The 144,179-nt window shown below is 41.0% G+C and overlaps 3 protein-coding genes across 5 annotated transcripts; 1 reads left to right on the top strand and 2 right to left on the bottom strand.

The window, feature by feature from the left end:
- Positions 1 to 9,358: 9,358 nt before the first annotated feature.
- Positions 9,359 to 10,410, bottom strand: LOC142038450 (IQ domain-containing protein H-like). Its single transcript, XM_075043890.1, has 2 exons — positions 10,345 to 10,410; positions 9,359 to 9,645 (listed from the first exon to the last, which is right to left on the bottom strand). The coding sequence occupies exons 1-2, from the start codon at positions 10,393 to 10,395 to the stop codon at positions 9,412 to 9,414; spliced, it is 285 nt and encodes a 94-aa protein (XP_074899991.1). The 5' UTR covers positions 10,396 to 10,410; the 3' UTR covers positions 9,359 to 9,411.
- Positions 10,411 to 10,560: 150 nt separating this feature from the next.
- On the top strand, positions 10,561 to 30,758 carry AAGAB (alpha and gamma adaptin binding protein). Of its 2 annotated transcripts, none has more exons than XR_012652706.1 (10): positions 10,561 to 10,708; positions 18,282 to 18,472; positions 19,441 to 19,537; positions 20,325 to 20,414; positions 22,657 to 22,740; positions 27,492 to 27,574; positions 28,256 to 28,349; positions 29,178 to 29,349; positions 29,793 to 29,842; positions 30,365 to 30,758. XR_012652706.1 is itself a non-coding variant. In XM_075044654.1 (10 exons), exons 1-10 carry the CDS (start codon positions 10,633 to 10,635, stop codon positions 30,440 to 30,442), a joined length of 948 nt encoding a protein of 315 aa, XP_074900755.1. In that variant the 5' UTR covers positions 10,561 to 10,632; the 3' UTR covers positions 30,443 to 30,758. The 2 variants fall into 2 exon arrangements, 1 of the variants encoding a protein (XP_074900755.1); XM_075044654.1 differs by having other exon boundaries at positions 29,178 to 29,282.
- A 6,316-nt stretch (positions 30,759 to 37,074) lies between these two features.
- SMAD3 (SMAD family member 3) lies at positions 37,075 to 116,949 on the bottom strand. Of its 2 annotated transcripts, XM_075044653.1 has the most exons (10): positions 116,885 to 116,949; positions 115,922 to 116,088; positions 59,612 to 59,805; positions 58,596 to 58,730; positions 57,812 to 57,886; positions 55,972 to 56,022; positions 49,392 to 49,604; positions 47,897 to 48,034; positions 45,389 to 45,533; positions 37,075 to 41,984 (listed from the first exon to the last, which is right to left on the bottom strand). In XM_075044653.1, exons 3-10 carry the CDS (start codon positions 59,694 to 59,696, stop codon positions 41,861 to 41,863), a joined length of 966 nt encoding a protein of 321 aa, XP_074900754.1. In that variant the 5' UTR covers positions 59,697 to 59,805; positions 115,922 to 116,088; positions 116,885 to 116,949; the 3' UTR covers positions 37,075 to 41,860. The 2 variants fall into 2 exon arrangements, with proteins under 2 accessions (XP_074900754.1, XP_074900753.1); XM_075044652.1 differs by lacking the exon at positions 116,885 to 116,949 and having other exon boundaries at positions 115,922 to 116,836.
- Between the last annotated feature and the right edge of the window lie 27,230 nt (positions 116,950 to 144,179).

Below are 144,179 nucleotides of genomic sequence, written 5' to 3'. Positions count from 1 at the left end.
AGAGAATAGATGGAGAACTTCGGTGAATCCCACATCTGCTTTTTGAAAAAGGCAACAGAAGCAGCACAGAAGGAAGTAAGAAAGATAATTGCTGGCTTGAACTACAATACATTTTACTTATGGGCAAAGGGCCAGCTTACACGAGGCAGTGTATACAGGACCAATTTATTGGAATTCAGGGGTGGGCCTCCATTCTTGTCCGGAGACAGCTGTAAACCAGCAGCCCATAGCATCACAATCAGGCACTGAGTTTTGTCAAGGAATGCTGATATGTACAGAAACAGCTTCAGCAGCTTCGGCTGCACCCCTACCTAGCAAAATGACAGTCAATCTCCAATTCCAGATGACAAGAACTGGATAAAAACTTAAAACAAATGGTGACCTTTCAAAAGATTAATTTGTTTACCAACAAAATGTTCTACGTTTGTCATCTGAGATGGGGGTGACCTTCACATTCCCATTTCTAGGTTGAAAGGATGCTGACTATAGTAATCTGTTAAGTTAACTCTATCTCACCGATTATTTCCTTTTTATTCTTAGTGACAAGATTTTATTAATTCACTGTGCTGCTTATTATGATTACATACCATAATACAAATGCAACAAGCTTATTTTGAATTACTGTAGTGTAACATCGATTTGTTTAAATCTCATTCTGCTACCACTGCCAAATTATGCTTTGACTGTAATTATAGCCATATGCAGAGGTTTAAAACACAATCAGGTTTGGAGAACCAAAAGACCTGTTCTTCTACAACTTCTTCTAGTCACTGGAAATGAAAAGAATTGCCCTGCTTTGCCTTACTTTATAATTTTGGAAATGCATAGACTTTCAGTGATAAGCATTAGTGATTAGCATGATGCAAATACTGAATAAAGAAAGAATAACTGAGGATATGATTACAATGGTTGTGCTCAAATAAGATAGCTTAACCCCCCCCATAACACAAAATTGTTGCCATCACCATTAGAACCACACTATATAAGATGCAACTCATAAAGGCTAGAAATCACCATATTAAATTCTACCTCATGAATAAATTAAAAGATTCCCAAGTTTACAGTATAATATACATTTATAAGAAAACAAGGACCAAAAAATGCCGGTATAATTCTATAAAAGAACAGCAGTCCTATGAAAATGAAAGGTATAGTTGTGAAACTTTCCTACATTGCAGCAGTATGTCAGAATTATTTTTGCTGCAATTCAGACTACTATTTGTTTTGCTAGATACTCCATGGGAAGTATATATATTTAATAATTATCTACTCATCATTTTTCATTTGTTATCCAGATATAGGCTACAAAATAAAGTGATGCCCAGACTGCCCATGATGTTTCAAACAGAATTACAGTCCTCATTTTAAGATAACTACAGAACTTTACAGAGGCTGAAGCATTAGTGCTTATCAGACCCAAAAAGGTACAAAAGGGCAATAGTTAATTGTTCTTAGTTTCTACCATAAAATCCAGCGTCAGCAACTTTATAATACCAAAAGAGCAAGAAAAGAAGATATTTTGCATGAAACAATGAGATCCTTACTAATAATTTTTCAAACTACTCAAATGGCAGGATAATAAAAAGTCCGTGTAGATTTGTGCTTGACCTATCTAGTCACCTCAAAACCAGTGTGTTTTTAATCTCATCACATTTTTAAACACTCAGGTCTCCTTGAAAACTCAGATGCTGACAACTCTTAGAAAAAACCTGAATGCAGTTAACCAAGCAATTAGTTTTTAATTTACTTCAATGAGAGTCCTTCCGCCACTGATTTTTTTTTTTTGAGATAATCTTTGAACTTATGTATATATCTAGGGCATGTACATGGGTATATGTGTGTGTGCCCGCATGTGTGTGTACAAATATTGCCCTCTAATGGCTGATTAGTAAAAACAGGGTAGGTAGCACCTAACTCGACTCTTGTAGCTACTTTAATTGATTATTATTTTTTTCCAAAACTAAATACCATATAGTTTTAGACCTGCAACTACACATCGATTTATTTTAGTTACTATTGGTGATCTATAACTATCACTGCTCTAAGTGCTAGTATAGATCACATTTAACAAAAATGCCTTAATTCACAATCTCAGTAGTGGATTTTGTAAATCCAATTGCAAAATTTCACCCCCAGTGAAGCCAGAACATTTCAAAATATAGACGGTGTCATAGGATTTGAAAACTTTGAAAAAGCACTTACTTCAGTAAATGCTGTAGAATAAATTAGAGATAGGAAATACCTACTTGTTTTTTCAGCCCATCTCCCTGTCATAAACAGTTCCTTAGCAACTGTAAATATGTATCAGCAAGCTTGACTAATTTACACTAAATGATTGAAATTTAAGTCAACATTAAGAAGTTTTCTCTGATCAGTATATGTTTCAGTGAGAGTGGTAAAACACATGGCTCTCTGCAGTAGTATAATGTTCCTCTCTGTGAGTGTTTTAGAGTGGTTCTAAAAAGCTATTAGCCATGATGCTTTTTTCTAATTAACTCTATATCACAGGGTTAGACAAATCACCTCTTAGACTGGGCAACAGCTTTCAAAAATATTTTTTTATAAGTGGCAGCTTACAACTGTGCCGTTCACAGATTCTGTTTAGGTACTTCAAAACCAAATACCTTAGAATGCCTCTTATAGCACTGGGCTTGCTGCATAATGTTTCTATTACATAAATTAAATTGTATAAGAGCATCCTTGTGTGAGACCATTGGACATATTCTTTCATGTGGACCACAGTGCTATGCTAAATTTGTGAACATAATTGATCTTTGGAAGGATGCCTGTCCCTATTAATTTTTTTTAAAAGCATACTTGGCAGAAAATGTCATCTTCATGTTCATTTGTTTATTTAAGAGGAGCAGTGGCTGCAAAGCAGAAATTTGGAAGAAACAAAACTTAATTTGCACAATTTGAACATCCTCGGACCAGAAAGAAGAATAGAGAAGGGTGATTTGATAGCCACTAGTCAGGGCACTCTCCTAAGAGTGTTGTGGAAGTGCTCAGTTTCAGCTTTGGTAGGTAATTGTTTCGTACTAAGGGAAACAGCTTGACTAGAGATAAAAGAAAGGCTGTGCTTCAGAATACCTTGGGCTTGATAGTGAGGACACTTGGGATCTAAAAGACATGGAAATATCGCCATATGGAAAAGAAGGATTTGAATCCGTCCCTCACATTCCAATCTAAGTGGTCCCAGCATGGAGCTAAGAAATAGAACATGACATTCCCTCTCAAACCATGTCAGAAAAATAAGATGTAAATGACACCTAAATTTCTGTAGTCACTCTAGGATTCCAATTGTCTTTCAGTATAACCTCTATTTTTTTTATTCAGTGACACTGATTTCTGGTCAGGGTCAGCAATCATGTGGCAGGATTGCTTTTTCAAAAAAAGTAAATTAAAAAGAGCATCAAAACAAAGTGCAAGCATTTTTCATTTATTCCTAACAATCCTGTTATCATCTGAAAACAGAATGATTTCTTGTCTTTTTAAGAAATGGCCAGAGAATGAACAACTGAAAGCCCATTCCTGTCAGCAAAACCCCTTTTACTTACTTCTTTCTTGATCTTTGGGTGACATCCTAAACTCCACAAGCTCCAGTTTGCTTATCCTCAATCCCTGATTTTACTGAGATTACTTATGATGAACATTCCCATGTATACTTACACTTTTGCTGGATTGGGGTCTTGCTACCTAAACCTGTTGTGCTACAGGTTTGTTTTCTCCACTATTGTCACTAAAAATGTTTTGATCATTATACATCAATGTCAAAAAGTAGGAAATTTTGAGATACTTTCACTTAAAATATTTTTTTTATTATTTAGGTCTTATATGTATTAACTTTAATAGTGAAAAGTAATGCATATAAGCCCATAAGATAAGCTACTTACAGGAACAGATTTTTCCTTAATTATAAGTGGCAGCCTGGTCTCATAGTTCCGTGGTTTCAAAACAGCTTTATTATCGATGTTCTCTGGGTCAAGCATAATTTTCATACCCATTTCCATCTGCTGCTGAAATATATAATAGGCATAGCCTTAAAATAACTGCACTAGGACAGAAGTGTTTATAAGCACGAATTGGCTAACATGTTCATAAATTTGCAAAACGATGATAAAAATTCATGTTATTTAACTATCCACACAGAACTGGGCAAACAATGAATAAGTGCCTTTTGATTAGATGGAAAACTTAGTAAGGCATACAACTACTATTCACATATACACTTTTGCCCAAGTTTATTCAATTAATTCCATTACAAGCTCTGAAATTTCCCAATTTGCACACCTTTGAGTTACATTTTGAGTGAAAAGGACAATCAGGTTTGACTTCCTTGATTAACATAGGTCATTTGTGAATTCCATTTACCTGTGTTATAACAAATGTTTTATAGGCACCTATCTATTGGGAGGGTGTTATATGTGCATTCTTCCCACAGATGATAATAAGAAGCCAATCCACCTTGGCCGTGTTTGCCAGAGACTTTAATTCAGGAATCATTGACCTGATGGACCAGGACAGCTTCTTTGGATCAGTTATGGCCCATTGACCCAATGCAGACAGAGCACTTGCTTACAAGTAAATGAGGAAATAAAAAATCCTTATCGTAATGAGAATCAAACATAGTGGTTTCTTAATGTACTATGTTATCTGCATAGAATGGATTCAACTTTTTGCTAATAAAAATTATTATGATTTACATCCTGATGGACAGAAAGAGACTTTAAAGTTTCATCCAGTTATAAAAAGTATCTAAAGCATATCCTTTTTCTATGAAATCCAGAAGTGACACCATCTATTTTTACTAAAGTATAAGTTTCTTAAGTTTAAAACATTTTGGTTCATCTTAATGCATGTGCTTTAGTTTACACCTGGATCAGTATCAAGTGTAGTAGTATCTCCCAATACTCTTATTGCAATAACATTGCTAACTAGACTCTGCACCCAACAGGGTTTATTTACCAAACAATGCCAAATAAGGAAGAATCCTCAAATGGCAGAAACTGTTGTATCACCAGAGAAGTCAACAGAGCTAAGGTAATTCAGAGTTGCTGGGTGCATGGCAGTGTAGGTGCTTAATTCCCAATACATGGATACAGGAATACCAAAAGCTCCCTTACATAGTAAGATCCAACTAAACATATTTATACACAAGAACTCTCTACTGATACTTCTATTGTGTAAACATAAAAATAAATTTATGAGAATTCTATTTTTTGACAAACAAAATATGCCGTAAAAAGTTTAAGAATCATTACATGTATATTTGAAGTATTAAACAATTGTATTAGTTTGTGAAAGCACTAAAAATGTTTTAATTTATCTGCACAATGTATTCTCTTCTTTTGATAGTAATTACAAGCAGATATATCAATGAGATGCTCATTTAGATTTGGGTTTGTAAGAACAAAAGTTATTATCCAAGCCAATTACTCTTTTACCCACATGGCTGCACAGAGACAGAAAGTTCAATTTTCACCTCATCAGTGATTTTGCGGTATTTATTTTATTACTATAACACACCGCTGTACAGAAATGAAACTGCTTGTGCTATTAAACAAGAATTGGGGGAAAACTGAGTACCTTCTCAATTAAAATAGGAGATGATTCACAATACAGACTCCCCGCTCAGACAGACAGTGAAATGATCAATGCTGGAGTGGCAGATTCCACACAGGTTAACAAGAATTGAAATGCTTAACAAAAAAACCTGATAAAAGTTACTTTGTCAGCTTAGATGTATGGCAAGTGACAATTCTATATTTGCAGAAGCTGGAGCAGATGGCATCATTGGTTTCTTCCATCTATATTATCCATCCATCTATATTACCCAAAGTCTTAAATTTAAGCTATCTTGAACCATCTTGATACAGAATTAGCAAAAAAGATGAGAATAGCACGGTGAATAGTGCATTATTACTAATATAATGCTCAACTAAAATCAGAATTATTGTGCTCAATTATTAACATGGAGTTTACAGAACAGGTTGACAAGTTCAGTACAGTTAAATGGTTCAAATCTTGTTCTACTTTAACACAAAAGTCATTTCAGAGTGAAGGGCATTTTTATCATGTAGTAAGCCAACAAACCTGATTCACTATGTAATTCTGTTTTGCAGATGCATGTGGTGCATGGTTTCTAATCCAGTCCAATTCCTTTATGAATGGACTGCATTATATTAACCTTTGAAACAATCTGTATCATCAGTAACTAAACCACTTTTCATGTCTAGCTATTTATGTTATTTGCACACTCTAGAGCCCCCTACAAACATCTTGTCATTTACATCTTTAATTCTGTTAATGATGAGAGCATATTAACTTCTACTGTATATTCACAATGTCACAGAAAGTATCAACTTTTAGGAAAAAAAACCACAATCCCCAACCAAAACCCAAAGCTGCCCTAACATCAGTTCCGGTGTTTTCAATTAAGCGTTTTTTTGTTGTTTTTTTTTTTTAATTGAACTTACACAGTTACCAGTTATGGATAACAATGTCTTTTCAGCCATTGCTATACAGCGGCTTTACAATTACTGCATGAGGAAGACACCTCTTTTCTTTACAGTTCTCAAGCTTTATTAGAAGAAGAAATCCAATTACAACACATAGTGGAGAAAAAAAAAAGGGGGGGGATGGGACAGTGCTTCACAATTCCCCGTGAGCTAGATTTGCAGAGTCTTACCCTGCTGCTGATGGGACCCAGAAATACTGCATGTGTGAGTAAACAGTAATTTTAAGCCTATTCTGACACCTGTGGGCAAGCTATTTCCTGTATGACAAGTATTCTAGCAATGCATATATGAAAACAGCATCTGCGCTTATTTGACTTCAACCTTGTTTCACCCGAACTACTACAAACACAACTTAGGTTCCATTTCTACTCTTGGACGTTGTACTATGGACTGCAAAGCACAAAAATATTACTGCATGAATTATTAATTTCTCTCAGAACCACTACAAGTTGAAACATTGATTTCTTCAAGCCTGCATAACTGGAAATTTCTGCAAACAGAAAACTATTCAGTTCACTATTATTCCCTTTGAGTGGAAAAGAATTTTGAAAAACACCAAAGTATGCTTAAAAAAACCCAAACTGTTTATAGCTACAAGTAGGGAAAAGACAGGAAGTAAGAAATTGTAGGTGATAATTTCCCAGCTGGATTTCACAACTATTTAATAATAAAAGCTTTTTATGTTGGCATGCTGGGCATGTAGAACAGCTGGCAAAACAGCACTGTTTGCCATTTTCTTTATAATGGGAAATTAGGGCTAGCTTGTGTGTCACTGGATATGCATTTCTAAGCAGATGCCATAGCTATCAGAAATGAAAAGACAAAGAGAAAGTCAAGGCAGGACAGAGCATGTGCTCCACTGTAAATTAAGCTCATTGGTGCACATGAAGAGTTGGAAGACCACAGATAATACAGATTTTACAGAATAGCTGAACTCTGATAATTTTTTTTTTTCCCCACAATATAAGCATATTCATATAGGACAAGGTTGGAATATGGTCTGGGGAAAAAAAAAAATCAGAGACCTCACTGCACCTTATTCATCATTTCAAGAATAAACAATATTTTAATACTACTTTATATTGTGACTTCTTTTAGAAAGCTAATCAGCAATATAACTGTTAGGCTGCTCATTCTGATTATACCATTTCAAGTAGCTTCAATCCTGGCTTCTGGTAACAGCCTTGGAACTACAGAGGGCCTCTTCTTAAGGTTCTCTCTCACTCAAAGCTCCCTCAGATTTAAACAGTAATAACCCAAAATTGTGACAATGGGTATTTTTCAATTCAACTAGTTACCTTCATTTGTTTTTAAAACATGATTGAGGAAACCACCTTGAACACACCAGTCAAAATTCACAGCTTAGAATAAAAAAGAAAAAAAAAACTTCAGAGACAAACATTTTAAGAAGGCTTTAAATGATCTTACAAGGACTTCATTTATGAAAAACAGAAAAAAATCAGATTTCAAGGAGAAAACCTATATTTATCATAGACGTTCACTATCCTACACATGAACAGAAGTCTTTCCCAGAATGTGCCCTATCTTTTATGCAAAAACAAAAAAGAGAAGCACTTTTAGTCTCAAACAACACAAACATTGATATCCCAGCTCATGCTATTCCAATACATAGTTCCATTTATTTTAAACATGTTACTTGCAGAATCACAGTTAAGCATATGGTATTTGCAGGACTGGGACCTTAAAGCAGCACAAACCTCTGGTTTCAGAACTCTTTAACAATATACTTGGGGGGGGAGGGGGGTAGAATAAAGAATGGAAAGCTTCTGGATGCACCCATGATGATACTGAAGTTCTTCTTAACTTAGATTTTATCTGGGCTGTGAGGCTAGGAGAAGGCTCCTATCTCTCAGCCCGCTCATTCTACTAAGAATTTTTTATCACTTTCAGTCATAGATGGTATATTGTCAAAAACTGAATCCATGTGGAGTCAGACTATAACATTATGGAAACAGCTGGTAACCTACAAGACACCAGTCTCATTTAATATGGTCTCTGGCACATTAAGTAGTATGTTATTTCAGACCTGTGAACTTTGAGAAATGCGTAGTGCTGATTTGCTGTATGCCTGGACAGTCATGGGCTCAACAGGTACTCGTGGTAAAATAAGCTGTTTCTGAGAAGCACCAAAATGAAGGCTCCTGATTTAGAAAGAAACAAACAGTGAGGTTTAAAAAAATTACTTTGATTTTACCTATTAAACCCATACTGCTTCCATCTGGTTGAATCTGAAAGACTATATTTTTATTTAAATTTGCATTTAGCGAAAAAACCACAGGAGTTAGCAGAAGGTTGCTGTAGCTACTTAGAACTGCATTTACTTTTGTATTGTTTTTTAACTTAAAAAAAACCCCAACAAAATAGCAAATGACCAAAATAACCTCATTGGGGCCAATAACTGTGTTTGCTTTACAAGATTCTGATACCACAGTTTTTCTGTCTTGCTGCTTGCATCTATCTCTGCAATAAAACAGCTGTTTCACTTACCATTTAGGGGGCTCTTTTGAATGTACTTCTTTATCATCAGTAGACGAAATAGTTAACACTTGTCTGTTCATAGTGCTTAAGTAATTTTCAGCATGTTTCTGTTAGAGGGAAAAAATAACGTTTAGACTATTACAAAAGTATGAGGGATATTAAATTTATTTAACTAATTTAATTTAGCAATCCACTCAACTGAAAAGTTGATAGGCTTTGTACTTCTGTTGCACTAAATCTGATTTTAGCTAACGGTATGAGGCACAAGATCCGTTAATTCTGACGACCCAAAAGAGGAAGCCACCATTCTGAACTGTAATGTCTGATGAATCCCATAATTTCCTAATCAGAAAGAGATCTTGCAGGATGACAAATACCTGGCCCCCATAATATCCTAATCAAAAAGAGATCTTGCAGGATGACAAATACCTGGCCCCATGTACTCTAAGTGAATTACTGACAGAGATCTCAAAAACTGAATCGTCTTCTGGATCTGCTCCATTTTACCTACTCTCAGCCCAAATTTGGTTCTTTCAATTGCTGTTCCAAGGTCGCTAATATCCACAGATTTTACATTTTCTTTCAAGTTGATATTTTTCACTTTAAGCTTGTGAAGGTCTTCTTGAACCTAAAAAGCAAGTTATGACAAAAATCACACCCATAACCAAACACCATGGGATTATGCGGCAGAGTTAATCCAAATTAAATGCCTCCTAAATACAGGAAAGAAATACATGCAACTTCCCATACTTCTGTACTTTTATAAATAAGAGAATACAAAGCCAATGACTTTAAAGCCATCGACTGCAGAAACCTGAAGAAAGTTAATTTTAAAACAAATCTCGCAAAGCAAATGCAATAAGCTTTAGGACTGAGGTCTTTGGCCAAGGAATGATGTTTCATTACACATTTCAAACACCTCCCTTGGCACAGATGGCTTAAATCTACAGGAATCTCCCAAGTGTTAACGAGCAACTGAAAAGTAGAGGCAGCCTGTGAGGAGACCATGTCAGCCCACGTCAAAAACGTATATTTACACTGCGTTAACAAAAAAAAAAACATTAAAAAAATTGAAGGTCCCGTTATGTTAAGAACCGTAACGTTTACAAAGCCCAAGCCCTTATCCAAAATTCACCGGCGGCGACACCGCCGCCGCTCCCTCACGCAGGGTCTGAGCCCTCCCGTTCCCCTCAGCAGCAGGCCGCGCCGCCCGCGCCTCAGCCGAGGCGTGAGGCGGCCTCCCCGGGGGAGGAGGGGTCCTGCGGGGGCTCGTCGCTACGGCTGCCGAAGAAGGACGGGGCCGAGCTCGGGCGCTGCCCGGACCCACCTGCACCAGGACGGCTCCCGCCTCCTGCCCCGGCTCCACGAAGCCGGCCATGGCGGCTGCCGCCCTCGCCCCTAGCAACGGGACGCGCTGGGCGGACCGCACCATCCACCTCGCCGCGGGAGGGAGGGCACGTCAAACGGGGGCCGAGCCCGCTCTGCGGCTCGCTCCTCCCCTCGCGCTGTCCGTGCTCCCCCCGCCTTTCCGGAAGGGCTCTCCCGCTCGCCGCCTCCTCCCCCGCCGCAACCGGGTGGTAGCGGCGGGGCCGGAAGGGGCGCGGCGGCGGGCGCCATGGCGGCGGCGGCGGGGCCCTTCGCGCTGGTGACCAGCTGCGCCGCCGGCTTCGCGGCCGAAGAACTCGTCAAACGTGAGTCGTCGCCGCGGCGCGCTGCGGGGCCCGGACGGACGCAGCCGCGGGGCCCCGGCCTGCCCGCAGCTGCAGGTCTCGGCCCGGCAGCTCCTCACCCCCAGCCCGGGCCCTCAGGGGGAGCCCCGAGGGGTGGCAGTCCTCCCCTCACGCATCGTCCCCAGAGCGGCCGAGCCCTGCCAGGGCGGCCAGCCGGCTCCCTGCCTGCCCCCGGGCCTGTGGCGTTTAACCACCTGGCCTTGGGGAGGGCATCAGGGGCCTCCTTTACTGCTTTAGGGAAGTAAGCTATTTCAGGGAGCCGGTGTAGAGCCACCGGTTGGGTTTTGTACTCTGACACTGAGGAGCAGGCGATATTCACCACCACAACCCACAGGAAAGAAAGGAAGCCTCACATCCTAAAATGCTTTGTTACCCGCTGGCCACTTGCCGTATCTTAAGTGTGAATAAACTGTCATAAGTTATACCTGGACAAAATAATTTGAGAATTGTCTTGAGACTGAATAAAAAAATAATACTTTGTTCAACAACAAATGAAGAACAGATTCATGAGACCATAAGGTTTGCTGCTGGCCATTCTGGTCATTCACACAGAGTACAAAAATGATCTTCTTTTATTGGGACATGTCAGTGGCCCAGATAGCCCCTAGAACAAGAGGGGGGACACCAGAGCAGCTCAGGAGTGTAGGCAAGGGGAAAACAAAAGCAGAGTAAATGCTGTCCCTCTGGTTTCTTCTTTCCATTTATGAAGTGAACAGACTATCTTGGACCTTAAGAATGGTAGAATTTCTGAAATTCCTGGTGGGTCTAAGCTCTTGCTTTACTTAAGCTTGCTTTCACACATTAGACCATTCGTTGTCTCAATGCAGAAGCACAAAAAAGGGAAAACTAAAAGGTTCTTCCTTTTTGCAGTTGTCAGAATTATAGATTATACTTACTTCCTATCAAATACATAGAATTCATTCTGTAGGAAGTTGGTTTTTTGGAACACAGTTGCCCTTTTTGTGGCTTAGAAAAGGGAGCATGAGAGTGAGACCTGATAGCAGAGAAAACTTTGGTGGAATTTTTAGTAATTCTAAAATCAGGGGGATTCCAGGAAGAAGCTGTTTAGATCTTGGTGGTTTTGCTATTACAACTTGTTAGTACAACCTTGCTTTTCAGAGAACTGTCATGAACAGTTTGATGTGTACACTAAAATGTATAGCTTATCAACACCCCCACCCCCTTCCCTGGATTTGTTTTCGTCTCTTTCTTAGTAAGATCTTACTTAGGACCTCATAAAGCAGAGGGCTGCCCCCAGGGACTGGCTCACTCCATGTCATTAAACCACATTTTGAAGCAAGAACAACAACACAAGGTCTGCCCTCAAAGGCTACTCTGTCAAAGCAGCTGGGTTGCTATTGCTATTGAATTATTTAAAGATTCCATACCAAAGAATATTAGTATTGGTTGTTGCTTATTTTTGAGGAAGATATAAGCAAATTAGAAGGAATTAATCAAAGGAAATCTACAGGAACCTTGAATATTTTTCATAGTGAAATTAAACAAGAAAGGCGAGCAAAAGGCTTCATAGAAATGCTGTTTAATCTGAGAAAGTCTTAAAACTTCACTTTTCTTTGTCTTTTTTTTTAAATAGTACTTACTTTGAAATGTCTAGGCTTCCACTGTTTTCCAGCATCAAAACTGGAGTCTTACAGTCTCTGTATCCTCCGATTGGGTTGCTTTAGAAAAGACATTAAAATCTTCCTGAAAGAAACATGATCATTTACTAAAATAAATACCATGAGAATTTTAAATTCCTGCTTTGTATAACAAGTACATCAGATCCAGAAGCATAAGCAGAACAAACATTGTAAAACATTCAAGGATGTACCAATAAGGACAGGGCAGCTAGTGGTTGGCTACAGTAGGCTGGGCTGAAGGGTCTTGGTGGGTTGAAACAAAATGCTGATGCAATTCTCAGAACTTGAGCTTTTACAGCATGAAAGTGTCACACCAGATTAAAGGCATTATTTGATAATGGTTTAGCTCAATGCTGAGAACAAGAGCATTATATTAACAGCTCTGAGGCAGTACAGTGTCTGAGATACAGTATGTATGGTAACAATGTGCTATTAAATATTGTGTAAGTTGGTAGGATCCATGGAGCAGTTGGGTTTTGAGTCTATAACAGAAACATGAAACAAAGCCCTTATTGCTATTATCACTGCTTTTGCTGCTGTGTTGCTAGATTTCCCTGTACATGCTCTTTGTAGGCAATCCGTTTTATAAGTAGAAAGAAGCCACTTACAGCATTCACTGTCAGGAGTTGTACTAGAACCTATTTCTCCTGCTGCCTGCCAGAACTTTCCAGGCTAATTACAAGGCTTTTCCCAGCATTTTCATCCTGTTAAGTAGGAAATGGCTTGAGGATGAGAAGAATATTATGGTACATTTGCTAGATATATTTTTATTCAAGTTTCTGTGGGATACCCTGAATGCTTTATTTCATTAGATACTGTGGCAAAATAAAGCTATTTAAAATGCACAGGAGTGGCTCTTCTCTTAAATTAAAATGGCAAATAAGATTTAGTTTTTTAAAATGCTGGCCAACAGATAGATACTGTCTGATACAATTTTTTTTGTTTTTTTCTTCTTTTTTGACTGTTTACCCCTCCCCTCCTCCCCCCCAGCATATTTGAGTTCTTTTTACTCCTTGTGTAATTTGCAGGAGTATTTTTTATGGTGTATTCCACCAGGTGGCTCTCAAGGCCCAGAATGTGAGAACTACTTGGTGCACCTACCAACTAAGAGGACTTGGGATCATTCAGGGCATTGCAGAAGACTGAATTATGTTCTTACAGCTTGTATTCAATTTGAAAAACACTAGGAAGAGTGATCAATACCTTAATCCCTTTGGGAAAAAAAAAAACCTGCAAAGAGGAGTTGTAATGACTCTGAAAAAAAACATTACTATTAAACACACTCTGCAGTAGGAGTGCTTAAATATCAGTTAGGTATTAGATAGCTGAGAACACTGCTGCAAGCAGCAAGAGATATACATCTTGTTCTTTGATTATTATTCAGCTCTTTTCTGAAAAGTTATTTCTGGTCTCCAGTTCTCCTTTTGAAAAACTATTTGCTGCCTTGCACTTATGGAATACTTACTAAGCCTCTGTATTGGAAAAAGGGAATGGATGTTAGATTTTACAATTTTGTGTCATCTTCCTTGTCTTCTGAACCATTGTTTAATTTACCTTGTCTATATGCAGGCTCATGAAATTAAAAGTCAACAAGTCCAAATCAGTAAAATGAGCAAACATTTATGTAAATAGATAACTGAAATTAATTTCCAAAAGTACTGGTCAGAATTTTGTCCAATTTATTAAAAATTATAGACTTCTGAGTAAAGGACGGACACAACTAATGAATTTGCTGAAAAACATAAGCTACTGACTGACTGCCTGGAAGTAAAAAAAAACCTTTTCCTGTGGACAGATTCCACAGAAGTTTGGAATTTCATTGAGCTATGTGATACCAGTCACTCTCAGTTACTGGATTGAGCGAGCCATGAACTGATCTCATGTCTCAGTTGCTGTTCTGTTCTTAAATGGTTTTCTGATAGAAAGCAGGCAAAGGGAGTCGTGAACTGGGATAAAATGGAGGAAGGGAATTGTCCAAGTCCAACAAATGTGGTGAGCTAGCATAGGTGGGCATTAGTACAAGGGTTTGGAGGTCACATAGGTGAATACTGCCCACGTATGCAGAACGTAATGACCTGAGGATGATACTGCAGTTGGCTTAGAAATGGTCTGTTTGGTCCCTAGCCTCAAATAATTCACTGTAGATTAAGAAGCTTCTATTGCTCCAAAGTGCTTTTACACAGAAGTGTGGGGCACTGAAATACATTGTCTTAATTAGTATTCAGCAGTTATTGGTAAGATTGTAAAAGTTATTTCAGTAAAATAAGTGTCCAGCATTAGTAGTTGCATTATTTCTTAGAGGACCTTGAACTCTAAATCATGTTTTTGAATGACACTAAGCAATGTTCTTTTGTGGCATGAACTTTTCCATGCATGTTTTTAGTAGTCTTTAATGGTGATGCATTTGGAGTCTGTTTGCATTCCTGTCATCCAAACAAGCCACTTCTGCTCTGTGAAAAGGCAAGCTAATTAAGTCAGCCCAGTAGGCCTGCCTACTGTTGTGGTCAAAGAGTGACTCAGTTGGTTTTCCAGGCTCTTTGGATGGCAAACCACAGACACTTTCAATGGCTAGGGAGTTTAAAATTAAAAATGAGTAACTCACTAGAGATAAGTTTGACAAGCCACCTCCTTTTGTTGTATTAGTTTTCTAGAAGTTTATCCCGTAGCCAAATAAAACTTAATGGGGTTTATTCTGATTAATATTCTCTAAAATTAGATATGAAACTATTCCAGCCAAATTTACTTTTTCATTAAAATATAGGCCATCTTGGTAAGAAATTCCTGGAATCTGGAGGTAACAAATGTAATCCTTAAAACTAGTTCCAAAACGGAATATATCCTTGACAGCTCAATTTCAGTTGCAGTGTATATTTTTTTTGTAGTATCTGCTTGTTTAAAGGCCAAAACCTAATTGGTGGTCTAAGTGACTCCTGTGGAAGAGAACTATTCAGAAGATATCCAAACTGCATTTTGTTTCCTGCTATGAGCAATCAGGCTGTTTTGCAGTAATTTGTTACAACCGTACATGCAGGCTGAGACATAGCAAGTCTGAATCCTTTCAGAAAGCTCCTGCAGTCCTTTGAGTTTAGTGTGCAACATCCATTTTTACTGGGAGAGAAATTTCACAGGGGATTGGCAAAATCTCTGTGGATGAATGATGGGTAATCAGAAGCACAATGGGATGAAAGACAACTGCTTAAAATACAGGAACAAATAGCATGTAATAGGAAATGGGACACGTCCTCATTCTTCTAGCAGTGCTTTGAGGCCTAAATTTGTCCATGAACTCTTTTGTAAGGAAAAAAAAATAAATCACAAAGCAAATGTGAAAGTTCTTTCATATCAGCTTTTGAAAATCTTTTATAAGAAGTTCTTTCCTTTTGTATTCTTGCTAGGGTGGCTAACTTCACTTAAGTGACTTTTGAACTGACTTCCTTTCCTCACCCTGTTTTCCTCCCTTTGGCTTTCTAAGCTTATTGCTGATTTTCTGGGTTTCAATGATTTTTATAGCCTCCTTTATTCTTAGCTTCTTGTGGCATTGCCTTACAATTCTGCTAGCTTAGAACTGATTTTTTAGTTATTTTTAACTGTCAAAACACTAGTGAAGGGAAATTTACAGCATATTTTATGTAGCATTCAAAGCTTCCAAACAACATCTGCTTTCCAGGGCAGAAAATTAAGATTACAGCTGCATTTGGAAAGCTAGGCAACAGATAATTCTGGAAAGAAAAAGCATCACTGTGTTTTGGACATGCACAGTGACATTGTCTGCCTAACCTGTTTCCTCTCCCAGTTGCTGGAATTTTGTCACATTATATCCAAGCACAGTGAAAGCTACCTCCGTTGGCCCAAATATCCGTTTAAAAGAAACTCCTAGTCTAGTAGCAATTGGCTCATATTAAATATAGTCCCGTTTACCAAAGATACGAAACTAAATTATATCACATATAGCACTTTACTAGTCATTTTTATAGCACCTGTTTTATAGCAGAAAAAAAAGTCATCTGCCAAAATGCCTTTATTACAATAGAATACATACATTATAGATTTTGTAAAGTGACATACTGTCATTTGATGATCTGTTTCACTAATTACTTGGGGTTTTTTTTGAGGAAGAGTAGACTTGATATATTTGTGTAGCCTAAATTGAAAAGCTTGCGTTTAAAACTGAAAAGCTATTTTCATGTTTCTCTGGAAGATGGGTACATAGGCATTTGCTTCATGTCAGGAGAGTGTAATATCAGCTAATGCAAATAGGATAGAGATACCTGTTGCAAAGTGACTGCAGCATTACAATGAAGTGTTGCAGGGCAAGCAGAGATCCATGTATACAAGCTTTTATGAGATAAGCATGGAAAAACAGCTTCCATGTGCCACTGGAACTGGTGTGTACTGCTTAAGAGTGATTAAAAAAAGCTGTGAAAGAATGGATATCTTTCAAGATTAATGATTTTGGTTAGCTGTATTGGTAGTCTCTTCCACATTTATATGAACAAGTTAGTGCTCTAAGAATAAAAAGTTCAGAATCAAGGTTTGTTTGGTATTGAGTCAGTATCATCATCCCCCAGCCCCAAGGTGACATGGATAGTCTTATCACAGAATAGCTTCTGACTGAAGACCAATTACTCTGAAAACTATTGCCATCCAAATTAAGTCTCAAACTTCCTTAACCTGGAAAAAACATGTAGATGTGGCTTTTTTTAAAAAAAAACAAACAAAAAAACCAAAAACAAAAAACAAACATACAGGAGATTCCCTCCCAGGTTTCTGTTTCTGAGGTCAAATTTCTCCCCAGATTCCCTGTGTCCTCCTCCTCACTGCTTCAAATAATCCTTCTGGTTTAGAGCTCTCCTCTGTGCTGCCTTGTACGCCATGCTCATTCACCAGTTACATTTCTCAGACTTTGCAGTTAGTTGCAAAAATCATTGAGCCCTTCTATGGCAACCTTTGCAATGAGTTTTTCCTGCCTTTTTGTTGATAAGATACACATAATTTCAAATTCATGTACAGACTATTTGGGGAACAGCCTGTTCTAGCATCTCCAGGAGCCGTGTCTCAGTACTTTAAAATATGACCCTTAAGATCTTTGAAAACACACATACCTTATTTCTCCTGTATTTTAACTCTTCTGATGTCCAAGGCAATTCTAGATGACTCAGTCAATTTTATAGATAATTGACCTGTGTTTTAAAGTGTCCTTAAATTTGTTCAGCTTGAACAAGATACCCTGCCCTTTCCAGTGAGGTATATAGATGGGATGCTCTGCTACTAACTGTAATTCAACTCCACCAGGTGGCTGTCATGCTATGAGAGTATGCCCTGTGAAGGTTGCTACCAGCACACGAAGGGCAGTCTTTAAAATTACATTATCAAAGCACTGCCTTGGATTTTAATTGTCAAACTCCTACATGGAATTTAATGGGAATTACAACTGAATTGTAGTAACTTGGTTTATTTTCTCATTACTTACCTTCAGGTTTTGGTCACAGTCAAACACTTTTTACATCTGAATGAACACGCAAGGTTTGTTTCTGCTGTAATAAAGTCTAGGTATTCTCTCCATACATCCTGCTTACAGGTAGTGAGTTTGAGGCTAACACTTTAAAAGACATTTCCAGGAAGAAAGGCTTGCTTTCTGAAGAGCTTCTGTACCATATTTTATTTTGAAAGCTAGAAAATAAACTCTTTTGAAACAAAATTCTTTTGAAAGCTAAATAATAAATTCTAGGACAAAGTAACAAATTGAGTTTGAATTTTTAAAGATCTTAAATATATACTGTTTTATTATAGTAAGTAAAGATGGCTCTGTATTGGCATTGTACCAAGTTTCTCTAGGCAAATTATTTTCTTGATGCTGGTTTTATCATCTGTCTCGTTCATTTTCTTTTATACAGGTATCACAGGAAAAGATGACCTTACTGTGGGTGCAACTACAAGTGGAAGAGTGAATTTTTACCCCTGGACAATAGATAATAAATATTATTCTGCAGATATTCACCTCTGTGTAGTACCAAACACATTTCTTGTTACTGGAGATATTGCTGAATCCGTGCAAGCATTTGTTGTGTACTTCGACAGCACAATAGTAAGACTTTTCTGCTTCATTATAGTGCTTTATCTGTATGATATAGTTGCCTTATCACAGTGAAAACCACAAATTATATTCTCTTCATCTTGTGCCATCCATTCCTTTTAGGCTGTTCCATTAATTGTCAGTAGATCAATGTTAAATTATGCCTGCTAACAATGGAAGCAGTTTGCTTCCCTTTTACTATTATACTCTAGCTGCAAGAGAGGTTTTCAGGATGCAAATATGTCACTAAGTTAGGCAAATCGTCCTCTAGTCCACCACCTTCAGCTTTACTCCTAGCTTATGCTAGTTCAGAAAGGCTGCTTTAGGATAGCCAAGACTGAGGGAGCTAAACATAAGATGCAGTGCTATCAATCATTTTACCCAAAATTGTTTCTACTAAGATGGCAGCAGTGAAAACAGTGCTTTAGCAAAAGCCAGAAAGATTCTGAGACAAAAAAAATATTCTAAATAAGGAACAGTTTTTCACCACAGATGGGAAAGGGTACGTACCACACATTCTGCAAAGATACCTTTAACCAGACATCTCAAGGCTGTCTCAGAATAAACTAGAGCAATGGGAGTAGTCCACCAGCTCTCATAACATCCACTTTAGTGTAGCAGATGGAGTAACTGCACATTAAACCTGAGATATGCTTAAAATGAAATACTCATGATTAGCCTTAAATAAAAATCTTTGCTAATCTACACTAGGATTGCATAATTAATATTAAACATGAAAGGGAGGTCCAAGGCAGTAGGATTAACTCATCTGTAAGGTAAGTCAAGAATCAGAAGGAAGTTGTGTATAAGTCAACTTCTTTAATGAGAGCAGAAGTACCTTAAACATACTTGATATGCAGCCTAGCATATTTCCTTACTTCATTCCTTTTGTTTTAATACTATTAATGATTTAAAACTAGTTTAAAAACTAAAGTATTTGAGGATGTATTCCAAAGAACTTTTTTTTTTTCCACCTTTAGAAATCTGGACTTGATAGTGTCTCTGAATGGCTTCCTCTGACAGAAGAGTGGTTACCAGAAGTCATGATCCTGGTTTGTAATAGAGTATCTGAAAATGGTATGAAACCCAAAGAAGTTCCAAACTGACTTAGAGTTATTAAGCTTGCATAATGATTTATTTTCTAGTTAAATCAACACAACTGTTTCAAAATACCTGTGTGAGACTGAGCTTGAGATTTGACTGAGAAGAGTCAGGTTACTCTTGTGACCAGGAACAGAAGTCTTAAGCTAGTTGTGGTTAAAACCGAATCAGAATTTTACAAGCTTGCTTCAAATGAGCTCTGTGTATCCCGTTCCTAGTATACCAGCATGCCTTGTAAGGTAACTAAAAAGGCATTCATATTACTCGATGTGCCTGATACCCTCAGGTGAAGAATGACAATGATCGTTGGTTGCTTAACTACAGTGGAAAGTATTTTTTTGACCATTTTGACATTAAATATGCGTGTTTGCTTTAGTTCTAGATTAGTATATGCAATACAACAGCAAGCTGTAAGGTAAATGCACATCCCTGTAACTTCATTCAGATTCAAACCTAGAGTTAATAGAAGTCTTCATTCACTGTGGCACTTCACTTACAATTACTTTTGAGTACCCACTGGAAAGCCATTTGATTTTATGGTATTTAAAAAAAACAATTCGAAGGAGGAGTTTGTTTAACTCTGCAGTTTTTGGAATCAAATCCAAAGTGAATGGAGGACCCACCCCAGCTACTATATACTTTGCCCCCATACAGTCCAGAATAAGCAAACAAATTTGAGGGAATAAAGTGTAGCTAAAGATCAACTGCTGGTATTGGTCTCAAATATCTATGTTTAGTATGCATTTTTGTTTCCCAACTTTAGGTGTTAACAGACAGAAAGCTCAAGAATGGTGCATCAAGCATGGCTTTGAACTGGTAGAACTTAGCCCTGAGGAACTGCCTGATGACGATGGTAGGACTGCTACTTCTGTTTTAATTTTTAGAATAAAAAAGCACACCAAAATATCTTCTAAACAATTGCAAGGGGCATAACTTTATGTGCTACATGATTACAGCATGGAATGCTCTCAGTTGGTGAGGCTTAGTCTCAGCTATAAAAGGTCAGGAGGAGGTGGTTACTTCCTCCAAGAAATTCCATTTGTCTCTTCCCAAATACAGCTGCTGTTTATGTAGCACCTACATAAAAATATCTGCTCCTTTTTCTGGCACTAATCCTAAGACTGTATTGATAGATTAGAAGCATTTATATTCCACTTTGGAAATAAATCTAAAAAAAAAAGAACTAGAGAAATGCAGAAGGGCAGGAAAATTCTTTGGTTTTTTAAAACATTTTAGAATAGCATGCACTGTTACACAGGAAATAAACCAGTTTCAAAATCACTGGCTCACCATACATTTGTAACATGATAAAACCCATGAAGCAGAGTCAGAAGTGTGATGTTCCACTCTTGAAAAGTGACTATGCACTTCCTGACAGCCTTATCTCCTCATTTCAGTGACAAAAAAAGTGTTTACATCTTACCTCTATAGAGCTAAAATGAGCTAACTGACTCCATTTCCAGGCTTGAGTGGAATTAGTCACTAACATTTGCTTTATTTCAGGTTCACCAAGTATACAGCTGTCACCAAAAATAATTTAGTCTAAAGGTCTTCTAAGCTAGAACTCAAGTTCCTCCCTCCCCACCCCCTTTAAAGGCCTGGATTAAAATTGTATCTTGAGTAACTAAGAACCACCCCATCCCCCCAATGTTTTTAAAGATGAGTTTCTTTTTGGCATTTTGTTAGTCAGGGAGGGAGGAATACATATATTTCTGATTTATAGAAACAAGACAAATTGGAAGTTGGTACCTCTTAGACTAAAGTTTTCTTATGAAGTGCTTTAAAAGGAAATACTAGTAACATTAAGTCAAGTTTTTTGGTTTTTTTCTATTGAATAATTGTTGTAAAGAGCAAGTTATTTGCTATTTAAATAATATAAGTAATGGGAATAATAACAACTCAGGATGTTAATCTTCAGAGTATTAAGATACATGGTCTTTCCTGGATTTTTAATATGGTAGTTGATTCACTGTGACTCATGAGGAGGAAATGTATTCCAGTGAGTAAGTAACATTTACCCTGTAAATACAGTGTATGAATTACTTACAAAAGATAAAATGGATGCAGTAAACATACTGGGCCAATATCTGTTTAAAAATTATGACATTTCTGGCAGCTCATCACAAATGAACTGGAGCTCTTGCTATGACTACACTGTCAGTCAGTTGTTTGTGCAGTAAGGACAAGAACTCTAAACTGAGACTTTCAATAATGACTCTGATACAAAATCAAACAGCAGTGTCATAGAGGGCAAAATATTTGATCTAAGGGGTCACAGACAGCTTTAAATTAATTTTTAAAGGCAGTTTCAATTACTGCACCTGTCCCTGAGTCATCCTAAAAAAGTCTGATTTTTTTAAGCAATCACATTTTTGTATCCAAAGGTTCCCCCCCCCGCCATTGCTTCGTGAGCACAAAATGCACAAAAATGGGAAGCTGACTAAACTGAGGAAATGGGAAAACTGACGTTATACAAAGTGGTGTCAGATCTATTCAGTAAATAAGTTGAAGTCCGAATAATGCTTTCCCTAGTCTTTCAAGTTACTGTAATTCCCAGGATTGCTGGAACATTTGGAGTTAGATGCTGTGGAGATAGCTTTACGATGATTGTTTTTACTTTTAACAAGCATCACACCTTTTTTAAACAGTTGTCTGAAGTTCTTTAGAAAGTAAAGGAAGAAAAAGTAATTCTAGCATCTATTTTTATGCCATACAGCATTCTAAAAGATGCCTGGCTTTTAACAACAACTTAAAAATTGTCTATTACTATTAAATTTACCTGTATGTTATTTAAGAATGTAGGCCTCATGCTAAATACTTAACAAACCCCACTCAGAATTTAGATATCTCTACAAAAGGCTCAGAGCTCACAGTTCATAGTACCTGGAAGCCTAGACCAAGAATTGAGGCATTAATTGAGATTTGTTTGGCCTCTCATGAAGCAAAGGCAAGAAATCTGTGTTTCCTAACAACAGTAGTCATTTATATCCATTGCTATAAGATAGGACAGGCATTCACACATGTTCTTACTTTCAGGCATGTAATGGGTTTTGGTCTAATTGTTAGGAGTGCAATGCCTTTGTCTTTTGCTTTAGATGATTTTCCGGAGTCCACTGGAGTGAAACGAATTGTACAAGCCTTGAACGCCAATGTGTGGTCCAACGTAGTCATGAAGAGTGGTATGTAACACAGGTTGCTCTTATATGAATTCTGGAGAATGTAAGGCTTAGCAGGCTTAGTATTTTCAGCAAAAGTTTAAACTGAGCAGCTACAGTGCTACTGCCAGTGCATCAGTATACAGAGAACTAAAGCACTCTTCAACCTGTTACATGGAATAGTAGGCTTTCAGATACTGCTTTCATTATCCCTTGATGCACAGAGAAACTTACAGGCAATGGGTGAGATTTATTCCGGTTTCAGCATCTGTTCCTGTTCCTTCTGTACTTTGACTTGCTTGCTACCAATAACTTGAGTTAAATATTCCACTAACTCTTCAAATTTCAATGAAAAATGAAAGCTTGTTCCACCAAACTGTAGCAAATAGCTAGTCATTATCAGCTTGGTCTAAAAACTGATGCATGGTTTAGTGTAGAAGAATTAAGTGTTAAGTTCCAAATTTGTTATAGTTTTTTGAAACAGGGATGAGAGTAGCAAGCATGGAGATGAGATTTGGCAAAAAGGGATTTCAAATGTCTGTTGAAGGACATACTAAGTGCATTGCAAGAAGGACTGTCTTTCCTACAGAAAACCCCACTTGAGTACATGGAAACCACAGAATTTTTTGAAAACAGTACAAAAAACAGTCAGCCCCACATAATTTCCTGCAGATAATTGATTATCAGGTAGAGCCAGACTTTTGGATCACTCTGAATCACTTTAGGATTAGACTCATTAGAAAAGGAAATGCTGTGGCTAGCCCAGAGTTATTGCAAGTGTAGATACTTCCGTTTACTTGAAAACCTTTAATTACCTTTCTAATAACACAAGCTGTTGCAGGAAACGTAGGAAGATTAAACTTGTGGAGTGCTTCTTGTTTCACAAAGTTTCATCCCACTAGCAACCTTCCAGTGTCTATCTGCTCCCTGATGTACAATTTTCCACTGTTGAAGCTTCTTCCTTCCTACATCTTTTAACTTTGTAATGATTTCAGGTGCTGAGAGGCTTCTGCTAATTCCTGTAACTGCAAGATGGTTACTGGGACTCGGTAGAACTAAGATGAGAACTACTAAACCGATAATATTTTTCTTTTTTTTTAATGTAGCCTTTTGAGTATTTCTCATGCTACATCAGAATGAGGTTAAGGTGGGTTCTAACTTAATGCAACCATTGTAGAGAAATACGTAGCCATTTGAGATGGTGTAAAGTTATCTCAGTAGTGCTAAACCACTTTTCTTAGCAGCTTATTTCCTGCATTTGACATATGCCACATTACAGAACAGAACTTAGTCACATGTTCAGTTCTTCATGGGGGGAAATTCCTGTGCATCATTAGTGTGTTCTGTAAAGGTCAGACTCCTTGAAAATCCAGATTTTCTATCTCCACAGTACAGAAACCACACAGCATTGATGCACATTACTACAAACTCCTCAGGAAGTGAACTATATTTGGAAGTTGTTATAGCCTGACTATGCCTTCAAAGGGAAATTGTTGAGCTTGTTTTACTTAAAATAAAACTTTTTATAACCTGTAACGTATCTTTTGTTTTCAACTTCCTCCTGATCCTGGAAACTGGCTGCCATGTAAATCAAACTTTAGTTTTTCTACTGAATTACCTATAACTGCTGGCCATTTAGAAACCACAGTCATACTTCATGTGAAGATTTTTCATAGAGTATAAGGTATTTGTGTAGTAGTAAATGCTTATAGCACTGTTAAGCGTAGCCATCCCAAAAGCCAGTGTTACAGCATTGCCTTACTTCAGCTATCTCTTTGTATGAGAATTTTAAGTTTACAAACAGAGCAGGAATGACTTTTTTCAAGTGCAAGCATTAAACCCATATTATCTTCAGGTGTTTTATCTTAAACCCAAATACACTTCTTAAGTTGCAAAGTAGTTTTTTTTCACACACCTATTAAGATTGCTGACCATTTGATTTTTTCTCTAGCCATTGAATACATTCATTTTCACACCAATTCATAAAAATATATATTAAATATAACATAGTTTAATTATAAACATTTTTATATCAAGTAACACCACATGCTTTGTGAGTAAGTAAAGCAATATTGTCTCTACTAAAAGAAAAACAGGCAGTCTTACCCCAGAGTCTCCAGAGGGCAATTTGTTTTGCAATTGGCATAAAGTTGTTGGTGCTCCAGGCATCAGAGCTCTCTTCAATCTGAGTCTCGGGTGGTTTTCTTTCCCTTCTGCAGAAAAGCATGAGTAGTACTTCAGCTAACATCTTCCCCCCCATCTCCCCCAAAGGGTGGCACACTGCTGTTGTCCTTATCTGTCCCTTCAAGAGCAAAGCTAGTTGACCCAGCTGGCAAGAAGAACTTATACCCTCCAAAAAAGGCCAGTTGGCTGCTTTCTTGCCTAAATAGGTGCTTTAGTGACTCCAGCTGAAGTGGGTTACCTAGGCTGGGGCCAGTAATGAGCCTGGCTCTCCTAACAAAAAATTAACCTGATTTAGGGGGACTATTTAAACTTAGTTATTTAAACAAATCATGTGTTTTGACTTTTTAATTCCAATTTTGTATGGAAGTCAGGATCACCACATGTCGGCTAGAGACAGACTATGGAGGAATAGTAGATAAAGACAGTGGAAAACATTTTGCTATGAAATGAGCATATATAAATCTCGAAGCCATGCTCAGAGCACAGTCTACTACAGCTCTACAACTATTGATGAGTGACACCTGTGAAACTATATAGACTCCATCATAATAGAGCCACCAACTATTACAATAAGTTGAGTGAGATAATTTTTGTCTTTGATGCTGTAAGAACATTGTGTAAGGCATCACCCACTTCCTGAATTGCACCCAGAAATTGAAATAACTTTTACATCCAATAAAAAGAGTTTATAGGAAGGTTTTTTTTCAAGGGTGTGCCTGCAACCAAGTGTTTTGTCTGCCACCTCCCTAACCACGGAGCCAGAAACAAACAGCTGCTTTTCAGAGATCCCTGCTGTAGATTTCAGTTCTTTGTAAGTGTGACAACATTTTGTAATTACGCTGGCTGAGGTTATGTGGATGCGGTGGTGGTGGGGATGGAGCCACTGTCATTTTTCTGTACAGGATGAACTCTAATCATAGATATGAAAGAGGTACATGGTTAGATCACTTCATCCACCCCTCTGCCAATGTGGGAATGTTCTCTCTCAAGTACATTCTGGACTGCAATGTCCAATCTAGCTTCAGATGACTCAAAAATTGGCTAAATGTCCATCTTTACAGTTTTCCAAAAGACTGACTTTGCTCAGCCTGCTGAAACTTGGGGAAGCTACTTTGTTTTGGGTTGCAAGTCCCAATCTTTTATCACTCAATTGTCTGTTAATTTAGCTGGTGAGCTTCACGGGCTTTCACATATCTTGCAACTGAACATTTTTAAGGCAATTCATTTGGCTAGACTGATTCACTTCTTCTTTCCAAACCTTTGGCAAGTGATCTGTTAAAGCAGTAAAACTGTATAAAAACCAGAGCCAGTTGAAACACATACATACCTGCTCAGGGCTGGGGGGGGGAGCACAAGGGGAGAAGAGGACTGGGACAGGACACACATTAGCCTAAGTACATAGTGAAGATTATTAAACAGGAAACGGTTTTAGTAATTCCCTAATGGAAACATGTTTACATGTTTTCTAGATAGCTGATGGTTTTAGTTACACATTCAACTCTTCAAAATGAAATTTTGTATAAATAGCAAGTAAATTTGGACAGTGCATAAAAATTACATCATCTCAACATTTGAGTCTAGAGCTTAGTCATTAGTGTAATAATTTAGAACACTTTTTTTTAAAAAGTAATATTAATCTTTCTTCTGGCACAAGTCACTGTTTCCTGGCTATTTGTAGTACAATAACCTAATGTTATTTCTTTTTTAGTTGACCAAAATACTAAGATTTTCAGAAAAATCTCCTGAGTCCCTTGTGTAACTGCAAATATGTACTACTTAATGCAAGGCCAGCTGAAAACATGGCTTAGAAAAAAAACACCACATAGTATCACTTATTATGCATATATTTGTATTTTTAAAATAGTTTAATTTAAAAATACTGTACTGCATCTATTATCTTAGATGATTGTTTAGTTTCAGGTTTGAATTAGCACTTTTTTTAGGTTGGATTTTAAAATACTACTGAAATACATAGTAGGTTAGCAGATGTTGAAAGCCCAGAGCACCTTGCAGCGTGAAGAAACATTGGATTTGATGGCTGGGTCCTTCCATGAATTCTGAATTGGATATTTTAAAATTGCCTTTACCATTACTGTAGCGCTCAACCTATTTAGACAATATGTATGTAAGCAAAGGCATTGTTGCATTTCCTGTATCTAACCACAAACTCAGTGCTGCTTCCCATGGTCGGTGAAACCTGGTCCACTGAATGTCAGTAATAGTAAATGCTGCTTCCATATTTTGAAAACTGCCTTGTTTGGAATCAGAAGACATTTGTCAGACCAAATCCTAACAGAGCAGTGACTTCAATTAAGAAGAAAGAAGAGATTGCATCTCTTGTGGCTTATTCTATTCTAGTCTATATCTATTCCCTGTTGGTAATATTTAGCAGGAAATGTTGTTAATATAGTTTAAAAAAAGCTTAAAGGATATGAAAAATTTCTGCTTAAAATATATTTTCAAGTGCACTGACACAGTTTTACAGGGTGCTGTCTGTCTTCCCTGAAATATTCTCTATCCCACCTGGTCAGTTACAACTATTTGTAATAATACTGCATCTTCTGTCAAACTAATGGCTGTTTTCTTTTTAGACAGGACCCAGGGCTTTGGTCTTCTCAGTACATTAGCAGGTGCGAACTGTAGCATTGGGTCAGAAGAGAACCAAGATACAGAAGTAAACAGTAATTCCTATTTCTTGTTCTTTGCTCATACTGTTTCTCGTGTTGCTCTTTCCTGTTGTCACAGTTGGTGGGGTGGTGGCTTGCTTTTTTTTCCTCATTTCTCAAGGGATGCTTCGCAGCCTGTTGGAATGTATTTTAAAGGAAACATTTCTGAAGTCTGAAATACTCTGTGCATTTTTCTTACAAGTGCTCCTGAGACAGTTGTTCCTAGGAGCTGTCACCTCATGGCTGTAAGCTTGCAGTTTTTCAGGACATTGCCTTAGAACTCATCATTTTACCTGGAGATGTCCGATTGTGTGCTCAGTGTGGAAAGCTGTTGGGTGTTGATCACACTGACTTCAGCACTGTGTAAATGTTTTACCCCATACAAACCGCTGGAGCCAAGGAAAGATTATTAAAAGCTCCATTCAAGATGTTATTTTTCATGAATATCCAAGAGCAGTATTTTGTGCGAAAACTATCACAGGATAGCGTTATTTAAAAAACAGCAACAAACCTATCGTAGAAAACCTTCATGTAGTACCTATTTACAGTGTTGCAAAATACTTTTCATAATACATGTGGTTCAGGTTTTGCAGTAAGTTTTTGAAGTCAAAAGAGGAAGCATCTGATTTGCTGATGATGCTTTTTAAGTGCATTATTGGATACTCTAATATCTGTTTGTTTCCTGACAGTCCAATCCATCACCAGCAGACAGAGAAGAATCCCATGTAGACAACAGAGAAGATGGAGCTAGCACAAACAGCATACAGATTGACAACATTGTAGGTAAGCTCTTTCTCTGCTTGGCAGATATGTTGGAGCAGGCACCCGTGGCTGAGATGGTTCCAGAAAGCCACTGGCTTCTTCTCAATGAAAGTATGGCATAAATGTGTTTGCCACAGCCAGTAGAGGCCAATTGTTTAAACTTGAGGTGTTCTTCTTCTTGAAAAAATGGGCCCAAGTTTGGATAGGACAGAGCCCTGGCAGTACTACCAACTGGAAACATTATCTGATTTTGTGAAATTTCCTGATGCGAATATTGTGTATATATAGAAACATCTTTATAAGAATAAAGTTCCAAGCTTTATGGTTGCGGAGAAAAATCATTACAGTTTGACGCCACAAGAGCTGAATGAAGCACAGTCTCCTTGGGTCAGTCCTAAGAGGTTCAAGTGTTTTAAGCTACAGGTCCTTAAATAACTGCACCATTCCAGGAGATGGGACTTTCTTTTAAGTTGTATGTGGAGATCTTCTAAGGTTGGGTGTTGTTAGTTGTGGTCTAAGCATAATCTCATTATTCTTTAATTTACTCCATGGCTAGACAGATCATTTTATAATAAGCAAGAAACCTTAAGTATTGGATGAACTCAAAACCAGTCTTGCAATGTAATGTATCAAAATTAATTACCACTGTAATCGTGCCATGAGTTGTCTGTATGAGCAATCAGTAAATTAAATGTTTCTTTCCTTCCTGGGGCGGGGGGGAGAGGGGAGGGCAGAATTTTCAAATGGGATTTGCAGATGTTGAAATACAGTTTTTATCAGAAAGGCTTTCATACTTGCTGACAAAACAGAATAACTTACCTTAAACCAACCTATATGCATTTATTTCAGATCCCATGTTAGATATGGACATTCAGGAGTTAGCCAGCCTAACCACGAGAGATGGTGACCTGGAGAACTTTGAAAGGCTGTTTTCAAAGCTGAAAGAAATGAAAGGTACCAGAGAGAGACGTACTGAGCTGTATCACCTATTCTAATCACTCAAAGGCATGAAAGCCAGTGTGTGAGTTGGGAATATCGTACAAATTCCTATTCTCTTGTCTGAGGTTCTTTATAAGTAGCTGATCTTTTCATTAATTTGCCCTTCCCCTTGATAGTGTTCTTGAAAGAAGTAGATACTGCTATCACACTGATTTTGTCCACTGTGAATTAATGCTACAGTTTTCTATAAACAAACCTATAACAAGACTTTTTTTTTTTTTTTTTTAGCTCTACAACTGTGTGCCAATCTTGCAGTTTAAAGCTACAAATGTTTGAGATGAAATCCAGTGTGCTCAGAAGCACCAGCTTTCTGGTGTTTGGGAATTGCAATTGCTCTTACTAAATAAAATTATTTTTTTTTTTGGTGATCTTAAACTAGTTTCTTGGTAGTCCCCTAAAAACAGCTGCATTTCTCTCCCTGCTCACTTCTGAGGTTGACAACCTAAGTCATGTTCTTTTCCACAGATAAAGCTGCAACGTTGCCTCATGAACAAAGAAAACTACATGCGGAAAAGGTGAGATTGTGAAATTGGCATTGAAATTCTTTAAAAAATGGAGTTTTCTTTTCTAAGCTGTAGTTACTTATCTTGTAGGGTTCCTATGTTAAGAGTAATAAGAACAAATGGCACAGTCCTAGGGAAGACTGGCTGGTATCTTCCAAGAACTGAATAACAAACCTGGAATTTTTAAACACCAGAAAAAACTTTCCCCCTTCAAAATTTCTGAAAAGAAGCCTGCAGTCACTGAGGGTGTAAGCCAGCTTGCACTTAAGTCAATGGAAAAGCCTTGATCTCAAGGAAAATTTAATGATGCCTTAATTGGCACAAGTTTTCTGTCACATATGCCTCCCGTGAATTCTAAATTGCTGTCTCTGTGTTGAAATTTCTTAACTTCAGAGAGGATTAGCATTGTACCTAGAAACATGGTTGCTAGGTTTAGCTGCTGCTCAGTTTCTATTTTTTGGATGGTAAATGCAAAATCTTCAGTCATTTGAGGGGAATTTTTCTCCCTTTCCTATATTTTTTTTCCATTGTTAGGTGGCCAAAGCATTCTGGATGGCAATTGGAGGGGACAGAGATGAAATTGAAGGTCTCTCCTCGGATGAAGAAAACTAAGTTCTTCTGTAGCTGTAAGCGACAGAGCAATCCTGAAAGAGTGGTCTTTTTCTGCAATGAGTATTTATTGTGAAAAGCCCCATTTAACTTTAGCTTTCTTTGGTTAAAGGATTCTCCATATCATTGTAGTAAGTAACACATTCCACCACACCTAATGGTTAGAGTGGTTTTGTCTGACTGTTCATTTATTCTCTCAGAGAATTTTGGAAGGCAACGCATGCAGTTAGAGGAAATAATAATTATTAGTTTACATTTTTCAAATTAACATTGTTATTGTTTCCTCTTTTGAGTTTAAATAAACAAATTTACTACCAGTTATCTTTCTACATATGGCTGGTGGTTATTAAGTGACTACTTAATTCTAAACTCAACATTTTAGATGTAGGCCTGTTTGATGTTTTTATGTAGCTTTATAGCTGACTTACTAGTTAAAACAAACCAGATTTATATGAGCCATGAAGAGAAAGTTGCTGAATTGTGCCCTGTTGTGGGATGCTATGCCAAGGCTGCAAGGTTAATCCTGCTGAGTGCCAAAGCTATTAAAAATGGCCCACAGGCTTTGAATTCTGTTTGCATGTGTAAGTATGTGGTCCTTCCCTGGAAAGTCAGGTGTTGTGCCACACTCCCTGGGTTTCCATTAGAAATAAAATTTGGGATTAAATGCAAGACAGATTTTTGCTGATGTTCCAGGGGTGAAGTTCCCTGCCCAAACCTTCTGCAATGCTTGGCCTCCAAGGCCTAGCAGAATGCACAGACCTTCTGCTGGTCAATTCTGTCCTAAACACCTGAAGAGAAAACCTATAATTTAAAAACTTCATGCTGCCACCTGACGCATTTATTACAGACTTACGCTCCTGTATGTTCATTAGAAGGCCCCAGAGTACAAGTCTCAAATTGCAGATTCATGGCATCAAGGGTTAGAAAAAATTCCTATGTCCTTAGATTTAGTATATCGTCATCATCTGCACAGTCATAGACTCACTGGAGAGTATAAACGTGCAAGGCACTAGGAAGACAAGAAGGAGGGCGCAGGCTGGCGATGGAGGGAGAGGAGAAAAGGTAAAAGCTATCCTATCTCCTTTTCTAGTGCAGTCAACTGTCAGACACAGTCAGCAGCTGAGTGGAGAGAGGTAGCCAACAGATGCCCTGCTGAAGAATTGGGCCTTCCTTAGGGCTTGTCTGGCATACCCTATGAAACAGCATGTATTTGCCCCAAGAGCATTTCCTTATCAATCTGAAAATATGCCGTGTTAGGCAATTGTACTTAGAAATTTTGAAATTAACTTTTCCAATGTCTGTTTTTTCATGTCAGTAAATTTCGTGAGTCTTGAGACAGTGGCTTTCCGTAAATTATTTGACTGCTTTAAATTTTGAAAGCACTTTCACAGTGGTTCTTGACATACATTGCTGCCTCTTTAAAGATTAAGCAAAGGTAAAATAATAGGCTTCTTGGAATGCTGTAAATCATTTCCTGGGTAAAAACTGCAGCGTTTTCAATTCTTAAGAAACAGAACTGAAGCCTTGTTAGTTGTTTGAAAAGCATTTCTCATACAAAGACTGAGCAGTAGCTCCACCACAGTAAATACCTATTTTTAGGACAAAATGTTCCTTTTACAGGGATACATGTACAGACATTCAAGGAAACACACCTACCAGGGCCACCTCTTGCAAACTGAACGACATAAAACAGCTGCCGGGCCTTGCTGCGACTTTGTCATCTCCTCCCGTTCTCTCTTTCTTTTTCCCCAGCACAGAGAGCTGTAACAAAGAACTGAAGGTGGTTCCTTCCAAGTAGGGGATGGTTTTCCATGTTTGCTTCTGGGTAGCTGAAGGCTTTTTTTTTCCTTTCTACATATTTGTTGTGCAATAGTGATAAATGCCAAAAGCGCAGAGTAAATTAATTGAAGGCAGTCAAGAAAATAATGCACTTGAATGCTTTATAAAACTGATTCTTTAGATGCAATATACATGTGACAGTTTATTTAAATTTAATAAAATTATACAAATCAAAATCAAGTTCTTTGCTGCCTTTTTACAAAGTGGCAGCAGCTAAATTCCCATAAATGACGCCTTATCCCAGGAATCAGAATTACACGTTGGGCAACACACTTTTCCAGCCTGCTACAAATAGGAGAAGGATATTTGTATGAGAGGAAATATATCCTGGAAAGACTCACAGCTCTTGGTGTAGACAGTGACAAGAACGAGTCTTTGAAAGCGCAGAGCAAGGATTGACAGCACAGGCAAGTGTGATTTGATCCGAAGAACAGGGAGCCTGGTCCAGTAGGAGGTAGTAGGCCTGATATCCTGACCCGCAGGGAAGGTATCCATATTGCTTCTGCCTAAGATTGGCAGAACATTTGCACAGATAATGCGTTGGTGCCGATCTTACTAAAATAAGAAGAACTCTTTCAAACATGTTTTTGTTGTAAACGTGTGTCTTGTTTGTAGATGCAGTCTGTGCTTTAAAACAGCACAATTCATCAAGGTAGAAAGTGTGGCTAGGAGATAGTAGGAAATAGTTGTAATGATCCTTAAAGGGTATTGTATTTTTAAATCAAAGTTTCCTTTGCTGGCAGCTTGTTGTTCATTTTGTGGGTTGGGGTTTTTTTCCTGAAGAAAAAAAAATTCTTTTTGGCTACAGAATTTCTTTACAAAATAGATGTTACAGAAACGAATAAAAGGGGCAGTGGTGGAAAAGCAAGCCTGAAAAGTTGTTGTGTCTTTCACTTAGTTTCTCTTTGTATGCCACAGCATTGTTTAGCAACAACAAAAGAATTCCCATCTTGGTTTTAAATCCTTGTAACGGTTTTGAAGTTGTTAGCTTTCCCTGGTACTGGTACTCCAGTGCTGAACTGGAACTGCGCTGGAACAGCTCAGCAGTTAAGTTAATGCACTGTGGCTAGATGTAGCGGCTTTTCCTAGGTAAAGGTGGTCACAAGAGCATCTAGATGTACAGTGAATGAATTTTAAGACACAATTCTGAAGGAAAACGTGATGATGCTTCAGTGAAAATGGGAAGCCTCTGTTTCTGGCCATGGTCTTTGCAAGAAAGCTCAAAGGGAAGTGATTGCATCTGTATTAGCGAAGAGCATCTAAAAAGGGTCACAGCAAACACTCCAAAGGCTGCGGAAGACCTTTAAACTAAACAGAACTGAAGAAATTGCAATTCCAGTGTTAGCCATGGCACAACGATTGCTGAATCTCAGGAAAACACACTATAGTGAGTTAAACTTTCAAGGCTCCATCAGTCTACACGTTTCCTGTTTTGAGTGCAGCTAGTTCGTTTCCCTGGGGGGGCCACAGGAGCAGCTGGTGGCAAGAGTGTAACAACTGAGCTGGGATGTAACAAAGAACAGAAACAGAGCACGTGAAAGGCAGTGAAGAAATCAAACCGTACTGAAATACCATCTTCCTATTGCTCCACGCTGGAGACAGCTGTTAACCTCACGAGTACACATGCCGTCATCAACGAAGAGCCTCAGAGGAGCACTGCAGTGAGGGGCAGCCTGCGCTCACTATGGCACGGGCTGCGCTCCAGGGAAGGTTTGCAGAATGCCCATCTCTCCCCACGCTGTTGTTTGCAGCCTACTGCTGTTGGCTTAACCCAGTGGCCTTAGATCTGGTTTAGTGCGTTTCAGAGAGATTTTTATCTCTATGCTCTGAAAGTAACCTCCCTCCTCCAAAATCAGCAGAGCAGCTGCTCTGTTGGAAAGTCTGTTCTCCACATGCAGAGAGAAGTTGAATTCTCTGTATCTCTCCACCAGACAGTGGCACTTTCTAATCCAAAGGAGCACTTGCAGAAGTGAGTTAAGAGTTTGTGGCCTTAGAGAAACCCATTCAGTAATTGGCTATGACTCTTACCTATTACAAACACGGCCCAGTTGTCTTTTGCATTCATTCAGGTTTGGTAGTTTATTAATACGTCCTTAAAGAGAGCCAAAACATGCTATAGTCTTCCTGGGCTTAAAAGGCTTTTCATGGCAGTACTGCTGCTCTTCTGACTTGAAAAAGACGCTTTTGCTACGCTGTCTGGTATTGATTTTGTTACCTATGTGAAACAGTCCGTACAGCTTCTGAGGCCAAGTCCTGTCTTTCGCTGTAGCCAGTGCAGTTTGCATTTCTTTTTGTGATTAGTTTCTAGGTCATTTTAACTAAATTGAGTATAGAATTAAACTGACAGACTCCAAGTATGCCACTGTTTCCTAGTGAACTTCCAACTCCAACTAAAGGCTACAGAAATGTTGTGTTCAATTAATTACAAAAAGGAGAAAATATTACTTGCATACAAGAACAGTAATGTTTATCTCAAACAAAAATGGATTACTCCGATAGTGTTTTGGACTCATGGAAACCTTGTCCTAAATACCCACAATTAGTATATTATAGGAAAAAAAAAAAGAAAAAAAGAAAGGTTTATATCCTTTGTAAGGTGGGTGCTGTGGTGATAGACTCTGGTTCCCAGCCGTGGTGGAGCTCGCTATCACTGATTTTACCTTTTTCCCCTCCCTCCCCTGCAGCCGGCCTAATGCAGCTGCCTGGTGCAGGGAAGCTTCCTGCAGAACCCGGGGAGGAAAAGCACCTCCCTTGAGCCCAGAGAAAGTGCAGAGACAGGGATGAAACCTCAGTACAGAACCACCCATCTCGAGGGTAAAACCAGAGCCCCACCACCACTCCCTGAGTTTCAGAATAACCAGCTGCTGGTAGGGCATTCCCGATTCAGGTCTGGAAAGCAGGCATTGCTGTGTGAGCCAGGCTGCAGTCCTGGTGAAGCTCTAGGATGACACTTGCAAGAGGACTCTCCTGTCAGTACAAACCAACCGCTTGTTACCCAACATTTGCCTGAACCGAAACCTCCATGCAATGTCAATTCACTCTTTTTTTTTTTTTTTTGGCTATGGCTTTGAGCTTTTTCATTTATTACCAAACCTGTATTTTGCTTCAGATTCCCATTTCCAGTGCAGATGAGAAGACTGTGATACTGAAATCCATGATATATTCAGGTGACAACTAGCAGAACTTGCAGCTCAGACCTGATTTATTACATCACACTTGAGTTTTGGCAACCTCAGTACAAAACCTGGCCGAGACCCTTTTATTATCACATTGTTGGAAAACTCAGTGGAAAAAGTATTCTCGTAAATCCTGTGTCAGGAAAAACAAAAAAAAAATCTGCATTTCAGTGAAACCCTAGGAGGAACATTAGGAGTTCACAGAATTAGATCATAGTGTGCCTTGGCTTAGTTAGTAATGCTATTTGGAGAATGCCCTCTCTGAGGCCAGCTGAATGCCAGCGTATATGTTTTTTTTTCCCCCCAGTATAGCACCTGCCCTGCCTGCCTGCTTTCTACTGAAACAGCTGTTTCGCTGGACTTTTCATGGCCCAGTCACCTCTAGGTGCAGTCCCAGTAGTGACAACAGCAGCAAGGACACATCCTTGGCACCTAGTTCTCTAGAGCCGACCAGGTGGGTGCAAAGGATTCCACCACCACCCTGCAGCCGCCACCGCTCAAGCTTGGCCATTGTTTCATTTCTGACTATAGCAACTGCTAACAATGCTGTCCTTGAGTGGCAAGGAGGAGCAGTGTCATTGCTGCAAAGAGAGACCACAGACTCCAGAAACCCATTATAACAAGGAGTAACAGCCAAAAATACAGCCTGGGAGATTAAGGCAGGAACATAATGCAGCCATGGAACAGCTTATCTGGGGAGGAGGTGGTAGCACCTCTGGTCTTAAAGATTTTTCTTCAGGATTTATCTGGACAAAAGCCCAGCTGACCTGATCCAGTGTTGGCAATGGTCTTGGATCAAGCATGAGGTTGGACTAGAGACCTCCAGTAGTATCTTCCAACCATCAGTTCTCTGATTTGATGAAACAGTGGGGCACTTTGAAACCAGGTCTGAGAGAAGTCATGCTTTTCAGTAAGGTAACACATTGACTGGATGAATGCTACTGAGCTGGACCAGAACATGTGCCGCCTCAAGAGCATTAACACCTTATCACCGATGCAGTATGGACCAGAGACCACATTTATGCCCATCCACCTGCCTTCCTCTGTTCTGCAGGAGTGAACAGCTGAGAGGCTTAACACGTGTCTTCAGCACGGGACTTCAATTCCTCAACAGAGACACCGGAGGTATTTTAGGGTCTGCCTCATGACAAGACACCAAGGACAAAGCATTAAATTCTCCACTGCAGCTCCTACGCTTCTGATAATGGAGTTTCCTAATTCATAGCCATAAAGTGAAAGTACAGCTACAGGTTATTACACTGGCCAAAGAATGAATATTTAGCTATGTCTGACTTTTCCAGCAATTTGACAATAAACCCTCTGAGCCACAGCGCTCCACTTCTACTCACCTTTGAATCCTGTTAGTTAAAAGAACTAGTTGCAATTTTTAAATTATTTTTTATATCTGGCTTTAAATTCTTGACCAAAACAGTCCAAACTGTAGAAACAATTAAGATCTTACCTGTAACTGAGATCTCGTGCAAATTATTGGGAACAACCTTCATTATACATGCCTAAAGATGCTGCCGTCTCTGAATTATCTGCGATTTCAAAACTCCAAATGCTTTCAATTTGTGTCCTTAAATATGTTTTTACAATATCCTTATTTTCTCATGAGCCTCAGTTTTCAAATCAAAGTTTATTAAAATGTCAAAAATAGAACTTACAGTTTCACATATGAAATAAGAGGGCATACATAGTACAGGCCTTTAGTAACAAAATAGGTGAATAATGCTTAACAAGCTAAAGCAGGTAGGTGACATCACTGGTCATTAACATACATCTCAGGTTAAGAAAATCTAAACACTAATGCCAACATGCTCATACATATCTATCAAAGGGGGAATGGTTCAATCTAGAGTGGAGAAAGTAGGCTGCCTCCATTGGGAGAGTGAACGAGATGCATCTCAGCAAGCAGAGGCTGGTGCAGACTCCTCTGGTATCCACATACTGGAGGAAACGTAAGATGAACCAAAACATTTATGGAGTAATATGTTATTTTCTTTTTAAAGCCTCATAAATCTGAAGAGCACAATTTCCATCTGGGAACCTGACTTGTTGCTAAAGGATAAAACAGCAACTCGGGCAAAGGCTTCTGCTGGAGAAGTCCTTGTTCTGTTCTATTCGCCAGGGTTTGTTGCTCAGTTCTGAGGTCTCTCATTCTCACATCAGTGACTGCCTAATTTCTGGCAATCACCAGAAAGGAACATATGAAAGATTTAATACTCTGAATCCTTAATTGCCCTTTCTGTTAAAAATTAAATATTTGATTCATCTGAATATTCAAGAAAGACAACATAAATACAAAAGCATGTACATAATAAAAAACATATACTGAATTTCTTAACCATACCGCTCAATCAACTACTATATAGTGACTAATTATTTCTCATTCTAGCTTACCAGCTTATTTGTGAAATTCCATTCCTCCTACCTATCCAGTACCTTGGAGAACTAGGAAAGCTCACAGATGTTTTGTGATATGGCTGAAGTCCTTCACTGAGCTGTGTTCTTCTTGCTCCTTGTGCTTTTCCAGTTAGTAAGTAGCACAAGACACAGATGTCAGTACTTGCTGCTTGAGATGGAGTCCTGAATATTCTTCACCCTGCAAAGGAGTCCCCTGCATGGTTCAAACTGCGCTGATCCTTAAGGGGAGAGGAAACTCATTTGTTTAACTCTTTCTCAAAGGTTACTCCCCATTCTTTTCATGGCATATATGGGTAGCCAGAGCTTTGGGGAAATTTGTTATGATTAGATTTCTCCATCTTTGTACATACGCATGCTGATTCCTGGTATTAAATCAAATGGACAGCACTGGATTACTTCTAAGACAAGCTTAATACAAAATACAAACTGCAATTCAGTTCAATACATTAATAATAATTAAAAAAAAAAAAATCACCACAGTCATTTAAAACCACAAGGCCATCAATATCATCTGCCAGCAGCCAGGCCCTTGTGTATGGCTACACCAATTAAAAAGAGTCAAAGTTCCTGCTAGTGACTCTCTACTAGTAACAAAAATGTATGAAATCCTGGTAAAACTAGCCAAGACTACCATTAAATGAGAAGATATTCCAGTACAGATATGTAATCTAAGCTAGGGCATGGTTGATTGCATACATTTGTGCTACATATCAAAGCTACTTTATTAAAGTTTTAGAAAAAAGTAAAACCAAGAAGCAGCCACGTGCACCTCTGGGTCACTGCTGCCTACAATAATCTACAGCCGAATGCTACCTCTTCCCTTTCGTTAGTGTCCACATGAATGGCATGATTAAGCACGTTTCAGATCTGGCAGGGGAATTAGCTTTCATTTGTACAGTCCACTTCAACTGTGCAACATAAAAAGAAACTCAGCTGTAATGTCCCTTGGATCACACCCCTTCCCCAACCTTCATCTTTTTGTTTGTTGCATGGTACAGGACTTTCCATTTGACTTTATAAGGTAACTTTAAAAACCATGAAGCTTTTATGAATTAGTGAGAAGGTAAACAAAGGGGAGGAGAGGAAATTAATACTTTAGTGGAGATAATCTCGATTTTATCTAACTGTACTGCTACACCAGCTTACATTTTCCATTTGAAGTCATTTTACTTAAGGGATGATGAGGTGAGATTAACCAAAGTTTTTATGCATCATCTGAATCCTGTTTTTCAAAAGGCTTCTATTAAAAGCGGTTAGCAATTAATTATCCTTTATCAAGTAGAAGATATAAATCTGGTTTCTAGTGGAAATCCAGGTCCAATTCTTAGTTTGGCTGAGGAGGCAATTCTGTGTGCAAACTTTGTATTAAAGTTAGGGTTTATTCCAGCTTGTAGCCTCTGGGTCAGGGTGGGTTCCTGCACACACCATCACATATAATGAACTCTCTGACACTGGAATTTAAGATGTCATTTTTGTTGCTGATGCACAAGGCACCACAGAGTCCAACTTTCTCCACGATTATGTGGACAACGGAAACTGTTCACTAAAATAAGCAAATATGACTTAAAGACACTCAAGGAGGAAACCCGGGGCCATTTTACATAGCAGATTTTTTTCCCTCTCTCACTAAAACAGCAAGACAAATACTTCCACAGAAGTCCGGATAAATTTTTGTCTGCAACCATGTTAGAAACCTGTATCTGAAAGTATATGCCAAATCAATCCACAATGACAGACAGACCTACTTTTCAAGTGGCTAGAAAATACTATTTTATACAGCTGCTCTTATTGCACAAGTCCATGCAATCAGAGATTTATCTAAAATCAGACACATTGGAAAAACTAAAAAAAAAAAAAAAAAAATTTTAAATCCTAGAAAACCTCCAGCGCTATGATACAAGCCATGTTGCACAGTGAAAAGCTCCAGTCAAAATTCTGCAAGAGGATATTCAAAAGTGCCTGCATCATTCAGGAGCACATCCACCACCGAAAGTCCTCCTCAGAATTTAAATTTCATATACAAAATATCATTTCTTGTTTCTGGAAGAAAACTCTCTAAAACATCCCTTCATTTGCCTGGTAAAACAAAGACTAGCAACGAGCCTCTCGGATCATCTCTTCCTGTGTCCACCAAACAAGGGGCACCTCGTACCCTGTCTTGCCAATGCCTCAGGTCCAAAAGTGTTGGGTTTTTTTGCAAACCAGGTGGTGGGGTTGATAAACAGAGTGGTCTCAAAGCAACAAGCACATCGGAAAAGCCTCTCTCACAGATAGGCTGGTACGTGGAAATTCCTGATAAGTGTTTGAAATGCTATTACCAGTCTGTACCCCATTACAGGACCAGGGCGCTCTGAAGCTGCAAACCTCAACCCGGCATGCAGGAAAACTTCCACTGAACTCAGTGGGGCTGCTTGCGTTTGCCTCTGGGAGTACAAAAGTTTGCAGGACTAAAGCCTTAACACAAACCATTGTAAAGTCCATCTGAGTCTGTCCCTCCCAGAGCCAGACCTAGCTTGTGTGTGTGTCCTTCGTATATGAAATAAAAAAAAAAAAAAAAAATTTCCATAGGAAACTGATTATCACTTTCTCCCCTCCCCCTTCTAATATTTTGGCACAAATGCATATGATATTCAATGCAGATATAAAGAAACTGATAATTGGATAGCACTGACAAAGTTATGAGACTTATTTGGCAAATTTGAACCATTAAAAACAAGTGCTAAGGGGTTTTTTCCAGTTGTGGAAGTTGTTTGCCATAACAGTTGCTGCAGGGAAAAAATATTAAACAGTCTGGAGCATGTATGTTTAAAATGAACATTTTATAATACAAGTAAATACACACTCTCCCAATTTCTCCAGGCAAAACTACATCTCAGAGCTTTTTAATCAGCTGAAATAAGTTTTAAACAGAGGGGTTTTGTGTCTGAGATGTCCTGGTTCATGCGCAGTCAGATGTGACGGCATGGGATAACCTGTTAAATTGCATATTCTGAAAATGGCAGCAAGGGCCTGTTCAATTCCATCACTAGAGCTGATCTGGACACTGAATCCACTAAGCCCCTAAGACTTCAGAAGTGGGAGATACCATTCAACATACTGAGAAAATAGAATACAAACTTTCCGTAGTTAATGCAAATAGACCGCACAATAACAAAGGCTTAACTTAGCCAGCCAGAGCTCCCCAAGTAACAAACGTCTGTCCATGAGCAGCTCAAGTCAAAAGTCACTGCAGCAATATCAGGAGCCTAAGTTTGGCCTTTTGTTTCACGTCAATCCAGTCTGAGACCATCAGGATATCAGCTGCATCCCTCAGGCATGAAGCAAGACTCTGCCTCCTCGTTAGTAGTCCAGCGTGGGAAATACATTCCTTTTGGGAACATTACTGGGCAAATTAGTTCTTGTGTGTGCTTTAAATGCTTCCTTTTCCCCCTACTGCTGCAATCCCAGGGAGGACATGTGTGTATCAGGTAGATGGTGACAGGAATGCATGAGCAAGAGTCATCCCAAAGTCCCACGGTATCTGGCTTTTCAGAGATGCTGCATGACACAAGCCTGGAGTTGTGTTAGGCAAATGGAAAGCTTCCTCCCAGCCATCAGCGGCTTCTGCGTGCTCACAACAGCACAGAGCGAGCAGCCAGACAGGCACGACGTGGCTGGAGGCAGAGCACTGGCTTCTCTCCACTGGAACAAAGTCCAGTTTTCTGTTGTGATAAACTTCAGCTTCAAATTCTAACTGCGATGGCCCATAGCATTGTAACCAAAGTGCTAACAGTTTCAGTGGAAGTGGCTTAAATGAGTATTTAGTTTAAAAAAACCAAAACAAAACAAAGAAAATCCACCTTTTTTTAGCAGATTTTTTTTCTCATCACTTCAATAACTGGGAATTTGTTTACTATGCACTATGCATTTTCCTAAGGGTTAAGCCAATTCCGTTTTCCAGAGTCTTTGTTACCCGCCCCCCCCCCCAGGAGATGTTTCCTTAGGAGACACTGGAACAACGAATACTCGGGGAGCCCATTTGTGTAAGGACCTTGTCTAGCCACTGCAAAGGACCATTAAGATGCAGTTCAATCCAGCAGGGAGTACTGGTCACAGTCTGCCGCCTGCAAGAAAGAAGGGGGGGGGAAGAAAAAAAAAAGAACATAAATGTGACCTACAAAACCTTACAAATGTGAAAAGGTTTTACAGCTACTGAAGCATTCTTTCCTGCTTAGACAATAGTCTTGCATGTGGGGCCAAAGGAATGTCTCTCTCCTCTATAATACACTTCTGGCCTATGCTGCCAACTTCTATTTAAAAACCCTACCTTTTCTCTTTACATTTCTTATGATCCCAAAGGAGCAACTCACCAAATAACCTATTTACTACTCGGATTCCTGAAAACAGGCAGCAGCATCGGATTCACTGAAGAGAAAAGGTGTTTATCTAAGCAAAATTCTTCAGTTTTATTTTGCAGACCTTGCCTCTCCTAATTAGACAGCAACGTAAGCAATTAAATTTCTCTATGTGTAAGACAAGGATATTTTTTTACTGTATCTTTAGGTTTTAGCAGAATGTGGAAGTGATGGAGAGAGATCACCACTCAGCCATACTATCTCCCTTCCGCAGCCCCATGGAGCCCTTTCTGTTGTGCAGCCAGAGCTGCTGCTGAGCATCCTTTTTGCACAGCTTGGGAGGATGCGCTGGAGGTTTGAACCTTACACTACATGTGCTGTGTATGGGGCACTCCAACAGATTTGCATGTGATCAGCTGCCTCAAAAGAAGCAGAAATGCTGCAGAGTGTGAAAAGTTGCAAAACCTATCAGAAAAGCAGAAACATAGTATTAAACCATGTGTTTTAAAATCCCTCAAGAGTTGGCAGCTGTGGCTGAAGAGTAGAAGGGGATATGCCTTGCTGAGTCAGCACACACCATACTTTTACTTTCCCCTGCCACAAAGCACCTTGCCCCTCTCCTATCTGCCTCTCTGTTATTCTCCCTGAGGCCAGAGTCCATGGAGTGTCTCCAGATGGTAAAGCAGTAAGAGATGGGAAGGGAAGGGAGGCCAAGGCACAGGGCAAGGGACTCTCCCTCCTCTGCAGAGGGATGGCCTAAGTCTTGTTCCAGGCAGAGCGGCAGGGACAGCTGCTGTGGAGGAGGAGGATTACAAAGAGAGAGAAATAGCCTGGAAACAGCCTTGTTTTACACCCTGATTTCCCACAGAAGCTGTCCTTGGAATCTGTTTGTGGGCGGAAAAAGCCAAAGTCTGCAGGACCCAGGGAGAAACCGTTGCTGAAAAGGGGACCCTCTGCTCCATGGGGCTGCCCTGCACTCCCACCGCCATCCTTGCCCCTTCATGGCAGGGCAGAGGAGTGGGGCTCCAAGGTACGGCTCTGCAAGTCTTTGGCCAAGGGCTGTAACCCGTTCTGTTGATGAATCTGTATCGCTCATCCTTTGAACTGAAAATGGAAGCAGCTCCCTGAAGGCACCCCACCCATTCCCAGCTCAGGCACGGCTGACCAGAGCTGGCTGGCCAGGCAATGCCCCAAGAGTGGGCGTATGGGCAGGGCTTGTCCTATACAGCGATTTAATGGTAAGTGTTTTGCATTAAGGGGTGTCTTGTGAGCTGTTTGGGCAGGAAGACTACAGGACAGCGAGAGCAGAACACCTCTCGCTCTGTCAGCTTCAGCAAAGCACACAAACCTCCCAGGCGCCAGGAAAAACTAGTCTCCCATTGCTGCCTGAAACTAACACTAAGCAGTCCAACGACTGTCCCAGCAACACTGTACAGAAACCCACTACCCATGGGGCTGCTGTGCTTCTGCCCTCTGCAAACCTACCACAGCAAATTTCATTCTGCCTTCCCACCTGGATGACCAACATATCAGCTCCAGCCTTTCAGAAAGGCAAACCCTCAAAAGCTCTCCATACCTTCAGCTTGCTCCATCAGGCTCTCACTGGACAGAGGAGAACCTCTGTATCACAGGCTGCTTATGCAATTGGCTTCTCCTCCCTTCCCGCCACCAAATCCCTGGCACACAAGAGCACTAAACACCCCACCAACTGGAATGCTCAAAAGGCTAAGCAGCTGAACCAGAAATCACTGGAACACTGCTCTGGATGCAGCTCCCACAGTAACTTTTTCATATATGAATCAGTTCAACAACTAAACGTGCTCTGACAAAGGTAATCAGACGTAGTATTTTGTGGCAAGGAAATGAAGAAGCGAGAGAGCAGCTTCGGCGCGGTCAGCGTGAGCGTAGGGTTTCACTGACTACAGTACTCTAATGAGATAGTTGACTTTCCGTAAGTCATGCTCATCTGGATTTCATTACGAGCTGTGGCTGCGAGCCAGGGCTGAAATGCTCTGGCCCGGGTGCAGGACAATTTCAAAACAAAATGGACTCCAAACATCTGGAGAAATGAAGAAAGTGGGAGAGTAATGTGCAGGGTCCAGGCTCCAGCTGATACTATGGCATCTCCCCCGTCTGCTGCAGGCAGCTGTGCAAGGGGAGCATCAGCAGAGAGCCTTGCTGCTCTGGGAGACAGGGACTGCCCTCAGATTTTCAAATAAGGCCACAGAATTAGAGGGTACACAGTCACGTAAGTATTTCAAAATCACTTTTGGCTTAAATCCTTGCCAGCTTTCTCTCTCATAAAACGACATTCATTTTCCAACGAATTTCGTCTCTCCTACTTGTACTATTAAACACTGATTTCACTCCCTTTGCTACTTTGGGATGTTTGCTTGCTAATGCAGTGGAGCAACAGCAACACAAGCTATGGAGTACTCTGTCCCTCACAGTCTCCACTATCCCTGTGTTGTCAGGATAACCACATCATCGATCCCAAATATCAGACCCTACTGCATCTCCTTTTTTCCCAGTGAATATTGAAGATAAAAATAGTCACACTGTTTCTCCCACTGCCTCCAGCCACATTTAAGCAATTGCCCTATGACAAGCACTAAGGAAAGGATAAGGAGATTTAACTATAATTTTGCAGCAACTCTAACAGTTCTTCCAAATATAAATTTTCAAGCCAATCTGCTTTTATTTTAATTCCATTAGTCCCTGATAAAAGAAGCATCAAACCCCACCCATATCTTTTAGGAAGCACTCACACTGATCCTGTCCTGATATCAGTGTAGTCGTAAGACACTCAAACTATAAATACACATCTAATTTCAAGAGAAAAAAAAAGTAATAGTTCCGACACAGGCCATCTGGATTTATCTACTGTGCTTCAGGTAAAATTCTTGCTTCATACAACACTGACCAAATACACGTGGTCTTCCAGGTGTATCACGTGATGTATGTTTTAGACAAACAGGATGGGAAAAGAGAAGAGATCAACACATTCTCAACAACTACAATCTATCTGCATTACTGAAGAGACACTGTGTTAATTCCCCACACCTTAAAAGCTGAGTAAAGAAGCTTTGCAGAACACTGTCCTAGGCTGTGAAATACAGGAGTGGCAATGGCAAGCACAGGCATACCGCAAAGTTTCATTCGAAAGGCCTGACCTGTATTCTGCTCCCCATCCCTTGACAAAGCTCATTCGAATTGTGCACATTCTGGTCAGCTGATACACAGCTTCGAAGCCCTGATTTACAGACTGAGCCAAGAGAGCGGCAAATTCCTGGTTGTTAAAAATCTTCAAGTTACATCCTGTGAAAAAAGAACATGACAAGAACAAGGCATTAACTTAACTAGATTAAGAAATCCATTTCTTTATGAGGATGGAAAGAAACTCAGTGCTGCTTTCCCATATCCTCAGACCATGTGGTACTATACACAGATTGTTTAAACACAGCATTTCAGAAAAAAGAATCAAGGTTGCCACATTTCCACAGCTCATATGCTGAAAAGCAAGAAAACCATGTTACAGGACAGGGAATGATTAATGCTAGTGCCCACATAGCAGATTGCTATCTATGACACCAGACTTGGGATCCTCATGTGGAACCTCCTTCTATCTCCTTTACAGTCATTTCCCTCATACTGTAATTTAAAAGCCTAACTATGATCACAACACTTAATGGCAATCACTATGGGGCCTGAAAGAAAGGGATGCACAGGCTAAAAACGGGAACTCACTGCTCTTGGATTTACATGGTGTCCGTCAGCAGAAGTAATGCAGAAGTTCTGAAGTGAAACCGCTCTGGCAAGCCAGAAACCAGTTCTCGGGGTTAAAAAGGCTGGTAGCAGAGCTGCTTCTGCTATAATCCTCTCTTAAACGTAACTATCACGCACCAAAGAATTTTCCTTTAAAGCGGGAGTTTTCCCCCTATGTTCAGTCACAGCTAAAAGACTAAAACCAACTTATTCAACAGTTTTATGTGATAAAGATGAAATATAACAACATTCTTCACAGTTTAAATAAATAAATAAATACACAACTATTAAAAAAATGTTGCCATGCTTGCTTTCTCCCAGATAACCAGAAACAAGTTAAACTCCAAAACTTGGCACACAACTAATGCTTATTTGGGATTACATATGGGCCAAGTCTGAAAAACAACCATTTAGACTGTGATGAATTGTATTTTTCTAAAATCACTTCTGAGCCTACTCTCTTGGGCTGGACTCATACTGTCATCTGTTTTGGGTCGAACTGCATATAGCAAAGCATAACCGCATGCAACAGCTCAGCAGCTGCAGAAACAACTACCCATTTTTGTGACCATAAAAGAGCACAGCCCAAGAGCCATGTATCTTGCAGAGAGTTTGAAGAGAAGCTGTGTCATTGCAGTCTAAGGGAGGAAAATAAGAAGGGTGAGAGCATCAGGGCCAGGTTGAGCACAGAGAAAATGCTATGGCAAGGAAAGCAAAAAACTTGATCAGGATCAGACTGCCAAGCTATTCAGACTTCAGGACTGGATGGGAACAGGTCTCTCCACGACTATGCCTGGGAGGAGCGGGTACCTGATCTTGTCAACAAGGGAATGAAGAAACTACTTCAAACCCAGCAAAGATTTGAAGATCAGTCTGAGAAGGCGGCCAAAGACTGTGGCAAAAATGGGAAGAGCTGGAGTCCAAAAAATGTGCCTTAGATGAATCTACAGCAGAAACGTGGGTTGTTTATGTCTTCAGATGTTGACTCCAGCCGGGGTGGACTCTTGTGATGTGGCTGGAGAATTAAGTCATGTTTGCAACACTGACAGCTGCTTCCTAGGCATCTGAGAAAGGAAACCCCTTAAGATGGGCCAGAGCTTGCAGTGTATGGATCTCTTCTCAAAAGAAAGACAATCTTCATTCAAATATTTCTAAACAAAAAAGTTTGGTTTTCAAATATATACATACATCTAACTGTAAAAAAATCAGCTTTTGTAAGCCTAGCTAAATAGCTAAAGTCCGTTTCGAACGGCATCCTCTCATACTAGCTCTTTTGCATGTATCTAACAAAAAAGTATTTTCTTCCTAGATAGATGCAATAAAATGTCTTATTATCTTTCAGCATACTTTAGACATACATTTGCTGTAACCAGAACAACAAGGTGCCTGCACATGCAATTTCCCTAGAATAAAACTAATTCACAAAGGGGGTGAAAGTTTTACTACAGAACAAAGTAACAATTTAAATCTATTGTGGGTGACTCTAAATTAAGAAAAATTTCTTACATTATATTCTTTTACTGAAAGGTACAAACAAAATTATAAACATGACTATAAACATTACAATACAATAACGGACTGATAAAACACTGCACGGAACAAGTGGCAGATCCTGCTCTTAGTTCTGCTTAGATCCTGCAGTACTATTTCTTCCCACTTGTATGAAAGTAGTACAAACAATTGTTGGAGCATACATAGTAGCTTCCTTTATCGGTACCTTCATCCTTTATGCTATAAAAAATGCCCTGCTTGAGTTGTCAAGTTGCTTATAATAGGGCTCAAGTTTCTGATTATTGTCAAGAACAGAGCTCAACAAATGCATACCTACCTTGACAAAGAGCTTGCTTTTCATAGCAGGACCCTGTTTGCAAAAGGTGAAGCCTGTGTAGGATCACAACTAGGGCATACTTCCTTACCTGGTGGAATCTTGCAAACTGTTGCTGGGTGCCAGCCATAGCGTTGGTTGCAGTTGGGAGACTGGACAAAAATGGCACTGTCACTAAGGCACTCGGCAAATACCTCGCCGCCAATGTAGTAGAGTCTTACTCCTCTTCCTAGGAAACACATGGCACAGTTTTGGTTTAGCTTAGAACAATCATTTGCAAAACGTCCAACAAGAGCTGGTATAGACGTAGACAACCTCTGCGTGAGGCAGCTCTCAAAAAGCAGCTAAACTATAAGTGATGGAAAATGAAAACCACCTCTTTTGGCCCACTGGGTACTCCCATTAGCAAGCAATAAATTTGCTCTGTGAGTTAAGCTGAGGAAAGCAGGAGGACAAATTTATAAAGTCAGAATTGCACTCTCTGGCCCCACTGTCAATCACAGCCTGGACTGCATAAATTTACCACCTCACAGCCTGCATACTCCAAACATACATGTCTCTGATATTTTCCATATGAATGTTCTACCAGTTAGCATATGGTTTTCAACCTTTTCTGAAAGTCATTGTAGCTGGATAGAACTGTTTATTTACTTAGTGATTTGGAATTAAATTATACAACATTTTAAAATCATTGCCTTTTGCTTGAGATTACATTGTATACAAAAGACAAACATACATTTCCCATAGGAGTTTACACAAATTATTAAAATCTCAGTTAATAAAGAAACAAATTTCCAGAATACATCTTTGTTGCTCAAATAAACATTTGCTGTAGTCTTACATTCCTATCTGAATACCTTGCTTTCATTCTTCCATAGAGCATAAGGAACCTGCTGAATTTAAAGACTGATTTCTAAATATTGCTGGGTTTCTTGGTGTTAGGGATTTTTTGATATTAGAAATAAGTAAGGAAAGATCCTCCTGTATCAAAGTTTACTGCTCAGGAAAGGGTATAAAGGGGAGCAAAATCAGGACAAAAAGCAGGAGGTTCATTTTTGATAGAAGTCAGCAGAAAACACAGCAAAACATAAGCAATTTTGCCTTTTAATAAAATTGCATAAATCTGGGATATTCTATTTAGCGCAAGTTTAACTGAAAATAAAATTGCATGTTACTTTGCAGCATAAGCAGGAAAAGTGGAAATTGAGATAAAGAACAAGGAACTAAGTTTCCATTTATAAAAGAACAGTCAGCTGGAAAATAAAATAGTGCAGGAGGGAAAAGGAATACACAAGATTATCACTAACATCCATCCAAATACAAAAGAGCGCATGTAAAAGTTTAAATTCTGTCTCTATTACATGCAGCAATTTTAAGTGTTCCTCAGTGCACTTTTTCATTATACTTTCATGAAAAAATATAATTAGTGTTCCTTTATGGAAGATCAGCCTGCATGGATATTCAAACATCACAGTGTTCTAAAACTGACCGAGGTGCATGCCAATTAGCTAAATAAAAAGCTTTACATGCAGGTCTCCACATTCCACCTTGAAAGACACTGACTAAACCAAAGAATTAGAAATTACCAATGTGTCGTCTTGTGAGTTCCACTGCCGCATTTCTGTTCACGTTAGACAGTAAACCAAGGCAGAATCGTTCAGAATTAGATGGGTCAGTGAAACCATCCACGGTCATAGAGGGCTGAGAGGCGTGGAAAGTCTCTCCCACTCGCTGGTTGAGTTCATAGTAGGATATCGAGCACCAGAAAGCTGGCTCGCAGTAGGTAACAGGCTGCAGATCTGCACAAAAAAAAAAAAAAGCAAAATGAATCACAGGCCCTCAGGAGGGGAAGGGGGATGAAAAAAAGCAACCGTTTTGAAATATTGTTCTGCTTCATTCCTTGGGCTCACTTTAACCAGCAAACTTTAATTATTTGACAGATTTTAACAGACCACAGCTAGAAAGCTGCATCACCTCTGAAGCTTTTGGCACATGGAACAATCACAAACAGTCAAAGAAATTAGTCACTTAGCAAGTGGGGTGAAACTTAACTATCTTCATACCTGAAGAAAATTTAAAAAATAAAGTTAGCTTTACTATGAAATATGGGATCACTTTTAGGTAGCCAGTACCCTAAAAAGAAAAGAGAAAAGGACAGAAAAGGAAGAAACAGAAAACCTTAGAAAGAGCAGACCACAAACCTGCTTTCAACAGCACAGGTCTCCAGAACCCTAATGCTGTGCACTTATACCAAGTACCCAGCAAATCCAACTTTTATTCTTACTGACTCTGTTATGATCTCTCTAGCACTGATGAAACCAGTAGAGGTGTCTGCAATGTGCACCAAATTGTACATAACACTGGCATCAAAGTGATTTAAAAATGAGATGCTTTCTTCCAGTGCATTTAATCTCAAATTATGAAAAGAAAATCCAATTCTCCAATAGATGATGGCACATCTCTTTTATCGGGGTTATGGTTTGACACAGCCTGTGGACTGAAGTGAAAGGACCACAGTTCATGAGCAAACTGAGGCTGAGGCAGTCTCAGGAAGACAATACTTGATATGCATGAAAAGTGGGACATTCAAATGGCTTCGAATTATTTAACTGCTCCCACTGAAGCCAATGAGATTTCAGCAGAGGAAGGCTCAAGTCAAATATTCTTGGAAATACTGCACTAGATGGTGCCCAGTCCTGCTGCAAGCCAAGAATCTGCTGAGCAGAGGAAATGGAAAGCAGACTAAGCTAAATGATAAGTGCTTTATTCCCCAAATTCAATGCAAGAAATAAAAGCAAGAGAAGAATTCCCTCCAGTCCTCCCCTCAATTTATCACTTCATCCCTGTTCAAATGGTGCTTAAAAGCAGAACACAACAGCTTCCCATCTGGCCAAAGAGTTAACATCAAGCAGCAAACCCCAGCTTTTTCCATAGGCTTTCCCATCTGTTGCTCCTGCAAGGCTTAGGCGAATCTGGGGCTTAAGAGATCAGCTCCAAAAAATCAAAGATAGGTTTTTACCATCCCAGCCTCCTCTCATGATGAAGAGGGTGTCTCTACAGAGGTTTGAGGGTAATTTCTCATTTGGTACCTGCTGTTACTCTGTAACCTTTAGAAACAGGTTGAAGCAGCCTGGCTTCAGACAAAAGACATGCTCGTTTCCTCTCCATTACTGTGGTGTACCAGTTCCCAAAGTGGACAATAATCAGAAAAAAACTTTGGTTTCTGCTTTGTTACAAGCTTTGCTGACAGCAAATAAGGAATTGAATAAAAGTGCATCTGGGGAACTCTGTAATCCTTAGCAGATCTTCAAAGTCCATGAATTTTGGAGCTTATACCCATTCCCAGCTTCTTTCACAGTCTCTCTTTCCTTAATTATATCATCCAAAAGAAAAATGCTCTATCACAAGTAAAGCCCGATGTTCCTGCTCTCCACCACACCTTACACCCACAAAAGCAAAAGCCTATCTTCCTCTTACAGAAAAGGACATAATGCTCAAAGCAAAAGCTAACAGAAGGCAGCTCAACAGAACAGTGGTTGCTACAGCAATTTAAGAGATCTGGTAAGCATACCTGCCATTTCATCACATTTTAAACAATTTCATAGCTTAAAGCAAGCCCCTCTCCTGATACGTGCAGATGATATTGAACACACCCAGGAGTCACACAAGTTTACTGTTCTCTGCTTTTTTCTCTTGTACAACATATTTGGTTGTCCCACTGGAAACTGCCACATCAGGCATATTTCTCCAATACCAGCCTCATTTCATCAATTAGCAGTTGTGGCCTGCAGCAGTAATCTGTACACATCGTAACTGACTCTGGGCTTCACATGGCTCCAGTGCAATTTGTATAGAGGTACAGCAAATACCAGCACTAATCAGAGTCTCTTAAGTGTGTCCACCCACTTAGGAAAACAGATTGTGTTCCACATAACCGTGCTCTTATTCCACAGCAAGTGCCTTTTTAATTGAAAGGCTGCTCAGCTCCAGAAAAATCAAATCAACTTTTGTTGATCCTTAAGTAATGCCCTCAGATTGGTACTGTTCAAGTTAAAAAAACACCAAAGCCTGTATTGCTCTCTATGGTTTTGTGGTCCTTTCCTTCAAAAACCACCTCCGCTTGGTTACGACTCACGGGAACTGTGGATTCCCCACTGAAGGATGCACAGAAATTTTATTTCCGGCTTATTTGCAATTTGAGGAAAGACACAAACCAACAAATCCTATTTTGAAGAAAAACTTATATCTAAAAAAATGCAACCAAGCTTTTAATAATGCTGCCTTCTCCTGTGATTTGTGGTCTTAGGCTTCAGCTTAAGCTGTCATGGGATGGGCAAGCTTCGTCTTACATTAGAGCTGTCCTGAACATTCATTTTCAATTTATGGATTTACTGTTTGAGGAAAAGTAAAAGAATGTAGATCTGCTAAAACCAAAGAATCCTGAAGAGGTACACAATTAACTAACACAATACACTAAAACCAAGCAAATCCTGCCTGAATTGTCTCCATACAATTTCAACCTTGACTCACTACAGCTCTGCTTTCACAAGTGTCCACTGAATACTGGGATGCTACCCATATTGCATCTTCCCTACAAGACGGAAGTACTATCTGTTCAGCTGCAGAGGAAAAAAATCTGCTGGCTGCTTTGCACTCTCTACAATGTGTGCTCTAAGCATAAGAGCGGTTGTTATCCTAGTTTCAGTTAATGCGTTTGATACACAATGTATATCAGAAGTTACTGATATATGTTATCTAACTGTCTTAGTTGCAGCCCCAGTAATTCTAACTCCCTCCCCAGAAACAAAAAGATAAATAGGTGTGCATACTCCCTTCCCCTCTGTACTTTGGGAAGGGCTGTCTTTTCACTGCTTTGGGAAATAGTGTTTCAACACAGAGAGTAACAGAGGCTTATGTTACTGATGGATTTGACCATAGGGTATGCGCTTACTTCATTTACAGCTTTTGCGTCAAGTCTTCTGTGGAGCAAACACTGACAATGGATTTCCTGTACACCAAGGGACTGCCTCACTCCAAATAACAATATGCATGCAACCTCAGGCCTGGCCCTTGGCCAGCATAAACTCCCTGACTTCATTCCAAATGTCCACATAATGCTGGCAACTCTCCTTTCATTTTGGTTACTTTCTGTATTTTCTCCAGTTTGTATTTCAGTAATACAGAAGAGATCATTGGATATCTATAACTTCCACTTAAATCTTATGTTTGACAACTGAAAATTTACAACTGAAATTTTGGACCAAAACTAAAATGCTTCCAAATCAAATGCACAAGCTGAAAGGAGTTAAAAAAACCCAGTACGTTACCTTGCAACACTTTTCTGCCTGTGAATGGGGAGATGAAACTCCCTAAGTTCCTTCAACCCCATATTACAGTCTTACAGCTTTATGCTGAAATACACACATTGCACCTCAAACAAACCTTGCTTCTATTGTCCTAGTTGGTTTGCTTCATGCTAGTTTATTGCCTTTGTAATTCTCTGGATGGGATTTAAGTCCAAAGTTCAGCTTACACAAAGTAAACTGTCTTAAAAGCTTCAGTTAGTTCTGGTCAAATAAACAGACATCAATAGTGTGACTTTATTTTCCTAATGGCAAAACCGCAAAAGCCCACTGCACTCTGCTGCTGAGACCTTGCTGGTAATTTTCCTCATCGCACGCTGTTATGTTTTTTAAATTTCTACTCAATTTTCTTAACAAACATACAGAGAAAGCCTGATTAAACTTCTGCAGATGAAAGTACAGCCCTAGACACTGGAGTATTCTGCTTATCCATAGAATTATATAGCACAGCAAAAGCAGGAACACTGCAGATCACCAGCCACCAAGTAACTTCTAACAGGAGAGAGAACCTGCAAAGCTGAGTAGTTCTGCTCTTACAGTCTAACTCCTTTCTGGGCTGTAGAGACCATCAGGCTGAAGGTCTGATGGGCTGCTGCTGTTTTCACCTACACTGCTATAGGCAGCTCCTTTAGATATGCCATCTACAAGGTACAGATGCAGACAACTTTGTCATTTGACAGTCGTTAAGAGTTGCTTAGCTATGTGCCATTTCATTTATTATTTTGTAGCTTCCTCACATGCAAAAATTTACAATAAAATTTTTAAAAGAGACAAGAAGTTCTTAATTTGTGGAAGCTCTTGCCTAAGAGCAATAAATATTTGGCTTGCAAAACTTAAAGTTATCTTTTAATGTTGGTAAGTTAAAATGCTTTTCTGATGTCTGCTTCTTAGACTACAAAGAGATTCCTTGTGGTTAACCAGCTTCACCTGCTCCTACTTAGTTTTTGTCACCAGACAGCACATTAGACATCTGACAGGCCCATCAGCTGAGCAGCATGTGTTAATAACCAGTATCCTTGTTAGAAAGGATATGCATTGGGGCCTCTTTCCTAGAAACTCCTTTTTTCCTTATGTAAGGCAGATGCCACAGTCAGCTTGCCAGGTTGGTTTTGTTACATGTAATTGGCTTTTTATTTTTACGTTGAAAAAAATTGCTAGAAATTCTCATCAACTCCAAGGCAGCACACTGAAGCATAATGGATTCAAACAAAAAAAGAAAAAAGGAAAAAAAAATAAGTCAGCCATATATTCTCTTCTTAGGCTTTAACAGTTAAAGCAAATAAAAACTTAGTGGCACCGTGGCAATATATCCTACGCTTAAAAAAAAAAAAAGGGGGGGGTGTGTGGAGAGAAGAGAAAAGAAATCCCCTCTTCAACAGCCCCAAGATACCTACAAGTCAGCCAATGACTGACAAATTTTGGAGCAGTGTCAAAGTACTCTGTGCCAGGATTAAAAGCATATGTAAACTTTATGGCTATGGTTATTCAAGAGTAATCTCAAGTGGCCTCTGTCTGCTGGCTTAATGAGCATTTAGAGAACTGATCCTGCAGCTAGCCAGGGCTGTGAGTGCTTTTTATGACAGACCGTTGAGAGCAATTTCAAACAGGGTAAGAGCTCAAACTGATGAAGATCAGACCTTTTATGTTTGTAGGTAAGAAAATAAAGGGCAGAGCCATTTGAGAAGACAACAGACATTCAGAGATAGCCACAAAACCTCTAATAGTATCTCAAAGGTAAAGGCCCTGTGCAACCGCTATTCCTTCTTCTTCAGCTTTCCTCCTATTTACTTTCTACAGTTTATGGAGTGAATCAGTGACAGCAGTGGCCTATTAGGACTGGACTATGTTCCATTTCAGCACCAACCAACTTTGAGCCTTCTCCACTTTGCTCTGCTCAGTCCACGCTCAGTTTCGTACTGTAACAACTTACACACCTGGGCCATCAGTTGTTCCAGTGGTTTAGGGCACTGAGACATGAGGGCTCTGGGCTGCTTTATCCCTATGCAGTCCAGGGATGCCCCTCAGGTAGACTTACCTTATGATCTGACACCATCCTAGCACTCATAGTTTTGTTAGGAGTCCCCAGCCACTGCCACCCAAACCCTCAAGGCCATGCCTATCTGTGCTGTGTAACTGCACGCTTGCTCTGCGGGGGACATGGGTTTGCTCCTGAGCTGGGTTTACATGAGGATGTAATGCATTTGCTGCCCTTCAGTCAAGCAGATGATTGCCTGAGCTGACAAAGCAGTGCAGGCAAATCTGCAGCTCTGAACCTCAGCCCCCTGTCCACAATATGTGGATAACAGCATTTGCCCTATAATGAATGTAACACCAAATTAATAAATAAAAAAAAAATTGCAAGACGCTCTGGTGTATTGTAAAAGAGACCAGTAAGCACTACAAATTTACAAGGTAACTTTCCAGGAGACAAAATTTAACCTCAAGCTGCAGCCTTTAAAAATATAAGGACACAAACCCACCAGCAAAACAGATGGATATGTTCCTTGCAAATTCACGTAATCAAATAAGTGTATTTTTGCAGCAGCCCTTCACTCATTCTTTCTGGTGTTTGTCTGCCAACATTTCTTGTTTCTTTATTTAACTCTGATGTAAGTTCAGATTTCTTTATTTCATATAGAGTTACTATGAACCACTGTTATCACAGTAAAGAAGATTAGCAGAAAGGCACATCAACGGTGCTCACAACCTCATCAAAAGCGCACGACCTCAAGAAATAACATCATCATTAAAATGTCAGTATCTTGACTGTAATTACACACACTTTTCAAAATCACATGCTTACCCAGATTATTGTGTGCTGGAGACATAGGGTTTGGTGATAAGTTTGGAGAACCTGAAAATCAAGACATCATAAGTATTAGAATGGCATCTACACAAGGAAAAACACTTGCAGAAAATCTTCAGCGCTGCCCAGGCTTGCTGGAGGGATAACCCACTTCTCAGTTAAGTCTCATTTTGTGACACCAGCAGCTTCTCTGATGTTGATTACTCTTTACATGAGCTTCCAAATGCTATTATTTATATCAACTTGCTACATCTGCAATACTGCTAAGCATCTTCATAATGCATTCACTTAAGCTTAACCCATTAATTTACAAAACTGAGCATGCAGTTGTCAGTTTTACATTCACTTGCAGTTATCAAAGGTCCAGGTACCATCATGACAGCTACAAACCCAGTTAGCTGGGCATTTAAGAGCTTAATTTTACATTGCCAGGCACAAAACGTACTCATAACAGTTGAAAACATACCACTTGATATCAACAAATCTTCCTGGTTTTGGGACAATGGAGTATTGTATCAAGCTATACAGATCTGACCAAACAACTGTCAGAATTTTATCCCAAATCATTTCAATTTGGTCCACAAATTCTGTGCATATATTTCAAATATCTGCACTTGGATGTCCAGAGCAATTTCCATCCTCTGGATGCCACATGGATGCAGACAGGTGGTACAGCCCATTTTTTCTTTTCCTCTCACACTGAGTTTGGCTGGTTTCTTTAAAATTTGTTTTTCTGTAAAGAGGGAAGTCCATGACATGTGAAGGAAGGGATATAGCATTTGAACATAAATTGGGTATTTATAGCATCTTCCAGGCCCATCCTATTCCAGTCCACTTTCAAAAAGTCATACATACATTCCACATGTCAACCACATTACCAATAATTGTATGCACTAAATGGATTGTGCCAATAGGCTTGTGTTTCATGTAGACAAACCAACCCACACTGCCTTCCTCCATCTGTACAACTGCGGTGAAAGACTGCAAATCAGTCATCCCTCTTTTAGAATCCCACGTATGTTCTACGGCTGAAGACATACAGAAACCAAGATATTTGTGTGCAGTATTTGCATTAATTAGGTTCTGCATGTCTATTTGCATATCCTTCTTGTAAAGCATCAACCCTTCTAACCAAGGATGTGTTTTTGCTTTTCAAGCAAAAGTTCTATGAATTCAGAGTCTGATTCAGTGGTTCTTACTCACAAGCAGTGACACCACTCAGATCAACAAGATACCTTAAACAGTTTCTCCCAGAAAGGTGAGACCTGCATGTTTAATTTTAAAGTGTTGATACAGGTTAGCACGAACAGGAAGGCTGCTCATTCTAAACCTGGTTACTTGTTTTCTTGGCAATGAGCGAGAACGCAGACTAAATGATAAATGCACTAAATTATAAACCCATTTAAAAATGAATCTGCTAGTGGTCATTTCAAATACAGTTAAACTGGACATTTAAGTATGTAAACAACTACGCGATCAGAAAAATGCTCTGCAGAAAAGTGCCAGCTACATGCAAAATTTTCATGTGCATACAGACGACCAGATGCAAATGCAACACAAACTATCATCCTTACATGAGTCTCCACTGTTTCAGGCTCCTGCTTAGTAGTATCTAATGATGGATGTTGGGGAGAACAAGAACATGCTGTACCTTTCACCAGAAGCTCTAAAACATACAGCCCTGTGCTTTACATGAGATGTCAGGCTACATTTTGCACTCCTACAGGGACAAAATACCTCAAACCACCATCTGATCTTCAGTGCCCCAAAGAAAAAACTTTACAAGAGTCTCTAATATGACCTAGAAAGCTGCAGCAAATGGAAAAAGATGACTTACCTGCATCCATGCTGGGGTTCATCTGGTGGTCACTAGTTTCTCCATCCTCACTCAAATAGCCTGGAGGAGGTGTCTCTAGAAGCATAAAATAATCATACTGTCATTGCAACTGGATGCAAAGTCTGGATATCAGACACCAAAACATTTACTTTGTTATTCACAAGGAGCTAAATTTCTTTTTTATTACTTTTCTTCATCAGACTGCTGAAAGGAGGAGCTGGCACAACCAGGATGATAGCCATAGCATATTTGTGAATAACAGAGGAGAGGGGGAAACAAAAAAATCCAAATTTTCAGTCCCATAAAACTTTAAGCCGTGTAGACAGTTTTCTGTCCACGTATTTTTCCTTTCCTGGTGTGCAGCTGCATAGCTTGTCCATGCAAATAAGGTGTAAATTGCTTGTAAAAGAGATACATAAATAGAAAAGTTCAATTCCATTCAGAAATCTAGAGCGTTTTACTCAAATTAAAATGGCTGAATGTCATTCAAATCTAAACTTGTTAAAGGAACATTCAGCTTTAGATTCCACAATAAACTGAGTATGTACTACTGAAGGGAAGAGGTGAGTTTAAAGAAAAGAAAACAAAACAAAACTATAAACAGCACTGTTGTGTGTCTACATTTACAGCTTTCATCTATTTTCATATAGGTTCCCATTCCTTAGCTTCATAGTAACAATGGAAAGAAAGACTTTCCAGTCATCCAGCTTTGCATACATAGACACGATTCACTGTGCAATATGACCCTTTTCCCTCCGCTTGCTGTATGGAAGACATACAGTACCTGGAATGTAGTTGCTCTGTGGCTCGATACCTGCTGGGAAGTTAGTGTTCTCTGGAATAGAATGACTATAATCATCTAACGGTGGAAACTCAGCTGGGATCTCCGTGTGCCGAGGCACCAGCACTGGAGGTAACACTGCACAAACGGAAACAAACAAAAAAAAAATAGAACAGCAACGTTAACAGCTTTAAAATAAAATTACTGAAACCCTAGAAAATGAAGAGAAACCAGTTTGGAGTAACACCTTTACATACATGCAACACCAAAGTCACTAATTAAGGGACACAATTTGATACTTGCTTCTGAAATAACAGCAGCAGTTAAAGATGCTATTCTTAATGTATCTCAGCTGGGGATGGCATACATGCTTATCTGAACACACCTAATCTGTCTGCCCCTTTGAAGGCAAAGAAACAGGTCTTCTTGAAAAATTATTTAAGAGAAGTTATACCACATAATTCAAAAGGAATAAATTTCACATAAAATGAAACAGCAAAGTAGGATTAGCACAAACATCCAGACTGGTTCTGCAGATTTGTACTGACACGCAGCAGAACTATCTGCAGTTCCAGATGAAAGTCTCTTTCAGAGGCAGGAGGAGACTTCAGAACAGGAAGTTCAGTTGTGTTGGGAGCTATTCTTAGACCCACTTCAACTTAACACTAAGTTTATCCTTAATTTAATACCAACAACTAGGGATACGCAGAACACTGTTGTAGTTCATACTTGTATCTACTACATGTGTGTGCTGTTTACAGGCACACAATGCCACATTAGGAACCTGGCAACAATGCAACCTGCTCAACTTGGATTTTATCGATTTAAAATTATATTTCCCCCCGAGTGCAGATTCATAAATTATTCTACTGCATACAGTAAGAGATTACCATCAATAATAGATACACTTTGGTTTTAAAACCCTATGCCTGCTGCTTTATTCAATTTTGAAATGCACTTATAAATCCCTTATGCTGGTACCAAGAAGCTGAGGTATCTGCACAGAGGGCCAGCAGTACCTGGGGTTTCCACTCTTTGGTAATGATAAGGATTCACACAGACTTCATCCTTCTTCATGTTAAAGGCATACTCGCACATCTCCATGGCACGCAGCTCATGGTGGCTATGAAGGTCTGGCCATCGCCACAGCCGGCAGTAGATCACATGGGGAAGACCTTTCCGGTGAGACACTTGCAGCCGGCCATCTAATGATCTGCAGTCAGAATAGAAAGATGATAGCAATTTAGACTGGCATTAATACATGTGTAGTACTGATCACATCCCATCAAACACTACACAAAGGAACCTAACGTGAAGACTGCAGACTTCAGCAGCAGGCTCAAAGCATAGGCTGCCCAGCAAATGCAGTATCCTGACACAATCCAAAAGGTGCTAGTCACCAAAACCCACCAAGACAGTGCTGCAGGGAGGCATTTCGCTCCCAGTCTTCAGGCCAAGAAGTTATCTCTGCGAACTGCAAAATGTTTGTTTTATAGAACAGCCCTGCTCTGGATTTATTCGTTTTCTGAAAAAGAGGTTGATTTGGAGGCAGAGACAAGAGCTACAGCAAGTAACAATACATCAATTTAGTGGAAATTCTGAAGCATTTATGTGTGTCCTAATGAACAGGCCATTTGCACAGCTCTCAACAATTTATGCTGTGCATGTAAAGGGATTACATCTTACAATATGTACTAATAAAACTGGACTTTTAAAATACAGAGACACATGAATTTCCATTGTGACAAAACCATCCAAAATTGATATAGATGCCTTTTCTTTAAACAGTGTTCACGAACATTACAAACAAGCAAGGTTTGCAGTTTCATTTTCCAAATTGCAGCTTGAAAGCAAAAAATAGGTTTTTTTCAGGATTGCTTACTTTTGTTTTTACATTTAGCTCGTGTCTCCTCCAACTCATTTTTCTCCTAATCCTATCCTCACCTCAGAATAGCCTGTTCCTAGCAAACCTGCCTGGGAAGCAAGACAAGCATGTTCAAATCCTCTCCAGCAGAGGAAAGAATTGGAGCAGGGTCTCCTCCATCCTGAATGAGGGCTCCACTCCCTGAGCCACTGAATGGGAACTGCCCCCAGGCACTTTCTTTGAAGTCTAACCCTTCATTTCCCTTGCTTTTCTTAATGATCAAAATGAAACACTTCAGAGGTTTGGTGAAATGAAATATTTCTATTTTTAATTTGTCAAGGAAAAGAAAAAAATTGAAATTTTACTCAGAATTATTTCCCTTGGTTCTTTGTGTTGGCAGCCAATCTAGAAAAACAAAACAAAACCAAACCAAAACACACAAACAATTATTCAAACAGTGGTTGCGCTAGTCTTGGTGCCCCAAGAGAGTTTTCCCAAAAGCTTCTCTGGCAGAGCTTGGTAACACGCACACCTCTTGTAAACACTGCTACAACAACGAGGAAGGCAAAACACAACCAATTCAAGCTATTACTGACAAGCACTTGATTTACGGGAGCAGGAAAACATGTCATATAACTGTTACGTATGAAGTATATATGGAGTCTAAGCCAGCACTGAGGGACTTGCTGGTACATGTTACAAAACATCTAAAACCTGCAAGTATGTTAGAGCCCTGAAAAATGCACAACGCCCACAGTTATTATTTATAGTATGTATTTCTTCATTTTGTGCCTGTTATTTATGGGTCATGCATTCTCTTCAGACTTCACTCTTTAGACTGCTCTGTGATGGGGTGACCGACCAGCTGAGTATCTGGCACATCTTCCAACTGTGTTCTTATGCCAAGCTCCTTCTCAGGACAGAAAAGCAGAAATCAGTCTTCCCAGGTGGAAGACTCACAAGGAGGGTGCCAGTGTCTAGAACAGATCTCCTGTGAAAAGTGGAAATCTTGGTATTGATTTCAATGAGGCCAAGACTTGACTTACATGACCCCAAAACTTGTCAGTCTGGAAAATTTTTTTAAAAAATGCATACCAAAAGTGTGAAAATACTAAATTTAATAAAAAGAGAGTAGGCTGATATAAGGAACAAAACAGGACTGCTTTTCTGTTCCTCTTTCAAACATCTTTGCCCGCTCAGAAGGATATCTTGCATCTAAGTGAGGGTAAAGGAGAAAAAAGAAGACTCAGAGGGATTATTCCAAGTAGCTGCAGAAGACACAACTGTGGCAAGTGTTCTTACTGTTCCCAGTCACCCTCAGCAGATGGACATCACAGCAGGATGGACAGATTTGGGTTGGGGCTAGCAGCTGAGATGGGGGGGGGGGGCAGCTAACACAAAGTGTGTATGACTTTGGGATTACTTGCAAGGATGGGTCTCTCCCTACATTTCCCAGGATAGAAGAAATTTTTTATACCTACAACAGACTTCCCAGACAGCTGGAGGGTAAAGTGCACTCTTTCCCATCACTCCAGGGTTCTTGGTAAAAGCTATGAAGTCTTAACAAAAGATGAGTCAGTACATCCACATGCCTGACTCTCTGGATGCAGTAGCCCTCGCCTCCCAGGTTAATGGAGCCCTTCTGCCGACAGAGCTCTCGCAGGAGACAGTGGAGAGAGGCACCAAGACACTGTTGTCTGAACAGTCCCCAAATCCTAAACAGCTTCAGTGGTTATCTAAAACAAAAACAGCCTAAAAGCATAACATAGCTCTCAACCACTAGTATCACAGATACTCGTTTTTGTTAGCAGAGACTGCACGCTGTGGAAAACGTGTTGTGCTTGCTATCTACCATTTCTCATGGCATGAATGTTGTCTATAAGGCAGAAGAGATGGACTTCTCTACAATCTTATCTAAAAAAGACTTTCATAAATGACAGAGCCATATGTTTTATTTTCAGATATAATAACCTCCCCTTCTCCCCTCTCCCCCCAATAAGGAGATAAGGTAAAAGAAATTATATTTCCCCAAAGCCCTGAGGGCTAATTACATTTTTATGATTGTGAAATCTCTCCTCAGGCTCTCTGCTAAGGGACTTGAGACAAAACAACGTTGCCTGCATGTTCTTGGGAAGAATGTGGCTAAGTAACAGGGCAGCTTTCTTTCTTTCTGCTGTCCTGCCTCAACCCTCAAGGAGTATTTTCTCCAAAGCAACAAATAACTGGTATGGCCGAGATGGGACACAAGGTTAGATGAGCAAACGCCGTGCTCTACTAAAGGCAGCTTTTTGTGTAGATACAGCACTCCAATTGCCACAGTGAATTGCCACATCTTTATTAGCTACCTGAATGCTCATTTGTACATGCAAACACTTGATCGAGCACAAGAACTGTCTTGAGCACCCAGACATCTCACTTATAAACGACCTAGGCTGCATTCTTAAGGGCAGCTGCACCAAGCTACAGGACTAGCACTGCCTTGGTGAGATGGTCTTCCTTCTGTCCAACACATTCCCATCCCCACAGTCCTGCCCTATCTCAACTCCTCCCTTCCTTCATTGGCTCCTGTCCCCTCAGCATTGTACCACAAGCTGGCTCAGGTCTCTAACTTGGCAAAAGACTATCCACTTTTTCATGGGTTAGCAGGTTATAACATTTCTTTGAGGAACCTGATGAAAGCCAAAAGCTGGTGCAAGATGAGTTAGTATATACTTTTGTTAGCATGCACCACAGCTGAGGATGTATTTGACTGGCTTGCCATCTCTGGAGTCCACAGCCCTTAGGGATGACCCAGGCAGGTGTGCCTCTCACATTCATGTGCAGAGTAATCTGATAATAAACTCCATAGCGCACACAACTGCTACCCTTTCTTGGTCCTGTTCTGAAGAACAGTCTGATCTTTCAGGTTGAAGTATTCCCCAAACCACCTGAGAGTTCAGCACATCCAGCCTTCATTAAAATTAGCAGAATCTAAGCACCAAAATTTCTATTGGGTTAATGAATTGTTCCTCCCTCTTACCTTTCTTTTAACCAGCTTGTGTTGAGGATGCCCCTGTACAACTGACTTGATACATTTATGATTCCGTACTACCTAACAGGATTTCTTTTAAAAATACCAAAGCTTCTTTGGCCAAAAATTCAGTATTGGATGGTTCTCTCCAAAAGCGTCACCATTTATTTTGGCGGGACACCATACCTTCAAAGTGCCTCTATACTGTGTGATGGGATTAAATAGCAAAAGTTGTAAAGAGATCTTTTCACAGTGTCTATGAAGACCGAGTGGGTGATGCAGACTCTCACTGCCAGAGGGTGTTCTAGGGCATCTTTCACAACTAGTACATATCCTGAACTTGCAAGATAAGAACAAGAAAATATTGTGATGCACAAGCCTGTTTTACCAAGGGAAATACGATGAGCTGTAGTTATCACCGCCTGAGAGTGTGAGAGCATGTAGGCTATAAGAGGCTGCAAGATAAAGTAAAAACAAAGCCAGAACCCAGCAAGATTGCTGAGCTGATACCAGTTAGCAGTGGTTTATAATAAAGAAATGAACTTAACAATGATCCAGAAAAATAAAGTCCTGACAAGACAAAGAAGAAGCAGAGAGGAGGAAGACAGCAGCTCAGTGATGTCAAGGATCAGCCCATTGAGAAAAACAGCAGACACCAGCACTTCCTCACCTGAATGATGACTGTGTGGCCAGCAGACCTGCTGGATGGCTGTGCTGGGGCAGGAGAGCAGACTGGTGCCTCACAGCATGTTCGTCCCAGCCCATGTTGTGGGTGTTAGCAATAAAGATAATGACTGTGCACCCATATCCTGCAGGTAGGATACAACTCAGAAGACTCAGTGCTTGGTAAAAGATGCCCAAGAAGTCTGCCAAAGGCTTGAGGGTTACAATATGGTGCATTCAAACATGATCAAGAGGTATCCAGTGGAGAGGTTACTCCACACCTAGGGCAGTTACAACCAGAGATTAAAAAATACTGAATGAAGAAAGAGGAGAGACCAAGACTCCAGGAATGCAGTCGGGCAGTTTAATTTCTTGCACAACAGCATAAGGCATGGTCAGGACACCAGTGCAGTGTCCATAAGAAACAAACAAAAAAACCCTCAGGATCCATTGTTACATGTTGTTACAAGCCATTTACTAGGAAAGTTTAACACATGAAACTACTACTCCAAACTGTCCAGACAACTGTTGCTCAAAGAACAAAGGGCAATAGTGACTTTTAATAGCAAAAACAGAGAAGGGAGGAAAAGAGAATGACAGAAACACTGAAGCTTTTTTTTTTTTTTTTTAAACAATCCTCTCTAATTGTCTGAAAAAGAGTGAGTAGTAAATAGGAGAACATTACACTGCATAACAGGAATTTGATTTCCAGGCCTGATTGGGTTTTTTTTTGTTGTTGTTTGGGGTTGGGGTTTTTGTTGTTTTTGTTGCTGTTACGGTGTGTGGGTTTTTTGGTTTTGTTTTGAAGCCTGATTTAATTTGTAAGATCTTAAATCAGGAAAGAAAAAACCAAACCCCACACTTTAAAAGATGTACTTGCTATTTCTTATTTTTCTTATATTCCCCTTTGAGCATTTTACAGCTATCTTTCCTCTAGATGGGTAATGAAACTCTTCCTTGAACCCATTCTCCTTCTTTAAAAGTGAAGTTGAAATCAGTGGAATGCAGTAGTGCAAATTAAGCACAGTGATATAAGCAGTAAGATATTGGGGGGGGGGGGGGGGCCTGTCAAGATTCAGATTTACCCCATCAGAGATCCATTCCCTCCCCTTACCATTCACACACATACACTCGTGTTTGCAAAACCCATCAGTTTTATATCCCTGTCATTAATCTTCCAAGAGAGCAAAATGCCTGAAAGCTCAAGTATCCAGTAACTCCAGCATGTGCAAAAAGGGGTAAGGAAAAGAGAAAAACAATCAGGAGGAAAAAGTTTAAGTTATGCATTTCTAAGGCATTCTTATTAAAAACCATAAGCAGAAGCTGGTTTTTAAAACCATGACAAATAAGTTGCCAGTATGCTTTAAAATGCAACAAGGACTATGGCCACAGGCTGTGATTTTCTCTTAAGCACAAAACAGAAGTAGTTCCTTAGTGGCCCTGCATCTGGTCTACACCAGGAAAATAAGCATTTATTCTTGTAGCAGAATCTACTTTTGTGTGCAGAGTACTGCAATATCCACAGGGCTTCACTGAAAAGCTGGAAAAAATCTCAACTTTCCCTGAATACTGGCCAAATGAACAACACTGAATAAAAAAAAATGACCCATGCAGCACATTTGTAATTCAAAAGCTGATCCCTTGCCATCCCTTTCCCCTCAATTTGCTCAGCATCACTAAATTTTCCAATTTCTGGTGGAGTTTTAACAGTACTGCCATTCAAGTTCTAGAAATAGAAGTAACTGCATCAAACCGAGGTTTGCAATGCACATTCTCACACTGTCATAGAGGAAGCTAATAATTAATACTTCTACTTAGCACTTAAATTTATAGAAGATTAAAAGAATTAACAAACATCTAATTTCCAACACATCTCTATGGAGAGGGTAAGTTTTTACTGCCCCTAAAGCAATGAAGTTAAATGATCCTCCCAAAGCAAAAGAAAAGTTTGTGTCAGAGCCAACACCAGGAATAAGGAGTTCATCATCTCCTCAATGCTATCAAATATCACTACTATTTTGTGCTGGTAACTCTCTCATCTGGACTGCTTTTCTTCCCACTAAACTCCTCCTTTGGATTTAGAAGAAAAACACATCTCCTCTACGTTTGCAGATGGTAGCTGACTTCAGATGCTTCTGACCTTTGCAACGAGTTGCTAACAGGAGCAGAAGCACTGCAGCAAAGGCACAAAGAAGCAGCAATGGGCAAAGCTTGGGAACCCATGCAAAAGTTATCACACCATTTGGGCAGTCCCTTGTGTGTGTACTTACAGGTAAGCACAGGATCACAGCCAGTGGGTGGCACAGCTCCACGCATCTGCTGGCCACGAAGTCTTGAACAGAGGCTGCTAGAATCTACAGCCTGCAGTATCAGGTAAACATTTTAAAGGTGAAGAGCAATTCCCATTTCTTCTGATGCTGCATAATTCTTCTACTCAAGTCTCGTTTGTTCTGGGTTTGAAAAGTAGCTGACAATACAGAAATTACCAATATACTTTGTGTGGGCTTCTAACTGCCTATTTATGTCTCTCAGTCTTTACTAAGGCTTTGCAGACTTCCCCTTCCCCCACTCAAAAGCTGAAGAAATACAGCACGGAGAGTTGATGTCAGGATCAGATTATGACAGCATGAGTCACTTACTAAGATTCCAGTAATGCTAAGCTCTTTAGCAGGTGCCTTGAGACCATATTTTTCAGAGTCTAATTTCAGATTCAGACATAAGTACGTTTTATTGGTTTACCATAAACTGTCTGTCCATTGTTGCTTCTCTAAAGCCATCTTCTGCTTGTCCTGTACTCCACAGCTCTCTTCTCAGAGCTGTGTCCACTTCTACTCCCTACTGGCATGCAAATAACAGCTTAGTTTAATGTAGATTTCTTTAAAGCTACAGATAGATCTTGTTCTGTCAGGTAGTATCACAATTAACTATTTTTTTCCTGTGTACTTTTTACTAATCTCTGTTATTTACACCACTTCTGCTTATGCCACAGCTACAGGATATTGGCTACTGGCTATCAAACCCAGCTCCTTTTCCTCAATTTTTAGCCGTTTTGTAATTATATGCCCCTACATCTCTTCTACCTCCTTTTTCTGACAGCCAGTAGCACAGAAGATAGGTACTTCAGAGGCCCAACCATCCATGTCCTTCACCCTACTACCCCAGAAAGGACATAATATATCCTAATGCTTAATTAAGGCTTAATCATAAACCCAGTTCTAAACTTCCTAATATACATCCCAATATTTCTGCCACCTACACTTGTCCAATTACACTTGGACCTGCAAGGTGGATGGCAGTTCTCAGAAAAGGTACACTCTTCTACTACTGACATTTCAAAGGAAAGCAATGAATTCACACAAAACCGAAGACACACCATTTCTAATAACTACAGCAGAAATTATGCAGTTAGAATGTCTCTGATGGTACTCCTCTACCCTCGGGAAGCCCACAGCTATCAGCAAAGCAAGGTAAAAAACCCTTAACTATCATTGCTTTTATTGCAAGAGGCAGATCAGGCAAGCTTTATTTTGGTAAGAATTCACTACTACTAATTTAGCACGAATTGAAATTCGTAGAGAATAAGGGATGTAAGTGGAATCTGAGGTCGCAAGTGTTTCTGAAGGTATTGCATACAAGCCCTTTCCCAGCTACCTTTTCTGGAGCAAATGTAACTTTTTACATTATTTTTGCAACTCCTCTAAATTTGAGATACAGTTTTTCTAAGCAGTCCTAGTCCTTTTATTTATTTCTTCAAAGTTTATTTGCCCAAATCTGTGTCAGACTCATCTAAACTTATTTGTGCTTGAGCCTTAAGGGGACTGGGGGTGGAGGAAATGGACAGAGTAAGAAGCTCAGCCTCTCAAAAGGAGTGTGCGTTTTTGAAAAGTCATTTATCACATGAGTTTGTCATTTCTTCCCAGAATACTGTGTTTAACTCCAATCATGAAATCCAAAACCCAACACGCTTTCATCCAACCGAACCAGCAACTTCCGCTCTCTGACGAGATTCCAGGCATACTGATAGGTCTGTGTATTTGTATGTTCAGAGGAGTTTCATAAGGAGAAAATGGACAGATGGAAATGCCAAAGAGATTCAGATTATCTTCCACCACACAGAGTGCATTCAAAACAAAAGTATTTCAAGATAGACTGAATAACTGGAGCACATGGTCCTGCTAGCAATCAAAAAAAAAAAAAAAAAGAAGAAGAAAAGAAAAGCTGCTGTAAAACTCAGCTATTCTGTTAGCTTCCATGGTACTTACACTGATTTACATCTAATATCTAGCTTCAACATGCATCTTCTTGATACTGTAGGGAAAAAATCGCCCTATTTTCACTGAAATCAGGAGAGCTTTGCAAATTAGCATTGGCTGTTGATATAGCCCAAATAAAACCAGAGCAAAAGAACCAAGAAAAGAAGATGCTTCTTAATTGCTAAAAGAGAAAAGAAACTAACATACTGCACAATGTTTAGATAGAAGTCTCACACCAAGAACTGTTGCCCCAAATATATATGTCTGCTAACAAAAGCAAAAGTGATTATCATAGTGAGTGTTGAAAAATGACAGTTTTAAGACCTTGGACTCTCCTTCACAATATATACAATTGCCAGTGCCTTCAACAGAAACTTCATATAAATACCAGGAGTCAGAACTGACTTCTCAGACAAATGTTTGTGCATTCTATCAAGTTGGGACAAAGCCAACATTTCTTATGGAAACATTTTTGGTGGTCCTGGGCAAAGAACATGTTTACTTTATAGCAGATATAACTAAAAATACACTGTGCTACAGCCTCCAATTATCTTTTTTGGAATAGTTTGAGGCTACTCGAGGTTCATTGCTGTTATTTTCTTTATTATATAGTGAAAATGCTTCTGCTTTTCCTGTAATTTGAAAAGCAGCTATTTCAAGATTTGACATCTGGGTTTGTACCTCCCCCGCATGGATAACAAGATCCAGGGTGAAATTTTCCAGAGTGCCCATCTCTCATTTTCAAAAGCAACTCAGGTACTTAAAGACATAGATTGATACTTTCCTTGAATTACATAGGCCTTTTAAGTCTTCCATTAATTCCACTGGCTCTACATTATGTTGCTTTTCAAGTTGGTTTAACAGCAACTCTGATATATAATTATTTGCACAACCAGTACTAATTAACAGCATACCACAAACAAGAGGACCCAATCCCACAAATGCTCACACTTCTGTCCAACAACCTCCCCCACCCCGAGCCCCTCTCCAGGGATGTCCTTTGGGATCCATTCAACAGCAGAGCTACACATGTGCTCAGCTGGCTCCATGATGAGGACCTGTTCTTCATTAAGGCTGATCAACTTTAAAAGAAATGCAGCTTGCTTACAAAAACTTTAGCCTGAGTTCCTTAGCCTTCAGTCTCTCCCATTCTCCCAAACAATTAACCATCTCTCTTTTCCAATCAAGCTTTCCCAGCCTCCAACCCGCTCTGGCATCCTGCAAGTTGTTAATGAATCAGTTCTGCATGAATCATTTCCCATGTGTAGACTGCGTATTTCATCACAGAGCAGATTCTCACAGACTCTCCTCCTTGGTCCTGATGACAAAGAACTACCTCCGCTACCAAAACAAGCCTTGAAGTTTCCACAAGGAGTTAAGAGAAGGTGTGTGCTGTGTGAGAGAGGTGAAAAGGGTAGTGGAAGAAGGCTGTGTTAATTTTACAACTCTGACTTCCTTAATTATGAGTCACCAGCAAGGCAGGAGAAATCCAGCTTAAAAAGTAAACCTAAAAGAGTGTGATGTCTTAGGGGAATGCTGCAGATTTAAGATGAAACGCCTCATTAAAAGCCCACAGAAGTTAATATTTTACAGTCTCTTATGTCTGTAATTACTAGTGAAATCAGAGACTCAAGACTCGGCAAGAGTTTGTGTGTATTTGGAGGAACAACTTTGTAAACTTCTCTGTCTCATAATCAGGTTTTACAACACATCTGAGGAGGGTGAGGGAAAAGAGGAGGTGGTGTTAAGGGCTTTTGGTTTGTTATTTGGGGGACTGTTTCTATACAATAAGAGAAGAGAGTTATTTGTACCAGAGAGGTGGAAAATGCTTCAGCTGAAATCTTTTTTTCCCCCCACCAAAAACTCTTAACAGCAAAAAAGGAAGCTGTGTATGTGGCCTACCTGAAAGCTTCCTTTCTTCTAGTAAATCTACAGATCAGTTGAAAGATTTTTTTTTCAGGCTACCGCTCGCAGCCTAATAGCACAGCAGACGTGCCATGCAGCAAGAGAAAGTCACTCCCTCCACCATCCCCTCCAGCCAAGATAATTATCTTATTCATGGAAGCCCAATTCTGCTTTCCTAAATTACATATTATGTTAAAAAAAAAAAAAAAGCACTAGAAAACTTTGAGAAAATGAGGGCAGGAGAGTATTTTCCCCATGCTGCAAGGCATGAGGAATTCCCTCGTTGACCAAAAATCACACTTGTACATGTTGCTTGCTCTATCAGGATGCACCGTTTTCCCATCAAGATCTGCAGCACTCACTATCTATTTGAAGGAAAGCAGCACTAACACAAGCCCAGATGTTTTCCCTCTATCCTTCACTCTCCCCTGCCCTAAACTGCACCAACTCTGCACTGGTGATAAGGCTAGGAGCAAGGATGTATCATTTCAATGCTTAACTCTGACTAATGCAGGATGTGTGGGAGAGCAGCACAGCAGCATGAATAACAGCTCTATAAAGCACGTATCAGTATCACGCTAAGTCATTCTTATCATCCAAACAGGATCTCAAGCATGTGCGTGCACAGTACCTTTCCTGTAAAGGTTTTATCATTACTATTGCTTGCATGGAAATCCAGCTGATATGACATAAAAGGCAGCAGGAAAAAGCAAGTAGCTGAAGTCAACACAAATACCTTATTTTCATGTAAATGTCAGTAGTAATAAAAACTTAGGCAAGAAGCGATTAAAGAAGAGTCCAGAAAAAAACAACATGAAAACAGGTCACCTTTCAACCACCACAGGAGACAGAACTGTTCCTAAATGAGATGTTTTTCAAAAGTTTTCCATGAGGTGTCCTTAACGAACAGCTGAAAATATCAACTGCATCAAAACTCACATTTAAGTAACAGACAGCCATTTCAGGTAGCTTTCCTGTTGTCATCTCCCCTTTCCCTCTCTCCAAACTAAAAAGAATATTTAATATTCACATCCTGGGAACCTCACTGGATAAATGCTTAAACATTAAGCTGAAACTAGAAGCAGATCTAGGGCTTGCCAAGGAGAGGGGAACAAGGAGGGAAGCAGACTCACAGGTAAATATTAGTTTGTACTTGAAAAAGCCAGAGCACATTTTTAAAGCTCCTTTTGATTTTCATGCCAACTGCACATCGTCCTCTGTCAAACATTGGTAGGGCAGGGTGACGCAGCGGGAACGAGTGGCTGGTGTCTTTGGCAGCTGGTCCAGGGTGACAGTGACACTGCCAGCCATTATCAGCCAAATTATGGAAAGTGATCAGCAGAATTCCAGAAACAAGGGATGTTTTTCTTCCTCGTTTTCTTTTTGGCCCCTCTTGGCTGGTGCCTTTAATGCCAGCCACACAGGAGTCTGGCTGGACTGTTGTGTGTGGTTTTGGCACTCAGAAAAGGGGCAAGGAATGCTATTTGGGAGCACAACTCTCCTCCTCTTTGCTCCCATCCTGTAACCACACAGGCCTCTCTTTCCCAGGCCTCCTATCACCTTGCCATCTGGCAACCTTCCTGAGTACTGGTCTGAGCAATAATGCTAGATGAAGACTGGAAGCTCTTTAAAGCCACAAGAGAGATTCCACCTGGCCTGCAGCAGTAGACCAGCATCCCTCTGCTGTGGCCTGAAAGGGGAATCCACAGAAGACAAAACAATTTTCAGTTCTTCAAATTCTAAAGTGTTTTCAAAACCATACAAGTGTACAAACAGATCTGTCCATCTTTGTGGTATAGCCAAGATGAGAGTAACACTAAAGTACTGCTTTACAGCTCATAGCAACATTACAGCACTTTCATGGTCAACGTGAAGACCACCACCACTCACTCCAAATCAAAGCTTGAGGAAAACTTTAGAAGCAAACCACAATAACTACTCAAGATGAAATGCAGACAGGAGACCCAGGAACACCACCCAGCTTCTCTAAAACAACATGATGAGGCATATAGAGGTAACAGTCAATTATGGCCTTCTTTTTATGTCTCCTCTTTAGCAGCATAACACACTTGCTAGGTCCCTGGGTCAGCAGTGACTCAGAGAACAGAGGGCCTTCCAGTGAATCATCCACACATTTTTAAGCACCCTCTGGGTTTTGTTGATTGGGAGATGTCTCACTACCTACACCTTCCCTAAATACTTACTGGGCTGTTCAAGGCACTAGTGAGAGTGAGAGAGAAAGCATGCGACCAAGGGTGCAAAAGAGCTGGCAATCCTCTCTGAACACCTGAATGCTACAAAAGGGAATACAAGCAGACACAGATCTAGCAGCACTGCTCACTCCTACAGCAAGTGAATATGGGCACAAGCTACATGAAGGTAGGGAAACAATGGGATAAGTCACAAATATTTGATTTCACAAGTCAAGAGAGTTTTCTTTCCCCTCCCCTCGTGACTAAGCCTTTGGTCCACACACCCACTCCATCCTCAAAAAAAAACCTCCATGAAACAAATTTGATTGCTCTAAAGTACACACAGGCAATGACCAATCGTACCTCCTCCTCACAGCACTAAGTCTATTTACTAAGAGTCTGCACCAACTGTCTGCTTTGTATGTAACAGGATCCAACTCCCTCTCTCAACGAGACATTAAACACTAGCAAGTCCAACTCCTCTCCATTTTCCTTATCCCATTCCCAAACCTCTGAGTCTGCACACATCGCCCAGATAAACTTTCTGAAATCACTCCTAGCTGCTTCCAGGGAAAGGACACTGCAGTGCCCAGTGTGCCACAGACCAGAATTGATCCCAAACCGGCACCTGAAAGTATGGCAAGGAAGCGAGAGCGGTGAGCTGTGCCGCAGAGGTTCCTGCCTTTCGGTAAGAGAGCGCGCTGGCAGCACTCCTTGCCTCTGCCTCCCAACATCTCGCTGACCTTATTACCTTAGGCTTTGTGCCATGCCTTACCTTTAATGCAGCACCGGCTAAGCACTGCTCATGTAATGGCAAGGACACTGCCTGCAGCTGGAGGCAGAAAACCCAGATTTCATCCCCATCCTGGCACAGACCTGCTACATAACAATGATATTAAACCTTACTCTAGGAATCTACCCACCATCTTGGAACCACTGCTCCACACCACCTCTAGTAGCCTTCTCAGCCATTTTCTATTTTGTTCACTACTTGTACCTTGATTCATTTTCCTGCACCAAATTTAAGAAAAAAACAAACAAACAAAAAACAAACCCCCAAAGCAAATTAAGATCTACCCCTTCTTTTCCCTTTTAGCAACCCAAACAACTTGCCTGTCCTTATGTCATCCCAGCTAATCTCTTCCTCCTCTCTGGCACATCAGATAAATATCTTGTTCCTCCAACCCATCAAAAAAACACAGCTGCTAAAATTATCATTCTGACCCATCAATCACACTCCTCTCTTAATCTGTCCCGTATCTTCTATGAGGTATTAAGTTCAGCCTAGAGCCTTGTCCTCAAGGCACTCCAGCCCTCTTTATATCACACTTGAAAGCTCATCTCAACTGCAGCTTCTCCCTCCTCCTCCCAAATTCCTTGCCCAGACTGGACATCCACCACATGCTTCCCCTTGGCTTCACCTTCCCTCCCCACCTCAGCCCCTCTCCCTGCCTTGTGCAGCTTTCAGCATTACACTGGGGCATAGAAAAACCTTTCAGCCCTGATGAAATGGAAGGATGATCCTTCACTGTCTCATTTCTTTGGAAAGGCCAGTTAAACTGAGTGTGCCATGCACTACCAACATGATGCAAGCAGACAAAAAGGTTTACAGGGAGGAGATGGTGCAAAAATATTAAAGTAATTAATATAGTCCACAGTTACAGTTTTCTCTGGTTATTCCCATGAGTACTGTCTTGCATCTTTTAGACTGCCAGCTATTCAGTACAGGGACAGTCTGTATTCCCTCCACCCCCCTTCTAAAGCAATAAGCACATTCTTGGCAGCTAAATTATTAATAAGGAACAAATGGTAATTGATTTATAGATGAGTCCGAAAGAGAGGATTTGTCTTCTTCAGTCATCTAAGTCATCTTGCCCACACACCTTTGTCCTGGTTCTGTCCCCACCAAAATTTCAGTCTCCCACCCAGACCTGTAATGCAGCATACCCAGCTCCAAATTATCTGTGCTTACGTGACCTCTTTACCTCTGTTGTATCTGACCACTGACCAGATATTGCAAAAGAGAAACAAAGTGTTTATTGTTCTGTCTCTCTTCTCAGCCGGCAAGAAAAAGCTTAACTGGATTAGTTCTTAAGATTTTATTTTTATCCATTGTGAGCTTGTGAGAAAAAAAAATACTCAAGGAAAATATGAGTTTTGCATTCAGGGTTTGAATATGCTGAGCTTGGGGAATTAGCTCTCTCTCTGTTGGTGGAAAGTTCCACAGTTCTAGCCTAGCTCTTCACACCAGAAGTATCTATCCTCCTCCTCCAAGCACTACCTTCTCACATTTCAGCTCCAATACTTGCAACAACAATCCTCACTCCTGTTTTGCTGAATGAACTGAGGATCACTGGGTAGGTCTTCCCCCTGCTATGAATATGGGCTTGCTTGTAAGACAAGCTTGAGGAGCAGCCCCTGAGAGCAGCTACTCCACAGGCTGTTATGTTTATTATAATTAACAGCACCACACACACATCCTATTGCTTTCATAACACTCGCCACAATTTGTTTGGCATGAAGAACTGATCAGCAGTCAGCTTGCCACAAACTCAACCTTTTTAAGGCGGGACCCGTGGCTTTATTGAAAGCAACACAAAGTTTGTTTCTAGAAACGTTATGGAGATGACATGTAAAATGTAGCGTTGCTGCTTACATGCTGGTTGAATCCCAAACAATGGGAACTCTTACATGAGGCAAAAACAGACCTTCAAAGGCTTGTAGGCAAATATACTGTCACTGAATATTTTGTCATAGAAGCAAGAGCCTAAAAATATAACACAAGCAGATAATGCACTGAGACAGACCGGCGCACATCCTGTCTTTACTCTGTAAACACGACAATGCGAATTGGCTCTATTGTACAAATCAGGCCACCCATACAAAAAGTAAGACAGTAGTTTGTAATAAACCGCAGCCTTCATCCCAGAGCCCTTATGCTCCTCATCCCAGATCTCTTGCTCTATATTGGAAGAACAAGGAACCTGGTGGGAGCATGGCTGGGCTGCCTCAGCCTCTGGCAAGGGCAGGCTGCCCATCCCTCTGGCAGCCCAGGGGCACAGGTCTGCTGGGGGCACAGGGAGAAGGTGTGGAAGGAGGAAATGGTGTTACTATCCATTTTCTGGTAAGGCCAGCACCTGTAGGAGCACTGTGTCCTGCCTGCAGCAGGAAATCCAGCCTTAAAATGTGCTGACTCACTGCAGCGTGGTTCCTTGCAGTTGGCAGTGCTTTTCAGGTCTTCTGAAAACACTCCTCTTCCCTGCAAGTGAAGGGCCATTGCTATCTCCTTTCTCTACCCAGAAATCAAAAGAAAAACCAAAGTGCTCCGGGTAACTAGAAGACATTATATTCTGCATTCCTTGTTCCCATTCACAAAATTTGGGCTTGAGGCAGAAAATACTTTGTTTAGCATAAATTAGAGAACATGAAAAGCCATCCCAGATAGAAAAGAAGTGAGGCACTGGGGACACAGTTCTCCATCAGAGGAAAGTAAGATTCGTTTCTTGTTCTAGTAGGTGTAGCTTAGCTAGATTTGGGTGAATTAGACCGAAGTTCTCAAAACCTTCAGATTCCTTTTAGGTCTATTATTCTTATCAATATTGTTCCCCTTGGTCTCAATGCTTTTCTATAAAATACATGTGATAGGTCCCTCTTGTGGAAGTTCGTAAGGACACCGGAAACACTTCTGAGTTTCAATACCACAAGAATGGATGTCAAACTTTAAAAGCATTCAATGCAGTTATGCATAACAGTCCCTACAACAAAAAGCCATAAGCAATCCTTGAGTATAACAATACACATGATCATTCAGACAGTCTAATCTTTTCTCAGAACCTCCAATGTGCCCAGAGCTATGTAAAGTTCTAAGGCATAAAAGGGTATTCAGAAAGGTAAACAAAAACAGGTTCCCGAAACCTGAAAGGTTAGTTACCTTCCAGGAAGGGAATGAGCAGAGCCCTCCAGGTGAACTGTGTACGCTCATTTGCACATGCAATGAATTCAGTGAATTCCATTCCAGACCTCTAGATCACTGACTTTTGAGGATTCTAATTGTTTTATGGTAGTACCCACTAATCCCCAGTAAACCCCAATCAAACATAAAGGCTAATACACAACCAGCATAAAAGAGAAAGCCCCTGACCCAAAGAGAATGTGATTTCCATTTACAAAAGGACAAATGGACATTTACAAATAGACAAACAGGAAGGAGCAGTTATCACAGGAGCAGTTGTTATATACCAGAAGTGTGAAGTGGCTTCACAGGGAAAAGAAATTAAAAACATCACATTCTTCTTCCAGCAATGAATCAGATTTTACTTTCAAAACATCTGTGCTAAAGTCCAGGTGGTCAAATCTGGAAAGGATTTTGCTTCTTTTTTACATGCAGGAGAAGGTAAGAGGGGAAAAGACATGCACAAAACTAAAAATATATGTTTTTCTGAAAATCACAGAGTGGCATCAGGAAGAGGAGGCTGTGGGGAAATAATGTACATCAGTAAAGCAAAGAGCACCAATCCTGTTCGCTTTCCTCCACAGATCACCCTTGATAAATTATCAATCATGACTCTCAGGGATTTTTAAAACGTTTTTTGTTATTACTCCTATTTTTAAGCAAGATAAGGTTGTCTCCTTCAACAAGGTGCTAAGACGCTGTAATGTTCCTGGATGCACACTGCAGAGAAGACAAAAAACATAACTTACAAATTACTTGCCCCCAGAAGCCACTGAGGGCTGAGTGGTATGCCTGCATACCACACAGCACACATTTCCTTATACAAAACCTCTGTTACTTTGCCACGGGTGGGAGGAGCGGGAGCGCTGCATGTGGCTGTGTGGGCAGGACCAGCACCTGAGACTCAGCGGCACTGCAAATAAGCACAGTTTATGCATGAGTAATTGTACAGTTTTCAGGCATTTATTTCTCAAAAACCAGCAGTAATATGGAAACCATGAAAAAAAGTGGCACTGGATTTTCTTGAGCCAAATCCTTCAGATGTTAAAATAAAAAATCAAATACAAAATCTCCTGGTTGGACAAGGCCCAGGGTGCATACCAGCAACAGGGGAATCCTTACATGACCAAGGCTGTGGCTGGTGCATTCCTGACTCATAAGCTAAGGTGCATCCGGTGGCTGTGTCAGGTGCCGGATTGGCAAAAGCATTCCCTCATAATGGCTTCTTAATTGTTTTCTGACAGCCATGACACATTCTCCAGAGGGCTGTGAAGCCAGATATTTGGAAGACAGTGTGCCATTTGTCACGAGCGGGCGTAGAGCAAACTAACCACCTGCTTCCCATCTGCGTCTCTGCCATTCTCACCTGCCGATGTGTTTAGAAAGCTCTAAGTGGGGTCCCCAGCGAACAATTCCTCATTGCCCAAGCTGGCACTCCAGAAATGCCCCGTCGATGTTACATTTAAGCATTTGCTAGACTTTGTGCATCAGCTCCATTAACTGCTTAAATTTAAGTGTATACTTAGAGGCCCCTGCCTAAAGAAGATGGATTGAGGAAGCACTTAAATGCTTTGCTCAGTTAGGATGAAAGAGACTTTGAAATCTTAAAACACTGCTGTTCTCTTAGATAATGAAGTGTTTTTAAAAAATGAAAAATAAAGGCCTTCAGTATTTTCTTTTGCGAGCACCTATTATTTCAACCCCAGCAGGCAATACTGTCTAATGTACCTCAAGGCAACAACTATGAATGCTTACTTAAAGAGAATATTCACCCCCACTCTGTTCTAAACTCCTATCTGAATAAAAGCCAACATATTTAGCATTTTGTTTCCTGCTGTAGAGATTCGACAATTGCAGGCCTTGCCTGTGAGATGAGGAAAAACAACATGGAATATCACGTGTCACTTCCTTTCGCATGCAAACCTGGGATAAGCAAAGGGGGCGGGTAAAGGCGCTTGCCTTTTACCTAAGCTTTCATGCACAATAAATTAAGGGTGGGCCTTCACTCAAAGCAACTTTTCTTTAAAGCTCTATATTAATCAAATCCCTTCAGAACAAGTTAATTTGAATGTATTTAACTTTACTTTGAGACTGATAATAGTACAAGTATATTGCATCATCTTCACTAGAACAGTAATGCCTTTTAAGTTTCTTTTTAGTAGCTGCCTCAGACATGCCTTAGATAATTTTGTTGGCCAACTGAGGACTAATGCAAGACATATTCTATGAATAAATGCATTTCCAGAGCCTCAGTCTCTGAAGGTGATTTTGCAAATGGCCAATGAGAAGTGCCTGCTTTGAAGTGTTCCTGGAATCAGTTACAGTTGCTTAAACTGCTGATCAAATTCTACCAAAAAAGGCTTAGAGAAATGTTACTTCAGACTAGGTTTATCTTTCCTATAAATGCAAACTACTGCATTAAAAACAGAACTTTCCCCTATGAAATATGCACTTTCACAGCTTGGGAGTATTTAACTGAGGTGCTTAAAGTCAACATTTCATCTTCTTTCTTGGAACAGTTGAAAAAACTTAAAGCCAAACTCCACTGCATGGAAAAGGTAACTTCAAAAGTCTTTCCCCTAAAATTAAGCGATGAAATTACACCAGCCTAGGACCAGTTCTGCTAGTCGTAGTGATACAGGGTTAACATCACTCCAGTCTACTGTGCTCTATAAAGGATTTCTTAGCCAGTAGGCCTCCTGTTTTTTTCCTTCATCCAAAAGGCTCATTTTTGGGGGGCCAAATCCAACAACCTTAAGTCAGTGAGAGCTCACTTGGCTTTGTACCGTCCAGCACCATGTGCAGCCACCACATGAAGCAGACGAGACGCTCAGCCCCATCCTGCACTTTTGAACAGCTCAGACACCAGAAGATGTTAGCTATACCTTCCTAAACTTGCTTTACAATTCCTCCACCTGGCATTTCCCAAGGAAGGGCAGCCAGCCCTACGACAGTCCCCTCCCAACAGCCCAAGAGACACACCTGAGCACATGGGCAGCTAGAAGAGGCTTGTCCCCAGGTTGGAGCAGCTCTGGAAAGCTCTCGGCAGTGAGCTCCAGCCATGTGGGGATTGCAGCGCTGCTCTGAGGACTACGGCTTCTTGCTGTTTCCTCCACATCTGAGGATCTGGGCCAGTGAGTGCAAGAGCGGGTACGAAACTCTGCTGCTGAGTGAATGCAGATTTCTGCCTTGGTAGTGGAAATCATTACAAAAGGTCTATGATAAAAGAAAATGAGGCTTGTTGTGCTCTGTGGGAGTTGCTGGGTGCTCAACAAACCCCCCATCAGGCCACTTACTCTCATGCTTCAACAGGCTTAATTTGATTGTACACTTATTTAAGCAATCCTGGCCCAAGCTTCCCAAACCCATCTGGATTCATGCTTCAGCTTGACTAGTGAATTCCCAAAGCGTACTCTGCCCAAAATTCAGCATAGCAGACTGCAGGAAATGTGCAAGGTTATTTCTATCATATCATTCTAAAAATGGTCTGCCCGATATTTTGGGGATGGAACAGAAGAACTGAGACTGCTACATTGAAGGATACATTACATTTCTTCTTTAAGATTATTTTGTTCTACTTCATATTTGTCACAATATTAAACCACTTTCATTTACATTTTACACAGAATGTTTACAGGATAGTGGGCAAATTTAGCAATATATATTTTTTAAACTTGATTACTTTCACACACACACAGAGTCTGAGTTACTCTATACATAAGGTTCCTTCCACAGTAAAAATGCCAGGATTTTCCATATGCACTACTGTTTAAGAATGGCATTCCTGGCAGGTCTTAATGCATCTGAGTGATGATGGCATTAAGCTCCCTGCATTGCTTCAAGTCCTACTTGAGGAGAAGGCACACCTGAAAAAAACACCAAGGGAAGCCATGAAAAAGAATATACTGAAGGAGCTCACGAACAATGCAAATCAGAAGTGCCTTCCTTTAAGTCAGTAGACGTTTCAAAGAAAGCACTCAATGGTGCTGCCAACTTGCTCTCAATGGAATATTTTGTTTTAAAAGGCTGTTTTACAACAAGGCTGTTTTCTTCTTGTCAGGATCACAGGAATCCTCAAGATGCCCTTCCTGAAAAGTGTCAGCACTGCACAAACGGGCTTCAAGAAGGAAGGGAGATTTTCAAACATCTTGGTGAAATGCTGCCTGGGCTCTTTCCAGTCGGTGGTGCAAGAGTGATGCTATTACTCCGCCTTTGATGGCATTATTCCTTGGGCACATGCCTTTGCTTCTCTCATTTCGCTGTGGTTTTCCTAACGTTATGCTTTTATAGGAGAGTTTTGCAGCAAGTTTGATGGAAATGACATCACCAGCCCTCAGTTCAATCAGTTTAATACAGAAAGCTGTCTTCAAAGAAGCTTTTAAAAATACATTTTTGGTAGCTCTTTAGCATTTGAAAAAACGCTAGTACATCCAAGCCTATAAAGTCATATAAAGAACTTCCAATTCAAACATCTGAACATCGATACATATTCATTCTCTGTGCTGCTAATTAACCACAAGCTGATTCCTTCGGCAGTGTGTTTATTTTAGCAGTATGGTTGTCCAGAATCCACCTTCCAGTATATAGCAATAATCAGGCCTCATAAATCAAATAGCTATGTTCACTGCTATACTGAAAAAAATTCCCATTGAATCAGTGTTTTGGCTTCTATCAAGAGCACAAAAGGTAACAGGTTCTGATCAGACCTGGAAGTCTCCACTTACAAAGAATGAAATATTTCTCAAGAAGCTGATAATGACAATTTTTGACTCTTAGTAGATTAATTAGGCCAAGACTGACAGGATACTGCACAGGCAAAGTTAAAACCCCAAATACTCTGTTGTCCAGCCACAGATTCCCATCTCTAGTATGCTCCTCTTTTTCAATACAGAGCATTAACAGGTGAGACTAATCGATACTGAGGAACTGTGTGGGCAACCAGGAGAGAGCAAGGGTGCAGCAGCACAGGGCACCCAGAGGCGCTGGAGGGAGGGAGGCCACAGCTTTCCTATGTCATTGGTGGCAGCAGCTTAAGAAAAAATGGCCACACGTCACAATTTGTCCCCAGAAAAAGAAACTAAACCCCAAGGGAGTATGCAGTTCCCTGAAATGAACCAAACAAGCCCTCTAATATGAAATCTAGAAACGGAAAAAGGCACAAAGAAATGGAGACAGGAAGGCGACAGGCACAATGGGCTCTTTTTAAAGGCGGCGATAAAGCACTTGTGCCGGCACAAAAGGAGTGAGAAGGAATGAACCCATCCATCAGCGCCAGGGAAGCAGGTTCTAGTGAACACATAAGTTTTAGAGATGATTAAATCAGAGGTAGCTTGAGAGCAAGCTGCCCAGCAAAGAGTGCTGGCCTGGCTGCTCACCCCTGGCTGTGCAATGGGAAGGAGGGCTCAGCTACGTTGCTGCTGGCATTGTGTGGGCACACAGGCTGTGTGGGAAATAAATTTTATCTCTGAACCACTGCTTGGCACCCTCCTCACTTGTGTTAGTTATAGCTTGAACCTCAACTTTTTTTGAATAATTAATCCTTAAAACAAAAACTCTAAGCCATGTTTAGTGAGGTACTTTTCAAGCCACTAATAAACAATTGGAAGCTACTGCATAGGCCTGTACTATGAGTATTGACTCTCAACGTTATGTAGGTGCCTTAGTAACGTAGTGGATATGGGCTTCAGAAAACCGAGGCAGCAGAAGAGAGCCTTCTCAGCACAGCAAACAAAGTGCCTAATGGGAAATCAGCCTCCATCCGGATGTGCCACTTCAGGAGATACCTTAATACTTCATATTCTTTATTTCTACAGCAAACAGACACTCCCTGATCCAGGGCTCTCGCAAACATAGTCCCCTTAATGAAAAGCTGGTTAGCTGCGGCACATACCCGTCTACTATAGTATGAACAACTGCAGCACAAATCCAAAAGCACTAATGGGTATGCTATAGAAAATCTGTGTTGGCATTATATATAAGCTCTTCCTTCCTTCCTCTTCAGGCTTCTAAATAGATGATCAATTCTGTCACTAAGCATGCAATTAACTACACAACTGTGGGGTCATGACAAATTTTTCACTCACTTAAAGAAAAGCAGAATTAAAACTCACAGGCTAAATTCTGACTTTATAACAGTGTATCCACAAATAGCTCCATTAACTAGAGAGAGACTAACCAGAGAAGGTACAGCTACGAGTGATAGCCACGTATTAGGCACAGGGAAAGCTACCTTGGCACTGACTATGCGTGAAAGGATCAGCCTGCAAATGCAGGAGGCAGCCGGGTCCCACTCAACTCTGCTGTCATCCCACTCCCTATTTTCTGTCTCTAGGTTCTCTTTAATACTTGTCTTTATTCTTCCAGGTAATGTCTAACATTCTTTCATGGAAAGATCTTCCACACACTATGCAAAAAGATAGCACACTTTTAAATAACTATTGCTGGGCTTTGTTTGTTTCATTTACATTATGAAATGCTTTTTTAATGGAATTTCATGATCGATTACCAGACAATGAAATCTTAATGATTGAATGAAGGGTGGTAAATGAAAGTCAGTACCACCATTAGCTGAACTGGTACTAATAGGTGGCACAATACCAAAAATACCAAAGTGTATGTTCTTCATTGATAAAAAATGCACACTTCTCAGTAATGATGCCCAAAGTTCACAAAGTAAAAGCAACTTGCATTGCCAAAAAAACCAAAAAGCCCCAAGCCCCCAAAACAACAAAAAAAGAATAAGCCTTGCTAAAAATTGATGGTTTGACCTTGTCAAACTTGTGGGCTGCATGTACTCACCACTACTTGTGGGACTGCATTCTCAAAGAACAAGCCCTCCTTCATGTGAGGCGTTACTGGTTACAACAATTTAGAAGACATTTTTTATTCTCCTCGTTCCTTCTACCACCAGTTGTTAGCCATGTTTTATTTCTGTTTATGCAATCAAGTCCTTTCACTCTTAACCATGAACTAACTACAACTCTAACTGACATATGGGCTTCATGTTATATGCTGGTAGGCAAGCAAGCACAAGACCGTATTTCAAATTGGCAGTAATCCCATAAAGAACTTTGCAACTCTCCTTTTCCCCCAGCAAGGTATTTCTGCTGACAAGGCACACACACAGAGACATATTTCAGCCCTGCATGTGGTAGAACATCTCATCATTCTGCAGTTCTGTTTTGCTCCAGCCTGGTTTTGCACAGATCTAACTCCTGGATGAAAACTCAGAAGGGGAAACCTCAGCTCCTTTATCTTCTGTTTTCACCAAGCCAGGCCTGAAATCTACACTGGCACAGTGATGTGAATTAAAGTGTGATCCTTGTAATCATTTTTTCACCAAAAGCCCTAATGTTGATGCAGCAGTACCAGTAAGAGACATCTTTTTTACCATTATAAATTATTTATTGTTTATAACTCATAGAAAATTATACTGACAGACCGTTTAGTCACCTTCGAGAATATTACTAAGGCACAATTCTCTGCAGTAAAACTTAGCTTTTTTTGTGAAATTTCCAGGCTTGGTTAAATTCTTAAGGCAGGTTGGATTGCTGTTGCCCAGAAGCAAGAGTCATACAGGACATAAGTACCAGCTTTGTAGGGAACATCCTTGCTTCCATTAATCTCCTTTTGAGTAGGTACTTAGACCTAGAGCTAACAGCAACGCAATCAAGACCAGATACCCAGCTTCCCTCTCCCAGGTTGCTGAGTAAGAGCCTCTCCTCTCCTGTCAGCCCTCCCCTAAGGATCCTTCCTGTCACTCACCTTTCTGATACAGGGAAAAGGGATCAAGAGCAAGGCTTCTGCTGGAGCCTCTAGCCTGCAAGGAGTGAGCACTCTCCCTGGTTTCTTCATCAGCCCAGCACTGAGTTTGGCTGCATATGGTCTTAGTGGTAAGCGGCTGGCAGAGATGTTGTGAGTCTCCATCACAGTCGCTGTCAACTCAAGGAAGAACACACTCCAGGAGGGGCTGCAAAATGCTCAAATTTAGCAGGGTCCTCCTTTTTAAGATCTACCATCTTCCATTGCCTTTTGCTGTCACAATGTGGTCCTAGCCATATGTGCAAGACAAAAAGCCATCTGAAATGCCAGATCACTAGCAGGAGATGGACAGTCAAAACATCTTTGCTGCACATGTCTCTGTTGAAACTCTCAGAAAATTTACTGGCAAATCAGGATACATACTGATACAAGATCCTCTGTACTGTGAGGGCACCCTCCCATGAGACAGAGTTATACAAAATAATTGACTAAAATTACCCAAGTGAAGTCATTGAGAGACCAAATGTTTCACCAATAAAATCTAAAAAATATTCATGATTCCAAAATATAGCTCATTGGCTATACTTATTTGCCTTAAAAATACCTTACCCAATGAACATGTTAACTTACTGCTCTTTTGCTCCTACTAATCTGCTTATGACTCTTGGCAAGTCAAGTTTTGATTCCATTTCTCCTGAAAATTTGGGTTAGTTTCTTTTTTAAAAAAAAAAATCTAAGTAATTTAGAAGTTCAAGCTGAAAATGCTGCTCCATCGTCCTCATGTGACCTGCAAGGTATCTAATGCTTTTCTGACTGCTAGGAGCCCTCCTGGCACATGCTGACCCATTACAACTCCTTATGGCATCAGGAACCACTTTGCGCCAGAACAACCTAGCCACTTTATGAACAAGTTTAGTTTTTTTGTCAGCTTTCTCAATGAACTATCTAGTCCACTCCCTGTCATGCCTGAGACAAGGATCCATTTTGTTATTCCCCAAAATGAGGCAGGAAAGGAGAGGGGGGATACATAAGGCAACTTTTAAGAGTGCCTTACATCGTCACAGAAATCCCGTTCAAGAACTACTGTTGAATAAGAAGTTAGGCCTGCCCATGACTATGTCTTCTCTTACCCTAAAAAAATCAAAGCTAAGCAAAGAACTTGACTGTGCCTACTGCCCTGCAGAGCTCAGAAGTCCCCAGAAAGGATATATTTGAATGCTATGTCAGCCACATCGCACGCACGGCAGTGTTGGTAGGCAACTTCATTTCCCTTCCTGGTTGTGGTTGCATAGCGGGCAAGGGTTACAAAGAGTCACACTTTGTTGCTTGCCTGCTACCACAGCATCTGTCTTCCCTTGCAGCGCTGGAGCAAAACCTGAGGGCTGCACTGATTACTTTTACTCATTAATAAAAGGATGCTGCAATGCAGCCTTTACACCGTACTCTATCCCCACGTAGACACATTGCTCATGATGCTGAAATTCTACATGATGTTTTCAAGAGCATTAAGTTTTCCCTCCTTACATCATTATGCAACAAAGTGTTTACAATAACCTGAAAAAGAAAACTGCATTTTATATGTAATTATGCAATTATATGGTCGCCATTAGCTTAGCATCCAAGTGTCTGATACACTTTTGCATACTTGTGTCAGTGCCCAAAAGAATTATTTGCTCCATTTCAAAGAAAGGAAGCTGAGGCAAAGGGAGACTAACAGATATGAAGTTATGACAAGAACAGAAGTGCAACTCTACCAGCTCTCTGTTGTGCCTAATGTGTAATGTTGTTTCCATATCATGTATGTGTGTAGAAGTTCTTTGCAGAAAGTAAATGCAACAAGAAATAATAATCTTTATCTTCTATCTCACAGTGGCAAGACAGGAAATTCTTCATAATAATTTATAACAGTAAAGAGTAACATTTACTACATATATGCTATTCTAATATAGACATTTCTAATAGCTTCCTTACTTGTTACAGTCCTCCTGCCTAAAAACTTCTAAAAGTGTGTGTGTGTAGTGGGGGGAAGCAATTGTTCTATCCTCCTTGCTATCACGCACACCCTCTTTGCTATCTTATTCTTTACAGAACAGTCACCCCTGCTGTATCAGGCAGAGCCCAGATGCATGCAATCCCAATAAGCAACTCCCTTGTTCCTCTTCGGAGACTTAGGACTTAATCCAAAACTCAGGATTTGGATCAGGCCAGTCATGTCTGTGTGTATATTTGGTTAGTATAACTTTTCTCACAGTCCAGGGCTTACGTGTCATTCCCACGTTGCTTCAGCAGTGAATTCTGTGGATTGCCCTTTACCAGTCACCCTCTCTGGGTCTCTCTCAGGTCAATGTAAAAATTAAATACTGGCCCCTCCCTTGCAAATATTAATGCCTTTCTCCCATCTGTACTATGTGGTTTGGTATAATCAAATACGTTTTGAATGAGTATGGAGTGAGTATATACAGCAGCAGTCTTTTATTAATTGGCTGTTATTTTAAAAAAAAAAAATTTTGGAGTGTCTCCTGTGGGAATTCCATTCGCTCAGTCTGTGCAGGAGGCCTCTGGAGTTACTCAGAGGAGAAGAGCTTCACTGGAGCTTCTCCAGAAAAGTAAATACAAAACCAAATTCAAGTACCCACGTTGCAGACTTCACACTTCACCAAAACCCCTCCCCCTCACACTGACAAACAGCAAAATTTACCCTCTAAGGAATCAATAAAATACACATGTGAAGTACACACACAGTAAAACCACAGGGGTTCAACAACCTGCTCCAAATGGCATTACTGAAACTGAGGAGTTCATAGATCTGCACAGCCAGCATTAAAGCAGACAGACTAGGGAAAAACCTCTACTCACCAACCTTTTCACCCCACCTGAGCAGAGTCCCTTACACAAAGTCTTCGAATGCACCCACAGCAGGCACCAGCTGGCAGACAGTGAGGCTCTGCGCTGCATTTTCTCTCACCATGGCTTCCCTAGTGAAAGCGGGGATCTTCTGGGGACTTCCCTCCTCTCAGATTCAGTTACTTTAAACTACCCAACCATGACATCAGAGGTCCATAAGAGCAGCTTCATGCTACTTTTGCACACCATATTACTCATTTGCAAATTCCAACCTAGGCCACAAACACCTCTACATCTTTTCGGCTACTCTGGTTTCTGGGTTTTTTTGGTCAACCAAGCACACAAGGCCGTATGCGCAACTTGCTGGTCTTTCTCTAAGAAGCGTTTGGCTGTAATACAGTAACGTTTAAGAGTGTTAGCAAGAAACCCCCCATCAGTTCTGGTGAAAACCAGAATACCCACTGTGACAGGAGACAGCCAAGGCAGAAGGCATCTTGCCAACGGCTTAAAGGAGATCTGTAACAACCTGCAGACCACAGTGCAAGCTAACAGCATGCCACCACATTACAGTGAAACATCTACACATGTTGACTCTGTCTATGGGTTCAATACACAGTACCCTCAAAGTGAAGTGGAAAAGAAAAAGTGTAAGATAACGAGACAGAGCAAAATGGAAACAGACAGACTGCCTCTGTCGTGGGCAAGGGGGAATGCCACACTAAGTGTCTGGCACACTGCAGCAAGAAACAGACATCAGAGGTGGACTCAATGGTGAGGGACCAATCTAGCCAAGAGAGAAAAATGATGGACATGAGCATCCAGGGGAAATGGAAAAGTGGTGACAGAGAATTGCAGGGAGCTCCAGAGGTAGATGGAGTGGAAACCATTACAGTAGGGAAGGAGGGAAGGCAACATGAGGCTTTTGGCCTGATGGGCAGAACAAAGGATATATCGAGCCCCCTCCTGTGTCGAGCTGCTGGCACAGAGAATGGGTTCTGGTGGGGATACACTATCTCAGCTCAGGGCTCAAGGGTGAATACAACAAAGAACAGAGAGCAAGCTCCTATCATTAGTTCAAACAGCCTCATCTCATTAGACTGGTATAAAACTGAAGTTACAGCATAAAGTTAATCTTTCATTTGCAATAACAGTTTACACTAGCATGTTGTGAAGAAGTTAGCTGGTATACATCTCTTCTGTAGGTTGCCAGCACACAAGCAAACACTCAAAACTCTGATTAAAAACTCCTCTTGAAGCCAGAAGTGAAAGCTGTAACACCTGTAAGAAAGGCAGCACCAGTTAACTCAAGAATTTCCCAGCTTGTTAAGTGTTACATTTTTTGACAGTATTTCAAGTGCGGGGCCAAAAAATACCAACATCTGTAACAAAACTCCAAACTAGCAAAAAAAAAAACCACTAAAAAAAGCTCCCCACACACATATGCATACCAAACCCAAGATGTTTGTAGCACAACAAGGAAAAAAAAACAACCAAAAAAAACCCCCCAAAACCAAAAACTACACCAACCAGGGAGATATAGCAGCAAAGTTTAATGGTTTTTAATAAGAAGCATGTATCAAGGGAAGTGATTTACAACTTAAAAGACTAAAAGTTTAGAGGAACAACAGAGTATTAACCCCAAGGGGAAGACATTTTGGTCATACACCTTCTCCGGGAAAAAGCAAAACAGAAAACTAGTGTGTTTAAGGAGATTTCTACTTTTCTGCTAGGTATCATGTAAATAGACATACATATATAATCATTTGATAGCTTGGATGTATTAAGTTGCAATTTTAAAGACTTTCTTTTTAGTGTTGTACTAACCACACAGGGAACAACTTCAAGTTTAAATAGGGTGCCACTGACCTTCCTCTTCCTGCTCTGGTAAAGACTCTAAAAATTGGATAATATTACAGAGAGACTGTGTTGCAATTCCTAGGCACATCAGGGTCAGATAAAGTTCAGTCTTCCCTTTGAACTTTCTTGCCTCTGTGGGCTATAGTCAAATCTTCAGTATTATTTTAACATGGTTTTTAAAGTTTAATTTCCTTTCTGTGGCTTTGTATTATTAACATTATTGACGTTAAAAGTGATATGCAGTCCCCTTTTCATCTTTCAGAAAGCATGGAAATATTTGTGGATTCCTCCCCCCTCCATTAATTAAAAACTTGCCTCAGCAACCCTCTTTAGTTGCTGCACAAGGCCTTTGCTGCACAGAAGTCAATAGGAGAAATCCTTTTTCCTTCAGTGGAACCAGGATTTCTACAATCCACTCTTCCCAAGAAGGGCTTTGCAGTTTAGCAGAGCAAGAAGCCAGCATTGAGCCTCACCAAGAGTGTTTTGAATTGGTTCCTTTTGGGTCTGAGTCTCAGTGCTTGACATGCAATAATTTAAAATAAGCAAAGAGTTTTAAACAAGTCTCAATGTTAACCCCAGGAGCAGAGCAGTGACAAACCAGACTAGGAAAGCTTTGCAACATTTTGCTTTAAATCAACATCATCTCTACCCACCTAAACCACTTCATAGCCTTCTGGGAGTTGCTATCATGATGTAGTTTGTTTGGAGCCTATTTTTTTCCTAATGGCAAGGTCCATTACTGGATTCTACATCCTAGGATTTGCTGTGTGGTACTTTTGCGGATCTGACACCAAGTTAAGACAGACACTATAGCTGGAAATTCTGGGCACCTGGCTAAGAACAGGGCCAATATAGAGGAGTGCAAAATGGGATCCAGAAGGCCATTTCCCAGGAAGTATCACAGCAGTCCCGGCACTGAGATTAACCTCGGCCAAATGTGGAGCACTGAGCTTTGCTTTTTCAAAATAAGCAATAATAGCAAATAAGCAATAAGCAAATAAAGTGTTGAAAAACCAAAGTCAGCTGGAAAATAAAATTCCATTCTCAAACAAGTTCTATGCCTATCCTGTTCCTTTTCATGTAGAACTCCATCCTTATTCCATATTAATGCACTAAAGTAACCTGAAAAAATCAGGTCAACAAAGTGTGACTCAAAGAGGGGCTGGTAAGCCTCCAGCACTTGGGGAAAAAAAAAAAATTATCAAGGTGCTCAGCCAGAGATACTTTTAAAAATCTAGGAATACAGCTTCAGGCATCTAATTTTGCAGAATCTTTGATTCTAGAATGAAAAAAAGCCCAAGCAACCAACCACCACATAAATCCAGTTAAGACCCTATAAGCTTTTCTGTAACAGCCACTACTTGCCATAGGAAAGCAGAAATGATTCATCTAACTCTGAAGCACTGAAAAAAAGTCACTTAACAGAAACAAGTTAGCAAGGACGGTTTGATGACAGTTTTTCCACGATGACAGGCTTCTAAAAGATATGCCAGTTACAATAAATATTTCCAAATTAGATATCTGGCATTAAGTTGAGAGAGCCAAAGGCTTAAAGATGTCACATAACATAAATGCAGCTCTGTTTAACTTTGCAGTTTCTGAAGCAGTGAAACCCTAGGCTTGCTCTCTTTTTTTCTGCGCCCCCCCCCTTTTTTGATATGCCAAATCCATGACCAACACAAGAAACTTCTTTTGCTCCGCTGTGACTAACATTTATCATTTGTATATAAAGTAGCCATTATTCAACCAAATGCGAATTCAGCAAGTGCTTTTAAAAATCACCCACCCCCTAGCAAGAACCACAAACCAAACAGCCGCCCACACCCCGGCTGGAGCATGCCTCTGCATTCCTGAGCGCTGAATAACAGGAGTCTCTTTGAGTCCATGCTGCGCTTTCTTACTGCTCCTCAAAGCCTTAAGAGAGACCTTGCAGAATCAATACTGGAATGGTAGCTTGTGTCACACCTCACACATTCAGTTTAACTCCTTTTTAAGTGTAGCTTAAAACCAAGATGCTTCTTTTTCTTACTGACTTCTTTTTCTTACTTAAAAAAAAAAGAAAAACCAGTGTCAGTTTTTAAAAAAAAAGAAGAAATGAGGTATAAAAGAGCAAGTCCCTCAGCTGTGTCTTAGCTCTGTCTCAGAATCACTGAAAAGTAAGAAAAGGTCTGAGATGCAACTCCTGGGTGATTCTGTTCCAAAATGATGCTAAGATGATGCCACACGCATCCTCACTGATACAGGCATGAAAGCCAAACGTGAAACCAGTCAAAGAGCAAGAGACCTACCCGGAACCCATTTCTTCACTCAGGAGGAAAAAGGCATGTTATTCTAGAGGGTATGCAAACCCCAGGACAGGCTGGCTTTGGGCTGCCATACCAGGAGGAACCTCAGTCTGCTGTGCCAGGCTTGGGTCCCCAGCTTGTGCGGGAAGGAACAGGACCTGCCCTCCAGGTCCACAGCAGGTTTTCTTGCAGTACTGATCCCATTTCTCACTGCTTTGCCCATCTACCCCAGTGAGGCATCCTTGCACTGCTGGATATAATATTGCTCTAGGGAATGGGGGCAGCACACACAGCTGCTCTGGCTAGAACTGGAGAAATATTCTGAGGAAGGAATAGCTGTCTCTGGCTGGAGAGCATGGAAGGCTCACACAGCCTCCAGCAGCTGCAGAAGCAATTTTGGACAGTGGAACCACAGAAAGCAAAGGCCCCCCCCAAAAGCAGTCCCCTCAGAGTAAAACCTGAAATATTTCCAAGCGATGAAATCAGGCCACAAGTAAATTCTCAACAATATGCAGATAAATTGCTTTAGTTTAAAACCACTTCTTTACCTAACATGAAGCTCAGAGTCAGTTCTCAACCTCCATTTGCTCCATTGAGCTGCAAGCCAGCTAAGCAACAGTTGAACCAGTGACATGGAACAGGGATGGTAACAAAAGCCTCACCTCGGTGTCTTGTAAATACTAATATTCTGCACAATGCTTACCCTTCACACTCCCCAGGGTTGAAGAGGGACCACCTGGTAGAGAAGTTCTGCACCACACAACAGTAATTCCCAGATTGTTCACCTATCTGACAACAGCTGGATTTGAAGATCTTTAACAGATATCTCTCTTGAACTTAAGTCCTGTATTTTCCTTTTGTTCAGCATTAATGTAACATTTCCATGCTATGGAACAGTCACGGAGTAAAGCATCACCATCCAAACACTGTTGTACCACAAGCTGCATGTCTATTTATTTATTAGGCTAGGGAAAGAGTCCAATGCTTTGGGTTTGCTGCTCTACTCACTTCATTCACGTTATGCCTTACCTTGATTGGATTTTTGTAATTCTTTGAGGCAAAAAAAGTGCCAGCAAATCAAATACTAAAGACAGATTTAAAAATGGGATTGTCATTTTGAGTAATTGAGTAAAACTGAGTAAGAAATGAGTAATTTTTTTGCTGTAGAAGGTAGTCAATCATCCTATGCCATGTGCTGTATCAAGGCACAGAGACCTTATTTTCTTTTGCTTTTTCTTTTCTAGCTTTGCCAGAATCTTTACGGGAAGGACTGGAAACTCCTATGATGCATCACACACCAGCTATGATCCAAGGCAGGTACCCAAGACGGTGAGCCAATATGATAATCCTGTATTGCTAAATCCATTGTTTCCCTGAAAAACCTTGAATCACATTCAGTACTCTGTTGGCCAAGGAAACCGGATGTTACTTTCTGCAAAACCTGTCATCACCACCACTCCCAAGTCAGCGAGAAATTGCTCGAGAGAAACAAAGATTCCCCCAGGCTCTTTGGATGGGAATGTCTGGCCCACTCTCCTACCTCCCCTCACCTTTGTGTGCCTGAATGTGAACAGTCCAGGAAATAAGGACAAATATTTAAACATTTAAAAATAAAAATATTTGCTACTGTAAAGCCTAGGAATTTTTGCCCATAAAGAATTAGAGGCCAGGTTTCAAACCAACAAGTTATTTTTTGGGGGAAAAAAACAAACAAGCAGAAAAAAGTTTCATTGTGTAACAGGACAGCAGTAAGAACTCTTGATGGGTTAACTTAATGAAATGATTCCAAGTGAGTTCTATTCTCCCCTTATTGATTGACTGAGTATCTAGCACTCATCCTCATATAATGGTATCAACACAATCAATAGCTCTCCAAGTAATGTCAGCTGCTAGCTAATTTACACTTCCATAGTTGCCATCTGCTATTCAACCCATTGTAACACAAGCCATGAGCCTAGGATCTTTAACTAGCATGGTCAAAACAAAACTATTGAAAGACAGAAATTTTATCCATATTCCCAAAGTGTAAGGGAATACATCTAATCCCATTATGGTTTCATCACTCTTAGTTTTTCAAGTTTTGTTCACACAGCTAAGAAATGGTGTTACAGTATCTGTTTATTTAAATGCCACTATCAGCTCTGCATTTCAGAGAGAAATGAAAGATACTAATTGATACCTTATGTAAATTAATTAAGACCTGAGAATTCCAAATTAAAAAAACCCTAAATAATCCTCATCTGCATGATCTCCTGAATGCTCCCAGTCATTTTCAAAGTACATTTTATCTAGCCTTATGGAAGAAAAAGTTGCCTAGCCTACATTAAAAGCAAGTGTCACTCAGGAGGATTTCTTGATTCTTTTTAACAGAGTATTCAGAACATTATTTTTAAATGCATGCTGCTGGTCTGCTATTAGAAATATTTTTTTTTAAAATCTGCATATTATTTCCCTTTGAAATCACTGCTGGTAAAATACAGGGCCATGAAAAACTATGATAGAAATATGCAGAACTAACTAAATGCTTTTATCTAACAGTTCAAGCACCTAGTAGGTGTGCAGTGATGGAATTTACTCCTTCAGAACTGCTTCACAAAACCATGCAGTTACTGCAGCACAGGATGCAAATTCCAGATTTGATCAGAAGCAAAGAGATCAAAAAACTCAACAAACTGGATGACAAATGTTCAACTGTATGAGCTGCTACAAACAGAATCAGCATGATAATGCTGAACTCTGTAGCCAGGATTATACCCATGATGGAAACAATGGGACATATGGGCACAAGTAATATTCCTCTTTCTTTAAAACTGTCTATTGTTTAAGAACAAAGCAAACCACATCCAAATACATCTGGCATCAACATCTAATGTTTTGCAAGCTGATCCTTCTTTCAAAAACCAAAAAACCTGTACATCTGAGTATCCCATAAATTCTGCTACAGCACATGATGAGTCTGGACATTTTCTCGAGGAGGAAGTTAACACACACATTGTGCTGCCCACCCCGGGCTGCTCAACCAAGAGCCAACTGGCTTGATCCTCACCGCCCTCCTTCCCTTTCATGCGGTGGAGGGCAAACTTTCTCTAGGAAAGATGGTGGCTGGAAATGGCCTATTGCTACCACAAAAGCAATTCATCCAGTTTGCATCCTATCCCCTGCTTAGATCTGAAGAGTGTCTGGGAAAGAGGGCAGCTGGGAGCTGGCTGCATATTGTCCTGGAATGCAATGGCAGGCTGCTTTTAAACCACATCTTTTCCCTGCGGGGAACAGGCTGCCGACAGGAAACGGGCTCATCTGCTGTACAGAGAATTAATAGTAAGGAATATGCTCCCACAAAGCACTGGAGCTATCACAAGCTACTGCATGCGTACACCCAGGAAATTCAGAGCTTCAGGAAACACTTGAGCATTTGTCCATGTATTATGTATCCTGGATGTGCTCTCATTTCTGTCTGAGGGACCCTGAACAGAAACAAGACAACCCCAAAATTTCCCCAGATAAATGAAAGATGACTAAATGCACATCACGCCACAGGTTTACCTAGGAACGGGCCTTAAAAGTACCCCCACCGCTGAGAGAAAGAACAGGGTCTACTTAGGGCCCAGTTAGCAGAAGTTGGGAATCAATTTCCATTTGTATGGGCTATTTTGAGCAGAAACAAGCCAAAAGGTATGCAAGCAATCTCCTTTCTTCTCAGCCTGCATTTGAATGTTTGGTTCCCAGGGTGCCACTCTTGTCTAAGTATTGACTCTAGCTGAAGAAATGAAGTGGAAATTAATCACATTGCCATTTTAAACAGCTTTCCTCCAGCTAACATGTTTCCAGGTCTCCCCAGGCCCATCAGCATTTTTTTCATCAAAAAAAGAAAAGTTTTCAGACAGAGCTTGAAGATTTTTCTACATTTCTTCATGCTTTCTAGACCTACTGGTCTGGCCAAAGCTACAGGTTGTGGTAGGTCCAGAAAGTCCAGATACATTCATTGCACGTGCACAAACAAACTGCAAACCTGTGCAGTAAATCTGACACTTTGAAGGAGCATCTCAGCTACCACACATTTTGTAGAGTCAATTCACACTGCGAGACCATCCGGGCAGCCCAATACAATGGGTCTAACACCTTTCCAAAACTGCAAACTTACTCTATGTGTCTAATACTACAGATGCACACATGTTCCTCTCCAAGAAATCCTGAACAGAAATAGAGCAGTCTTAAGCTTTGCCTACAGACTTTGCATCACAACAATTAACAATGCAGTTCTACACTAGAAACTGTCCACACAATAAAAAAAAAAGAGGGAAAAAAAAGAGATTCTAGTATTAATCACCTTTTGACAATTTCCACCACAAGAGTTTATAATCCTGTCTACTTTAATTCCCCAAAAGTGTCAAAGTTCATTCTGCACTAGATTAAAACCAAGAATGAAGCAAAGAAAAAAATTCTACAAAATAGTAATCATTCTCATCACACAGCTCAGTAGTAAGAGCCCTTCTTCTCTAACCAAACTGATAACGCTGGAGAGGGACCCTTTAGCTATTGTAAAAGCTAAAGAAATAACAGGCACAGGAAGCTTCTTTTGGACCTCAAAACCGCTCAGGTGAATGCTAAATTACTCATCCTTTTGCTCACAGCCAAACACCTCACCCCCGCCCCCTCCCCCCCGGGTCTCTAAGCTTTGCAAGACCATCAGCCTATCAGTCAAAATGCATCTTCCTGATTATTCCCTGGAATTGCAGTTTTTTCAGGCACAGGAAGCTCAGGACACCAGTCTCAATTCAGCACCATTCTGGAGACTTAATGCTCAACTGGTGTTCAGCAACTTTGGACTCCTAGGCCACCTGAAGATCAGTTTGCCATCACAAGTCCCAGTTCGGGCAAGTATTTAAATATATCTTTCAGTCTTACTGCAATGAGCACTACACAGCCCTTGCAAAGTAGCTGACTGCCAAAAGAGAGGCAGATGTCTTCTGCTGGTTTAAACCACATGGGGTGAATGAAAATTCCTTGCATCTCCTTAGAGCGTGTGCTCCTGACTGAGACTACAAACTAGTTTGCTTTGCTAAGCACTTGTAAAGCATATTTCAAATAATTATAATCCTGAGGTCTTCTCTAACATTACCACAATGTATATTTATTAAGTTAAAAGCACGCACACAGCTACCAAACAGTTATTTAACATTCATTACAACTTGTCCAAGCAAGCCTTATATGCTGTGTAATCATATTCTTCTCCTCAGGGCAGAAATGCTAAGTGTAGTTTGAAACAACAAGATACTGTTTTGTCCTGAGTTTACCCATAAAAGAAATACTTGAAGTATTGTTAATATATTCCCACACCCCTCTTGAAACTGTAAAAATCGTACTAGCATCTTAAATAAAAACAAATATAAATTGGAAAGAATATAGGAGATCCTAAATTTCCATTTTTCATAAGATTATGGAAATCACACTCAAATCTAAACTTTGACTTGGCTCATTGGTGCTTGTAAGCATGAACAAACCATGTGAGTTTGTTCATGACCTGGCATTGTTCTACTCCAACACAGGTAATGTAAACACTGGATTTTATTTTTTTTTTTTTTTTAATGAAACCTTTCCAGACACCTTCCTGGACAATTTGCCCACTTTCCCACAATAGCCCATACTATTCAAAACTATTTCTAAGCAGAATCAGAAGTACTAAAAATAATCACAGGACTTCTCCAGGTGGAAAGAATCAATCCTCTTGAGTCAGATGTCAGGTCCGTGGCAAGCTGCTTCCCCTCCCACTGCCTCTACAAAGGAATTTCTGAAGTTTTGTTTCCACAGAATCAGAAGTGACAGGTCATGGGGACACCCATGTTCCAACATGCTCTCTCCCATCCCTCTCATATCATGAGGCAAACTACAGACTTTAACACAGACTAAGTCAGCAATATAGTATGCTACTTAAGCGCCTTTACCCTCTTGAAGCCAGCAGATCCAAACGCTGTGCTTCTGGGGACAACTGCTCTTCAGAAAGCTCCTCTGAAGGACTGAACAAGCTACAAGGGCACACAAAACAAAACATAAAAAAAAACCCATCATGGGACAAAATTTAACATCATCTGATGGGTGGGGGACTTCTAGAGACAGGTACAGGGTAAATTTTATCTCCAGTGAAAAAAATTAGAAGACCACAGCAGAATCAAAAACCACCACAACTCAGGACAATCTAGTTTTAAGGTCTTCTCAAATATAGTTTCATTCCATTATTAGAGGAGAAATTTGGTTGATAAAAGGTAGTTTTCTAGACATAATATGTTTAGACTTTTGTAAGGCAATTGGCTGCATACAGCTTGGTAAAAATATACCCACAGAAACAACTTCGGGCAAAAGAAAATGTCTTAAAAAAAAAAGATAGGAGAATTTCAATCCATTGTTTTTATTAACACAATGACCAAGTGACAACTGAAACACAGCAGTGTAAGAGCATGTTTATTGAAGGGGAAAAAGTGAATACTGAAGGACTCTTCAGTCTAGCCAAGAGAGGTACAATGAAGCAATGCTGTAAGCTGACACCAGGCCAATTGCAGCTGAAATACTTTTTTTTTTTTTTTTTTTTTAATGTGAGGAGACTATTAGCCATTGGAAAAAAATGGAGAACATAGTGGAATCTCTGTCTTGGTATCTTTAAATGAAGACAGAATGCATTTCTAGAAGACACGCTTGTACAGGTTACTAATGTCAATACAGAGGTCAAAACTCTACCCACAAGCCTGATTTAAAAGTGCACAATTTACAGGATATTAGACTGGGTAATCCTGTTGCCATAAAGATAAAAAGACACTCTGAGAACTACAGTAAACTCTGCACAAGCAAGCAGCAGACTCACACAGAGATAGAGAGAAATGGGATTATGCCTTTTAACGGCAATTTACTATTAGACTAAATCAGAGGTGTAACATGAAGCTGCATCCTTATTCAGTCCCAGGACGCTTCCTTTTGTTTTACATTTGCTTGCCAGTAGAGATGTGATTTCTAGAAACAAGGAGTTAAACTAATTATCTGATGTTCCATTTTCTTTAAAAACTCGAAGAATAATACTAAATATATATATTTAGTAAGCAGACTGCAGTCACTGCAAGCTGAAAAATCACTTTACAAGCAATCCACTCCAAAATGCTTTTGGAGTCCAAAGTAGCAGCAACACCACTGTTAAACAGATCTCCTATGAAAAGTAAAAAATAAAATTAAATAAATATTACTGCAGGCAAAGCAGCTCCCTCAGAAACACATGTATCTGACAACACCTCAGGCAATACCATAGCCATGCACGAGCAGCTGCAGATTTTAGGAAGGGCATCGTATGGTTAGACTTAGATGTGCGATTAGTTCCACTGACTTATATGAGACTCAATCTGGCAAGACTCTTCAGAACGTGTCTGACTTCAAGCGCATGTGAATTTGGTGGGACCGCTATTACTCATCCTAAATGTTCACGGGGCAAAAGGGCTTCCTGAAGCTCCACATGGACACAGGGCTGACCATGGGAAGCTCACTGCAGGACTGACATCATGGAAATCTTAATTTAAAGCAAGAATTTCTTAAAGGAGGGGAAGGTGGTTAAAAAAAAACAAAACAAAAAAAACAACAAACAGTGTGCACAAACCCAAAATTTCAGTGTTCACACTTAGAGATAAATCTTCTCCACTCATACCCCTCCCCCATATAAAAAATAAAGACAAAAATAAACCATGAAGGGAAGGAAGGAAAAACCTCACAAATTTTAATGTCTGTTTTAGGGCTACTGCAGCAACTGCTTTACTTTGCTTTTATCTGCTTTTGTGGTGTTTCCTAGCTCTTGACTGTAAAAGCAAAGTACTCTATACACAAACAGCAAAGGGTTTTATACAGCAGGCAGAGTCCTTTGTTACTAATGGAAATTAGAGACAGGTGTTGATTGCAGAATGGACAGTAATTGCTATGCACAGGGAACCTGGGAAGCAGAAATACTAGAGTCCCTGAGACCTTATTACAAAGATAGCTGTAAGCTTCTTCCCCCAGGCAGTTACTAGACCAGTCCGTGAGAAAATAAGTTCTGGTGATGACTATGGTTCACACACATATTGTAATAAACACTTCCAGATTTCATGTCTCGCAGCATACTACTACTGTTATTCATTATTTGCTAAGAGATGACAGAAAGCAAAGTATAATAAACAAAAGAATAGAGAACTCCACAGCTCCCACCCCAGAAACCTTAGACTGGTTTTGCATAGCGTCCCTCCAGGGTGCAAGTCAAGGCTGTTTTTCCCCTCTGCCTTTCCAACAGAATAAATGAACAAGTTGAACAGCTTGTGATATTTGCATGACTGGGGAGAGATCATCTGAACAGTCTGAACAGCCAAAGTCTAAATAGTCTGCAAGTAGTAAAAAACAGTTAGTGACAGAGTCCTCTGAAGACCCTCACCTTGCTGATTATTGCACTGGAAGTTACTACCAGTATTATGAAATGAATCAGTAATGACAAGCAAACCCTGTAATTTCCACATTAGGCTTTTTCTACTTATTTTCAGCTTAAAGATAATCCCACTTTTATTAGGTGCTGATCTATCACTTTAAGTATTGCTAGTGCACTGCAGAGGAAGAGACCAAATGCCAGAAAATGAGAGGTTTTAGCTGAAATAATCACATGAAGGGCTTCAAGTAAAGCAAAAAGATGAGGAAAGTAATGCTACACTGATTAGAGATGCATATGAACACCACCATCTGATGGTAACAATACGTTAAAATTATATAAGATTCTTCTGATGTAACTTAAAGGAAAAAGATTTTAAGAAGCATTTTTTCATTCACTACACTCCAGGCACAATTCCTGTCATTGACATTTAAACATCCATGTTCTAAAATATTGTCATCTCTGACAAAATGCACAGTGGTGAGCTAGCTAATTTTCAATTAAGAAAAGAGTCCCATAAAGTTATAACGCTTCACATATGCATTACCTGAGATATCTGGGTAGCAGATTATTGCACATGGGAAGATTAGGCAATTGCCAGGTAATGTTGCCTCTTGTACGATTAGTTTATCTGTGTGCTAACAAATGTTCAAATTGCAGAGAGCCAGACTAGGTTAAGAAGATGGAGGAGTATTTCAACGGCTGCTCATTTCCTTGTTGCACAAGGGTCGCATGGCTACTCACATTCCACACGAAGAACAGTCCAGCAATGCCCAGACAGTTTTGCACCCACGTTTTGCTTTGTTGTAACACCTTGCTAGAGCATGCAAAATGCTTTCAACCCTCATGAAAAGTGCTAAACTAAGGATATCTCAAGAGCGCGAGCCTTCATTAGAGGACCACTAACAAGGCTACTTACCTTACACAATGAGACATCATTTAGTCTTTTCTTTGAAGGGGACATCAAAAGGCATAAGGCAGTCTGCATCTTCAGTGCTAGTCACTTCAGAGGCACCTTGTAAGGACAGTTACCAAATGGCCAACTATAATGGTTTTGCATGTGGTTAGATGCCTGTTCACTGAGGAATCATGACATACCTATTTGCTAGTAAAGCCACAAACTTGTATTGAACAGTCCCTGTTAGCAATTGTGACAAGAAACTACCAGTCACTGGCGTAGGATGTGAGAAAACAAAACACTTCATCATAGTCACATTCTTCAAAGTCAAGCGGTTCACCCAGTGAGTAATATTCCTGCAGTGGTTTGTAGGTAACAAGAACTATGCTTGTAGAAGTGGAAACCATAAATAAAATTATGTTACTGATGTATCATTATCATAATATGTAGAGACACGACAGCATAAAAGTGCGAGTGGAAATGAGATAATTTGGAGTTGTCATTTCTGTTAAAATTAACTTGGCTTCCAAACAATGTTAATGACACACAGAAGCACAGCCTGAGATGTCTACTCTGTTCAAATCCACTCTGCCATTTATTGGCATATTAAGAAAATATTTGGGGTTAAAGTACAAGACAAAAAATTATTGGCAAATAAAAGTGGAGGCTATTGCTATCTCAGCTTCCATCAACATAATGCCACTTGCTACAACAAGCTGGCTTGGATGCATCTGCCAGCCAACAGCATGCATTCACAGTGGCTTTCAACTTCTTCAGCCTGTGGAAAAGTTATTTAAAATTTCCCAAAAGACTGCATGAGCAGTCTCATCCATGTAGACCACTGCACAACACACACAAACATAGTTTCCTTAGTCACCTCTTCTTCAGTCCCTGAAATTACTGCAGCAGATATAAACATATGCAAATTTTTAACACTTGACTGATTTACTCCTCCTCCAGTCTTTTATGCCAGGAGATAACACCAGAAAACAAAACCGGAGAAAGGTTATCCTATGAGCAAGCCTGTACACTGCATTCCCAAAGGACTGCCAACTTCAGATTAAGCAGTAGCCCTCAGTCCCCATGATAGCTACAAAACAAACTACGCGTATCAGTTTTTGTGAACCAAGAAGCATGTTTGTCTCCCATTTATTCTAGAGACATGTTTATTCTAAAGAGACTAAGTACCTTTGAGTTACAACCTCACTTGCTGTAAAAAAAAATTAAAAAAAATTAAAAAAAACCCTGCAAGCTAGCATTGGATCTAACTCAATGTGAGGTGCAATTTTTAACCGACAGGAATAAGTTACTGAATCACTGTTAGAGAAGCTATGGCCCTGTGTTTTGAAATAACCCTTGTCTTCTAAAAGTAATTCTTCAGTGATTTAATTTATAGCAATACATTACATATGCTGTCACACTAGACCAACTTTCGGCCAGCTTTTGACAACACTCAACCCTCAAATGAACCTAGAAAAATATTCTTCATAGCTCCAAGTAGCACAGTGACTGCAAACGAAAATTAAGGATGAAATATGATATGATTTGTAAAATCGAGACGTGATTCTAAAGCAAAAGTGCGACAAAGTCTTTTACGCTTCCGCAGTTACTCTCTCTCAGTGATGTAAATTCAGAGCTGCTCTGCACGTGCAAAAATGACAGCCCTGAAGTTGCACAGGTGAAAAATATGTGACTTACTGAACAAATAAAAATCAAGCCCACTCAGGCTTCAAAAACAAGAACACCTATGCCTGGATTGTTTTACACATTGTCACACTAAGTAACGCCTTTTGCTTTCATAACAAAGAACATTTTTGTTCATTTTCTTGCCTTCCAAATAAGCATCTTTCCCCACTGTTTAAGGTTCTCAGACACAGCACAAAAAGAAAAATAATATTTAAACAAAAAACCCCAACCCCTAAAGAAACAAACAAAGCAAAACACACACATACAGGAGAACGCAAGTCACAAAGGCACGAATTAGCAAAGAGTCTGTGGTCAGCTGCATCTCACGAAACAGTCTGAGCATGGCCATACAACATCACAGCCTCTTCACCAGGAGGGATGGAGGAATTTCACATCCATATGCACTAACTACTCCATCCCTGTGGAATTCCCTCTCCCTGCTTTTAGGTCCTTGAAGCAGCTAAAATCTCTGATCAGCATTAGAGCTGACTGGAAAACCATTATCCCATTATTTCATTTATGTAGGCACATGTACATACTAGACAAGGGCTATCCATATTTTGTTCAAATGTTAATAGACCATTAACATTTTTTTAAATGAAGTTACAATACTTTCTTTTTTTTCCCCTCCATAGAACAGTTAATTAAAATACCAGTTTCTACTTGAACCTAATTGTACTGGACACAAGTTTTTATTTATTTATATACACATATTTAAAAAATAATATAGGTACACACATATAAAAAAATATAAAATGCACAGAGAATTGTCCTAAAACTTCTAATAGCCTCTCCTCAGTCCTAAACTTCCTACTTTTCCTCTTTTCTACCGATGCATGTAATCAATGGCTTCAAGTACAAGTGGAATTTTAATCAACTATCAGATAAATTGGAAACATATAAACTTTGACTATAACCACTCAAAAGCCAAATTAATAACAGACTATTAGTGCTCATTAGCTCTACCTCCCACCCTTCCTCTTTCTTTTTCTTCTGGAATAGCTGGCCTGCCAGTACAGCAGAAACTCTGAAATACCATCCTAAAAATAGAAAGCAAGAAAAGAGAAAAGAAAAAAGAGGGGGGAGAATGGGAACTGAGAGAATAAGCAGAGTGAGAAGCTCTGTAATATAAAACTGTCTCCAGCTTCAAAGTCATCAGCCAATCATAATCCAATAAATGCCTTTTTTTTTTTTTTCTAAAATCAGAACACTCAAATGTCTATTTTTATTCCTGTTTAGAAGTAGCTATCTCAACGGGGCTTTCAAACCAGTAGAGCCTGGCATGCAAAGCAGTGACTTACAAAACTCAATTTCAAGCCATAATTTCCAAGGCCTTCACTTGCTTATATGGGTTCATTTGTGTCTGGCACACCAATATTTTACAGCACAGACACCATTAGCAAGAAATGGTGAACTAAAGGGAGGAGACTGAGGAGATGTTTACATGAAACTATTCTTTTAACCCAGAACACTATTTAAGGGTTCTCCCTTCATGACTGTACACCATTCCATGTATCTAAGTAGCTACACAGTTCTTTAGCTATCCTAAGATATATATTCTCCAAGTGCAATCATCGGGACCTGCAATACTTACAGATAGCTTTTAATTAAAGCTTGTTCTTCTGGCCCTCCAACATATCAATAAGAATTGCTAGGTACACTTAAGGTACTGAAAAATCAAGACAACAGGGAGCTGTACCCATCTTAAGTCTGGAAAATATGCATGCATAATGAAATACCATCTCTGGAGTACTCAAGGAGGTGTATCCTCAGCACTTTCATACTTTCTTTGTGTGTAGGTTGACCAGAGAAGTTGTGAATGCCCCATCATTGGAGGGGTGTTCAAAGTCAGGTTGGATGGAGCTTTGAGTAACCTGATCTAGTGAAAGATGTCCCTGACCATGGCAGGCAGCTGGACTAGATGATCTTAGAAGGTCCCTTCCAACCCAAACCATTCCATGATTCTATGATTCTAAAATGTTAGACCCCTTCCTGTATTTAACTGAAAACTACTTTTATTAATATAATTATCAATGCTACATTACAAATATGTTACAAATTATTGGTATATTGAAGAAAGGGCAGCTTTTAAACTGACTCCTGTTTTCCATCCATAGCAGGGGCAGATGCACTCTCAAGAGTGATGTCACTTCTATCTTGTATATGGAACACTGTAGCAGGCCTTAGGATGTCTGCACCTAAATGTTGCTTTGCCTCTGCCCCCCATGAACATCAAGTAATTAAACCAAGTTCTCAGGACTTCACTCTCCCCATCAGCAAAAGGGAGTAAAAATTCTACTGCTACAAAGGACTTTAAGATCTATAGTATAAAATAAGAAGGCACAAATGTTCCCCTTTCAACAGGGCATGGCCCCTTCAACAGGTTGTGGAATGACCGTAATGAAAAGGTCTTTAAAAGGACTCGATGAATATTGCATAGCAAAGATTTTCTTTATTTTTAAATGGGAGTAGCTGACAGCATCTGAGATTAATTGTTGTCCTTCACAGAAAGTAGCCACTTAAAACACACAAGGACTAATCTAGAGGTTGTTTTGCTCTTAAGAAATCTAAGTAACCATGATATCAAGCATTATTTCTTGATCCTTAATTTTAGCGAAGAGATATACTAAATACACTGTTTCCCACAGCAAGAATTCAAATTCAACTTGCTTCCATACCTTTGAAAAGAGCATTTGTTTCAAACTTGTAAATGATTTAAAAGGGAAAGCTTAATTAAAAATGTTGTTTCCAGCCAGATGGGCAGCTATTAGTTTTCAGTCACTTCTTTTGGAACAATTCACCAGAAGTCTTCAGATGCAAAGGAGTTTTAAAGCAAATAGATGTGATTGCCAAAATGTTCCATAAAAGACACAGCTATAGGTAAAGAAATGTTTCATTTTTCCAGCTCGTGTTGCTGTGGGTCATGGTTGTAAAAGCCCACTAGCAACAGCACAATCGCTTGACAGACACACATTTATTTCATTTAACATTTTGTATTTGGATGGCATTAAATTCACATATGGTTATATAATATTACTTAAATGAAAACATGAGGCTACATGTATAGTGTTTCCCCTGGACTTGTGCTAACAGACTTCAAACTGAAGCTCAGTAGCAGAACACTGTGGTATGATGTGTATCAACCAGTCAAAATATTCCATGTGTACAGGAGGCACCAGCATAGAGATGAATAGATAAATATTATGGAAACCCAGTTAAGGTTTACCACTAAACATTTATGGAATTCTAACATTCTCACTGACATAACACCTACATATTTTCAAAGAAAGTTTCCAACAACAATTAAAACTGCTTTCTTAGTATGAATGAGACGAACAGCCACAGAAAGCTCTTTAGAGTGTCAAGATACTGGGTTTTGCAACAGAGTCTACCTCTTGAGATTTTAAGAGCTTTTCACAACTGTTACTATATTCTCTGACATCCTTGTGAGGCAAGTACTGTATTTGCTAGGTAGTTAAGAGCAAGGTACAAGCAGGCTAAATATTTTGCTCAATGTTACATAGCGGTATGGAACAAAACCTGATGTTTTCAGTCTTCCCTAACCACAATGTACATTCATTATGCAGTAGTCCACAACTGAAAACCTATCTTAATTCAGTTATGACTGGGAAAAACAAATATGCAACTGCAACTCTATACACGAACTGTCAGCCTATAGCTCTACCAAACAAGCAAAACCAGATTTGGGAAAAAGCTTCAATGATCAGCTGTCTACCTACACACAAGTTATTTATGGCATCTAATTCAGAGTAAAGCTCAAAACAGTTTGCAGACTGCCAGCAGACTTTTACTGGCGACAGAAATCAGCTATAAAGGAGTATTAGCTCTGATGATCAGACAGTGATTATCTACATCTTTTTTAAAAATTTACATTTAGTTATTTTGTAAAGCTTGTTTCTAATGCAGTGGTTTCAAATCAGCTGGTTTCCACTTTCCACCATTCTAACTGTCATCTTCTGCAAAAACTCCACTGGCCATAAAAAAAAAAAAAAAAAAGCCACAAAATCTTGAAGAGAAAACAGTAACATTAAACAGGCCAATAACATAGCTTTGACTTATGGTGAAGCTTACATTCAGTAAGTCAGATAAATTTAGGCCCAAGAAGCAGATATGGAGAAAGATTAGCCAAATCATATCCAAGTTTCACCATTCCAAGCCTGTGAAACTCTTAGAAGGTAATTAATCTGGGGTCTCCAGAATTCACTGGAGTTTCTCTTGAAGGTTCCAGGCCAACATCAATAACTATTCTAGACCTTTCCTCCAACAGGCTGCTGAACGTGGGGGAAGAAAGAAAGGATAGATGTTATTAGCAGACCTTGTGCTCTTCTGAGTTCAAGGCCTATAATTGTGGGTGGGCTTTATCTAAGCCATGCAAGAGGAAACCCTACTCCTTCCTGTATTTGTATAGCTGTGTAGCAGGGGAGATGGGAAGGGGACTAGGGGAAAAGCACATTATAAGGGCTTCACCATTGGTATGCAAGCTGGTTAAAAATGGTTAAAAAAAAAAAAAGAAAAAGAAAAAAATCCCACAGCGAGAACAGCCAAATGCCGCCTTCTGCACAGGCACAGGATAAGGAGCCATGCCAATGCCAAACCCACTGCCAGTGGTATCTCAGCTACAAAATGTGGAGCCAAGCCACACTAGTGCCCATCAGAAAACCCTCAAGGAAACATGACCGAGAACTCCTCCGAAAATGAAATGCTTTGCAGACAAGTATCATTTTCAACAAACTTCCAGCTAAATCCTGCCTGACTTCGTGCCAGATTTCCAGCTCAGGGCTAACAAGTCCAGTCTTCGTAGGACCGGAGCCCTCAGGTCTTGCAGGCTCTGCTGGGCAGGCTTCAAGTTCTGCAAAGAAGAACCCATAGAAGCCTCAAAAGCCCTGAACTTAAAAGAGAAAACTGGATAACATTCAACCTACAAACACCCGTATCCTCTGTTTTCAGTTCACTGCTTTCTTGTGCTGGTCTGATTCTCCTTTCACTTGCATGTAAATCAGAAGTGAATTTACTGAAATCCATGTAATTACACAAATGCAAAAAGAGTGGGAAAAGACTCCAGCTCCTTATCAGCCTTTCTTTTAGGAAAAGTGTGCTTTTTAAACACTGATATAATTTTTCAGATACTGTTACATATGTGCTACAAATTAGCTATGCATCTGACTTAAGGGGAACAACAATTTGTTCAACAAATAAGAAGAAAAGGACCTTTCTGTACAGTTCCACATGTATGGAAACCACAGACTTTGTATCCCTATGAAAAAAACCACATCTGGTCTTTCAGAGTATAACAAAATTAAAGGTGCTTGTAGCTGGGTCTTTGTCTTCCCATACAGCAACACTTAAAATCCAGTTGTGGAAGGAAATTTGGGGAAAAAAGTGTTCTCTAGCTGTTAAGTAGATAAAGCAACAACAGTTGCATATTCAACACAAAAACAAAGAGGCATTCTCATGTTCCACAGATGCCTTCTACCAAGCCCAATATTTTTATGAACTTTAACTTTTCTACATCTGTGAAGAGTAAGAGAATTTCTCTTTTCATGTTCAAGCAATGGGAACAGGAAGGACAAGTTCTTCCTCTTTTGTTGTGAAAAAGGAAAGTCAGTATGCGCATCTATCATTCAACCATTGCTGGCTGCAACTTCACCACAAAGGAGGAAATTTCTGTTTTGACTTCCTTTTTTAAAAAGATTGTGTTATGATGAACATCACCAATTCAAAGACAATCTTCAACCTTTCCTATGACACAATTTGTGAGCAAAAGTTTAATGAAATTTTCAGATTAGATAACTAGAAATTATGAAGTGAGCTAAGGATGGCCCACCTAATACCTTGACCCTGAGACTTTCCTTCCTGAGGACCCCGAAGCCTGGAGAAAGCAAGGGCTACAGGCAGATAGACTGACTCTCCTGACACCTTGTCCCCCGCAATCTTCTCTCTAGGATTCACACACCTCACTTTTCATAAACTGATGCATATTCCTCTGGAGATCAAAAAGTAGATACTCCTGTTCATGGGGTCAGGCACACAGCCCATCTGTGATGAGTATGCAGGTGCCCTAGGACAAGGTAGGCACACACAGACCCCAGTCACACCACTACCTGAAACATGCAACTTCTTTGCCCTGATAACCTCAGTGCTGAACAGCAAGTGAGCTGTAAAGGTATTCCTAGTGACAAAATTTATCAAGACCACCTATTCACCTTTCCTAGACTTACACAGGTTACATTTCTAACAGGTAGGTTTTACTGGATTTTTAAGCATGTTCATTCATGAGGCTCACCAACAAGAGTTATAATTTCATCACGTCTTCCACATCAACAGCAGCACCTAATACTTTAAAAATGCAATCAAATTGACTCCTTGTGAAATAGCATGATTCTGAATACCAGCAAGTTGAAGAATCAAACTCACAAGGAACAGCTACCATTTTCTCCCCATGCTTCCCGTGTCCTTTCCCCGTGCTCCTATCAACTGACATCTGCTACTTCAGAAGTGTCGGTATCAGCAATCATGTGGAGATTCTCCACTGTAGAGAAAGGAATGACAGTTCAATATCTGGAGCAATTGCTGGGGCACACAATCCAACAGATTTTCTGACCTACTCGTTTTGAATAGCCTAAAGTCTGTCTGTACCACACTCAGCCATGTAGGGCAGAGAATCTACGTTGTCGCTAAATGATCAGATTTGGGTACCTGAAACAGCGTACCTACAGCAGGTTAGGTTTAATAGGCTTCTTAGTTGACAATAAAGATTTTGTACTCTGGAGCTCACAAATTCCTGGGTGACACTCTAAAAAGCAGGGTGTTGTTATTTCTTACCTGGCTGAGCTCTTTTGAAGATAAGGGTTACCCTTTTTTTTTTTTTTTTTAATAGGGCTCTTATTACTATGCACAAGTAGTTTATTGCTGCTCACATTTGTGACCTACGCTTCTGAAGGATCAAGCCTTTAATACAGAAAGAAAGAGCTCTGGCTTTTCATTCTCTTTCTACAGAGCCACAGTACCAGTAGCAATCAAACTTTCCTGCTTGCCTAAGGGCAAGTCCCACCATTCTGACAGTGATGGTAAAGAGATGCGTGAGCAAATGAGGATCAGGTCTAAAAGGCTTCAAAACATCTTTAAAAGCAGTATTAACTGCAACAATTGACACATTATTGTCTCTTCAGTTACACAGAAAGTTGTGCTACCAGTGACAAGAGCCCAATTATTAACAACTTCCTTGTCTTTATGTTTGGACTCAAGTCGCATGTAACGAAATGTAATTAGCAAACATTTGCTAAGCTTGGTGGAGTCAGCCTACTAGAACTGGAGTGCCTGGACAAGAACCTCTGCCCTGTCTTTATTCGCCTCGCTCCTGTCTGCTCTCTTCACTGCCAATCAACACAATCAGCTTTGGACTGGAAAAAGCTTTTTACACAGCACATCAAGACAGACAAGGACAAAAGTTAATTAGGACTATTCATAAGCCTTACTGGAAGAGAGTGCTGCATCCCATCCCTGAAAATTTAATTGCACTCAATAGAGAAAACCTAGAAAAATTAATAATAATAAAAAAAATTAAAAAACAGAAAAAGATAATTTGGGAGTAAAATCTGATTTCAATTTAATTCAAGCACTGTTTGGCCCTATTTATTTCATAAAGTAGTTCATGCAGGATAATGGCATTACTGTGCATCTAACAGCATTAGAAGCTCCTAATAAATTAACAAGTGAAAATTAATGGCTGCTCAGTCCATTAAATCTTGTTAATTTTATTTTTGTTGCAATAATATAGCAATCACAAGTTTACATTATTAAACCAATATTTATTAGAAGAACTCATTTTAATTGGATCCCTGATGTGATAATCCCATACAGTGTGTATTTCTTGGTTTCATCAATTTCTTGCATTTATTTCTCATTATATTTAAATGACTGCAATGTTCAGGGTCTTTTCCTAATACTATAAAAGTTAAGCAACCATTTTAAACATTTTATTTCACAAAGATTCAACACTTACTACACAATATAATGAGAATCTTACAAGTCCTTGCAGAAGCTATTTTAAATATTTCAGTCTCTTCAGAACAGGGAGAAGACAAAAAGGCAGACATATGACTATTTGAAAACATCTCAACAAATGGTAAAATACATTTTTTCCCCTTAGCTCGTCAATGTTCTATATAAACATTGCTGTGTTGCCTTTCAAGTCAAGAGGAGTTTTACCACTGTTTTTAATGCAAAATGTTAGCTGGTCTGCACATCTCAGAAAAAAAGATAAATATATATTGACAAAAGGTTTTGAATTGTAGTAGCTGCTGACAGAGAGATACAAATTTGAGAAGACATCTTACTAAGGGCTGGGTCTGATGTGCTATTTCAGCAGCAACTACTTTGAGGGAAGGGGCTGCAACGCTGGACAATGCTTTCTCCCCGACCTCCCTCCTTTCCCCAGTTCCTTCGTTTCTGCCAACATAACTGAACGCGTAGTTGCTCCCTAACTGGTTGTATCAACATTATTGCTTTAGCTTAACAGTAGCGTTTTGGTTTTTAAAATGGCATAGTGTGGACTAGAAGTCAACTACACACGCTATTATCCAAGCTAATATAAGAGGCAGTAACTCTGATTCAAGGGTGGGGAAAAGAAGTTGGAGGGGCTGTGGGGAACCTCTGTGCCCGGAGGCGGGGGGAGGACACCTCTGGGGAGATGACAAGGAGGATGATGAGAAAGATACTGACGGACAAATGGGACTGCATGCAGAAAGTACACCTGACTAAAGGCCTGTGTACACTTACACTTACCATATTTTCACCTTTAGACCTGATCTGTGAAGTCACACTAATGCCACAAAAGCTAGTTACAAACAGATTTGTAAAGTGCTGTCTACCCTGCAGCTATCACTGCCACAGCTAAACTAGCTCATGTGGGTACTGCTAGCAGCACAGTTGTGGCAGCACAAAGGTTATGATAGGGCTGTAAAAAACCTGCCCATAAAGCTAGGTCAGTACATAGGTTAGTGGACAGAGTTTTGTAGCAGTAAAATTACTGGCAACAGGTAGCTAACAAGTATAATGGCAGCTAGACTGTGTTTGCACACAGGGACTGTACTGTAATCATCTCCAGTGCACCACCGTTACGTCAATCTAAAGTGCAGACGCCCTTAAACAAGTCTATGCAACATTAAAGCTCCTCACATACAGGGACAGGCCAAATTGAAAACAAGGCAGCTTAAAATTGGCATTTAAAAAAAAAATATACAAATTTGTGTGTGGACACACAAAACTATGACTGGCCCTTTGCTTATTACTGAAACCACAGGGGCACCAATCTCAAAAGAACATACTTCACGGTCTTGCAGACAGCCTCTGCCACTTACTGTATTTACAGTTTTCACGTTTTCCCGGTATCAAGGCAATCCTAAGAACATGGTCAATTCTTGTAAATATGGTGTAGTCAACTACCAACACAAGAGAAGGCATGCTCACACCCAAGATGTTCCTAAAATCACTTATGTATTATCCTGGGTTTTCCCCACCGAAATGCAAATCATTCAAGGAATACCTTGTTCGGCTGCTTTTAAAAAGCAAATGTGCCATGTTTCCATTCCAGTTGGTACATTCTATCCTTATCAGATGAGTTCCACAAGAAATAACACCCACCCCTCTTCAAAACTATCTTCTAAATTAAAAAAAAACACCACTTAAAAGGTGTTCCTTACATACAAGAATCCCGACTCCCCTAAAACCACTGGTGATACAAAAACCCCAAACAAGTACAGTAATAGGTTCAAAAGAAAAATATGCATATGAAAATATATTACAAAATGTCATGAGATTTATGTCTTAATATGTGTAATACCACTAAAGCTCTTGAAACAAAGCATTTACTATCTCGTCCCATATCAGCAAGACTATATATATACTGCACAGCTTTTAGAAATTACTAAGTGCTCATCACATGTTCCTGGCTTTTGCAGTTCAGACCTCTATACAGGTTAAGAGTTAAACACTCATCACAGTTCAGCCTAACACCCTTTATTTCCAGAGGCAAAATGCTGACGGTTTGTCAGGTGCACAGTACAGTCTCTCTTCAGGTCAGGAATAGTATTAGAAACTCATTGCTCTTCTCCCAAGCATCAAGTCTATGGGGTTCTGCAGGTATGTAGTAATGTCAGCTGTAGACGTTGCTGCCATCAGATTCCAGATTCCATGCTTACTGTATTCTTTGGTCTCAGAAGCAAATAGAGCCATCAAAAATTCAAAAAATCTGACAGCGGCTGGAGTAGACCTAAGCTTGCTCACTGGGCAAAGCAGAGAGGCTGCAAACTCAAACACCTGGCTGTGCTCAGGTATGTGCTAATGGCACACTATCCTCAAGCTTGTCTTAAAAGTGATAAAAATCCCCCTCTTGAAAGCTGGGCTTTCAAGATCAACGCAACTACTACAAAGGATATATTTTAACAAACAAAAGAATGTGTGTTTTCAACTTTATCACCTGATACAGTATGAAAAACTGTCTTACTGCCATGCAGACCCAGACAACTCACTAGGCAGCTCCTGACACCAAAGCCTACCAGCTTAGTGCATAGAGGTTTAAAGGCAGTTCCCTTCTGGAGAAGGATTGGCTTTGGCAGCAGAGCACCAGACAAGGGAGGGACAAAGGTCCTCTAAATGAGCCATTCCATCGAGCATCAGTAACTGCTGGCACAAGAAACAATTGGATGGTCTGAGACTGGTAGGTTTTTCAGCTGGAAACTAATTCCTGCTCCAGCAGAAAAAAACAAGAAGGAAAAATCCTGCCAGCAGAGCGTTACACTGAAATCCTTGAAGGTCTCTCCAGCCTTTGCTGTCTGCCACAGGTCCTTCCAACAGAAAACGTGGGGCCTGAGGTGTCTGTCACATCATCTTACAAATGGAGCACTTGCAAAGTAATACACGCTGAACAAATACACAAGCAAATAAACTATTCATTGTTTAATAATCCATCAGGAGACAGAATGTAGTATGTGTATTTCCAATTTCAAGTAGATAAAAATGACAGCAAGAATAAACTTGGTATTCTAATTCCTTAGCCCTACAACAAAAATTATTTTTTTCTTATTCTTTCTTAAAACAATCCCACCTGATCACTACAGGAATTTGCTGCGTAGCCCTTATTCCCATGAGCAATGTTTCTGCAAAGCTCAAGCACTTTTACATCTGAAACTTGCTTCATCTCATGGATACAATAGCTAATTTTGGACTTACCCTACTCCTGCTGGGCCAGAGTCATCACTGGCATAGCTCCACTGTAATTCAGTCTACTGATGCATTACAGACAATGCACAACATGATCTAATCTTTAATGATGGTTTTTCACCCCTTTTCAACCCCCAACATACTTATTTGACTCAATAATAAAATTACATATGTGGAATTATTTAAAAAAAAAAACAAAAAACCCCCAAAAAAACAACAAACCACACAACAAACTAAAACCATACTAAAATTGTCTTGCAAACGCTAATTTCAAATGACACGATAATCAGATTCACAGATACATTAGGACAAACAGCCCAGTCCAGAAAAGACACAGCTCTTAAAGTCACAAGGCCTGGTTATAATTCCAGCTCTGACACTGACTTCTAGACAAGCTGTTTCAGATCTCCACACTATCCCCCAATCTCTGATATATAGATACTGACCTCTCAGTATGTTGGTGCAGAGGGTCCAGCACAGACTAACCTAACCATGCTCATTTGGATCTCTGTAATATACATACTAAACAATAATACAAGTACATATGAAGTGTCATGTTTAAAAACTAGTGCCAAGGCATAAGGAGCTACCATTGAAATACGCAAACACTTCCCCCATACCAAGGTTTAAGATAGGCAGGATCCAGGCTCTGTGTCATAAGTGAACATGAAATGTTTTAATTTCTGTACAGATTTCCTTTAACAGAGCAAGGTCTAGGAGAAACAGACATTCACTTTTGCACAGTAGGAACAGCCAGGACAATCTCTGGAGGTGATAATATTTATAACTTGTGATATCTGCTCCTGTTGTTACTGATTTTCAAGCTTTAAAATTACTTTCCTAAATTAAAGCATCGTACTCCAACTCATCTCTTTGCTACCTTTGAATCATAAAATATCAAAACCTTCCTCCCTTATCTAAATCACCTTGTTACTAGTAAAAGATGTACCAGGAGGCTTCACACTCTGCTCCCCAACAGATCAGCATCAGCTAGACACAATACCCAGGTCACATCAGCAGGGCTGCTCAAGTCATTTTCTTCTTTTGAAATGGTGTTTCAGGGAAGTTGTTTAAATAGGGTATTATCTATGTGGAAAGCACACTGCTTACCAAGAATTTAAAAATACAGGTTTTAAGGCATTTGTATTGGGTGGTAGCTCTACAGGTTTTGATTTCTGCTTCAACTAGGTGAACCACAGTAACTCTAACAGGCTGAGAGGTCTATTTGCATTACTGGCCAAAATCTTAGCCAGTCATTCACAACCAAAAAGATAAGGAGACTTTACTTTTCCTTTAAAAAAACACTACAGTTGTTGGGAGAAAATTTTAGGAGTTCCAAATATCCACATTTCTAAGCTACTTGCTTCACTTTTTCATGCAACAGATGCTGCTTTGTATTAGCTACTGCATATTAAATCATTCTGACAACCAAGAAAGCATACATTTGTTTGCGCGCAAGAGAAGCATGAATACACACACACACAGATATCTTCTCACGCAGAAGCATACAATTATGCAGCATTCAAATATTTGGGATGAACTTTGGCCTTTGTTTAAAAAAAAAAAAAAGTACCCTCAAACAACAATCAGTAACAGAACCAGCAGTCATCTGGCTGAGCTCACAGAAATCAACAAATCTTCAGCAATAAAACACCACTTGTGACCAGCTATTTGCAAGTAACTTGGAAATTTTTTCTTAGATGGGATACTTATACACACATCCTTTATGACTTATAATGGCCTTATAGATCAATCTCGGAATGGAGGCTAAAAATACAATCCATGTTAATTAAAAAAATGGAAGAAAAAAGAAATTAGTTATATTTACCCTCACATGCTTTTTTTGCACTCCAAACAATCCCCTTCAGCTATGCCATTTGCATTCCCGATTTAAAAAGTAATTTGAAAACATATGCACAGCGGGGCTCTAAATCACCTCTTCAGAGTAATATCTGTCTAGCTAATATGGAAGAAACCAAGCAACCCAAACAAAACCATCTTCCTGATACATTAATCAAAAGAAAATCTTAATGTAACAATACCAGAGAACACGCTGAAACTTTTGACAATGAGAGTACCCACAGTAACTATAACTGTAATCCAGAGCACTTCCAACTTTTTTTTTTTTTTTTTAATCTCGGCTGGAGACATATTTCTTCCCCTACATTCCCCTCTTGTTACTAGACAGTAAACCAATTCTGTAGCCAGCTATTTATTATTTTTTTTAACTCTCTATAGAGCCAGGATAGAGCATGCAGGAGAGGACTAACACCGCACCGAAGTGCAGCGGGGCTGGAAAGCAAAACAAGCTCTCTACCAGGCTGTGCCACAGCACGCCGAGTCCCTCGGGAGAAAGCTGCTACCGAAGGGGCCTCCGAGCACCCCCGTGCCCGCCCCGGAGGGGGGGACCCGCGGCTGCGCCCACCCCGCCGGGGTAACCGAGCGGGGTGCCCCTTGTTTTGTGTGCTCCCCACCACCGCCGCCGTGCACCCCCTCTACCTGGGGATGGTGATGCATTTGGTGTTGATGTTCTGCGTGGTGATCGCCTTCTCCAGCTCGTCCAGCTGCCCCGTCTTCTTCAGCTTCTTCACCAGGCTCTTCACCGCCTTCTCGCACCATTTCTCCTCCTGCCCGTTCTGCTCCCCTTTCTTCCAGCCCAGGAGCCGCTTGACGATGGGAGGAGTGAAAGGCAGGATGGAGGACATGCTGGCTCGCCCGGCAGGGCCGGCAGCGCCCCGCCGCTGGCTCCGCGCTCGCCCCGCCGCCCCCCGCGCCGCGCCGCTCCGCTCCGCGCAGGCCCCGCCGCGCCGCGGGCAGCACAAAGCCCGGGCCCCGGGCGGCGGTGGCCTGGCCTGGCCCGGCGCCGCGCCGCTCCGCTCGCCCGCCCCGCCGGTGCCTCAGCGCCTCGGGCCCGCGGCACCAAACTTTGCCCGGAGTTCGCCGCCTCTCCCCGGCGGCGGCGGCGGCGGCAGCTCCCTCCTCCCCCTCCTGCCCCGCTCTGTGTGCGCGGAGAGGCGCCCACTCCAGCTCATTCCCAGTCTGTCTCTCATGCAAATTGCCTGCTGGCCGCCCCGGCCCGGCTTCCACCCCCTCCTTCCCTCCCAAACACGCTCACTCACGCCGCCGAGGGAGGGCGGGGAGGCGGCCGGCCCGCCGGGAACTCCGCTCCCCCCCGCCCCCGCCGCCGGCGGCAGCCCCCGCGCTCCCGGCAAAGGCCCCCGCTCCCCGGGCGGGACGGGGCTCTCCCTCCCTCTCTCAGCCCCGCTCCAGCGCGGCGTCCCCTCAGCGGCGTCGGGCACCCGCGGCCTTCCCGCCGCGACCCCCCTCAGAGGGCAAGGCGGGAAGCTCCCCTCAGGGCCGCCGCGGCGGGAAGGAGCGTTCTCAGCCCGCGCCGGGAGACCCGCGGGGGCTCTGCCCGCCCGAGCCGCGTCCCCTCGGCCTCCCCACAGCGCGGGGACCCACCGAGGCGGCGGCGCCCCGGAGGGAGGCCCGCGGTGCGGGTTCGTCTTTCTCGGGGCCGCCGGGGCCGTGGGCTCACGGGGAGGGTCAGCGGCGGCCGTAAAAGCCCGCAAGCCAGCTAGGGAGCCGTGCCTGGGAGAAAGCCCACGGGGGGGGGGGGCGGGGAGGCAGCAAAAATAAACACATGGCGACAAAGTCCCCCTCGGTGAGGATCCTCGGGCAGGGTGGAATGGATGCAGTCCCCACCGCAGCTGTTTCCTCTGTGGAAAGGTGCGTTTCCACACAGAGATAGCTGAACACAACTTGGGTCAGTTGTGCTCAGACAATCAGCAGGTTTTGTTTCAATCCCTTTAATTTACTATTCCATTCCCTCATCTTTCCACCCCGAGCACCAGGTACCCGAATAATTTTTACCCTGTATCAGGCACAAATGACACCCTGGGGATGTTTACTACCAGACCTGGTCAGAAATTCTCAGACGGAATATTTTTGTCAGAGGGCGATGGTTTGTTCAGATCTAGGTGTTTTGTAGAGATACTTCGGTTTTGGCTGACTCAAGGTGGCATCCAGGTAAATTTCCAGTTTCTCACTTTCCATCACTGCACAGACTGGGCTGTCACACTCCCCAGTCTCTAGCATCGGCCCTTCCATGCCAAAAGGGAGCCCAGGCCCTAAAAAACATGTAAAGACAAACCGTAACTCCTCAGGGCTCCAGTTCTCTGATAAACCACCCCAAAATGGAGCCAAGTGGCAAGCACAGCAGCCTGGCAAGCAGCAAGGAGGCTGGGGGCTACCTGCAGAGTCACCAGGTGCCTCTGCCGGGGCTCGTTCATGTTTCTGAACTCCAGCTGCTTCACGGCTCCTTGCAACACCTGCCCAGGAACAACGGTAAAAGTTTCAGGGGACCCAGCTCCCAAATTCTGAGGTTTCGAGCTGAGATATGCTTCCCAGTTTTCTCCATCCTCTCAGAAGGGATGATGGTGAGCCCGAATTCGGGAAGCCTCCGGGGCTGCTCGGCAGCTCCCAGTCACGCAGGTTCTTGCCAACCCACATTCTCATGTTCCAGGTTCCAGTGCAACCCAGTGGGGAGACTCCTCGAAAGCCGGCATCCAAAAACTTCCCGTGCCTGCGGATTCGAAGCAGCCAGCCATACAGATTGCCTTGTGGCAAGTTAGGAACCTATGGGTTCAGACAGTGTCTGAGGCTCAGAGGCAACTGGCTTGGCTTTCACAGGGGTTTAAAACAAATGGTGTGTTTTAGTCCAAATTGACTGTACTAAATTTTGAAATATCAATATTGGGTACAAATCAAATACTCCCTTCTTTTTATTTTTTTTTTCCTCCAGCATTCTTATATTATTCCCCAACATGCATTCCCTGAGTGTCTTGAATTTTGGAGGCTCACCACTAAAATTTTGGAACATTGCCCTGACCCAGTTTTTGGCTGCCTTGGTTGAGATGCCTGAAGTAGAGAGATGTGGAACCCCTGTAGATGATCCCAACTTCATTTGAGGAAATAGTTCCTCATTACCTCTAAAACAGTGCAGAAAATTTTTGACACTAATTACACCAGAAGCAGGGTGCCTAAATTACTGACTGTTGCTGGTGCCATTGACTTGCTGCATATTTGTGTTTTCCTGAAAAGGCCTAGTTCCTGATAGCTGGTGATTAGTTAAGAATCTGAACTTTCATTTAAAAAAAATCTTTTTTCACAACTTCAGAGAATAACCTAATACTTAAACCAAGTGAAATGCAGAGGGTGAAGTTAAATACATTTTTAGTGTAGAAATAACTACTTATTACAATTTTAAATGTGGTGAAGTTTAAAGTAATCTTTTTCTATTTCCCTAATTCTTGGTCCAGCACATTTTGCAACTAAAAGAAGTCCAGAAGAAGACTGAGCCTGAAGGACCTGTCTCAGACCTGGCAAGTCAATACAATGGCAGGATGATCTCAGTGCAGATTTCTGCTGGGGACTGTATCCATTTCTTTCTAGGTGTTCTGGCTAGAAAATTGTGGGGACAGTTCCATACTTTTTTCATCCAGAAAGTTTGCAATAATACTCAAATCTCATCTCTACACTTAGAAGTCATGATGTGACCTCAGTTCAGCAGGGCTTCCAGAATTTTCTGTACATATTCATGGGCTAATCTTCACTTGGTTACAGTCAAATCGTAAGTGATCGGCTGGGTAAATTTGAATAAGGGAAAGGAGGGGAGAGCTGCGTGGTTTGCTCACACTTGAACAGTGATTTAGTAACAAAAGGGTGAATAGAAATTTGCTAAACACTAAACGGAACTGGGTCTCACTTGCTTACAATCTCATAAATGAGGTGTAAGCAGCTAAATCACTGATCTAAACTCTGGGCCACAGCAGCACTGTGAACACTACCAAAACCAAATAAACATTTGGTTTTGGGATGTAGAATAAATTTTTAAGATTAGGGACATTACATTTTATGGAACAGCTTGTGTGCCTGCTAGGGTTACCTGTCAGAATGAACTGTTCTATGAAAATATGACTTTCTGAACCCCTAGACAGTAATCCTTTATTTCAGAGAGTTTTGGACACTCTCATAGTGGAAAAATTAACAGACAGGAAAAGACAGGACCGTCCCAATTTTGCATGGTCTGGATCCTTTCGCTGGTTTACAAAATGTCTGACGTCTTGGAAGCCACCTCTAGGCAGGATAATTTGTGATATAATTTTTTCTTTGCTTTTTAAAAGTCATTATCTTTGCTTGTTTATGGCATAGTACAGGTTTGGGGACTTCACTTATTGCAGTTTGCTCTTACTAAAAACTAAAGATTTATATATAGTCTGCATTAATGTGAGAAAACCATATACTTGGTTCATATACTTGAAGAAAAAACCCATACCCTTTACAGCTATCTTGCATTTCTTAACCTTTTACTAATACACTAGCACCTTAACAATTACTAAAAAACAATCTCTACATACCTTGTTTATTAGTAGGATCAATTGATGTATAGGAACAGAATTTAAACTTTACTTTCACAAAGTGAAAAATTGGGTTCTGATTCAGGAACAATATAAAATTAGCATGAGAAACAAGGAGGTGGCCTCTGAAGCTCACACATGCTCATATGTACCTTTATAAGAAATATTTTTAACAGCTTCAGAGATGGAAGAATATCTTCTGTGCTTTGCTCTATGTTCCCTTTATATCCTTCAAGGAGTGAGAAGGGAGCAAGGGATTTTCGGGCAGACATGAAGCCAGTTCCCTGAGCTCCTGCCACTCTCCCCAACATCCCTTGTGAAGGGGCGTGCTGGAACAGGCAGGCTGGAGGAAGCGTGGCCAGAGCACACTGTTCTCTGGCTACACTCAGCTAACAGACAGTGCTTAGGGGAGCCCAGTGCCTGCTGAAACAGCTCCCAGGCTGTCTTAACACGCAATTGTGGCTAGTTTGAAAATCAGGGAGTGGTTGAGAACCAGCTTCTAATTTACTGCCCCCCTCTCTCTTTCACTTACTGACAGAATTATTAAGTATAATTTCCTACGTGGTCATTACTGGTGTGTGGAAGGGAATTTTACAATGGCACTGACCAAGACAGTTGAGAAGCAGGTGGACAGCCTGTGAAGTTCACAGCAGATAGGGATTTACTAGAGCAGCTAAGAGGGCTGTGACCTCCTCAACTTTGTTTGCTCCATGGTACATAAGTAGCAGGCCCACTGAAGGGTGAGATAGGCAGCAGTGAAAATCAGGAGATACGTTTTAAATTGGGTTATATTCATATGTTAACTTGTAAATAAGGGCTATGACATTTAACTTTGAATCTATGTCACATATAATATGCATAAACAAGGGAAAGTGTGGGAGCTTTCCTTGGTTAAGGTATTTTATATATATATATGTAAAACAGCATTTATATGCAAGCAAACCTATCTTAATCACTCAGAACAAACCTACAGGAAAATAACTTTAGGTGTGAGTCATGAAAAAGCAAGGTCATTCTAAGTTAATGCCTTCGGAGTTAACTTCAACACTGAAACACAGCTCAGACAAATCCTTTCAGGGTACAGCAATTATTTTTCTCTACATATGAGAGAACTTGTACATATACAATTAAAAGTTGCTTTGTTGAAAATTCATAATACTTAATACACACAAGATAATTCACCTGCATGTTCCAAGAGGCTCAATAGTGGTGGGGGGGGGGGTTGGAATCACACAACCACCTCTGACCAAAGATCTAGTTAAGCCAGAATCCTGTCTGTGACTGTGGCAGTACCTCTTGCCTAAGGAAAAAATACAAGGCAGCAGCATGTCCAGAGTGATCCTTCTTGTAATATACTCTCCCAATTTTTGACAATTATTTGTCTAGGCACTCCTGAACTGAAGTTGGTCTCCCCAGAGAGTCATGGATAGGCCATTTCTATACTCCAAGACCTCTCTGCTTCTGACTTAGGCTTACAAGTGGCCTCCACTAGACCCCCATGTCCCATCTGGGACACAGAATAGAGCTACTCTAAAGATGAACTGAAGTCGTCCAATGAAAATAAATTGCCTGTAAGATTCTCTCATTAGTTATTTTACAAACTGGACAGTACTTGGTGACCATACGGATAGAGAAAGGGCAGTGTCGTGGTTAGGGCAGGTGAGTGCTCCCCTGGGAAACTGGAGCTTTCCCCTCTCTATCACAATGCTCCTGTGTCATACAAGGCAACTTCAGCCCAAACGGTGCATGTTTATTGTGTGCACCTCACTCTCAGGAGGTCTGGCTGCTCCCCTGGGGTCAGGTCTGCAGCAGGGTACACACAGCTGCAGGGGAAGCTGCTGAGAGATCTGCTTCAATAAAGCGGGACATCCTGGTGGTCAGGGTCCTAAAGGACCTCCTTAAAAACACACATCTAGCAGAGTTTTGAATATGGCAATCCTAATTCTGGTTTTCCCTAGTCATTGAAGGCTTAGCTTTGAAATCTTAATATACCTTATATGAAAACTCTTAACACGGTTTACGTATGTCCAGTAAGTGACAGGAAATGGCAGTCAATAGTATGGAGGATAGTTCTTCGGTTTGTTTTTTTTTGTTTCGTGAGAGACAATAAAGCATCTTGCGGGGACACCATGGCATCTTCCCCTGCACAGCTCTCGGAGGACAGAATAGGTACATGCAGGGACACAAAAGCCTCCTGAGGCTGAGCCCTCAGTTGAACCACAATCACTGGGATAAGGCCTGATCTAATCTTTACAAATGTGTTAACAGCCTGAAATTAATATGCTTTCAATTAACCTGGAGATAAAACTGTCTACTAGTATAGACATCCACTAGGCCGTGCAGATATCCTGACAGCACGGAGTGGAGTATTTTCAACACCCGGGTCTGCAAGGAGGCAGCACCTGCAAACGCTCAGCACTGCTGAGACTTTGCATACAAGTAGCTGCTGTCAGGCTGTTGCTCAATGCGACTGCTTGCACATACACATACAAACACTTGCCTGTTCCAAGTCTTGCAACCTAAAATTTTGTATTTTTTTAAAGTATGCCATGCAGTTCAAATAAGATCCAAATTCTCAGTTACAGGGAAGTTTCTCCTTATAAGACATTTCCCTCCTCTGCTTGCTAGAGTGACTGAGGTCCATGTAAAATTACACAGTCTTTTGTGGTACAAAAAAGCACCAGTAAAAAAGCTGCAGCCAGAAAAAAGAAAGGAATAGGCCAGGCCCCGAAGCCCCAAACACAGAGGCTCGTTACAGGTAACACAAAAACTCCAGCTCCCAGCCACAAGCATTTTATTTGAGATTCTTTTCCTATGTCCATATATGACTGTCTGTCCCTTCTGAATTCTTTGCTGTGTCTACACCCTTTTCTTTGCCAGGGCACATCTGTTAAAGTCTTCATTTTGGCTTTTGAAGTGGGCATTTTATATCCAGCTGAACTTTAAAAAAGATCCTGAGCAAAAGCTTTTAACAAGTAAATATAAATATATTATTTTTATGAATAGGCCCCTGTTTTCACATGTTCCACTTGCAATGGCCTCTTGTCCACAACTGCTGGCATGTGAAACCCTCTACGGGAAGATTACACTTCTGGAGGAATACACTTTTCCTTGTTGCGCACAAGGGAGATTCTCAAAGAACATTTTAATGAAAAAATGGACCCATGCTGCAGGGAGAAATCCCACTATTGTGCTGCAGTCTTGGGTAGCAGAAACCACCCTGGCCAACGTGCTGGAACTGACCCCCCCAGCACTATAGGGAGATCCTGATCCAGATTCAAACTGTGTGCCTCTGACACCGTCTGCTTGCTCTAACATTTGTGCTGAACCTGGGCAGAGCTTGAGGCTGCTTGTAACATACATCCATGCACACACACACACCAGAGAACAAATGCTTTGGATCTCAGCCCTGCCTCACCAAAGTCAAGTGGGAGTTTGCTAATTTCAATTACTATAGAGTTTAGCCAGTAGTTTTTATGTGGTGGCTCCTCTATATTAAAACCAACAGTTAAAGGCTGCTTAATTCTTCATTTTTGAGGTTTACTTAATTAAGAACTGCCTTTACCCTCTTTTTTGTTTTAATTCCTTTAACCTGAATTGCAGTTGAGGCTCCACAAAGGGACTGTCATTCTCATCTGAATCAAGAATCCTCTTTTCAGCAGCAGTAAGGAGTGATGTGGAAATATTTGCCCATTAATAATATGTTAATATTTATACATAGCTTGCTTAGATAAGAAAAACAACTTGAAGATTTAAGGGAGAAGCTCTGTGTGGCCATGCTTTGTGGAGCAACTTTTCAAGCTCCATGTAGAATCCCAAGTGTTGATTTTGCCTCCTGACAGTTTAATGTGTAATCCAAGAAAGCGCATTCTTCAGGATCAAAAAAAACCTCAACAAACCAGCATAAAAAAAGGAAAATCAAATCACTACAATCTCCATGCTCTTCTGCTGGGGATTTCGCTACACTTTGAAGATAGCACAGTCCCATTAATATGGGGGTCCTCAAACACAGCTGAACTGGAGAGAGACCACAAGCTGTGCAAGTACACATACAAAAAATTTGGGTTTACTTTTTTCTTTAAGTCTTCTTCTGGGTCCTTACTATTGCAGAAGTGCAGCTTTGCAGTTTCATAAAATTTTCATAAAGCTCAAGTCCTAGTTAACCCAGAGGAATGGCACAGAACAGGAAGAGAATCGCAAATGCTCCCACTCCATGTGTGTGAGAGGAGGGATGTTTACTCCTTGTTTATTTGTTCTGGGGGAGGGAAATAAAGTGCTTTATGTGAAGGCTCTTTGCTAGTGAGGCTGAAATGCTCTCAGGGCCCTGCTAAAGCATTGCCAAGTCTGTCAGGAGAGGGGAAAGCAATCTGGGCAGACTGCCCTAAATTAAAACTAAACCCAAATCAAATTAAGTTTAAGCACACAGTGTAGTACTTGGTATGGAGGCTAAAGGCAGAATGACCAACTCAGGCATTCAAAACTCCTGAGTAAAGACCCTAGCATATCATCAAATAGGCTTGAAATTGTAGCAATTAAAATAATAACACTGTTTCTTTTTTCCTGCCTTTTTTTTTTTTCATCTCAAAAGGTTCATATTTCCTACCTCGTCTTGGCCCACATAGGAGATTAAATGAAATCAAGGCTGATGTTCTGATGCAATTATATGTTTCCAGAAGCTAAGGGCTTTAAGAAACATCACCTGTGTGAGGCTTGCAGTAAACTTGTGAGAGGTGGGAACAATGCAAAAGAAACCAGAGCTGTGGAGAAAAGCAATTAATTATAAATTTACCCCAGATACTGAACAAATTAAGGAAACCTCAAACACTGCTTTATTGTAATACATTGAGATCCTACACTATTTATTCTTTCTTTTAGGATGAGCTAACGAGCAAAATTTGGATCTGTATCAAGATTCCAAACCAAAGCTCAGAGCTGCCTACGTAAGGCTGCTTGTTGGTTTTGATATGAGGTTTGGGGAATTTTTTTAATGATAATGCCACATCACTAGTTATAAAGCTTTTTGTAATATATCAAAGAGCAATTTTTTCAATATTGATATTCTTCTCACCCCCCTGCCCTGGAGTTGGGAGAAGAATTTAAATCACATGCTTCAACACTCAGAGAATCCCTGTAAAGTTAATGGAAGCCAATTTAGGCACCTGAGTACAGCCTTGATAGAGGTTTTCAAAGGCACATGTGATTTTTATGACCTTACTATTATTTTTTGCCTTTAGAAATCTCTTTCATAGCTTAACTTCAGATACCTCTTCATGAAAACTCTTCTCTGTTTACTTAGCACTTACAGATGTCCTTTATAGATTTACCTATTTTAAAGTCACTGAAACAAATGCTGTGGGTACTGGAGTGGGGAGTGAAAAGCATGGAGGCTAGAGATAATTTCAGTTGCCTAACATTTATTTGACTTAGTCACACAGAACTGGATCAGTGCAGCTGATACGGAACGATGATTAAACTAAACCCTGAATCTATATTCCCATGTGATCACCCTCATTATCTCTGCTATCAAGGTTGATCTGACAAGTAACTTCTATTTAGAATCAGCCATACTTCTTTTCCCCGCCTACCCCAAAGGCACCAGAGTTGTTTGCAGCTCCCCACTTAGAGAAAGTAAAATGTAATTTACGCCTACAGTGCAAAGAAGGAGCTGGGTAAAAGAGAACTGGCTTCTTTATTTTAGGGGGCCTGATCCAAAACTCATTACAAACAAGAAATCAGGGTTTGTAAAGAGTTTGAAGACCCCTAGGTTAAAAATGACAGAATGCTATAACTCAGCTATTAAATGTCCATTGATTCCTTGCTTTCTGATATACATTCACATGAAAAAAATGCATATGCATTTCAGTATCACTTGTAATATTGCATAAATTGTTATGGCCTAAGCCCAGAACACCTGACCTTTAGTCATGTAGACAAACTGCTGAAAGTAAGAATATTTGTACAACAAAAGGGTACAGAAAATGTCAGTAACAATCACTTTAGGCAGAAAGTTCACTATGCTATACACTTACAGGATATTGAACATGCTGCTAGATAAAGCATACATTTAGTAAATGGGCCCATATCTCTGCTCTGGTCTATAGGGGATGACCTCCTGGCTGACCCTTCTTTTAGTGAAGCTGACTCAGTAAAAGAGAAATGGTTAACTCGTCTCCTGTATCATCACTTTTTCTGACCAGTTGTGGTAATGACAAACCAGAGGTACAAAGGTTCACAGAACTGACTGTTTCCAAAGAGATGCACTATTCCTAAAAGAAAGGAATCCAGGCTAGAAACTAAATTTGCAGTGAAAGGATACAAAGGTGGTCTTTTGCAACTCCGATTTCTGGTTTTGGTTTTGCTTGTGTTTTCTGGCTTGTTTTTTAAAAACTTAACCAAGCTTGCTGAGGTGGAGATTAAAGCACATTTGAAATTAGTCAGCTCAATTTTTATTTCTTCTGACAATCCTGAGAGTTGTGAGTTTTCCTCAAACATTATTGAGTTGTAAACGGAGGATGTCTTGGCCCTGGAGCCTGGAATCCTGTGGAGGGTGGCTTTCACACACTGCCCAGTTGTCAATAGTTCCCACTGGCTATTAAAATGGGACCTGGGGAGCAAGGGGAAGGAGGCTATAAGGGTGCTGTGAGCAGGGAAGAAGAAGATCCAATATCTGTGTCTTTTCTTCATCATCAGTTTGTGCTTCTATGGGAGGAGAATCCCCAAAAGTGCCATTGCTGTTGGGGTTATGAGAGCTCTGTAAGACAGGATGAACACAAAGCTGCTACAGTGCAAGGCAGGATTTGAATGGATTTAGGTAAGCTGAGAATTTGGCCTTTGCTCTGCATTGGGTTGGTACTTGGTAAGCTGAGTGACTGTGCTACGTAGCAATTTGTTTTGATATTCTGGCCCTTTGTTTTATGAAATATTGGCTTCATTCTATAAAACACCTCTGAGGCAAGAAGGGAAACCAGGCAAGTTGCAAAATAATTCTCTGATCAGCCACTCAAAGCACCATGAGATCTATTATTCTGACAGCAAATCTCCCCATGATGCATGCAAACTCAATTCCCACTTTTGCACTGCCATGTCAAAACTTAGATCCATCACCCTCTCACACCCTGCTTCAGACCTTGGCCCATTTTGGTGCTACCTGAAATATGTGAAATAATGTTCTTTCTCCTGCTATTTGAACACAGAGAGGCCTCAAGTAGGGGGAGAAATTTGAAGGCAACCACCCAGATGTTTCTGCTGCAATGTGGGAGACGGAGCCTTTTGTCTCTGCTGTCACTAGAGCTAGAGAACAATTTATCTGATTTGTGCATGAAGCAACATTATGTGTCTTTCCATTGTGTTCGAACATTTCTCTTGCTTAAAATGTTACACTTAATGGAGCAGTTAGTCCTTAAAGCTACAATGTTTTGTTTTTCTTCAGTGTAATTAAATCTGGAAGACACCAAGTCAACAGTTTGCCAGTATAGAGGATTAGACTTCCTGTTGCTACTTGTATAGCTCAATAGATTATGTGCAGTGCTTTGCACAAATACAGTAAGACCTAAATACCTTACCATCTATTCATCTATATCAGATATAACTCCCTTCTCACCCTAAATAATTAATATATGTTGCCTGAGTCATTAACGCACCAGAACTGATGAACATTGGGTAGTTAAGAGATAAGCTTAAGGAGTAGAAAGTTGACAGCAAACTGTCTCATTCCCATCTACTCATTCTCACCCCCTCAAAAAAAAAAAAAAAAGAAAAACAAAAGAAAAAGAAAAAAGAAAAGAAAAGAAAAAAAAGGCAATCAATTGTTCAGATTGCAATGGAGTGAGGATGAAGGCATAAAGCCATTTGAAAGAGAAGAAATGGCATTATGAATAGACTGGCAAAGTTTAAAGTCTGCAAAGGGCTAAGGTCAGGGCTGAGATGCAGCTGAGTACTAAGCTACAGGAAGAGTCAGGTGTGAGGAGAAAGGGAAGGAGAAGGGAAGTCAGGGCCTGACCACGCAGGGCAGTTGGTGAGGCACAGGGAGGGGTAAACGATGTTTTTCCTCACCCAGAGGATGGTGCAAGCCTCGGGCAGGAGTGGAGGAGAAAGTCACCATGCTGGAGGAGAAGACCAAAGTCAACAGAGTGACCTGGTAGCAGTGCTGGTGGAGCAGGGCAGGAGAAGCTTCTCACGGAAAAAAAACCAAACCAGTGTCTAGATACAAAAGGAAAAGAGTTGCTGAGTGAAGAGGCCTTGAGGTTTTTCCAGGGCTTACGTGTATATGGGATCTTCACTGGACTGGGGAAAGGGGAAGATGGACTGACAGAAGAGTTGGAAAACAGGAGTTCAACAAAACAGACAGACCAGCCTCGGGGTCCTTGTACATAAACAGAAAGGTGGGTGGCAGGGCTGAAAAGAAGAGGACATAGAAAGGCAAAGGTGAAGCTGAGGAGGGGTTGGATTTCTTTGCCTTTAAGAGATTTTATAGCAAACGCTATGTTAATTTTCTGTAGTGCCAAAGACAATATAAACCGTAGAGAAAATCAGATCTGTAGTGGTCGAGGATGTAGAGAAACAGTAGATTGTATATTTAACAGGAAGTCAGGGAGATCAAAGCGTTTTCAAAATGGTTTTGTTTTTAAACGATACCCTGGCTTTATTTTGTTTAAATTGAGCTGGGGGCCTCTCTGAAGAGGATGAAAGGAGAACAAAAATGTGTAACAAACACATTTCCCTTCTCCTTAATAGTCAAGGGAACTTGACATCCCTGTCAAGCAATAGCACCATTATATGTACTGCTGCAAAAAGGAAGCTATTTTATCCTTGGAAGGAAAGAGAGATGTTATCTTCTAGAAAAGAGGTAAAGTTCTGCAGAAATTCAGTGCTGTTAATAGACTGTTATGACAGTGTGCAATTTCACTTCCAGTGAACAATGCATGTCAAAGGCCTGAACCCTCCAGCAGTTAACACAGATAAAATAGAAAAGAAGCACCGCAGAGCCTACTGTCTGGTAACATATCCTTCCAAACATTCTTTTCATTTTAAGAGTTAAATTAGATTTTTACTTTTAGCTATTTTCAGCTCAATGTGAAGGGACGGTTTTGCACCAATGGAAATGGCAAAGTCTAGCTTGTAACGAATTAAGATATTCTCTGGAAAGAGAATTCTCTAGAAGATGTTCCGTAAAAGGGAACACCTCCTAACACTTCTGGAGCAGGCCCCGGGCCCAAAGTTTGCAAATAAATTAAATGTATACTTAAATCTGCCTTTGTTCATCAAAACACTGAAACATCTTTATATTTTTTTCCTGATTTAGAATGGATTTGAGTGAATACTTAAACATGTATTTGTTTTGCAGGACTTTGAACCTAATGTGCAGGCAATGCCATGTTTCAGTTTCATACTCCTAGTATGTGGGCAGTATTATGAAGCTAAAATCTTAACTTCCAGTTAAAACAGGATATTAAAGATTACAAATTAGAGGATACAAGAGGAAGAAGGGGTTCTCCATGGGAGGCACATATGCCCTCCCTGCTTCAGAATGAGGAACAAACAAGAAGCTGTTTCCTATTTCTGCAGCCACAGCTGATGTTGGTATCAGAGTCATGGCAGCCGCTGCCACAGTTAAGGTGGTGCCAGCTTTTCCATTAGAAACATTATAGACACCATTTAATAACTTGGCCATAAATACTTGCTTCAAGCTGAGACTTGGCGTCGAAAATTATCAGTCCTTCAGCAATTCCGAAGACATTTCCCTCCTCCCAAGTCTTGAATATTCCACAAGTATTTTAGTGCAGAATATCTATGATTTATAAAGTTTCCTTTCGGGTAAGTATTCCAATCATTTCAAAACAACTTCATCTCTCTGAATGAACTGTGACACCATCCTGCTCATCAATGCAAGGGAAAGCTGCACTCTTCAGTTGAAATCTTCAGTGTACAGATCATGACATACAAATCGTATATGGTATGAATTATGGCCTCTCAGGTAGCTTCTAAATACACCCATATTTGTGTTTTCCCTTTTGCTATGTTGTGCAGCTGAGGGCTTCAGAGTGATCTGTAAGCCCTGTGTGCTCTCTTAGCATCATCTTTACCAACACAGGCCCGGCTTTTTGTCTCTCTGTTCAGACTATCAACTAAGACCTGTATTTCCACTAAAGCACCCAGTTTGTTCTTTTTCTGCTTACCACTTGTGGATGACTTTCCATTTAACGTAACAGTTTTAGGGATGTAGGAGGCACCTACACCTTGATGTCCTTGCCTGCTGGCAGGGCTCTTCATGCCCATCCTCATCCAAATGACACAACTGTTTGGCTACATTGCTGCTGAGGGCAGAGATTGTAGTGGGATGGGGGAATTGTGCTGTAGGACTCTCTCTCCAAGACATGGTAATGCCTGGGTGGGAGCAATGTGGGTTACCCCTCCTTCCCTATGGTATGCAGTGCTGATGTGAGAGGAGAGAGGCTGTGAAACCCCATCTTCCCTTCTCTAGCCACAGCTGTGGTTGAGTTGATGAGTTTTTGTTCCCTTTTTGGCATATGCTCCTACTTCAGCTTCACCCTAGCTTGTAAGGATAAAGCTCTACTTCAGTTCTGCGCTCTCATCCCATGGTGGCATGAAGAAGTGTTCAGAAGCGGTGAGTCAGGCAGCCCTTTCTCACCCACAGGCAGCTGCCTGTTGGGTTTGTGGTCTCTGCTGGCAAAATGCAAGGAACCTTCATTTCACTAACCTTAACACAAGGCTTACAGTGTTCTCCATTTGACTGAGGTTGCCCTCAGTCCGTCCTTTTGTTTTCAAACCCTAAAGCCTCTTTAGTTTCGGGATTCCCCATAGCTTTTGACAGCAGCTGTTGCTGATCACCTGGGGATCACCCACTTTCCTCCTCAAGGCCAGCCCCATGGATGCTTTAGATACAGCCAGCCTCAGATGCAGACGGCGTGTCCGGACCTGGCGAGAGGGCAGAGCATGGGGCAGAGAGCCAGCAGGAGAATTTCCCTGCTGCAGGAAAGAGACAGCTCTGCCTTGTGAGTCAGGGCCATGCACCTGCAGAGCCAAAGTTGTGCTGAAGAGCACCAGTCACTACCAAAAAGGGCATTTGTTCAAGACAAGTGCTCAGCAAATGTCTTATCTGCCCCACAAACTGGCAAGCAGCACCTCATTTAGACCATGCCGTGTATCAGCTGCAGGGAGGGGATGTGAAATACAGCAACACTGGAAATCCCACAGAAACAGAGATGCTGAGAAAAACAAAGCCACCCTCAGAATACTTAGGGTTTTTTAAAATTCTCTGAATAAAGGAAATTTTTCTACTCTCAACAGAGAGGGGAAGAAATTACATTGCCTGCAGTAATGCTGCCCTGAAGGAGGAACTAACCTGGTTCACTTTGGTGTAACAGAGAGCAGAAATTTACTGAGGTGTGAAGGACTCATGTGCTGCTCACACTGGCTCTTCTGAAACAGGATTCACCAAATCAGCACAGAAAAATGCCTGGCACCCAGATAACCCAAGATAACATAGCCTAACAAGAATGTAGTCTTCAGCCTGATGTTCCTTTGAAGATGTGCAGCGTTCACTGATTCACTTGACTTGATTTTAAGGAATAAAAGGGTAGATTGGGCCCCTAAAACACATAGCTGTATATATATGACACCTCTCAGAGGCTCTGAAGTAGTGATCCTTGCTGCCTGCTGCTTTCTTACTCCCTTCTCCCCCCTCTCTCTGGCAAGTGGCTGCCGGGGTGGAATTTCCCCAATCACTACACAGGCAGTTTGGCGGCTGTGCTTACGCCCAGGGCTGCCTGCATGCCTGGGAGATGCTGCAGGCACACAGCAAGCCTGGTGCTTTTGAAAAGTGTTGGACCTACCATGTGCACGATGCTCAGGCAGAGCAAACATGTGCCTGGAGTTTCCAGACCTCCTGCTGCTGCTGCTGAAAGGTCGGGGCGGGGGGAAGCCCCCAGGATACCTTCCACTCTGATAACCAAGCCTTGAGGGATCCTGGCGTGGTTTATCTGGAGGGGCTTTACAGCTCTCAGGGTCCAGCTGTGGTCTCCCAGTGACCAAGCAGGCTGAATGGACCAGAACACCATTGCAAGGAGACCTGTGTGAAAGTCAAGAAGAGCGAATGAAGCCTGTGGTCTGGCTCAGGGTTTACGCTGGGCCAAGGGAGGTGACAATCTGGTATACTCAGTAGTTTATCATTTCTGAAACAACACCTTACTATATCAGTTCCCCCTCCTTTGTCAGAGAAAAACTCACACTTTCCTAACTGAAAGTTCAGTCTAAACATAAATGTCACTGAAAGCCCAGTGAGACCTTTGGTTTTCTAGTTTCACTCTCCTGAGCTGTGGGGAAGATTATGCAACAGGAACACTGGGGTGAATCATCTTCTGGCATTGCAGTAAATTAGGAAATGTTTGCTGTGATGTTGTATGGGTTTCTGCCGTCTATTTGTGGTCTGCTTTTTTCTTTTCCAGGGGATCTTACTGTCTTCAAATACCAAGTGGTTGCCTGTTGCCCTCATCTGAGCTAGGAAAAGGCTCATCAGTAGGTGCTGTAGCTCAGCTTTGGAGAAGAGGGTAATGACGGCAGCTGTTGTAAGGAAATGATGCTAAAGAAATTCTGAATGTCCTCACTCAGCGTTTTTTTGTCCCTTGTGAATATTTCTCACAAGTCTTTGAATTGCTTGCTTTGTTTCTGTACTGTAACTCTTAACAACATACTAACCCATTAGGCACCACAGCACTAAGGGGGTCAAGGATATTTTCCTTGAATGTTTGTTCTTGAAGCACAAAGCTTGGCAAGATCACAGAGACTATTCTAAGAGAGTCTGAGTGTATCAGAGGAAGGACAAATTGAATGTAAGAAAAATCATTAGTCAGACTCATCCCTCCTTCCTTGCAGCTTGTTCTGTTTTATGGTTCAAAATAAAAGTATACTTGTCTTGAAGCATGAGAATTCACAAGTTGAGTCTTCCTTTTCCAAATTTAAGGATAGAAATAATTTTTGGAAGGAAACTTCCAAAAGGAAACTTAACCAAAATATTAAGAGAAATATTAATATTGTGAGGTTCAAAGTAAAACCGTGAGAACTGGGAACACTACAAAGGACATTTGCCAGACACTTGGTTAAGATGTGTGATGCCATAAATAACCTCTACGTAAAGATGTGAGCCTTAGTTGCAATTTCATTTCTGGTTACTCCTTGTACCACTACATATTTTTAAAGTAAAGGATTAGAAGGTGGAAAGTCCTGCAAACATCTGAAACTAGATCAGAAATTCCACAAATGAACCCCCCGTTGTTAAAAACTACAGTCCTCAGTTAGGACATTTCTGAGCTACACAATCTGTTATGCTTGATATAAACTTAAATTCCAGGCAAATAAAAAGGGGCATGAGCTTATTAGCTTGCTCAGTATAGCACTTCATGTTCATTTCTTCCAAACAAGAAAATATGAACTTATTTTGCCATGGAAATAAATAAGGCATCAAAGCCCAATTTCCTAAAGACAGTATCTATCAGTTTCTTTGAAGCAGACGTTTTTATGACTAGCTATGTTAACAAATCCAAACTAAGTATCCAATCTGTCAAGGAGAAAAATAAGTTTAGAACGAAAGTAAGTATTGCTCGTTAAACTTTAATGGCAAGGCATTTAAAAGAAGAAAACCATCCATTATAATGTTGGTGGAATAGTGTGTTGTCAGATTCTCCAGAGAGGATTTTTATCATGATGTTTAAATGTTTTATATTAGGGAATGGTTGTTACTGTGTTCTCTAAACAGAAGACTTTTTAGAGGAAAAGTTTATGAGCAATATATATCTGCTTGTGAAAATTTCCTTACCTGCATAGCAATTAAAAATAACTGCTGGGCAGTAATGCTACCTGTCCCAAAGCACGTGCATGGGGGAAGAGTTGTGCTGATGCAAAGCTGAACTAAGCAACGTGTATTGACAGCAAGAGGAGAGTACAGAATAGCCTTGAAGGGTTTATTCCATTTTTTTTTTGGAACCTGCAGGATCAAGGACTTTTGTGATTAGTGTCTGCTTTAGGCCTTGGTAATGAATTTAGACCCACACTGATAAATCCTGAAGCTAGAGACTGTTTGCCTGCTTATCACATCTGAATTTTGTGTCCCAATTGATCTCTGGTTTATGCAGGTTCACACAGCCAAAGTGCATTGCCAGCCGTCTGTTAAACAGTAAGTAGGTCACTATGAGATGTTTAAGGAAGGCAAGCACCCCTCCCCTCCTGACATCTGAGGCTGGTTTCAGAAAGGGTCTCCTGGATAAGCCAGGCAGATCCTATGTTATTGGAATGCTCCCCTTGCCATGGCTCCATCCACCAGGTTAGAACTTCAGATGTCTTGTAACCTCTTCCCTGACTTCCATTGCCTTTTTCAAGGCAGAACTTGTCCTACATTTCCTTTACTAACCAACTCCTCACTTCAGTGATGACATCACATGGGTCCCTGACTCCAGTCAGCCCTGCTTTCGCAAAAGAAGAGCTTTCCCCTTTAAAACCTGTTTCTTTTTTAAAGATACAATGGAGGGATTCAGTTTTTGTTATAAGCTACTTCCACACCCAGAAATCCACCATAAGAAACGAAAGGAAAGAGCTACAAAGACTTGGTCTAGCTTTCTGTCTGTGAATCTCAGCACAGCCACTGTACAGGACAGAGCTCCAGGCATGGTGGTGTCCCTGCTGATGGATGCAGTGCTCAGCCCTATCTTCAGCCATCTCTGCCTGGCAGCACAAGAGCGTGCAAACCCTTTGAACCAAAGATTACCACCTCTGCAATCTTTAATGATTTAATACCTTTAACATCACTGTCTCGTCTCACTTTCTTTAGTTGCAAAACAGTATGAGGTCACTACAGTCTACTTGAGTAAAATGCAGCTATTACAGTTGATGCTATAGCTCTGCCTCGATGCTAAAGCTCACTGAAATCTTTGCCAAACTTTCATCACTTGAGTTGAAAATTTTGTGTCAAAGGCCTGACATCGTCTGGCTTGCCTTGAAGTTTTATTTGCTCTCTTGATTCAAATTAAATCAAGAGAAACCATTCAGCCATTTCTGAAATGAGGACAGAGTAAAATAGGTTATTTTGCCTTTTTTACAGTAACTCTGTTGACTTTTCCTCTGAGAAACATCCTTACTCTCCAGAAGACAAACCTGAAATTTGACAAGGGAAGTGGAGTGGGGAGTATTTTTGGAAAAAAAACAACCACTGAAGTTTGCTCAAGTTACAAACCCATGAAGAACTTGTGCTCCATGGCTGGCCTGGTACAGCAGAGCAGGCGTTAGCCCAGCACCCGAGGAGGCTGAGCAGAGCTAGCTTTGTCACCGCAGCTCGTAGGTGCTGCAGGCACTGTGGATCCAACAGCCTCATGTGCTACACATGGAGAGGAGCTGGAAGGTGTGGCAGTCTTGCAGAATAAAGTTTGGGCAATGAAAGTGGGAATGGATGCCAGTGCAGGAAAGAAGAGAGGACAGAAATCTTGGCTATGTGTTAGAGGATGGAAGAGGAGATATGTGCAGAAGGGGAGGGGAGAGAAAGACAGAACTGGAAATGAGTAGGAGTTGTGGAAGGAACCAGAGAAGACACGGACCTGATGATCTGTCTGTGCCATCCTACTGTGGCCCCCACAAAACTATTTATTACAAATTATATTACTACCTCCTTGTTTTCCCCTCAGTTTCTACTAGCATACAGGCAAGACCCTATCAAGGGGTGAATTAGGGCTTCAAGGTGATGGAGGCTATAATCCAATGGGCCCCTACTTCATTTGTTGCAGGAGATGGGAAGCATGTAGTGAATTAAGGAGGAAATCAGAAAGAGAACCAGTTAATGCAGCTGAAAACTGACCTGGAAAAAATGTCTGTAAAGTCCTTGCCTCTGCCACAGAATTGTTGAGCAGAATTAGGCAAGACACTTACTTAAATAAGATATTCCCAGATGGTCACTAAATATACATTCTTCATTCGCCGAGTTTCTGACTCCCAACTAGATCTGAAGACAGCTGGGCTTCGAGAAGCTGCAGCACTGCATGGGACTACAATTGCAGAAGCATCATGTCCAAAACCAGAATTGGTGAGTACTTTTGAACTTGATTTCTCTTTGCCTCAAATGTCATCTATAAACCAAGCATAATACCACCCCCACAGCTCACAGGGGAACGGTGAAAAATAAATTCGCTAATGCTTGTCATCAGTGCCCTAAGAGAGCTCATAAGGAAATGAATAATTCTGTCTTCATAGCAGGATTTGAATAGTGTGCAGTAAATAAGGCATGGGGCCACACATTGCACAACAACGAAGAACAAGAGGTTGAATAATGGTTCACTAGACAAGTTGGTACAAGGAAAGGGACAGGAGCCCTAAGAGGAAAATTGTGCATAGTCATATAGTAGAAGATAACATCATAACGCAAGGGCACATATACATTCAAATAGACTCAGTGAGCATCCTTCTTTCTTAGTGGCACTTCCCACCTTTTGAGTACTTGACTTCGTCACCATTTGAGCGCTTGATTTTAACACTTGAGTACCAAAATAAGTCTTCCTGTGAAAAAGAAGCATCGTTCAAGTCAGGTAGGTAGTCAAGAAGGCAGATACCTTGTGGGCAATGAAAAGGGTTAGGGGTCACTTTGGGCTGGAAAAGATTTCTTGCTTTTCGGTCTCTGCCCACAAATAGTTCCCTGCCCACACCTCTCTGAACAATTGTCTAGAGAGTTTCCTGTTCTGAGAGCTGCCACAAATCTGGGCAGAAGCTGCTGTGTTTGCTTGCACTCGTGTCACCTTTCCTGGGATACCAGCAGGCAGAGCCCTGTGGTGCTCCAGGGAAGGTTGGGGGAGCTGCCCCATCTCAGCCCTTGTTAGAACATCCCTAAAGTCTTAGGGGACCATTTGCCAGATGATGCAGCTCTCCCAGTGAAGTACTGTTCACTGATCTCTTCCATCACAAACCCTATAGCCATGGCTCAGGCTTTGCAGTGTGGTGGTAGGATTTTTCTTCCGTGCCCTGGTCCTGCATGCTGAGCAGAGCAGGTGGTGTGTTGGCTGTGTCTGGCACAAAGTTCATAAGCTGGAGACAAATAGCAGCCCTGCAAGGACAGTGCGAATGTGCATCTGCACTCAGCATAACCCTAAGATTGCCTTTGGCCACAGGGTAAGGCTGGAGCCCTTGCTCTACCATGCCAGCCAGCCCCAAGTAGCACAACGCTGCCCACCAGACGTATGCCAGACATATGAGTGAGAGAAAAGACCCACGGCTTCTTGATCAGCAGTGCAGCGACACAGGTTGGAGTTCACTAGCAGCACATTTGATTTTTTCTGCTTGAGATTTGAGTTGCTCTGTTTCGCCTCCATCAACAACAGCCTTGGTCAGGCCCACGGCAAATGGCAAAACTCCCACACATTGCAGAGGGAGCAGTGTTGGAGCACTAGGGTTTTTTTCAGCTGGGTTGTGCGGAGACATTTTGTCAGGCTCAGCAAGAGCATTGCGAATATACAGGCTTATATGTCAGTCCATGAGCAGACTGTTTATGGGTATGCAAGGAATCTCCTACTGTTATGCACTAAAAGGTTTTGGACCTTGCCTTTGAAGCTGAGTGATGCCTCCCTTAGATGGCTCCCACTGCAACTCTGCGATGCTAAGTTTCTTCTGCAGCTCCCATAATTTCATGTGGATTTCAAAGTGCTCGTCATCTGCCAGACTTGGACTTCTGGTACTAGTCAGCTGAATAAAATAGAAGGATGAAAAATTGCATAAATTGGATCTATTATTTGTCACATACCTGGCAGCACAAAGGCTGTCTTTCGGGGTTCGGGTCCCTGGAGAATATGCTCCACTTTCCCTTCCTGGAGATGCACGCAGTGACTCCCCGCCACTTAGACACAAAATGTTGAATGTGGAAATAAGTGACCTTAAACCAGGGAGACCTGTCAACCTTGGATCTATCTCAAGTTTCCCTTCTGAGGCTGCTGTAGTAATCTCCAGCTTATAAAGCTGAAGGCTGGGGGAATCAGAGAGACTTGTGATCCTTGTGCGTGGCCTCTGCACAGCTGCATAGTTAGCTTTTCCCTCCTGGGTCAGTCTTTAAAAGGACTTAATCAAGGCTGATAAACCTAAAATTAGATTTATGGGCTCTGGGAGGAGTGTGAGCGTATCTCCCCATCTCTCCTCTGTCTCCAGGCTGCATCTTTATTCAGCCAGTGGTGGTTGGAAACCAGAATTCTTGCATATTTAGGAGCTGTGTGGACAGACATGCAGGAAGGGAGCTTAATAAATGCGTTGGTTTGTGCTGTGCTCAAGTCCACGTTTCCACTGACTCCACCAGGTTTTGGATCAGGCCCTAGATGGGAATAAGGGTGGTGGGAGACAGTCTCATTAGCACAGAAGTACTGTTACATTTACAATGAATGCCAGTAAATTATAATTTCCTGTCCTCTGCAGCCCTCTGTGTGTCTTCTCTGCCAGCAAATCCTGTGGGGAAGGGAGTGTCTCTTATTCCGTGTTTGTTTAGTGCCTAGTACAATGAGGCTCTCTTCCAGTCAGGACCACTTGATGCTACCACAATACAAATAATAATGATTCTAATAATAAAATGCAGACTTCAATGGGATGTGGGTCAAGCTGCTCAGAAGCGTTGGCCTTTCTTGCTGACTTGCTTCCTCCCACTTTCTTGCTTCCTCCTCCGGTAGGAGAGCACTTCTACATCATCAATTCCCAAAGGTGGTTGTCCTCACTGTTGTTTGGCTCTGCAGGAAGCACCATTGCTTAAGACACTTGGCCTTCATTTTTTCTTTTTTTCCACTGACGTGCTGCAGAAATTCTCTTTCCACACCCTTCACTTCCCAGGAACATCTGCCTGCTTGGATCACCCTCCCGAGCATGGCACCACTTGCATGCTGTGCACAGGCACTGCATTTGCAGCAGCTACAACTTTCTCCAGCCCTAAAAACAAGGAAGAAGTGGAGATACCACCCAGGGGCACAAGCTGGCAGGAGGTTGGCAGAGCCTGCACCACCTCCAAGCTGCAGTGGGGCTTCTCAGCAGAGGACAACAGCCTTGGGTATAGGGCTAGGGAGCAGTGGGTGGGCGAGTGCTGGGGTAACTTCTTCCAACAGCACTTTGTGGATGTGGTGTCAGCCAGTTTAGCTTTGTGACCAGGGCTGGTTTCAATTTTGTTTTTCACAGAGCACTTCATTGACAAAAATGGCTCTTGGCTAAAGTATTTCTTTGTTTTGGTTGGAATTTTCCAAGTTTTTGGACAAAAATGCACATGAGGGTTTTGATTTTCTGTCACTTAATCTGCTCCTCTGTTGGAAAAATGGAAGATAAGTGAAAAAATGGACAACTAAATATATCTGAAGCCTCAGTAAAAAGATACAATAATCAAGGAATGAAATCTGTGAAAAATTTTTAACTGAACAACCATTTTTGCAGAGAATATATATAACATTTTTCCAACCAGCTTTACCAGTGACCTGTAATTAAAGAGGAGTCCAAGCCACAGAGTTCAGAACCAGACTTTCCCAGAATTTATGGGTGTCCCTGTCTGGGTTTGGTTCAGCCCAGTATGAAGCATGCCAAGAGCTGAGATCCAACCCCACCTCTACCAAAGCTGGACAGAGATGGTTTGGAGGCACCTCTTCATATAGAGCATCAGCCCTGGCAGGCAGGGTGAGCATCCTGCTCTGGCTCAGAGGAGCTGTCTTGCTTCCACCCTGCCTGAGACCTGGACAGACAGAGGTGTCTGTACAGGTCCCAGCATCATGCTGGGAATGCTCACCACTATAATACAATTAATGAATCACAACTGCAAATCATAATGCTTTGGAAATGCAAGCCAACTACAGAAAAAATTAAGAGTGAAAGGAAAGAGAAGAGGTAAGGAGAGAAAGCAAAAGGAAGGGAATTGCACAGATTTTATTTGAGAAATGACAGTAGTTGCTTTCAAGCCACAAGTTGCCAGATAACTCTGGCAGTAGGAGAGGCAGTTAGCACTGCCAGGCTGTGTCCAGGGGTCTGGAGAAGGGTTTTAGGTCTCCTTGCATTTGGTGCAGTGGGGAAACATTTGTGACACCCTCAAGGTATGTATTTCTCTGCTAGATATGATGGGACAGGTTTTCAAGCAAGCTCCACATCTTGGATGCTGACCTCCTTAGAAAATCTGGCCCTGCCAGTTGCTGCCAAGTTCCTGAAACACTGGCTCTGGGCGATTTTGAAAATATGGCCACACCTGTCCTCGTTTCGCATCGCTATCAACTTCAGAAAATCTTTAGATTGGCGCGATTTCAGCATTGTTTTTAATTCCTTCTGCCAGGTGTTGTTTGTGGAAACATGCTGTTCTCGCCACAGTGCATTATGTCTTAGAACAACTTAATCTTGTGTTTTGGACCCAAACCAATGTGCCATTCCTACAGGCTAATAAAAATGCTTATTTTATTTTCTTGATGTGAATATGCTGGGGTGGTTTGAAAGGGATTCCAGGGTCTGATGAAACCAGGCTACCTGTCTTGCTCCTTGTTGAGACTGGTAGGGGCAGACCGCCAGCAACAGCTGTTTCTTAATTGCATAGACACTTATCTTGTTCTGACACCACATGCAAACATTAATGTTTTTCTGCAAATATGAATTTGGAGATTGATTCTATGGGCTTTCAAAAGCTGTAGGTATGTTTTGGTGCATCAGAAGAGGCAGATGGAGGGGCAAAGTCTTGAGGACACATCTGAACAGAAAGACACTCCAGAGCCTGGCATTACCTATTACAACTGGTGACACAAAATGGTCTTGTAGCACCAGACATTTTCAAGCATAGGCGACAAAGGCCAGAAGCCAAAGCCAAACCAATACGTGTCAATATCAATAATGTGAAAACTATCTTTGAAGAAAAGAGTTTGGCCCTAGTTAGACTACACACTGCACATGCCTACCTGAGGCTATGTGAGACGTTTTGTCCAGCAGGCAGTATGGGGCTTCCCAGCTGCCAGAAGAGTGTGTCTAGGAAAGACCTCAAAATATTAAAAAGCAGATCGGCCAACACAATGGGGGTGGCCGTGGGGTCAGTACCTGCCCAGAGACACAGTAGTTCAGCGCATGGTACACCCACCTGTGTCACAGTTGTGTTACTGAATCAGGGGTGGAAAAACCAGAAACTGTGCTGGAGCTGCCCTGATCAGGGGCTGTGCTGCTCATGCATGGCCTTTCTTCCACGGTTTCATAGAATCATAGAACAGTTTGGGTTGGAAGGGACCTTAAAGATCATCTAGTTCCAACCCCCCTGCCATGGGCAGGGACACCTTCCACTAGACCAGGTTGCTCAAAGCCCCATCCAACCTGGCCTTGAACACTGCCAGAGATGGGGCATCCACAACTTCTCTGGGCAACCTGTTCCACTGCCTCATCACACTCATCATAAAGAACTTATTTCTCACATCTCATCTAAATCTACCCTCTTTCCGTTTAAAGCTGTTACCCCTTGTCCTATCACTACATGCCCTTGTAAAAAGTCCCTCTCCAGCTTTCCTGTAGGCCCCCTTTACGTACTGAAAGGTTGCAATAAGGTCTCCCCAGAGCCTTCTTTTCTCCAGGCTGAACAATGACGAGTCTCTCAGCCTGTCCTCATAGGGGAGGTACTCCAGCCCTCTGCTCATCTTCGTGGCCCTCCTTGACTTGGTCCAACAGGCCCATGTCCTTCTTATGTTTCAATCTTAATCTATACAAACACACCTCTAGTTTGCTCCTTGATCTCCCACTCAGTCCTTTAAAACTCCAGCTGCATTTTGTACAGGAACAGGTCAGTGAACTAGGATTAATAATTAAGGTTAAAGAATTAATCCAATGTATTCAGCAGTATGGAATGAAATCAGATTCATTTTATGCAAAACTATCAAGACAGGATGTTTTAAGTCACGCTGTGAGAGAGAATAAACAGATAACTTCCCAGAACTGCTTGCTGTCTTGCTCTTACCAAACCCCAGTTACCATCAGCTGAACCTCCTCTGACTTAGACCAGCCCTGTTAAACACACATGCCCTGGGGTGATAAGAAGTGGTACTGCTGAAGGGCTGTTGTGTCACATGCTTTGTCGTGATGGTGCCAGGACAAAGTTGTGACTACCCAACCTGGTCAGTGCTTGGCAGCTATCTGACATTTTAAACCTTTTCACAAAATTGGCCCTTTGCTGAGGTGGGGGCTGTGGCTTGGGGCTTATCTTGGAAATGGTGAGCGCACCAGGTAGGACCACCAAGGAGGCATGATTTGCACCAGCTAATCATTAACTTCAGGGGACTCCTTTTCTTAGACCAGTTCAAGAAAGAGCAGAATCAAAGCTTTTGCTTTGAAGACATCTGAGCTAACTTAGTTTGAAAATCAAATGCTGGTGGGAATCTTAAACTGAGCAGCGCTGGCCCAGCTTCCTCACCCACATGGTTATCCCTGGTGACTTCAGAGCTTCCTCTTGAACTACATGGGCTTGAACAGCCCATCAGGATCTGCTCTTGCTTACACCAGTGTAAGTCACCAGTTATTTTAGCGCTGGACATGTCTATGTCAAGGCAGCATCGGTTTCTGCAAATTCTATGTAAGCGACCTGCCGCCCACGCCTGCTCCAATACCCATCTCTAATTTTCCACCCAAGGAAGCCCGTCTGTGTGTTTGGGCGGGAGCATTTCTCAAGATTCCCAGTGCCGCGTGGCTTTCAGCAGAGAGTTTTATTTTTGGTCCTAATCCCTAAAGCCAAAACCCCGCTCCTCCCTTTGCTCCGACCGCCAGTGCTGGGAGGCTGCTGTAAACACTGTCTGAGGAGGGAGCAGATAGGGAGGATGAGCTGGGACCGGAGCTCCTGCTGCAAGGAGGGGCTGCAGGGATGGGTATGATACATCCCTGTTGGTGTTACTATGATTTATAATTAAGGTTTCCCTGGTGTAGACATGAGATCACCAGGAAAGGGGACCTTGAAATATCTCTGTTTCTTGTTCGAGGCATGACATTTAAGATTACCCCTACTAAAGAGAGTCCTTGAACACAAAACAGCAGCTGGAATAGTCAGTATTGGTCATCAGCTGTCTGTCTACCTCTTGCTCAGCCTCAATCCCATGAGAAATCCTATGGAATTTAACGGGCTTAAACAATAACTTCCAGAAAGATTAAATTGAGTCATTGCTCTAAACCCCCTCCACAATCTACAAGAGTGATCTTCCTAAAGCCTCCTTTCAAAAATCTGTAGTGGGTTAATCCTTCTGCATTACATTAAATGGATGATTCAAATGATTCATAAACAAAGGCCAGGTCTGCTCTGGAAACTTTCCCTTGCACAGCTTCCCTGCTTAGGAGTATGGATTTTCACCATGTTTATGGACCAGGCAATGCCCCACACTGTACACTTGCCACCAGGCCAAGAAAGACTTTTGCTGCCTTACCTTATGGTATTCTCGTATAAGGAAACATTTCTTTCACCAGTACAAACTCTTTCCATCACAGGACAGTTTGCTGGTACTACACACTGAAAGCTACTGCTAGTGAGGACAAGACCTCAGTGAGTTTGAAGCTTTGTTTGAGACCAGAAGTATAACACCAGGAGTGGAAAAAGGTGCTACTAGCCAGCGCAGTGAGTTCCCTTGTGAGCACATGCCACTGCAATGCAGGGAGATAAAAGAAACGTGAAGGAGCTGATAAACCCATTCTCCTTCCAGACCCTGGCACACAATACGTATCACCGGTGGGCCTGAAATGCATCTTCTGTCTTCTGAGTTGCACTGGGCTCTTTTGCTTTTTGTTTCTTTCTTTTAAACAAACAAACCTCTTGCACCATACATGCACACTCCATTTGCAGAGTTTACAACTTCCTAATTTTTCTTAAAAGCAAGAGTGAAACTCCACAGTCGGAGCAGAATGGGGATGAGCAAGCACTTGCTGCCCAAATGATACAGAAAGGAAAGCAGTCCGGAAAGGAAATAAGCACATACAGCAAATGTATCTGGTATCTGAGCCACATCTAGTCACTAAAATAAGTAAATGTGTTTAATTGAATCTTGAATGGGCTTGACATTAAACATACGCTGAAGGACTTTGCTGACTCAGTGCCCTGGATGACACAAGGAAGCAGCAATTGGCCTTATTCCTACCCAAAATGGCATTTGGTGGGTGCCTGGGAGCTCGCTGCCTGCTGGTGATGGTGCCATCCATCCATATGCCGAGGGTGACCTCCTCGGGAACACGCGTTCCGCCATCAAACCAGGACTGCTCGCCTGGAGCAGAGGAGCAGATCTGGGTTCCCTCTCTCCCTAGGCATGGGGCTTTGCAGCAGGCGTTTCTGAATGACTCCATTGACCAGCTGCAGTGAG

This window comes from Buteo buteo, chromosome 13 (assembly GCF_964188355.1).
Source record: "Buteo buteo chromosome 13, bButBut1.hap1.1, whole genome shotgun sequence".
Taxonomy (NCBI): Eukaryota; Metazoa; Chordata; class Aves; order Accipitriformes; family Accipitridae; genus Buteo; species Buteo buteo.
Note: the sequence above shows the minus strand (reverse complement) of the source record. Positions and strands in the feature narration are given on the sequence as shown.

Bases quoted from the DNA above. Each gene is read 5' to 3' on its own strand.
- LOC142038450 (XM_075043890.1), bottom strand. From the start codon at position 10,395: ATGGCCGGCTTCGTGGAGCCGGGGCAGGAGGCGGGAGCCGTCCTGGTG. The intron at 9,646-10,344 runs GTGGGTCCGGGC...CTTGCTTTTTAG, and splicing joins CGGGAGCCGTCCTGGTGCAG to GTTCAAGAAGACCTTCACAA.
- AAGAB (XM_075044654.1), top strand. From the start codon at position 10,633: ATGGCGGCGGCGGCGGGGCCCTTCGCGCTGGTGACCAGCTGCGCCGCC. The intron at 19,538-20,324 runs GTATGAAACCCA...TCCCAACTTTAG, and splicing joins TAATAGAGTATCTGAAAATG to GTGTTAACAGACAGAAAGCT. The intron at 28,350-29,177 runs GTAAGCTCTTTC...CATTTATTTCAG, and splicing joins ACAGATTGACAACATTGTAG to ATCCCATGTTAGATATGGAC.
- SMAD3 (XM_075044652.1), bottom strand. From the start codon at position 116,127: ATGTCCTCCATCCTGCCTTTCACTCCTCCCATCGTCAAGCGGCTCCTG. The intron at 59,806-115,921 runs GTAGAGGGGGTG...TTCTGACTGCAG, and splicing joins AAATGCATCACCATCCCCAG to ATCATTAGATGGCCGGCTGC. The intron at 56,023-57,811 runs GTAAGTCATCTT...CTTGATTTTCAG, and splicing joins GAACCCCAGCATGGATGCAG to GTTCTCCAAACTTATCACCA.